Source organism: Pelobates fuscus, chromosome 1 (assembly GCF_036172605.1).
Source record: "Pelobates fuscus isolate aPelFus1 chromosome 1, aPelFus1.pri, whole genome shotgun sequence".
In the NCBI taxonomy this organism is placed as follows: domain Eukaryota; kingdom Metazoa; phylum Chordata; class Amphibia; order Anura; family Pelobatidae; genus Pelobates; species Pelobates fuscus.
Genome location: NC_086317.1, coordinates 27,775,391 through 27,897,286, shown reverse-complemented (window position 1 = coordinate 27,897,286; position 121,896 = coordinate 27,775,391). Strand labels below are relative to the sequence as shown.

The 121,896-nt window shown below is 39.4% G+C and overlaps 1 protein-coding gene across 1 annotated transcript; it reads right to left on the bottom strand.

Annotated features, from left to right (window-relative positions):
* Positions 1-3,415: 3,415 nt before the first annotated feature.
* LOC134602285 (transmembrane protease serine 2-like) lies at positions 3,416-77,823 on the bottom strand. The gene is made up of 14 exons (XM_063447025.1): positions 77,749-77,823; positions 43,228-43,311; positions 38,278-38,491; positions 36,399-36,485; positions 34,376-34,486; positions 32,057-32,186; positions 29,005-29,115; positions 27,446-27,489; positions 25,928-26,096; positions 24,086-24,252; positions 12,315-12,410; positions 8,285-8,427; positions 6,248-6,400; positions 3,416-4,643 (listed from the first exon to the last, which is right to left on the bottom strand). The coding sequence occupies exons 2-14, from the start codon at positions 43,237-43,239 to the stop codon at positions 4,632-4,634; spliced, it is 1,449 nt and encodes a 482-aa protein (XP_063303095.1). The 5' UTR covers positions 43,240-43,311; positions 77,749-77,823; the 3' UTR covers positions 3,416-4,631.
* Positions 77,824-121,896: the final 44,073 nt, after the last annotated feature.

The window sequence follows — 121,896 nt, the reverse complement described above, 5'->3', positions numbered from 1 at the left end:
GTTTCGGGGGGAGGGAAGGTGGGGCAAAGAGACACACTGAGGGGCTGTGGGTCAAAGATCTATTCTAGATATCAGGCAGGGATGTCCAGATGTTAAATATTTTATCTCTCACTATTGTATGGTAAGCAAGTTTTCTGGGTATAAATACATGTGTCTGTTTCTCAGTAAAGTCAGCTGTGTTTCACCCTGTTGAAAATGGTGATATTGAGCTATAATCACTGAATGTGTACTGCTGGAAAAGGAGAGACATTGACTGACATACTCAAGCTGAGTACCGAGCTCAGTCACAATCCGTTACATTGCTTCAGTGCTTTCCTATGAGGAAGCTCTATTGCGTGCATGCATATTAGATTCCCCTATTGCGCAGACTTATAGTAATAGGGAAAGGGACACTATAGCCTTAACAATACAGTTTTGTATTCCTAACGCTGTAGGTTAATTTGAGCATATTTTTTTTTACCTTTTCTGTCATTTTCCTTTCTATGTAAGCTGAACACTAACACACCTCGTCTAATGATGTATATAAATATATGCAACTAGTTTAGTGAATACAAGGTCGTTCATCCCCAATCATTGTCTTGTAGAAGCAAAAATAATTTCTCACCTTACGGAGTATGTTTTTTTATAAGTTTAGGATTTTGAAAATAAACTTTCATAAGAAGGTTAACTTTAAATGTCACTTTAGTACAAAGCTAGCTCATTATGTGATCAAACAGAAATTTCACTTTTGATTGACCATTAGGTACCTAGCAAAATGTATAAGCATTTATTAATTCCAAGTCTATAAAAGGGCTTATTATTATTATTATCATGTATTAAGCGTCAATATATTCTGTAGCACTTTACAGTTATAGAATGAATAAGGTCCTTTTAAACTGATCTTCCAATCTAGAGATTTCATTTATATAAAAAAAAATCTATTCTTAAGGTGAGGGGGGCAGGGGGGGGGGGGGTAGGTAGGGACTTGGATGTTTTATGGGGTTGGCTAGGGGATTGGTAATCCATATCCACCTTGCCCATGGGTGGAGGTCAGAAGGGACGTTGTGTCTTCCCTTTGATATTATTAATAGGACTCCCACCGACCACCAATAAGTATATATATAAAACCACTTCAGTAAGATTCTGTTATTAAGGTATTAAATCTTGGTACTGAGGATAACTGATGAACACAAAGTTTGATCATAGATGTTTTTGGCTGCAAATATATAAATAAGTAATGATAAGAAAATGGTTTTGAAATACTGCTTTATGCAATACTAAAACCAAATTAAAGGGATGCACCAGATTCCTAAAGCATATCAGCTTGCTGAAGTGTTTAATGTGTGAAAAGTGTATCTTCTTTTTTCATTATAAAAAAAAACAGCATTGGTTGTTTTTGTAAAATGACATTATTAAAAAATTAACATTGTTACACCCCTTGACTGTCAATAAGACAATCTGTCATATTACTTCCTGGTAGTTTAGGTTAGACAATTGCCCAGAGCACCTGCCTTGCAAAGATTTCTCATTGAGTTGCATTGGGAAGTCTGTGATTGGACAGCGACAGAAAGTCTGGGCAGATATGCAGCTGTTGCAAATACATCAGTGATTGCATGCATGTTTACATTGGAGGTATATCTACTAAATTATTTTTTTATTATTATATTATTCATTGAGTGAGTGTCCTTTTAAATCAAAAACAGGAACAAGAAATGTCTGTAAATCTGAAAATGCATTTATTACAAATTATATACAATATACAATTTAGTAAAGCGTGTTATATACAATAATTACAAAAATTACAAATCTATACAGCATTGACGTGAATGAAACTATCAAATTGATTTTGGCACCACCGAAAGCAGCGTGCTTGAAGGTTTTATGATACATTTAAAAGTGGTCAAATCAGTCTTACTGCGCACGAGAGGTTATAGCATCCTAGAAATAATCATCTTGGTTAATCATTACATTTTATAAGTGTTCATTCTGGATAAACTTTTGAACTCAGTGGGTCCCATTAATACTTGCAAAACAGCAAAAGATCTTTATTAGATGCAATTAAAGCTGTCCTCATCTTGATTTCTCTGTTTCTCTCGATCAGCTCACTGGCGGATCTGGGGGGGGGGATCAGAGGGGACCGGAGGGGAGATCAGAGATCAAACTCCCCCAGTCCGCAGGCACCGTGCGGGCAGCTGACAGGGAGGGAGGACTGGGAGCTCAGCCTGCTGCTCCTCCGGGTCCTTCTCTCACAAGCACGGATCGTTGCCGCGGTTACCACGGCAATACTCCGGATCTCGCGAGAGTGAACTCTAGCCCTGGAGCCATGGGCTACAGAGCTGTAGTGGTTATTGTGCATGGATTATTTATTTAAATAATCTACAAGTGCCCCTCCCAAGATCAGGCTCTGGATCCGCCACTGGATCAGCTCGAGGTAGTTCTAATTATTTTATGCTTGTACAAGTCATTGTGCCATACAGCATATCCACTTCTTGTATGTAAACAAAGCGATGAGAAGCACATTAATCCTAACAAGTTATATTTACATAACATTTTCTCTTAGCCCTCATAGCCTATAATAAAACTCATCATTTGGCACATAATTTCCTAATATTGCAGATCCCAGCATACTGAAACATAACTCACTAATTCTGTGCAAATTGTAAACCCAGCAGGTCATTAATGTGCAAATTTACTATTTCAACAAATACACTCTCTGACAAGACATTTTGTATTTTTGTAACATCTTGTGTACTAACAGGTGGTCTACATATATATTTATTTGAGGGTAAAAGTATATTTAACCCCTTAAGGACACATGCCGTGTTTGACATGTCTTGATTCCCTTTTATTCCAGAAGTTTGGTCCTTAAGGGGTTAAAAAAACAAAAAACCTAAGAACTCTTTTGAATTATATTTTTTATAAAATGACTATATATTATGCATACCTATTATATCTAGAATATAGCACTGTATCACAAATATAAAAATAATATATACATTTCAGACAAAAGGTCTTTTACGTGACTATAGAAAGTATAAAATAGAAAGATTAATTATAATTTTGTTGGTTTACTATTAATGGTACATGTGTTTTTATTTATGCATTCAGCACAGCTATAGTTCTATGGGGAAAAAAATCTTTAAGGTGACACTCTCTCTTGAGTAGTTAATGTTACAGAGCATCATAAAAAAAATACTCAGGATTCATTTTTAAGATTAATATTCTTCCCACAAATATCTTCAATTGTGGGAAGAGTCCATTGGGATTCTGATACAGAGGCAGTTCAATGTATGTAAAATGATCTCTTCTTTAAAGAGATAAGGATACCAGATGTTCGTGAATTATTCATCCATGATGCTCAGTGAACCATGATGCTCACGTGAACCTGTGGGCTAGCTGACCATCATAGGAATAGTAAATACAAATGGAAGTGTGGTGTCAACCTTCTATTTTTATTCAACCGCATAATGTTTTCAGATCACTTATATATTGGCTCCGATGCCATATGATTTTATGAGTGTGCTATCGTTTTCACATTATTGCAATAATTTAATTTTCAACTACATCAATCTTGAGATAAAATATGAACACAGTGTACTCTCTTCCTAAAAGTAGTCAAAAGACAATAAAATAGTGTACTTCTTTAAAAGAAGTAATTAATGCCATAACCAATCCATAGAGTGTATCAAGTAAAATGACTAATCTACACATTTTCGACAAGTTCTGCATCCATAGAAATAGGACAAAGTGCATTCACACATTAACACAGGATAAGACAAGAATCAGAACTGGCGTCTTTAGTTAAAACTACATAACAAATAAACATTATAACATTATAAACATGTATTTACAAATTATGATGTTAGATATAAATAGGAATGAGTTTGATTCTCCATTTAAGGGATTTACCAGTGTAACAAGTGCATGTTTAGAACTGAATGGCTCTCCTTACGCACAGATACATTTGGGCTCTGTAGAATAAGAAATACTGGAGAACAGCTCTAAAAGTAGAGCAGTTGCCATGGAAACCAATGGATTGTTCCCGCAAATTTCTCTACTTTTAGAACTCTTCCTCTGAAATGTTCCTTTTTTTTTTCTTTTTTTTATAACAACCAACTGTAGCTATGAAATATTATCAATTTGCTGATTTGTTTATGTCACATTAACGGTTACCCAAAGAGTATCTAGAGTCTAGGGATCTTCAAAGTATGGCTGTTCTATCCTCTTAAAGCAGCATTAGAAAATGAAATCACATTCACCCATTAAAATCCAATAGGGGTCATTGATGGGCAGTTGGTTGGTTGACGCTGACCATCTTACAATCTCATGATCATAACATGTAGTCCATACAGCTGTGACACAGCAAGCCTCTTTCTTGATCTTTCTTGAGCTGGTCCTGTTGAAACCATAAGTAATTTGCCATCCTGGACACTCTTAACCATTTCAGAGTAAATTCCCAGGGATGTGCACTAAAAGTCGTTATGCAGTTCTTCTTGGCTTTTTTTTTGTTTTTTTTCAAATATTTTCTCCGTAATCATCAGTGCATGTTGTGTTTGATTTGTAATAAAATCAGTTGTTCCATCTCATTGGAACTCTTCTTCATTCATAATAGCAGTTATAAGGTAAAAAAAACATGAAATATTTGTGTGACATCATCTATATGTCTGTAATAAACAAAAAAATAATTAGGTAAAGGCTAAAGTTTAATAAAAATGTGCACACGCAAACTTTTCCATGCATAGTAATTTGCAAACATGTCCCAGGAACCCATTAAGGCCCTGATTTAATGTTTTTCAAATGATTTAACATTTGTGGATAAGCTTTGAAAATAATTCAATATTTTTAAAAATATTTTAGTTTTATATTTTTATTTATATTAATTGTATTTTTTTTTACATTTTAATATTTGAAAAATAGTTTCAAACGTTGATCCAAAACTATTACATTTGGAAAGCTTTAGCTAACAATTTTAAATTGGAGCCTTAATGTGTTTCAATCAAAAATGATTCCATTGTGTTAAAAAAAAAACTTTCAAATGATTGAACTACAGATGTCATCATTCAAGTCTACAGGATTTTTTGTAGATAAATCATTTGAAAAATTTTCTCTAACAGAATGGAATCATTTCTGATTCTAATTCAAACAAATTAAGTCCAATATCCTATATAAAACATATCAATATATAATATATAATCTAACTGTATAAAACAATATATAATCTAACAGTATTGACTCAATTGGAAAGCTTCTTGGATCAAATTGTATGGCCGTGATTTATTAATTTTGGATAGGCCTTTCAAATGATTTCATTTTTTGGGACAAACTTTTAAAATTATCAAATATTTTAATATTTTTATATTTTTTAATATATTTATATATTTTTTTATATATTGTTAGATTTTTATATATATTATTGATTTTTTTGATATTATAATATTTGCAAAAAAAAATATTTTAAAAGTTTACTCAACAATATTAAATCATTTCAAAAGCTCATCCAAAATATTAAATCAGCACCAGAGGTCATTTTAAATTTGTAAGAAAAAATAATTTAAAATAATTTATCTAAAAAATAAATTCCCATAGACCTTATGGTGACATTTGCAGATAATTCATTTGAAAAGTGTTCTCAGAATAATTTCTAATGCTGATACAAATGAATTAGATCAAGGTCATAATTATGTCTCCACTCCATCACTCACCAAAGAACTACATTATTTACTTTTGCAATCATATTTCTCAATGTTTTAGTACATTACCTCGCGCCTCGCCATTTCACAAATTACATTATAGTGACTATGACATGTTACTGCATTCATAATAATGCAGTGACCTTACAATACCATTTTTAGCTACATCATGTACAATTATGCTGGTAGGGAAAACTTGGTTGTAAGTTGTGGTAAGGTCAGGTTTCAGTAAAAAGGTTAGGGGGTGTTAGGGGAGGGCTAGGTTAAGGAGGAGGTTAAAGGGTGTAGAATTAGAATATGTATACGGTTAGGGCATTAGGGTATTAGGGATATGAACAGATGTTTTGACTTGGAAGTGACTTAGAGTTAAGGGGTGTCTGTCTGACAAATGCTATAGATATTAACTCTCGCAAGTAGATAAAGCTGACCTAACCTTAAGGTTAAACCTACTGCATGGGGTATACTTCTGTACCTCACATTATTACACCACCAATTATATTTTATTAAAGCTCGTCTAAATGGAGCTCTAATGATAGTGCAGTCGTTTTAGTGCAGTGATATTGTACCATATGTGTTACCTGCATCTGTAGGTATATCCATTCCAGAAAGACTGTAACATTGCCATATACTCCAGGTTTATTGACATTGGCACAGCCATTTCCCCAGCTGGTGTCACCCACAAGCCACCACAAGTTATTTGTTTGAGTGACCAAAGGACCGCCACTGTCTCCCTGTGCATACAAAATTTTAAAAAAGTATGTCAAATAAATGTCGGCATTTTTGCTGAGAACAGAGATCATGTCATCTATATGGACTTCTGGAATCATATAGGGCTTGTATCACTTTAAGACTGTGAAAGCAATCACTGTGTATTATTTTTGCAGAAATAACGTTAGCAAGATTCAGTTTAACTCAAGGGATTAAACTTTACTGATATAAGAAACAAAGTATTAGATCAGAGATATAGAAAAGTAACAGAAAACTGTAGCATACTGTCAGATGCAGAAAACTGGGAGACACTGCCCTTCATTCTAACTATATACATGCACTACAGCTCCCCCTAATGTTGAAATATGAAAAGCGTATTTATAATAGGAGGACTGCTGCTACAGCAGTAAAACAATTTTAGGCTTGCAGTTTGGAATATGAAGCAGCACATTTTCTTCCTGTATTTATAGGATCTAATCATTTGATGAAGTCTAATGCGAGAGACAGGAGAGATCATGGTGAATTTAAATATTAATTGACACTAGCATAGTACATGCACATGTTTGACTGTTTAACTGCCACATTGAAAATGTTAAGCAAACCACTTGTATTTTTAACAGTTCTGACATGGATTCAACCGCATAGTACTGGTCAGTTATTATATTGCTTCTTGGAGTTTTATAGATTTTATAGGCAACATTAAACAACTATAAATTGGGAAACAGACAAACAGACAAACCTATAGATTCCTATTATTATGTTATTAATTATATCTGCCATACAGAGAGCACTATACTTTTTTTTCTTTTATTATCGGCCGAGCCAGATCATCGCTGGACTTTTCACCTGCACTACTTGCTGACCAGCGTCACCCTATATATCCTTGAGTGGGGATCATTCCACTTCACGCATTTAATATCAGAGCTGGATTGTAGCTCTGAAAATTTTGAGTAATTTTCATTATCACTATTTTATCCCCTTTTACCTTGCTGACATACTGTACCATTGGGATTTTGTTTTCCTGCTTTTATCTTCACATATCATCACCGAACTACAAGTGCATAGGTGTAAAGACTGACATCATCCTCAAGCATCCTCCATACTTTGTGGAACTTACCACTTCGGACTCACTGTAGGACTTTGGACTATTATTTTATTATTATTATTTTATTTCTGCTTATTATTATTTTTATGTAAGTTAGGCGCACCCTTTTCATTTCTGTTCTCGTGTTTTATATTAATTATATCACTATCTATCTAATTATATTATGTTATATTATATTATATTATATTATATTACATTGTAAACTGCAGGGTGGACATAACGCATCTCCCAGTCATTGTAGACCCTTGAACCTTAAGGCTGGCAAAGTATCATGGGTGCAATAGTTCTGGGAGCTAATTAACTATTATCATTTATACACAGGTTGAAAATGTAAAATATTTTGTATTATCTCCCTGCATTGGCATAAGCCATTTTATAATTAATTAAATATCATAAAAACTGCATAGTAAACATAAACAAAATGGAAAGTTGGTCAGTAAGGAAAGGTACACTGAAGTAGAGGAACATCTCCCCATGATCACAGATACCTACAAGAAGAAATATGAGAACTTGAAATTAAGGAGAAAAGTGGGTAAGTCAGTGTGGAGAAAAAGAGGAAAAAAGAAGACGTGAAAGGTGGTTGCATCCTACTCAAACAGGGTTGGAGTGGCCCCAATAAAAAGGCAATAACAGATCATAGGAAGGAAAATGTCAAAGAGGCACTCTTAAAATAATAACTATGAGAAATCATGGGTATCGGCATTGGGAATGCCATGAAAATGGAAAGACAAATTATAAATGATTGGATGTATGTATACTTCTAGACAAAATCACTGATATGCCTTGATATTCAATGGCTGACCTGGCAAGTATCAATTCCTCCAGAAAGATAACCAGCGCAAATCATTGTGGAAGTAATAGCATCATTGTAAACAGAGGGTTTATTGCATGTTGTGGAGTCAATGAGTTTCACAGATGCGTCCCTTAAATAACTGGTAGATGACCCTGCAGATGGGAAGGGAAATCGATATTCAACATGGTTAGAAAAACAAAACAAAACAAAAAAATAATATTAATTTAATTGGGTAAACAAAGGGCCCAAGTAAATTTCTAAAAATATTTATCTAGAACTCTTTTAACAGATGGGTGACTGGTGGAGTGTTGATGAAATACCAATCACATCAGTCAAAATTGGACTTGGTAAAGGCAGGATATAATTTAAACAGTGACAGCTTTACATCACAAGCCGCTTTAGGTACAGCATTCTCAAGCAACCCCCAATTCTCCCCTTAAAACTAGTTTAAGGGGGGGCGTGGCTAGCCGAGCTGCATGGCAGACGTGTTTTCAGGGAGCTCCTGCCTCATCGCCTGGAAAAAGTTTGCATCTGCCGCAAAAAGAAGAGCAATCACCTGTAAATCAAGCCACATCAAGCGGGGAACCCCTCAACAGTAGAATGGGTAGAAAGAATAAAAAAATCGCCCGCCTGGAGAGCCCCTATCAGCCTGATATCAGGCGATCGTTCGAAAGGCCGCAACCGCATCCACAGCCTAAAATGGCGCCGGACAGGCCTCGAAGTTCCAGCGACTCAGACTCATCCGCAGAAGGGGAGAACCCTCAGGTCGCAAACCCGTCTGAATCGGAAACATCCGACCCTGACGACTCGCCTTCTACAAAGGGAGACATTAAAAAACTTCTCCTGGACCTAAGGGCGCTGTGGAAGGCGGATCTGACGGGGGTCCAAACTGAGGTAATGGGCGTCAAAGAGCGGTTGGACAAAGTTGAAACACAAGGGGGTGAAAGGGACACCCTGCTGGCTGAAGCCAAAACACAAATTGATACGTTAACACTTCAAGTCCACAGACTTACCCACTCCGTAACAGCTCTGGAAACACGCCACCACAAGCGGAATGTCCGCATCCGCGGAGCCCCAGAAGACGTGGGCATGGAGGCCCTGCTGACTTACGTCAATAATTTGGCCGAGCTAATGGGGGCGAGAAAGGAAGATGACGCCTGGCCGATAAAGGCAGCGTTCAGGATTCGCAAAGCCCCGACCGCTCCAGCAGACGCATCACGGGACATAATAGCGGTTACCCGGGATACTGCGGTAAAGGCCGCCTTAATGGCCTATTCCAGGAAGACTCCCTCCATCAAAGTGGACAATCATCAGGTGCAGGTCTATGCTGACCTCCCGTTCCTCACCCTAGTGGAAAGAAGGAAGTTCTTGCCGATTACAAGACAACTGAGAGATAGGGGCATCAGGTACCGATGGGGAGTGGCGGGTACCTTGGTAGTCCCACTAAAAGACTCAATCTTGACATTGTCTGCAGACGAAGACCCAGCGGAATTCCTTCGGGCCCTACAGCTGCAACGACAGAAACCCGTGGAAGACATACCAGACACCATGGACAGTGACAATGGAACAGGGACAGTGCGTGCCCGTGAACACAACACCCACAGAACCCCTCACGGCTTGAAAGGGGCAAAGATAACAGCCTGCACACCCACCGTCGCACGGGGAACACAGCTCCGCGTATTACAAGCACATCAAGCGCTTCAGGCCCTGCAGGGACCTGAGACAGAAGCGGCACCGAAACATGCGTGATTTGGACCTTACTCCACTGAGTCAGGTCATGTTCGCAGTATTTGACCACTCCCGTTTTTTTGTTTTGTTTTGTTTTTTTTTTAGTTTCCAGTTTTCTCAGCATCCAGTGTCCCCTTGACAACTTGCAAGTATTACAGGGCATGATAAGAAGTAAACGTATGCAGACAGTTTCCCCTCGCCTACATGTGTATCTAGGCAACTAATGAACGATCTAACCCTAAAGTTTGAGTGTTTATGTCCTGCCAATAGCTATGGAATGTATAGAATATATTTACTTATCCTGTTTACACTAAGCGTCTAGGCTATATGACAAAATGCGTGGCGTATAACTGCAGCCAAGGTTTTAATTATTATATAATGTCTTAGATAGCATACACTTTAAACACCACTAAACATATAGACCCAGGTTTTGTTTTACTTCCTAATAGTTTTGATATGAAGCAGGATTTGCTCAGATACTTTCTTACGCAGAATGTAAATTAGTAATGTCTGTTGCTCCATTTTCAGGCCCAGAGCAGCCCATACCTGATATATGTCGGCAGCATTTAGGGTTGTACCCCGTATAGAAGAATTGAAAAAAAAATGATCACCCAAGCTGCAGCAGAGACAAGTTCCACCTTAAGTGCCTCCCCCCAGAAAGGCACTACCAGATAATATAGAACAAATCCCATAGGTACAGACACACATCAGCATAATCGCCAGTTTCCCCCCAAAAGACTGCATATACTACAGGGCATGATGCGATGCACACTAGCGTAGATCATATCCCCTCACTTACCTGGGAATCTAGGTAGTACGTGAAACATCAAACTCATAGAATGGGTCTCCCTAACCCTCCTGCACTAAGCGCCCATAATACGTGACCAAATACGTTCCACATAACTGCAGAAGGGGCTTTAATAATGATTATCTACCATTAATATACTTAGGACGGCATATATTTTAGAAGTCACTATGCCTGTGGAACCAGGCTCTGCTGAGCCTCCTGGCAGTCGTAGAACGTTATAGGGTCCACTTAGTGGCTTTCTTATGCAGATTGCAAATTAGCACTATCTGTTACTTCGTCCTCATATATTATAAATAACCACTGATTTGTCTACTATGTTTAAACTGTTTAACTATGTTTTATAACTAATCACTGACTAGTTTCAAATGTTTAACACCAACGAAAACTGTGCAGCTATTAATGTTATTTTAATTGGTGTGCCACGACATTGTTTTATATGTACACTTGCTAGAGGTCTGCATCGGCAATCGTGGCCACCTCTATGTACCTGTTTATTTTCTGCACATCACAAATAAAGAATTTAAAAATAATAATAAAAAAAAAAAAACTAGTTTAAGAAATTGCCCATTTGAATATGATAAAAACCTGTTCTATATACATACATTATAGAGTGAGTGTGTGCATGCGTTTATGTATATGTGTGTATAGTGAGTGTGCATGTGTTGCAATGAGTGCATGTCTATGTGTGTTGGAATGTCTGTGTATATGTGTGTGCTAGTGTGTGTTTGTGTAGAGTTTGTGTAGCAGTGTGTGTTTGTAACAGTGTGGGTTGCAGCATGTGTAGTTGAGGGTGTAGCATTGTGTGTGTATATTGTGGGTAGATGTTTGTGTGTTTAACAGTGTGTGTAGCAGTGTATGTTCGTGTAACAGTGTGAACAGTAGAAGTATGTGCATAAGTGTGTGTAGTAGTGTTTCTGTGGACAGTGTGTTCAGTAATATGAGTAGTAATGTGTGTGTACAGTCTGGGGAACAGTGTGTGTGTGCGTGTGTGTGTACAGTCTGGGAAACAGTGTGTAAATATGTGTGTGTATCTGTACCCTGTCCTCTCCCTTTTCCTGGCCAGTCCTGCTGTCTCTCCCTCCAGGACATCACTATGTTCCGTCTAAGGGGACAGGGACATGCACAGATCAGGCTCCTCAGATTGAATATAGGGGTCCAGAGTCATGGAGCATATGTTCTAATACGCAAGCAACAAACACTAGGCAGGAGGTAGGGATGGGGCTTTTAACAAGTGTGTTGTAAGTGGTCTGTCAAAACCAATCACCCTGCAGAAATTACGCTGTCAGAGTTGGTGAGGCAGAAATGCTGTTTAGCTGGGGTTCTGGGGACCCAACTCTAGATACTAAATGGTCACACCATAACAGATGGATTTTAAAAGGTGGCAGGCAAGGAGCACTATTTAACAGCCAATCAACATTTAGAGAGGTATATTAGTCAGTTCATGAGGTTAGTTATATACTTTTGCAATTTGTATTAATGAATTGAATTGTATGGAATAATTACCTCCTTCATATGTAGCACCCCATCCGGAAATCCAGCATTGTTTATCCGCCACCCAATTCATTCCATGGTTTGGTAAACAGACTGGTCTTGCAGCGGCTGTAAACAGGTCGGCATTTATTAGATAAAGCATGAAGCAAAATAAATGATCTTGAAGACAGCATTGAAAGTCATGTTTCAGTGTTTGCAGATGGCACAAAACTTTGTAAAATAATACAATGTGAACAAGATATTACTTTGCTGCAGAGGGATTTAGATAGACTGGAGGACTGGGCACTCAAATGGCAGATGAAATTTAATGATGAAAAATGCAAAGTTATGCACTTCGGCGTAAAGAATACACAAGCAACTTATACCCTTAATGGAAGCGAATTAGGGATAACAACACATGAAAAGGACTTGGGAATTGTTATAGACAACAAACTATGCAACAATGTGCAATGTCAATCAGCAGTGGCCAAGGCCAGTAAGGTATTGTCATGCATGAAAAAGGGCATTCATTCTCGGGACGAGAGTATCATTTTGCCTCTTTATAAATCACTGGTAAGACCACATATTGAATATGCTGTGCAATTTTGGGCACCTGTTCTAAAGAAGGATATTATGGCACTAGAAAAAGTGCAGAGGCGGGCTACAAAATTAATAAAAGGAATGGAACATATCAGCTATGAAGAAAGGTTAACACATTTAAACCTATTTAGTTTAGAAAAACGTCACCTGAGAGGGGATATGATAACATTATACAAATATATTCGGGGCCAATACAAACCATTGTGTGGAAATCTATTCACAAACCAGACTTTACATAAGACACGAGGCCATGCGTTTAGACTGGAAGAAAGAAGATTTCGTCTAAGGCAAAGGAAAGGATTTTTTACTGTAAGAACAATCAGGATGTGGAATTCTCTGCCTGAAGAGGTGGTTTTATCAGAGTCCATACAGATGTTCAAACAGCTACTGGATGCATACTTGCAAAAACAGAATATTCAAGGATATAATCTTTCAATGTAGGGTAATAACTGCTTGATCCAAGGATAAATCTGACTGCCATTCTGGGGTCAAGAAGGATTTTTTTTCCTAGCTTGTTGCAAAATTGTGCTTCAAACTGTTTTTTTTTTGCCTTCTTTTCGATCAACAGCAAAAAACAAATGTGAGGAAGGCTGAACTTGATGGACGCAAGTCTCTTTTCAGCTATGTAACTATGTAACTATGATAGATGAACTTCTTCTACACAATCATTAGTCCATTTCTAGGTATCACCAAGGATTGGTCGCTGCCTTAATACAAGTCGCATTGCCAACCACAGAATATTTAATTTACTATGTTTAGACAAAAAATAACTCAGCTCTTTTTCCAGCTAGAGCAGGGCTATACAACCTTGGGAACCCCATATGTTTGGACTACATATCTGTTAATGGTTTGATAGGATTATGGCTGTACGAGCATGAGAGATGTAGACCAAAACATCTGAAGTGACAATGGTTGCCAGCCCGTTCTCTAGATGCATTGAGTGGGTAATTACATCATGTAATGGATCTCCACACCTGACTATACCAACTACCATGTGATGCTCATCTTTTTGTCTTGGGACACTTTAGTTATATTTACTCTATTGTTTATGTGTTTATTAATGTAGTAGGAATTCTGGAGCAATTAAATGTCACATGGGTGCCTCTTGATTTCTCCCATTTATCGTGGATTATAAATGTTTTACTGTCTGTCAAATTGTTGTGCATTGGTCGTGAAGAAAGCAACGAATAAGAGCAAGCTTAAAAATACTTGTTAACCTAGTTAACTAAACTACTTAGCAAACTCGGGAAAAACCACCACTTTTCTCAAACCTTACTAAAATGAGAGATAATAGAGCTTGGTTGCTTCATCTAAGTGTTGCTTCTAAGTGTGTGTGTGGTTGGAGATATTCTGGAGAGTTTTACAGAAGCTTCAACTGTCTAAGAGTTGTGCTAAGAGTTCTTTTTTTACTGTTACAGGTAAGATTCATCTGTAGGAAAAGGTTACTGACTGCACAAGGTTTGATTTCCTGTTGGTAATTATAAGGCATTTGATTGGATTAGGTAGCTACTTGCTATTGATTGCTATTTAAATTAGCTATTGTTTGCTAATAAGCAGAGGCCTACCCAGGTGTTAAACATTCCTAGTGGGAGGTGATTTGAGGAGTATATAAGGGCTGTTGTCATTAGCTTGGCTAATAGAGCTTGGTTGCTTCATCTAAGTGTTGCTTCTAAGTGTGTGTGTGGTTGGAGATATTCTGGAGAGTTTTACAGAAGCTTCAACTGTCTAAGAGTTGTGCTAAGAGTTCTTTTTTTACTGTTACAGGTAAGATTCATCTGTAGGAAAAGGTTACTGACTGCACAAGGTTTGATTTCCTGTTGGTAATTATAAGGCATTTGATTGGATTAGGTAGCTACTTGCTATTGATTGCTATTTAAATTAGCTATTGTTTGCTAATAAGCAGAGGCCTACCCAGGTGTTAAACATTCCTAGTGGGAGGTGATTTGAGGAGTATATAAGGGCTGTTGTCATTAGCTTGGCTAATAGAGCTTGGTTGCTTCATCTAAGTGTTGCTTCTAAGTGTGTGTGTGGTTGGAGATATTCTGGAGAGTTTTACAGAAGCTTCAACTGTCTAAGAGTTGTGCTAAGAGTTCTTTTTTTACTGTTACAGGTAAGATTCATCTGTAGGAAAAGGTTACTGACTGCACAAGGTTTGATTTCCTGTTGGTAATTATAAGGCATTTGATTGGATTAGGTAGCTACTTGCTATTGATTGCTATTTAAATTAGCTATTGTTTGCTAATAAGCAGAGGCCTACCCAGGTGTTAAACATTCCTAGTGGGAGGTGATTTGAGGAGTATATAAGGGCTGTTGTCATTAGCTTGGCTAATAGAGCTTGGTTGCTTCATCTAAGTGTTGCTTCTAAGTGTGTGTGTGGTTGGAGATATTCTGGAGAGTTTTACAGAAGCTTCAACTGTCTAAGAGTTGTGCTAAGAGTTCTTTTTTTACTGTTACAGGTAAGATTCATCTGTAGGAAAAGGTTACTGACTGCACAAGGTTTGATTTCCTGTTAGTAATTATAAGGCATTTGATTGGATTAGGTAGCTACTTGCTATTGATTGCTATTTAAATTAGCTATTGTTTGCTAATAAGCAGAGGCCTACCCAGGTGTTAAACATTCCTAGTGGGAGGTGATTTGAGGAGTATATAAGGGCTGTTGTCATTAGCTTGGCTAATAGAGCTTGGTTGCTTCATCTAAGTGTTGCTTCTAAGTGTGTGTGTGGTTGGAGATATTCTGGAGAGTTTTACAGAAGCTTCAACTGTCTAAGAGTTGTGCTAAGAGTTCTTTTTTTACTGTTACAGGTAAGATTCATCTGTAGGAAAAGGTTACTGACTGCACAAGGTTTGATTTCCTGTTGGTAATTATAAGGCATTTGATTGGATTAGGTAGCTACTTGCTATTGATTGCTATTTAAATTAGCTATTGTTTGCTAATAAGCAGAGGCCTACCCAGGTGTTAAACATTCCTAGTGGGAGGTGATTTGAGGAGTATATAAGGGCTGTTGTCATTAGCTTGGCTAATAGAGCTTGGTTGCTTCATCTAAGTGTTGCTTCTAAGTGTGTGTGTGGTTGGAGATATTCTGGAGAGTTTTACAGAAGCTTCAACTGTCTAAGAGTTGTGCTAAGAGTTCTTTTTTTACTGTTACAGGTAAGATTCATCTGTAGGAAAAGGTTACTGACTGCACAAGGTTTGATTTCCTGTTGGTAATTATAAGGCATTTGATTGGATTAGGTAGCTACTTGCTATTGATTGCTATTTAAATTAGCTATTGTTTGCTAATAAGCAGAGGCCTACCCAGGTGTTAAACATTCCTAGTGGGAGGTGATTTGAGGAGTATATAAGGGCTGTTGTCATTAGCTTGGCTAATAGAGCTTGGTTGCTTCATCTAAGTGTTGCTTCTAAGTGTGTGTGTGGTTGGAGATATTCTGGAGAGTTTTACAGAAGCTTCAACTGTCTAAGAGTTGTGCTAAGAGTTCTTTTTTTACTGTTACAGGTAAGATTCATCTGTAGGAAAAGGTTACTGACTGCACAAGGTTTGATTTCCTGTTAGTAATTATAAGGCATTTGATTGGATTAGGTAGCTACTTGCTATTGATTGCTATTTAAATTAGCTATTGTTTGCTAATAAGCAGAGGCCTACCCAGGTGTTAAACATTCCTAGTGGGAGGTGATTTGAGGAGTATATAAGGGCTGTTGTCATTAGCTTGGCTAATAGAGCTTGGTTGCTTCATCTAAGTGTTGCTTCTAAGTGTGTGTGTGGTTGGAGATATTCTGGAGAGTTTTACAGAAGCTTCAACTGTCTAAGAGTTGTGCTAAGAGTTCTTTTTTTACTGTTACAGGTAAGATTCATCTGTAGGAAAAGGTTACTGACTGCACAAGGTTTGATTTCCTGTTAGTAATTATAAGGCATTTGATTGGATTAGGTAGCTACTTGCTATTGATTGCTATTTAAATTAGCTATTGTTTGCTAATAAGCAGAGGCCTACCCAGGTGTTAAACATTCCTAGTGGGAGGTGATTTGAGGAGTATATAAGGGCTGTTGTCATTAGCTTGGCTAATAGAGCTTGGTTGCTTCATCTAAGTGTTGCTTCTAAGTGTGTGTGTGGTTGGAGATATTCTGGAGAGTTTTACAGAAGCTTCAACTGTCTAAGAGTTGTGCTAAGAGTTCTTTTTTTACTGTTACAGGTAAGATTCATCTGTAGGAAAAGGTTACTGACTGCACAAGGTTTGATTTCCTGTTGGTAATTATAAGGCATTTGATTGGATTAGGTAGCTACTTGCTATTGATTGCTATTTAAATTAGCTATTGTTTGCTAATAAGCAGAGGCCTACCCAGGTGTTAAACATTCCTAGTGGGAGGTGATTTGAGGAGTATATAAGGGCTGTTGTCATTAGCTTGGCTAATAGAGCTTGGTTGCTTCATCTAAGTGTTGCTTCTAAGTGTGTGTGTGGTTGGAGATATTCTGGAGAGTTTTACAGAAGCTTCAACTGTCTAAGAGTTGTGCTAAGAGTTCTTTTTTTACTGTTACAGGTAAGATTCATCTGTAGGAAAAGGTTACTGACTGCACAAGGTTTGATTTCCTGTTAGTAATTATAAGGCATTTGATTGGATTAGGTAGCTACTTGCTATTGATTGCTATTTAAATTAGCTATTGTTTGCTAATAAGCAGAGGCCTACCCAGGTGTTAAACATTCCTAGTGGGAGGTGATTTGAGGAGTATATAAGGGCTGTTGTCATTAGCTTGGCTAATAGAGCTTGGTTGCTTCATCTAAGTGTTGCTTCTAAGTGTGTGTGTGGTTGGAGATATTCTGGAGAGTTTTACAGAAGCTTCAACTGTCTAAGAGTTGTGCTAAGAGTTCTTTTTTTACTGTTACAGGTAAGATTCATCTGTAGGAAAAGGTTACTGACTGCACAAGGTTTGATTTCCTGTTGGTAATTATAAGGCATTTGATTGGATTAGGTAGCTACTTGCTATTGATTGCTATTTAAATTAGCTATTGTTTGCTAATAAGCAGAGGCCTACCCAGGTGTTAAACATTCCTAGTGGGAGGTGATTTGAGGAGTATATAAGGGCTGTTGTCATTAGCTTGGCTAATAGAGCTTGGTTGCTTCATCTAAGTGTTGCTTCTAAGTGTGTGTGTGGTTAGAGATATTCTGGAGATAAACTGGAGGTAATCTGAGGTATCCAGGAGGATAAATAAAAAAAAAAAAGGTAAAATTTGTTTGATTTAAATTATTCGCCTCATTGGAATGGCAGACTTAGTTCAGTGTAATAGTTGCTTTGCATTTGTTTCACGTTCCACTTTTTGGAGGTTTGGTTGTTGTCTAATCTGTAGACAGTTCTCTATCTTGCGGCAGGAGATTGTATTTTTGAAGTCTGAGATTTGTAAATTATCTGGTAAACAAATTCAGGCTGGAATTGCTGCAAAGCCATTGCCGCAGAGACATACTAGGAATGGCAGATGGATTACTGTAGGATCTGGTAGACTTGGAGTTGTGGATAAAAGGCATATTGCACAGTCTGTTGTTCTACATAATTCATTTTCTGCACTTTCAGAGTGTAGTGGTGTCCTGGAGATAGGCACTGAGGCTAGTGGTGTTGTGCAGAGAGGCACTGAGGCTAGTGGTGTTGTGCAGAGAGGCACTGAGGCTAGTGGTGTTGTGCAGAGAGGCACTGAGGCTAGTGGTGTTGTGCAGAGAGGCACTGAGGCTAGTGGTGTTGTGCAGAGAGGCACTGAGGCTAGTGGTGTTGTGCAGAGAGGCACTGAGGCTAGTGGTGTTGTGCAGAGAGGCACTGAGGCTAGTGGTGTTGTGCAGAGAGGCACTGAGGCTAGTGGTGTTGTGCAGAGAGGCACTGAGGCTAGTGGTGTTGTGCAGAGAGGCACTGAGGCTAGTGGTGTTGTGCAGAGAGGCTTGAAGACTATGGTGAGGCCTAATAGAAAGCAGTTGTTGTTGGGGGATTCCATCATAAGAGGTGTGGAGATGGACAATGGTGGTCTTGTGAGGTGTCTTCCCGGAGCTACTGCTCACAGAGACAGGAGACGTATCTGTAATATTGTTAAGCAAGCAAAGCAGGAAGGGGAATTGGATGTACTTGTCCATTTAGGGACAAATGACTTGGCTTGCAATGAGGTTTCAGAGGTTAAGGAAGTTTTTAGTGTTTTTGCCAATGATATACGGCAGGTTGCTTCCACACTGTCATTCTCTGAAGTTCTGCCTGTGCATAACACTCAGAACGACAGGCAGATGCGTATTAGGGACTTTAACTTGTGGCTTGGTGAATGGTGTCGGGAGCAAGGATTTGGCTTTATTGCTCATGGTAGCTCTGTTTGGAATGGAAATAAACTGTACAAAAAAGATGGTTTGCATCTTTCTCAAAAGGGAACAAATGTTCTCAGTGAGCAGTTCAGAGGTTTTGCTAGGATGTTTTTAAACTAGGAGGGGGGGGCAAAAGGGTGATAAAACATCAATCCAATTGTCCCCCAAAACAAGGACAGAAGGTGCCTGTAGCAAGTGTGTTAAAAAATGATAAGCTTAGAGTCATGTCTACAAATGCTCGCAGTTTAGGGAATAAGATCCATGAACTTGTGGCAATAATGGCAACTGATAGTGTAGATTTAGTCGCTGTTACTGAGACATGGTATAATGAGAAAAATGACTGGGACATAGCAATACCAGGGTACTCTTTATATAGAAAAGACAGGGAAGGCAAGAAAGGGGGAGGGGTGGCCCTGTATGTAAAGGATAGCATAAAATCTAGCCTAATAAAGGTTAGTGAGGCGAACATAGAGTCCGTTTGGGTTACGTTAGAATTTGGTAATCACACAGTAACTCGTGTAGGTGTGATTTATAGGCCCCCAGGACAAATTGAAGAGTTAGATAATCTACTAGTTGAAGAAATAGCTAAAATGACAATGAAGGGGGAAGTTATCATCATGGGTGACTTTAATCTTCCTGATGTGAATTGGAAAACAAAAATAGCTACTTGTGCCAGGAGCACACATATTCTAAACTCCCTACTGGGATTGTCTCTAAAACAAGTCGTTGAGGAGCCAACTCGTAAAGAGGCCATACTAGATTTAGTGTTAACAAATGGAGATTTGGTATCAGATATTACTGTAGGTGAAAGTTTAGGATCCAGTGATCATCAGTCAGTGTGGTTTAATATAAGAACAGTGACTGAGTCACACCACACAAAAACAAAAGTTTTAGACTTTAGAAAAACAGACTTTTCTAAAATTAGAATATGTGTAAAGGAGTCATTATCAGACTGGAGCAACTTATATGGAGTCCAAAAGAAATTGGATTATTTAAAAATTGCACTACTGAAGGCAACAGAAAATTGCATTAGGCTTGTCAGTAAAAGCAAAAAATTCAAGAAACCACTGTGGTACTCCGCAGATGTGGCCAAAATAGTAAGAAACAAAAAGTTAGCATTTAGTAATTATAAAAAAACCCAGAGTGAGGAAGACAGAATGACCTATAAGATTAGGCAGAAAGAGGCTAAGCAAGTTATAAGAGCTTCCAAATCCCACACAGAAGAGAAAATAGCACAGTCAGTAAAAAAGGGGGACAAAACTTTTTTTAGATACATAAATGAGAAAAGAAAAGTAAAACAAGGATTAGTTAGATTAAAAACAAAAGAAGGAAGGTATGTAGATGAGGATAAAGGTCTAGCTGACTGCCTCAATGAATATTTTTGTTCGGTATTTACAGATGAAAATGAAGGAAAGGGACCTCAGTTAAGAAAAAGGATAAATGAGTCATTTATTACACGTGAGTTTACAGAGGAAGAGGTTCTATTTCAACTGTCAAAAGTAAAGACAAATAAGTCAATGGGACCTGATGGAATACACCCAAAGCTATTAAAAGAGCTTAGTGGTGTACTAGCAAAACCATTAACAGATTTATTTAACCAATCATTGATAACAGGAGTAGTCCCAGAAGATTGGAAGTTAGCAAATGTTGTGCCCATTCACAAGAAAGGTAATAGGGAGGAGTCGGGCAACTATAGGCCAGTAAGCCTTACTTCAGTAGTGGGGAAAGTGATGGAAACCATGTTAAAGGATAGGATTGTTGAACATCTAAAAACACATGGATTTCAAGACCAGAGACAACATGGGTTTACTTCAGGGAGATCATGCCAAACTAATCTTATTGATTTTTTTGATTGGGTAACTAAAATTATAGATCAGGGTGGTGCAGTAGACATTGCTTACCTAGATTTCAGTAAGGCTTTTGACACTGTTGCACATAGAAGGCTTATCAATAAACTACAATCTTTGAGTTTGGATTCCAATATTGTTGAATGGGTAAGGCAGTGGCTGAGTGACAGGCAACAGAGGGTTGTAGTCAATGGAGTATATTCGAAGCTTGGGCTTGTCACCAGTGGGGTACCTCAGGGATCTGTACTTGGACCCATTCTCTTTAATATTTTTATTAGTGATATTGCAGAAGGTCTTGATGGTAAGGTGTGTCTTTTTGCGGATGATACTAAGATATGTAACAGGGTTGATGTTCCAGGAGGGATAAGCCAAATGGAAAATGATTTAGGTAAACTAGAAAAATGGTCAGAGTTGTGGCAACTGACATTTAATGTGGATAAGTGCAAGATAATGCATCTTGGACGTAAAAACCCAAGTGTAGAGTACAAAATATTTGATAGAGTCCTAACCTCAACATCTGAGGAAAGGGATTTAGGGGTGATTATTTCTGATGACTTAAAGGTAGGCAGACAATGTAATAGAGCAGCAGGAAATGCTAGCAGAATGCTTGGTTGTATAGGGAGAGGTATTAGCAGTAGAAAGAGGGAAGTGCTCATGCCATTGTACAGAACACTGGTGAGACCTCACTTGGAGTACTGTACACAGTACTGGAGACCCTATCTTCAGAAGGATATTGATACCTTAGAGAGAGTTCAAAGAAGGGCTACTAAACTGGTTCATGGATTGCAGGATAAAACTTACCAGGAAAGGTTAAAGGATCTTAACATGTATAGCTTGGAGGAAAGACGAGACAGGGGGGATATGATAGAAACATTTAAATACATAAAGGGAATCAACACAGTAAAGGAGGAGACTATATTTAAAAGAAGAAAAACTACCACAACAAGAGGACATAGTCTTAAATTAGAGGGACAAAGGTTTAAAAATAATATCAGGAAGTATTACTTTACTGAGAGGGTAGTGGATGCATGGAATAGCCTTCCAGCTGAAGTGGTAGAGGTTAACACAGTAAAGGAGTTTAAGCATGCGTGGGATAGGCATAAGGCTATCCTAACTATAAGATAAGGCCAGGGACTAATGAAAGTATTTAGAAAACTGGGCAGACTAGATGGGCCGAATGGTTCTTATCTGCCGTCACATTCTATGTTTCTATAATAAGGGAGATAATATTCACGTAGATTTTGATTTTTTTTCTTAAACAATTTAACACAGCCCAAAGTAATAATAAAAAGGACTAGAAAATATGACTGTCTTATAATATCCTAGAACCTTCAAAGCAAAAAAACAAAACAAAACATTTCAATAAGCCTTGATAGCACATTTTTTAAGGGAACAAAAATAAACATTTTGGCTAGACAGAAAAACGTTTAAAAAATAATTTGCCATTTAACCACTTTGAGACAGAGGCAATTGTATACGTTCTAAACAAAATGAAATCAAAACAAAACCTGGAATATGACGATATGTCTGTTCAACCATAATTTCCCTCTTTCATATGAAGTGCACCTACACTAATAATATATAATTTTGTTCAGGAGAAACAGGGCTTTCATTTAACATCAAATACGTAGCTATGAAACCTAATTTTATATGAATAAAATATAAAAAAAAGTGTGAGAAATTAAGATTAAAATAAAATTAGTTCTGCATGGCATTTTAACTGTGAATGTCATAATTTGTATTCAGCGATGCCTCACAATAGTATCCCGCATGTACATGTTTTATGGGGTTTTGGAAAGTTACAGGGTCAAATATAACACATAACATTTTTCAGTTATTAAACTCTGAAATTTGCTAGACTGGTTATGTTGCCTTTGAGACTGTATGGTAGCCCAGGAAAGATACATAATAACAACAACTACACTTTATACATATATAAGGTTTGATTTACACTTGCAATTTTCTATTATGGATGCAGTACAATAGTAATTATTTATTGTTGTGTGCCAGGGAATCATTTAGTACTGACTGAAACCGGAAGTGGTGTTGTCACTTCCGGGATCGGGTCATATTGATTTCTGATGTCCATCAGCTGTGTGGGGGATATTTAAATGGATACTGGTAAGCCATGATACAAACACCCTTAAGAAAGGCAGCCAGGAGGTGCCAAAACGTTGAGGGTATTAGGGGCTTGTGTTTCTGCCAGAATGGGCTTGTGTAAGTTGTGGTTATTGCCATTGTTTAGTTTATTTGCCTTTTTGTTGTCACTTTAGTGGGTTTTTTTTTTTGCTCCATTTCATTTTTGTTTGCTGTTTGTTTGTTATACCTTATGTGGTTTAATAAAACATTTATCTGTATCTCTTAGGAGCAATCTAGTGTTCAATCTCTTTTTTATTATAATAGCCCAGGAAAGAAAATCACCCCCATGATGACATACCATTGGCAAAAGTAGACAACCCAAGGTATCGCAAATGGGGTATGCTGCAGCTGGCCCTGATGCACACAGACACACACACACATTGACAGTTGCAGTCATACGATTGCGGGGTATGGATGCAGCGTGAAGGGGTTAACAGGTAAACTGCAGATCAATCAATCTAAATGCTCCTTAAAAGGACACTGTAGTCCATACAATAATTGTATCACATTCAGTTGGTTATAGTGCCTGTGTCTCTAGCACTGTTTGTCTATTCAGTGTCAAACCATTTTATTGCAGTGTAACATTTAGTGAGGATCCCTGGTCACCCATAGCCTTGCTATGGCTAAGGTAGACAAAACTTTCTGACATACTCAGCCAATCACAGTTACCCAGACTAACAGTTCCTCTCAAAGGGATTAGCGGCTAGGGACTCTCGTTTAGCATTAAACAATTAATAACAGTTTAACACTGAATGGAAGAATGACACCAGAACACTCAGACACTATAACCACTTCAATGAGATGAAGCAGTTACAGTGCCCGCAGTGTTCCCTTTAAAAGAAGATTAACTTGCATATGTTATTCATATAAAATATGTAAAGAAAAACATCCAACTCACAGCTAAATGTTATTGTTGATTTCAATTTCATCAGGGCGATATCATTGTTTTTAGTTTTTGTGTCATAGTTTTGGTGAGCGATAACTTTCTCCACAAATGAGGAGAATCCACCTCCTTTTTGTAATGATCCATAATAAACCTGCCATACCGATGCATATGCGTTAGTTCTGAAAAGAAAAGGAGGGGACGGTCAATTAAAAAAAGATAATTGCTGTTATTTTTGTTACATTCATATGGCAAGTCTCTTGCATGCATTCGACGCAGACACAAATGTATTCAGAGACAATTAAATATAACAACTCTCCAATGCTGAAATCAATCTAGTGAAGACTGCTTTCCACAAGCCCCAAGAATACATATTCACATAATCTAAACAATGATCAGGTCACGCAGCATGCAGAAATTATTAGATTAATAAAAAAAACAACATTTATAAACCACTTGTGACATCTAATTAAAGGAAACAACAATTGAATTTGGTCATCACAAACATCACAGAGAAATGCATGGGATGACTTAAACATGTCATACCCTCCCTAAATGAGAATGTGAGACCATTGTACTGTATAAAGGAGTTATACCCCTTAAATGTTTTATGTTGTTGATCCATCCCCCTCATTTCTGATTCTCTACACTCATCAGTTCAAGTGATACAGTGGCATAAGTTGCTATAATTCACTGGACCCCTGATGAGCCACTTTATGGTAGAACCCTCATAGAATTGGTGACATGCAGAAACTGATTTCTTAAGATAAGTAGATTGATAGATGACAGAAGAATAGATAGACAGACAGACAATTTATTTATTCCTATTTTATTTCTAATTCAAATAGCTTTAGAGGAAAATACAAATGATGTTAATATTTTTCAGGCACAAGTCCAGGACAGGACAGCAGAAACATGTTTTTCCATGTGATCGTTTTGAACCAAAATGGCAAGAAAATGTGCCTATTAGTGAACTGCAAAATATATACATAACTTAAATATTATGTTTATATTTTGGAAACTGGACAAAAAGCTGATTGCCCAAAATTAGAATAAGTCTACTAGTCACCACTTAAAAGAGTCTTTGATATACATCCTTAAAGAACCCTAAAGCACTCCAGCTTGCTTAAGTGCTTTATGTGCAAAATGTGTCCTCTATTATTCATTTTTAGAAATAGGAACTTTTGTAAATTAACATTATTAACTAGGGCCAAAACCGAAACCGAAAATTCAGGATGCCCTTGGCCGAAAACCGAAACGGAAAATTACTTTTTTCCTCAAATGATTTTAAAAAAGTTTTTTTTCCTAAAATTTTATTAATATTAGACTTTTCAATGAATTTAATTAATCAAATATGAAAAACTTCCCTTCTCTTTTAGTGGTCCCCCCCGATTAATGTTTAATGATAAATTTGACCCTTTTTCATCCGAAACAGGATAGGCCCATTTTCGACCGAAAATTTTGGCAGCCGCAATTTCGGTGCATCCCTATTATTAACCCCCACATTCCCTTGATGAGACAACTGCTACTGTTACTCCCTGGTTTGGTTAGCTCAGCGGAGTTAAATTCAAGAGGCAGCAATTGCTCTGAGCACTTGCCTTGCAAAGACTTCTCATTGAGCTGCACTGGTAAGTCTATGATTGGACAGCCACAGAAAGTTTGGGCGGGGTTAGAAGGGGAAGACTTGCAAAGGCTAAACACAAGAGATCTGTAACTTTTCAAGCTGTTTTTATATATACCCGTACTGAAAAAATGCATGTTTACATTGATGGTATATCTATTAAACAGAGATTTTTTTTTTTTATCTAGACAATGGAGTGTCCCTTTAATGTGAAGTCAGATGTCACATAAACTTACCCTTCTACACAGTGCGCAGCAGTGACGATCCAGTTTGGAGTGATAATGGAACCACCGCAGGTGAATCTTAGATTGCTATACAGACCCACTTGCCATGGCCATTTACTGGTTGAGGCTATATTACCACCAACTATACGGCTTGAGGTACTGCTTCCATTTAAACCACAGTCTGCAGTAAAACAATTTCATACGTCAGAAAATAATTTACGAAATAGAAAATTTTGCTACGAAAGCCAAGTCAATGATAGGGTTTAACATCCAATGACATAACATTCAGCAAATACTTGGACATACTTGAATATGAGAGAATTCTCAATGTTTCCTTTCTGGTAAATTATTTTATAAGTAAATAAGTACATGTAGGTTGATATAAATTCATATAAAATATCTGAATTCAAAATGAATATTTTGGACAGTGAATAACTGACAATAAACAAAAACAATTTACAAGAATTATCTTGTAATTGTTGAGTGGAGCTCTAAAAAAAATAATATTTTACATGCAATAATTGTTCACCCCTAATACACCAATATACCGATCTTGATGCAATTTAACATGAAAGAGATCAAAATAAAACAACACTAGTGCAGATGGTATTTAACAAAGTGAAAAATGTGCAGACAAATATCAGAGGTTTTCTACGAAAGGAAGTCCTTCCAAGTTGGACATCAAGAGAGCTCACTTCTTTTGAGCTATTTTGTTCTTCTAATTTGCAAAGAACCCATTCGCTGTCTAAGATATATGCTACGAGGCACCTTCTCATTTTCAGAGTAAATGGCCAACTGCTATAATTTTCACTAATTTATTTTGAAGCTCTTGATCACATAGGCTCCTTGAGAGTAAATCATTTAAAAAATGTTTCTAACAGATCAATTCTGATCCAAACTAATTAATTTGAAAACTCTGCTAGTAAATTCTTAAAGGGACACTATAGTAACCATAGTACCCTGAGGGTGCCCCCACCCTCAGGGTCCCCCTCCCATGGCGCTGAAGGGGTTAAAACCCCTTCAGATACTCACCCTTTTCCCCCGCCAGGCTCAATGCTTTCCTATGGACGCTGTGCGTGATTGAGGCAAAATATTAAATTATATTTCTACCATATAATTATCAAATTCTTCCTGTCCTTGTGGGTGTCATTGTAAGAATGCAGTATAACCCTGTTAGGTTTTCAGATTTTCTTTGTTCCCAATTTAGTGGATATTCGATTACAAATGTATTTTTTTTTTTTTATGTTTGTCCCTTACCTAAATTTTGAGTATATTTTGACTTAATGGTGATATTTGTAATAATCCTTTCAGACGTTTGATTGCAGCTTATGCAATATTGTAAATTTAATAAAAAAATGAAATAAGAAATATTTATCACAAAAATTTTGAATTGAGAAAAAAATTGTGTATAGGACACATTCACAAGGTATTAATGAAACCAATTATGGATAAGTTTGCCCAATTAATCCCACACCTTCCTGCACAAAAATAGAATAAAAAATGTGCAGCTAAATCAATGAGAACACTTACTTATACATCGTAAGGAGACTCCAGTAAAAGTGGAACAAGAATCACTGAAAAGAAAAAAAAAAAAACTTGGTAAATATCCAAAATTCCATTTAATTTATATTGTGAGATAAAATCGAACTGCAGAGATTCATTTACTAGACATCAAACTGAACTGGAAACTGAATTGAAACATTTAGAGAAACGTGGTCAAACTGTGATTGCAGCTACGTTGAACATTTTCTTTTAAAATCATCATTTTTCGCTTAAATTGTGTCTTGCAGTTTTCAGGTTACTACAATTTGGTGTTTAGTGAATAAACCCCTTATTGTAAGTTGAGAAAAAAAAAAGTATTGTATTTTTTTTTCCCGTTAACTGTCAATACTGGTAGGTTATTCACAAACCAGAGCACTTTTGGATTTTTGAGGAATAAAAATAAAAAGTGTGTAATCAGATGACTCCAAGTAAAAAAAAAACATGTAGCTGTTGCTGCCTTCCAGTTCATGCACTTTTACATTTAATAGCATTTTAATTTAATGTACATTTTTTTAATTGGAGTCATGTGATGGCATTACTTTTTTTTTTGTTCCTATTTTGGCTGTGGATTAGATCACTGAATGAGTCACATAGACACCGAAATATTAAGTGAAAATAAGAAAAAGGAAATTGGACACAGAGGACAGAGAGAACATCAGGCAGGCAGTTAGACTCAATCTTGAAAAGTCCGTCCTGCAGATGAAACGCGTAGGTTTGTCGTGACTTGCTCTTCAGTCTGCTTTAATATCCTTTATTGCTCTATACTTATGGTATCCAGAAAGTTATAGTGCCCTGCTAATGGACCGTTATACATTTATTTGCCGCTGGGGATCTCCAGTAGTGTTCCTTCTGATCTCCTGGGGGATCTGCTGCTTATCAGAGCAGCAATGTATTACCTCCTCTCGGAAGAATTAAAGGTAAGCTATAGTGCCCGTAAAACAAACTCGTATTCCTGGCACTACAGCTATCCCCTCACCCACCTGGGTCCAGCGCTGATGTCCTTCCACCCACGCTCCTCCCCTGCAGACTTCAGAAGCTACTTCTCTGATGTTAGTGTTGATCCCTATCCCCGGGGGGCCATCGTTAAATACAGGGCGGCATGATGCTGTTTTTTAATGCCCCTTTGAAATACTAGCACAGACATTATATTTCATGTATTTCATCTAGGATTCAATACTCCATTCTGATATATACTGTGCAGACTCGACTTTATGTGAAACCTTCCTCTAGTTGTTAGATTGGTTTAACAGATCTAATAAATGTATCCATTTTTGTCGACTGTGAATCTGTATTCGTATATTAGCTACTCTTTTATGCTTTTGTTTTTGTTTCTTTCAATATCAGAGAGATAGTTGGACGCTGAGAGACAGGAGAAAGAGATAGATGGCAGACAGGATGGATATATAGACAGACACGACAGAGAGACAGACAGACTAGCAGAATGATTAAAACATTTAAGAATACATTACGTTTGATTTTCATAAGCTGAACAAATATAACAGGACCCGGAAAATTAAAAAAATAAATAAATAAAAATGAATTTATACCTGACTGAAAGGGTGGTCTGCAACTTGCCGTTTGGCCTACTGTAATTCAGCACTGCATAGAAGTCTAGAGTATATCCAAGCCAGGTCGTGCCACTAGTATAATAGGTGCTCCTAAAATAATCAAGGAAAAGAGGAATTACTTTTAAAATTAATTTAATGAAACATCCCCCATCTCCTGTGTTTCCCACGCATCATGTAAAGATTAATTATGTGAAATGTGATGACCAATCACACACTCGGAAGACATCCTTGCAGGGGAAATGGGATAAGTGGAACACCAAGGCCCCAATTCACTAACTACTTACTGTTTACTAATTGTTTACAGGTCAACGAGCTGGAGGTTTGGCCAATATATTGGTCTTATCAGTTTGGTTACACTGGCTGGCATTTTAGATTAAACTCTTACTTATAGAAAATATCCCAATTCATAGATCATGTATGAATCGAATCACATACCTGAAGCACAGAAGGCTAGGCAAGGACAACATGTACTAAACCAAGTGTTTAACTACGATTCCCATTATCATCTACCAAGGTTGCCATTGGAGATGTGAAGTTTAAAAAAAACTCTAAGGGGAATCCATCTGACCTAGTATAAGAAACAATCCCATTTAATTAGTCCCATGGCATTACAAGCTATTTCCCTTGAGATGTACAAGCAGAGAAAGGCAGAGACGGAGAAGATGATGTAAATTTAAAAGGCCACTCAAGCCCTTTTCTTACTATTCTTGTGCCTGCTGATGTAAATCACGATGACATTCACTTTCTAGGTTTTACTGACTTGTTAAAAAATGGAAATTGTGCTAGAACACTTTTTGCATCTCTTAATGTCTTAGCAAACTTTGCGACAGCTGAAAAAATGAAGTTAATGCCTGACTATGTGTTGACTTGTGTACACATGTAACAGAACCATGCATGAACTCACTCCCATGCACTTTCTGGGTTCATCCTTAAAACCATGTGAGTCATTATCCAATAGAATTCCATGTAGAAAAAAAGTGGATTGCACTCCTCGTTCCCACACTGCACTCGTGCCAGAAAACTGCTTCAGATAGTTGCTCCAGAGTAAGGACCGGCTTGCCCCTAACCACCCTTGCAAAATAAAAAGATCAAATATCTCCCACACCGGGCCACTGTCAATTTACTGCAGAGAGTGAAGAGGGAGGAAAGACGTACGAGGCTAAATATTTATCCCGTGAGCTGGGCAGTTCGGAGAGTTGCTACGGGTTACCATACCCACGCCACAATCAGTTCACTCTACACATGCAATCCACCAAGCAGCCTTCAAACACATGCATAGCACCCTTTCCCGGCCCTTTTGTTCTCTGGTATCCCACTTATGGAGACTCCAGAGACAAGTCACAAGCAAACGCAGTGCAAGCATGTCATTAAATTTGCTTGTGCTGTGCAGAACTAATACAGGGACTTTTTCTCATGCGAGCAGGACTCTGTGTATGGTTTGCCCTAAAGGGCATTGACCCAACATGTTTACTTTGAGAGGCACCCCCCTTCCCACTGGGCCAATGTAATAAAAAAATGCCTGTGCCAATTCTTGTTCACAGTCCATTCTTGGCAGAGCCACCTGTAAAAGTGGGCAGGGACTTTGAAAATGTGGCAGGACCACCATAAATTGGCCAGTGACTGACAGCCCCCCTCAAAACTGGCCATGCATACAGTGCAGCTGAAACTCTTTAGGCATGGTCCTAGTGCCCTGTCACTTGAACTGATGGTCTGAATTGGGAACCCCAAAATCTTGAATTGTCTCAGCAAACACCATTGGCACCTATGTAATAATCATGCCAGGTGATTAAAAGGACCCTACAGGTGCCATAAGAAAGTGTTTGCTTTCATAGTACAACCTCTATCCTGGGTTCTCTGCACAAGTCTCTCTACAGAAATTTACTGAGCCTACTCAGCTATAAACCTCTCCCAGATGTTAGAAGAGGAAGAAACTATTGTAAAGATCACTTATAGCAGGGAGTGCCTCTTTAAAATATATATGTATATATAGTTAAAGAGGCTTTCTATGTCACTATCAGGTTGGAACGCTCTCGATTCCCAGCATGATCGGGTTAATAGGGAGAAATCATCCCTTTCAGGTGAATTTAATTTTCCTAAAAGGGCTGACTTCCACCTATTAACCCTATCATGCTCGGAATAGAGAGCGTTCCAACCTGGCATTGACACAGAAAGCCTCTCTGCCACAATATATAGGTAAAACAAAGGTATTTTTTCCTCTATAATTGCTCCCAAGCAATATAAACAGCAATGCAATCTCACTCATATAAACTATTTTCTTGTTTGCTCCGCTCTCTCGGGAAACAAAGTTTCCACGCCATTTGTAACCATAACAAGTGTAGCAAGTGCATATTTATTTATGGAGTGTTTATGAATACACATCAGTTTAAGATGTTTATTTTTATTAACAGGCCAAATGCAAGGCAGCCTATGTTGTATAACTGGATAGATCCATCATTGAAAATATTAAGAAAACAATATCACTTTGTCCCGCTAATTCAAATAAAATAGCAATGCTTGTATTTCCACGTTTTGTAAGTGATGCATTGTGTTCTGGCTGTGTTTTTAGTTAAATTATTTATTTATAAAATATTTTACCAGGAAGGATACATTGAGGTTTCTCTCGTTTACAAGTATGTCCTTTATAGCTTCTTAAAATATAGAATAACCATCAGTTCTTACAGTTCTACAGACCTACATCTCCTTGACAACAGACGTTGGAACAAATGAGGATCATTCCATATTGGTTCCATAAGGGAACATCTTGGATGTTGGAAAAGGAAAAATGTCTGATTCAAACAAGTGAAACCAAGGCCTGAATTGCATGTTATTTAGTTAAAAAATGCAATAGACCTGATCAAAGGATTATCTCCCCGAAGCTTATTGTCCCATAATATTGCCGTACTCCAGTACATGGTTTTCTTTTAATGGATCCATGCGAATAAGCAAGGCTTGTTCTGTTTACGTGCTATAAGAAAAGAAAACGCACAGAACTCCATATATACTGTTTAAATTAATGATTACGATTGCTTACGCGCTGTATCCTAGCTCCTGGCAAGCAGCCTTCCCAAAATTGTCATTCCATTTGTCACTGCACACATTGAGCCATCTGCCCTTGACTGAGGAATAGGCCTGCAGTAGGAACTCCGGTCCGTATAGTCGAACTGTAAACGTTAATTAAAATGTATCAATTCTGGCAATAGACGTTAGATGCAGTTGTGTGCACTGATGTAAAGCTAAGAACCTTTTTTTTTGCATATGGCAAGTACAGTCTACTGATACAAGAGAGTTTACACCTAAAGAAGGATTATACGGCAGGGGTGGTCAACCTTTGGCACTCCAGATATTGTGGACTTCATCTTGCATGATGCTTTGCCAGATGTAAGAACATTATGGTAGATATATTTCACAGCCTCTGGAGTGCCAAAGGTTGCCTAACCCTGCTCTAGGGTACATAAACAACCTATGTTAAGGTATGATATATAATAATCTTAAACAAAAATGTTTATTGACTCATACCAACCAATCCCTGACCTCACAGCATATACAGGTGGATCGCATCACACGTGCACATGATCATTAACTAGGAGTGATACTTCTTGTATACAAGCAATGCACCCACTGGGGGTATGCCATCCATTAAAAATGAATGAGAAGTGCTGCTTTGCATTATCATTTCAGTTTTTCTAGAGACTGACAACGAATCAAGCTGCCTTCTATGGCTATGGAAAGGTTTCTAGGATAGGGGCAGCTGGTCATAATAAAAATAATGTTCAATTATTCGCTAAACTTGTTCAAAGGGGAAATTATAAATCTAAAATTTTAAGTATTAATTTATCCAGCCTAGGAAAACAATGACAGACTGAGAGCCTGATGCACCTTTAGACTTATATCATCATAACAGCTATAAAGAGCTGTAATGGTGGTGTGAGTTTAAAGTGGATGTTTAATAAATCTAAGCTATATAAACATATTAACAACTGAAATAAACCCATTAAAGAGTAACATGTGGATCACATTAGCACTATGAAGTATCTACACAATTTCTAGTTTAAATTTATTAATGTAACACAGTCAGTAAAGAACTCTGTGGAGATTGGTGATGTTTTATTGATCTGATAGATCAGCCTGTTTATTAAAATGTATTAGGCTAGTGCATTTGTTTTTGGCCACGAATACGAATTGTACGAATTTTGGGTGATCGGCAGGTCGTCCAAATTTCATAACTCCGAATAGCCAAGTGACCGAATCTCAAAGCAACTGAAACGAGCAATGGATAAGCCAGTTCGGTTGTGTGAGGTTTGGTGTTCTGCCCAAAGGGCCCTTCAAAAAACTTGTGATTGATGGTTATCAAATAAATACATAAAATAAATACATAAATAAACCAGGAATCAGTCAGACACTTAACCGACTAATAAAAAAAAAAAAAAAAAATGCTAAAAAGCTTCAAATGTTGACTGAATGTAACCAAATTTGAATGATACAATACTATTCTATTGAAGTAAAATCAGTCGGAATTCAGTCAACAATATTTCAACCCCAATTAGCTTCAGCAACTATAGCATTGTCATTATACACCCATATTAATGTCCATATTATGTATGTTATGTATATATTTGGCAGTACACTAATAGTTTGCATGGATGATATTTGGTCCAGGCCTAACCACCGCATCAACAAAATTTGGTCAGACTGAGGCATATTGTACTCGGATAATATGATTTGGCCAAACCAAATTTTTCTTTATGCTCTAGAACATATTTCTGTAAAGATATATATATTCATTTTATCTTGGAATAGTACACAAATGTTCTAGAAAATAGTACAAATATGTTCTTGGGAAATTATTTTATTCAGTGGAAAAATTGATCCACTGAACAGTTAACTGTGGCGAACTGGAATGGGACTTTTCAACATTTAGGTCAAAATTATTTTATTTTTCCCCAACTACTTTTTTTTGTGCTCTCTAAGCAATATAGCTATACTGGGGTTTTGATGAATGGTGTTCCATTATGGTATGTCCTGGGCCATGTATTCCACATGATAAATGCCAGTTTCATTCAACCAGGACAGCGAGCTATAGGGATTATGTAGCTTTACACTTCAAGTTATTTTGTTAAAGCTCTCCTATAAGACAGAACAGTTCATCACAAATCCCTTTTCAGTGAATGATTCCATTTATTTTCTTTGTATATCAGTTTTATATAGAGGTTAACTCCATTCTTTGTTTGGAACATAGAAAATGGTTTTAAATGTTGACTTACTGAGTCTGTTCAACAAAATTCATTACAATTTGCAATCTATAAACTATCAGTGTAGATAAAACAAGTGAAGAAGATAATTTGACACATACCACAATAAGCTTCATCTTCTCCATTGGGACATTGTACTGTGCCATCACACCATTGGGAAGCAGAGACACATTGTGACGATGACCAACATTTCATTTCACACTTTGAAGTCACTTAAAAAGATGATGGTGAATTGTGTTATTGACTGTACCATTCTGAAGGATGTTGCCCAAATGAGCAAAATTAAAAGGGTCATTTGAGATGGAGCTAAGTCTGCTTCTGAGTTATATTAGGAAAGGGAGCAAAGTTCACAGTGACCCCTTCTTTAGGACTGGCTTAAGGACAAGAGTTTCTTCATTGCTACCTCCAGCCAGTCTTTGATACCAAATCCTGTAACCTGTGAATGTAACACAGTTCAAAGGAACAAAAGTGTGCTAGTTAATGGAACATATGATGTTTTCTGAGGCCCTGGTTGATTGCAATAAATTCCACTTCCATACTACTATATTCAGTTCCATGTCTGGCCACAGAGGATATTGCCATAAAATACACTAATCTCAATTAATAGATCATCTCTGCAGTTCTGTTGTGTGATCACATTCCTCCCTATTTTTAAGTAAGTTGTTAAGATTTATACTTTGAGTATTATTCATTATACTTTGAATTATACCAAATCATAAACCAAACAGCAACATTCGGGATAAAATGTCCAAGCTGTGATTATATTTTGGCTTCAGACATTTTCCATATCAGCTACTTTAGCCCAAAGCCTGCCATTATGATTTTAAATCACTAAAATGCAGACCTCAGCAAATAATCATGATGGTCTGCCTATGTCAGCAGTATTTTATCAGTTACTAGCTGAAAACTTGATTGCTTGTTACTGATTATAATGTATGTTATGGTGCATAATTCATTTCTAAAGGGTTCCGTACCTATTTCTATAATTCACTATAAATCTCCAAATGCCACATATTGACACTGATCAGTTATTTATTAGGTTACAAAGTGCATAATCTTGGATGTGGGCAGAAAAATAATGATTGTACAGAACTTTAAATATTCAGAATTTTAAAAAGATTTAGTTATACCATGTTGATGTCCATTTAATCATATACTTATATCAGACTTAGACTCAAAAGAGAGGAGAGCTCAGGAAAGAGATAATTAGTTATACAATTGGGACTTATATGAACCTTTAATAAATACATTCATTGATAAGCAAAGGTGACTTAAGCTACAGATGAGGAATAGCTGTACAATAACAATAATAGTACCAGCAATTTAAAAAATGGAGCTAAAATAAGTGTTTTGCCTAATGTTCATGACTTAGAACTATTCTACATAGTTTTTGGGGGTTTTGTGAAGAAACCATGAACATTACCCATAGTTGCCCTCCTTACACTTGGCAGGCATCCTCCTGGATTCTCCAGGATTGGGCGCTCAAAGACCAGCTTTCCAGGGATACCATATGTGTGGGGGTTCTTAATGTTTTTACACTGTATTTTGGGGTTACTTGTGTCAACCTCCTCTGTTTTGGGAGATAATTAAGTTAAGCAAACTGGGTCAAAATTCTCTCCAAGACACAGAGGCCCCTGGGCGAGATTACTGTACTTTGAATGGAGACCCCATGCTGGAGGCCTGTGTATAAAATCCTGTACTTTTCTCAATAAAGACAAACTACATTTCAACCTTCATCAAGTCTAGGCTGATGTTTGGATGAGAGCTATAATCACGTTCTCCTTGCGGGAAATAGGAAAAAAATGCTTAATGGAGATACTCGAGTATAGGAGATCCGCTACAGGTTTTGTTTTTTAGAGCTATTTTTCCTAAAAAAATAATTTCATTCAAGCCTTTGAATAGGAGAAAAAGTAAAGGAAAATGCAATAGAAAAAAAGAAATGTTGTATTGCTAACCAGTGCTGCAATTATGCCATACTATATAAAGTTTTTTCTTTTTTCTTAAAAAAGGTGTCAACTCCAACTGTGGGGAAACAATATTGTGTTATGTGTCCATTCTTTAGGGCACCCCTTTTTCTCAAACCTACACATTGAATATATATATTAAAAAGATTGTAATTCTTACCAAAATACCAGGCAAGCACTGCAGCAATTATTGCAGCCACAATGAGAACACAGATGGCAAATGCAATTAAAACATTATTTTTACGTCCTGAAAGAAAACAGAAATGAAACAGTTGACTTATTTTTCAAAATACCTTCTCCTCAACCTTTTTACCTTTAACAGATCCAAAACATAAAAATAAAACATACTGTACAGCTTCAGAATAATGCAAACAAGATGTACTGAACATTATACAATATAGGCTTCATAGAGATAAATGGTATGATGGGACATGGACCACTTGACTCATCCTGTTGGACATTTTCATACCTTTATCGTGGGTGCTTTAAAGCTATTATTTTTTTCCCATTTTATTTACTAATAAGGAAGGATGTGTCACACTGACCCACTTTTATATTTTTGGATAAGCTTTTACAATATTTTTTCAAACTATATAAACATCAAAATATATTTTAAGTATAAAAATATATCAATATATTTCAAAATAGTGATATATTTAAAAAAACACATTAAATCATTAATTACATTTTTTAAAAAGCTTACCCAGAGCTCTTAAACCACAACCACTTTTTGTGAATCAGCAGGATAGGGCCTTGATTTAATAATTTTGGATAAGCTTTCAAATAAGCAGAATCTATAAGAAAAACTTTTCATATGATTTATCTACAAAAATGACCATAGACGATTGAAAAACGTGTTCAAAAATATTATAATGTGGCCATCATCATTGCAAATTATTTTAATATTGTTAAACTTTAAAAAGTAATATTAAAATATTTTTAAAAATCATATGTAAAAATATATTAATGTATCTAAAAATATAAAAATAATAAAATATTTTTTTAAATACTAAATAATCTTAAAATGTATTCAATGATATTAAATAATTTAAAAAGCTTTTCCAAAAATATTAAATTGAGCTTTTTTTACATCAAATTCTTTTCTCACAGACCTTTTTATCTGAATATCTTACAATCAGAGTAGGACTTCCCCCCAAAATGAGAGAGACAGTCTATTAATATGAAAATATTATACCCGCTTTATTATATTAACTCTACCTGTATAAAACCCACATGGTTTTATATAAGTAGAATAATATAATAAATATGAAAAAAATAATAAAAACAATTAAAAAAAAACATGTTTTCATATATTTTTTAAGTATTTACACAATGTATTTGGGGACTTCAATTTTTCTTTTTTTTTAAGACAAGACAACATGGGCCATACATGTCTCTGTACATTGTACTTCAGCCCCCTATTGAGTTACAGACAGGGTAATTTTCGACTATAAAAATTCTATGTGAATTTCCAGTTGAAGGACAATGCAGTTTAATAGAAAGCATAGCTGACTTACAATTTTTTTTCCTGTTTCATTGTTTAGGCCTTAAATTTGAAATTCACTTGAATTCTCACCTTGATGAATAACCCTGTAAGTGTGGGCGTACTGTGTAAGCTGGCTGTCCCTAAAAAGCTAAACATTCTTGCCTTGACTTCCAAATAAATCACTACAGGAACAGTTGATTCATCCAAAAATGGTACAGAAATTATTTATATATCAGTTATTCCATGAAATATGTCCTTGCTGCAGTGTCAGTTTAAAAAAAAAAAAGTTATATGAAGAAGATAAAAAAATGCATATTTTAAAAGTTTTTAATCTTTTAATAACTAATCTATCAAGATTGGGGTTTGATCTGTCTCCACTTTTTGCCTCCCCAAAAATTTCATTTGGGAGAACGGTGTCCCAAGCGTCCTGTATCCTTGACGATCGTTGCAGATGAGATGTCCAGGGCATTGACCAGGCAAATGTTTTTGTATCTATTACAAATATTGTCTCTTTACAAAATTGCCTTAAGACATCACATAAAGGGTCACTTACGTGGAGAACATAAGGAAGCCTTTGTTCCTTGAACGACTGGCGCAGGGTGATGTACAGGCGGTTGAGAATTAGCGTATGGATGATATGGAGGAGGAGGAGGTAACTGTGTAGATCTATATGGTGGTGGAAGATGCCCATGAATGTTTGAACTGGGGAAATCTCTTTGGAATCCCAAATTATCATAGACTGGAACACTATACACATTCTGTGGATTCTGTATTGAAAATGAGAATGCAAAAATTAGTAAGCATTTTAAACAAAGTCAATAGATAATTATAGGAAATATATATACTCAATCCTTTGCTGGATGCATCACACTGCATTTAGACATGGACTATGACTGACCATCAATCCAACATAGAGACCATAGGATATATGCTGGTAACCATGGATTGAGAGTGAATTTAGCTAATGGACTATCACTGACCATCAATCCAACATAGAGACCATAGGATATCTGCTGGAAAGTAAGGGCCTTACTTACTTACTTACTTGCCAGGACTAAAGAATTTTTTGTAATTTTTTTTTTTAAGTGAAGCATTTTCCCTTCATTCTAATTGCAATGTCAGCTTGCTTAACCCTTCCTTTTATTAATTATGAAAAATATATGAAATGTTTAGAGGCGCTTGGAAGGTGTGTAAACAAATGTATAATGTACAGTTCTAGTAGCAGCAGTAGTAGTGTAGCTACAGTGGAATTGCTATGGGTGCAGGGATTTGCCTTAATTTTTGTCAGTAATGATTTAGGAAACTAATGGATGATGCTAATTGAGTGATAGCACCATAACCACTGCAATGAGGTTCACTAGGTATGATGCTGCTGCTGCACCTGCGTGTTTAGCTATTACTTATCAGCTGACCTGTAGGCGTGCATCAGAAAGTGTAATTAAACCATAAATGATATTTAAATGTTACTTTCTTGTGAGAATGTATCTTCAATGCTGAATTCATATCTTAAGAAATAATTGCACATCTGACACAGCACTCGAATGTAATGATCAGTGAGCCAGTCAAGGTTTATGCAACATAATTATATGTATCACGGCTTTAATATCAGAATTAGGAATGATTCCAATCTGTTGCAAAAAAAACCTTGAAAATTATATATGTACAGAAGTCACCATCAAAGTCTACGGGATTTTTTGTAGATATATAATAGTTTATTTTTATTTTTCCAACAGGTTGGAATCATTTCTGATTCTGATTTAAACATACATCTAAGCCCTTTTGTAAAAATATACCGGTATATTGTGTTATGGAAAATTATGTGTACATTTTTTTTTTCAGTATGTCAGTATGGAAAATTATATTATTTAAAGGATCACTATAGGATCAGGAACACAAACATGTATTCCTGACCCTATAGTGCTAAACCCACCATTTAGGTGGATTGCCCCCCCTTAGCTCCCTTATAAAAGTTTAAAACTCACCTTATATCCAGCGCAGGTCCGCCGGCACTGGCTCCACCCCCTGTGTGACATCATCAAAATGGCCGATATTTTTTCCATAGGGAAAGCATTGGGTTGGCTAAAATCATCACGGGGCGGGGCCCAATGCTGTTTAGGACCTTCAGGACCTTCTTATAGAGATGCATTGAATCAATGCATCTCTATGAGGAAAATTCAGCGTCTCCATGCAGAGCGCAGGGACGCTGAACGGCAGGGCTGCCTACTGTGCAGCATTGAGCCAGGAAGTCTCTCCAGTGGCCATCTTAGGACTGGCCACTTGGAGGTGTCCCTAGGGGCAATGTATACTCACCAGAACAACTACATTAAGCTGTAGTTGTTCTGATGACTATAGTGTCCCTTTAATAAAATTACAGCATTCTCTTGTCAATTTTTTAATGGACAGCGAAAAAAAAACAACTGGATTAGAGAATAATGGAATCTAATGACAAGAATACATGTGCATGTATCATTTGAAATTTCTGGAAATGGTGCAAAGCCTACATATAATGGGCTGGCATTTGGATGCATACCTCCCCCAGCCCTGTATATATGTTTTTGGGAGGGAAAAGATTAAACACTTTACAGCTATATAAATCAACTAATCATTTATTTGATTCAGGATGTCTGCTATGTATGTACAGGTGGAATATAAAAAAAAAAAAGAAAAAACTAACTCACATGTACAATATTTTCCCCCACAAATATTTCAAATTGTATATATAGGTTGAATGGCTCTGTGAACTTTACATTGAATTGTTTCAGTCATTAATCTTTATGTTAGGTACACAAGTCCCTAGGACAGGCCCAGGTCTATTTTAGTCTATTTTAATCTTCACAGTTCCACGTGCGCACTCAAAGCAATGAGTTGGGAACGACTGAAATTCATTGAGTTAAAAGCCATTCTGTGACTCATGCCACACAGAATCTGTCTTTTGAATAAAATAACATTCTACGGCACCTACAGATGTTTTAACTATGTGTCATAGATCTTAAAACAAGAACGAGGTTTGCAAATTCAGCAGGTAGTACAGTCACAGGAATTGCAGTGAGAAACTTATCATTTTCTAATCTCTGCACCAGGCTGGTATCGGTATCAGATTTGTGTTTTCTGACTAACGTAATTGTCACAATCTGGATCCTTGCCTCTGGATTATTCATTAATCTCAGGATAAACAAAAAAATGAAAAATCAGTTCTGTGAGCTGCTTTTTATTATTTGAAAACACATTAAGAGCTAACAGAGTGTCGTTTGCGCAATCCTTAAAGGGACACACCAGGTTGTGGTTGATTCATTCTTTTTCAAGCATTGTAGAGATACTGTACTAAAAATGATATGCCAAAACAATAAAGTAAAACAAATAAAGTAACTTTTTAAAGTTCCTGCTTTTGCTGCAAGCCTCCATTGCACTCGGCCAATTATAATGCTCACTTAATTTCTATAAGCAGTGCTGTATGGCATAGCGAGGGATTCTTAAAGTTACATTTCAATTATCAGCTGACTGCTATAAAAAAGATAACTGCTCATTCACATCTTCCAGAAATCTGATTCATAACACAACCGCAGCTGTATTTTTGGATTAAAAAGGTAACCGTGCAGTTTGCTAGAGGGCGGGTAGACAGTCAGTGTGAGTTAATGGAGCAAAGTTAATTATTAAAAAAATTAAAAAATACGAAATAAATTAAAAATTCACCTCTCACGTTAACTAACTTGCACCTATCATAAATACACGCCTAAAATGCAGCTTGAAGTTTGGGTAGCAAGAGCTCTGTTAATAAGTATTAGTATTAGTATGTTTAAAGATACTCGTTTTATTAATCTCGGACAGGTGGAAGATTAAAAAGATCATGCACAGAGAATGGGACCTGCAACCCTGAGGACTAAACAAGATCTACAGCTGGTCAATTTGTATCCTTCAGTGAACTGGATAAGCAATTAGATGGCATTCTATATTATATTGATAATAACACATTGCGTGGATTCATTCAAGGATGAAAAGGTCTCGGATTCTCTATGGTATTACTCATACCATGCTAGGTCACTAATGACAAGAGCTGGACAAAGGGCAGATCTCATGCACCCTCACACAAAATTATTATTATTATTTCTTTAATTAAAATCTGTAAATGGCAGGGCAAAAATAAACTAATGAGCGTCAGCCGCTTTCTAATCTCATGGGTTATGGATTTGCAGCCAACACAGGAACTTTTACTTTGAGAATTTTTTCAATTTCATTGTTTACATCTTCATGCTTTATATAAAATATTCTGAAACCCTAACTGTGTCCCCACTCACTGTGAGACTGAGAATCTGTACATTCACTGTTAATAATCACCTGTAAACACTGAGATACAGATAATCCAAACCTTCACCCTGAGAACCTGCCCATTTATGCTGCAAATCTACCTATTTATCTACAGATTCTATCCAGTCACCCTTAGAAACTGCCCTTTCAGGCAGAGAGTCTCCCAATCTAATTAATTAATCACCATTCATAATTCATGAGAATATGTCAATTTAGGCCTCAATTTAATGAATCTACATCAGAATCAGCTTTTTAAATAATTTATCTACAAAACGTCCCATAGAGATTGATGGTAACTTCTGTAGATAAATCATTTGAGGTATTTATTCCTAATAGACTGAAATAATTTTTGATTTAAAATAATGAAATTGAGGTCTTAAACTGAGACCCAAAGAATGAGTCAACTCACTTTTAACTTCTAACTAGTCATTCTCACTACGATTATCTATCCATTCCTCTAGTCATTCTCATTACGAGTATCTACCCATTCCTCTAGTCATTCTCACTACGAGTATCTACACATTCAACTAGTCATTCTCACTACAAGTATCTGCCCATTCCTCTAGTCATTCTCACTACGGGTATCTACCCATTCCTCTAATCATTCTCACTATGGGTACCTACCCATTCCTCTAGTCATTCTCACTACGACTATCTACCCATTCCTCTAGTCATTCTCACTACGGGTATCTACCCATTCCTCTAGTCATTCTCACTACGACTATCTACCCATTCCTCTAGTCATTCTCACTACGAGTATCTACCCATTCCTCTAGTCATTCTCACTACGAGTATCTACCCATTCCTCTAGTCATTCTCACTACCGGTATCTACCCATTCCTCTAGTCATTCTGCCTAAGAGAATCTACCCATTCCTCTAGTCATTCTTACTACGAGTATCTACACATTCCTCTAGTCATTCTCACTATGAATATCTACCTATTCCTCTAGTCATTCTCTCTACGAGTATCTGCCCATTCCTCTTGTCATTATCACTATGAGTATCTATCCATTCCTCACTGGTCTTTGTGAAATTGCTCATTGCTTCATCTTATTTACTAGGGGCAATACAATTTATGTAATAAAACCTATCCGTGTAATATAAACCTGGCATTGTGCCCCTTTGAGGGTCGAACACAAGAAATACCAATAAACTCTCTCATGCAATCAGAAAATCCAACAAAAAAATCCTTAAACCTACCGGATTATACATCTTGGTTATGGCTGATAACTCCTTAGGGAAATGTAAAGGCTTCAAATGTCCAGTAGCTTTTTTTCATTAAATCTGAAAAGACAAAAGCAAATCAGCAACTATTAAAGCGCTTCCTTGATGGCTGAAATGAAATGTTTACATCAAACAAACCTCTCTTTACTGTTAACTGAATGAACAAATCCAAGACACGGGGTTTGTTTTCAAAAACAATGACATGTTTATTAAATAAATCTGGATAGAAGGATTTCTTTTATGAAATGAGTATTTCATTTATTCGATCATTCAAAGTACTCAACCTCTTTTAGTAAATAATTCCATTGACAGACTGTTCTGTGATCACCATGCCACTATTCCTGTTACTATAAAACCATCATTTTAAGTTAACACTACAAAGCTCTAGAGCTGTTGGGCAGATATTTTTTTTAAATAATTCACACAATTTAATAAAGTAAGGGAACGATTTTTTGAATTGTTCCCACGATTTAGTATTTTTTTTTTATATATAGATATATTTAATAGAACAAGTGCAAGATATAATATAATAGGAATGATTTACTAAATCATGTTCAAGATATATGAAATTGTGCATGAAATCTATTAAATCATACACATGATTTAAATTCAATGATTGCATCTCTGGGGCTCCGTAGAAAACCACATATGGAATGAGATAAAAATAGGCTTACCTAATGTTGTTTATAAGTAATTTTTTATAGTTATGCCGAGACACACCTAAACTAAAGGTCCTTGTCCCTCCCTTATTAACATTCAGGTCCCTACCAGCAGATCCGATCTGGGTTAGTACATAGTCAAGTTTCAGAGATAGATATTTAGGTAAACTGACAGATAGGTAGACGAAAATTTTATTAGTTGCCATTAGTGCAAATAAATAAAGTAATATACCAAAATTTAAAATTTTGACTTCATAAATTCTAAAAAAAAATAAGTTTGTTCTCGGAGGCAAATAAACTTCTTTTGAAATTCAGAGAAAATCACTTTGGTAAATTGAGCCATAACATTTCTTTTTTTCAATTTGACAATTTTTATTGTTTTGTCGGATAATAAAACTAGGGTACAGAAGGAAAAAAGGGGACGGGGGGTAGACATTTGTATTACATCAATAGCATTCCAGTGAGACATTTTCAGCATTCACATTTGGGTTTAACAGGCGCATGTATCCAGTGAGTCACTTCATGCTTTTATGTGGGGCTTATCTTGGTTGTTGTTGCACCCTATTGTTGATGCTTTGTCCTGGGGGGGGAGTAAAGGGGGGAGGCATGGGAGCGGGGTACCTTACTTCTCTAAAATTATGTACATAGTGGGTTCGTTTTCCACCTTTCCCTGGGGCCCACTGAATGGTTGGTTTGATCTCGTTAATCTCATCTCTGTCACCGAGTTATAAACTCCTGCCCCTGCGTCTCCGGTCCTTCTATTGATCATTTCGTAAAGCTCACTTTTTCCTCCCCTCCACACTTTTTTTTTTTTTGCATGGAAATCTCTCTTTCCTCTCTTTCTTCAGGAGTTCGACCCTTCCTCCCCCTCTATGTATGTTTCCCATTCTTTCCTGGCCCGTATCATGTGTTTCAGTGGGTGGAACCACGGGCAGGTTCCTATCTCATAAGTCAGGTTTAGTGATGTCTGTTGTATGATGTTGGGTCTGGTAGGTGCCTGCGTCTGTTTCCAGCTTCTGTCTATCAGGAGGTTTGCTGCTATTAATATATGGAATATAAGGCTAGCCTGTGATTTTGTGTAGGAGTCCAGCAATATGAATAGTAAGGCTTTCTCCGGACTGAGCTTAGTATCTAAGAGCAGCGCCCCCTTAATCATCTCCTCTACTCCCTTCCAATATTCTTTAGAGGCTGTACACGTCCACCAAATGTGGAGCATTGTGCCCTCTTCTTTTAGGCATCTCCAGCAGAGTCTGGAAGTGCCTGGGTAGATGCTAGCTAATCTGGTTGGCACCAGGTACCATCGATATTGCAGCTTGCGCATAAGCTCTAGGTGGGAGGCACATCTGGATCTGCCCTTATGCGCTATGAATGCCTTGTCCATTGCTCTTCTGAGAATATCGTACCTAACTCCTTATGCCAAGCCTCTTTGAAGTTGTCCGTCTGCGATTGGTGTCTGGAGTCGTTGAGTATTGCATATATGAGTGAGAGTGGTTTCTTGGGCATGGTCATGGTCGTGCATGCTCTTTCTACGCTTTTTGTATGTGTCAGGGTATCTAGGGTGGTATTGTGTGCCAGTATGCCTTTTAGCTGTTGGTAGGAGAATATCAACCTCTGTGGCAGGTCATACTCTGTTTACAGGTCAGGGAATTGTTTCAGTAGCCCTTGGTTATACAGGTGTGTAACTAGTGTGCACCCTTTTTCGGTCAAGATGCGGTGGTCAAAATTGGGGTATGCTATATGTATGCTGTATAAAGGAGTGGCCATCGCCCAGTCAGTGGTATACCCTAGCTGTGGTTTGGCCTTGTCCCAGGCCTTTAGCAGGGTGTCAGTTGTAGTGGGCATCCCCGGGAGCGACGGGCGTCTCCCATGCGGTACCCAGAAGAGGTATCTGAGACCCTTGGGGCATGCCCAGGTCGATTCCATCTCCACTCATTGTGGTGGGCTGTGTGTTGTGTGTGCCTGTAATGCTGTGGCCAGCAGTGCTGCCCTATAGTATGTTTGCACCTCTGGCAAACCCAATCCCCCCTGCGACACCTGTTTAGTGAGAACCCTTGTGGCTACTCAAACTTTTTTGTGTGCCCAGATGAAGCTGATGATGGTTTTTTGTAGCCGTCGGAGGTATGTGTTTGGTATTGGGATCTGCAGTGTTCTGAGTAGATACTGGTATTTAGGCAATAACACCATCTTCACCGCCGCCAGTCTCCCCACCCAAGACAGGTATTTATTTTCCCATTGTTTTAATGTGTCGCTGATTTCTCCCTGTAGTCTCCCATAGTTGAGCTCCAAGAGACCCTGTGGCTCTTTTGGAATTCTCAATCCCAGGAATGTGAGGTAATCGTCTCTCCAGTCTAAGGGGAATGAGAGTTTTAATTGATCTATGTCACTGCGCAGTATCCCTATTCCCATAGCTTGGGTTTTCGTGACGTTGAGCTTGTAATATGATTGCTCGCCGTATGTTTCTATTTCATGTAAGAGGTTTGGCAGTGATATGTGTGGTTGTGTGAGTGTTAGCAGTATGTCGTCGGCGAATAAGTTCGCCTTGTATATATTTTTCCCTATCTCCATGCCGTGTATCGCAGGGTTATCCCGTATCCGAATCGCCAGTGGTTCTAACGCCAGGACGTAAAGCAGGGGGGACAGGGGGCACCCTTGTCTCGTGCCGTTTGTGAGCTGGAATGGCTTGGATAGAAATCCAGCATTGAGTACTCTCGCTGAGGGGTCGCTGTAGAGGGCTTTCACCACCGACACAAACCCGTCGGGGATGTCAAACTTGCCTAATACTTCTTGTAGGAACCCCCAGTGTAGGCGGTCAAATGCTTTTTCGGCATCAAGGGAGACCAGTAGTCCCCCCCTTCGCCGGATTTTCAGATGGTAGAGGATGTTGATAACCTTCCTCGTGTTATCCGTACCCTGTCTCCCTTTGATGAAGCCCACCTGGTCATTATGGATGATATGCGGTAGCATGTTTCCCAGGCGGTTAGCATATAATTTGGCGAAAAGTTTTGCATCTGTGTTTAGGAGGGAGATGGGTATAAAGTTATGCGGCACCGTTGGGGGTTTATTCGGTTTAGGGAGTGTGACAATGTGCGCTGCCAATGTTTCCCTGGGGAGTTCTACTTTGAGAGCTGCCTCTGTGAACAGTCTAACCAGGTAAGGCACCAGTATGTCGCCAAACCTTTTGTAATATTGGTTGTCAAACCCGTCAGGTCCCGGGGATTTTCCCGACGGAAGGTCTTTAATCAGGTCCCTGATCTCCTGTTGCTCTATCGGTTTAGGAAGAGCTTCCTTATGTTGTGCTGTGATCTTAGGTAGTGTAACCTCGTCTAGGTATTTCCTAATATTTCGGTTTGTCGGGTGTGTAGTTTGCGCGTTGTCTCGTATGTTATACAGGGAGGAGTAGTATGTGGCGAACACATCACTGATTCCCTTAGGGGTGGAGATTTTGGACCCTTTCTGGTCTGTGAGGTAGGATATTTTCTGATTCACCTGTCTGGTTTTTAGTCGTTTTGCTAGTAGCTTGCTCGCCCTGTTGCCCTGCACATAATGTGTCAGTCTGAGCCGTTGCATGTTTGAGTTAAGTGCGTCCAGTGCTTGTTGGAGTATAAGCTTAGTGAGCTGGGCTATTCTGTTTTTTTGTTTCTATAGTTGGTGTGGTTTGGTTTAGTCTATTCATCTCGTATAGTTCTGTTTGCCATGCTCTAAGCTGTGTTTGACGCTGCTTTTTCACGTATGTTGCTCTGCGTATTAGTAGGCCTCTCGCTACTGATTTGTGTGCAAGCCACAGAGTAGCATCTGTGGTATCTTTGGTGTTGTTTTGTTGGAAGTATGTGCGGAGGTCTCCTGCCAGTGTTTCTGCAAACCTCTCATCCCTCAGCAGGGAGTTATTGATTTTCCAGGGGCAACAGTGTTTAAAGTCTTAGTTGTTTTTTAATTCTATGGTTACTGGTGCGTGGTCAGACCATGTAATTTGCTGTATTTCGCTAGTCATGATTTGGTCTAGTACCGAACCTGATACTAGGAAACCGTCAATTTTCGAGTAGGAGTTATGCACAGCTGAGTAATGTGTATACACTCTCTCTGTCGGGTGTGTAACCCTCCAAGCATCATACAAGTGATAGGTGTGTAAGAGTTTCGCTATGGCTCTGCATCGCCTATTTAGAGGGCCATGGTTTTTCCTATGTGTTGTAGTGTCGTGTCAAGCACCGGGTCTATTATGTGATTAAAGTCACCCCCGATCACTGTGATGCCTGTTTGGACAGTGCTCGTTTTGTTTAGGATTTTTTGTAGGAAGTTCCTCTGATTGGTATTTGGGGAGTATATGTTTACGATGGTGTATAGCATGTCGTTAAACTTCCCTATGAGAATGATGTACCTACCATTTGGATCTATGTCCGTGGAGTGGAGCGTAAATGAGACCGCCTTACTAATCAGGATGGACACCCCTCTATCTTTCGCTGGAGATGTGGAGTGGAATTGGTGTGGGTAGTCATTGGTCAATATTTCGGGGTGGTCATTGTGTCTAAATTGTGTATCTTGGAGGCATAGGATATCAGCTCCCAGGGTTCTAACCTCTTTGGCAAGTAGTTGTCTTTTCACTGGGGCGTTTAGTCCCCTTAGATTAAAAGAGCACACTATCACGGTGGTTCATGGGGTTGGTACTCTTTACCTTGTGTATGGTATTCTACGTATTGAGGGGTCACTGCTCTTCCCAGCTTGTTCGTGCCGAGCAGTTTTACCCCCCTGTGTGTTGGTTAGATCCCTTGATGGGTCTGCGGAGTTGTCAGTAGGCTCGACCTTGTGGTTTCCGGGGTCCGTCAGTTTTTGTGTGGTGTTTGTCGTTGGGTTACCCACTAACCCTGTCACACGTTCGTTGGTAAGGTATAAAACATGTATAGCATAAACATAACTTAAAACATTATACAATAATACAGTAACATAAACCAAAGTATTTACATAAACATTCTTGAGTACTAGTGATGCCGTATGTTCGGCTTGGCACGGCATTGTCGTGCCTTGGGGGAAGAGGCTTATGGCCTCTTGTCCTATGGGAGTTTTGTTTCCCTGTGCGGCTATATCTTGTGTTTACGTTGGGTAGGCCCAACTAAGTGCTAAAGCCTCGTGACTATGCTGGCTTTATGCACATATGTAGATGCGTTTCATCACTTTTTTTTTTTAAATTATATATATATATATATATATATATTTTTATTATTTTTTGTTGTTGTTGATTTAGTCTCGCATTTTTGCGCTATCTCCATCGTGGGTCGGAGTGTGCTAAGGTTGTGTGGGTGGCTCTTTTTTTTTTTTTGTGTTTGGGCGGGTGCGTTAGGCTGGTTTGGCTCTCCTCAGTGAGCTGGGAGGTGAGTAAAGGAGCCGGTTCCTGCGCTACTCTCATGTCTCTTATGCTCCCAGTGTACTCCCTCTCTCATCCCCGTACTCTATCTGGAGCACATATGTTATATCGTGAGTGCGGTGCAGTTTCGTACTTTACCCAGCCCTGCAGCTGATATGTCCAAGAGTTATGTTGTACAGTCTAAGAAGCAAAGCTATATCAGCTCAACAAAGCAAATATCCAATCCCTGCAGTATCACTGTTTAAAGCAGTGCCACATCTAAGATACAGCAGTATTTGCATTGGGCTGTAATCACTCCTTGAGGGCTGGTCAAGTAGAACGTGGGTTTAGGACACGTTACGCAGCTTTGTGTGAACATGTCTGCATGTCCTGCAGTAACTCCCTGTTTTCTGTAGACTGGTTGTAGCACCGGCGGTGTAGCCAGTGGGGGACAGTTCCATGTCTCAAAGATGGGCAGGCATGACCTAAGAGCCAAGTTGTCACTTAGCTTGCTGCTCATGAATACATGCATGTGGCACATTGATTGGACAATGCCCAGCACAAACAAGGAAGTTTCTGTTGGCCAACAAGTAGGCGGAGCAGCAAAGCGGCAGAAGTCAATTCTGCAGCTAAAAACAGGTAGATATTTAATTAAATGAACTTTCTTGAAATTAAGGCATAAACTGCATTAACATATTTGTGCATGTTACAATCTCAGACTTTCTCTTTAACTCCAGATTGGTGATCCTTTGAACACATTTGAAAGGCTTTAAAAATAGCATTAGGTAACTCAGGAATAATTACTTACTTAACCATTTCCTGAAAATCCGTTGAGCAAATGTCGTCCTTGTGGGGCGGAGAGCAGTGCTGAGCCCTTACTTAAACACATCACGATTGACAGGGCTGATGAAAAACCCATAGAGAATGGCTGAGATAATTTTATTAACCTTTGCATTGCTGTCCATAGTGTGAAGTTATAAAGGAAGGACTGAAGACCATTTCTCAGTTTTATTTTATTTGTTTTTAACTCCTAATCCACTGGCTATGTTTGCATTCCTCAAATTAATTTAGATTTTCCTGTTATCGCATTTGCAAAAACCGAGTAGAATGAAGCAGTAATCTCTAAATTCCGATATTGAGGGTAAATTACTGTAATTCATTGTCTGGTAAATGTCAGATTTTTCTTTACTACGTAGGGCTATTTTTTACTGAATCACATTACTTAAATGCTCAAAGACGTGTTTTTATAAAGTAAAACCATTTGACTTTTTACTTTAAAAGAAAATCCTGGCTGACACCCACACAGGATACACTGCACACACCTGGTTTTTATTTTGTTTGTTTTTTTGTCTCCAAAACAAAATATTTGGCCTGTCCTTAAAGGGCTGATTATGTTTTGGCCTGCCAATGTTTACCCTTAAGTCTCTTTCAATGTAGATAAAAAAAATATACAACCAAGGAAAGCAAATATTTGTCCAACGGATTAAAACAACAGGAAGTGGCACTCCTCAGAGGTTAAGTCAAATCTGTTTCATTCGGTCCCCTACATTGTGTAGATCTATGGTAACTTCACCCATATTATTATAATTATTTATTGATTTTAAGAAAGACATACTCCTGTAGTTGTGACAAGTCACACATTTTTCTTCCTGATCCCAACCACCAGACAGATCAGCTTTGTCACACAGTGTCAGATGAACTGGGGCAAATATATTCAGGAACATAGAAACATAGAATGTGATGTCAGATAAGAGCCATTCGGCCCATCTAGTCTGCCCAATTTTCCTAATGCTTGCATTAGTCTCTAATATCTAGTATAGCCTTATGCCTATCCCAAACATGCTTAAAACTCTGTCACTGTGTTAACCTCTACCACTTCACCTGGAAGGCTAAATGTATTGACACTGCACTTGGGATGAATTACAGGGCGTTTCAGCCCATACACAAGTGTTGAAGCAGTGCTCAACATTTGAGCAGCCTGACGCCCTGGCAAGCCGATGCTAAGCCCAGTCACCAGCGACGCTGTGTTAAGGGCACAACCAGTCATCGGCCCTGTCGCCCACCCTTCTCCCTCCCCTCAAATTTATAGAGCTGCTAAAGCTGGTAGGCCTGCACAGGTTTAGTGCAAGGCGTAGGTTAAGTTATACTAGATGTTTTTTAAACTTCGTAAGTTCAAAAAACTTTTTTTAGAATGTGTCTGGTCGATATGCCCCACTCTCTCATCCAGCAGTCATTATTATTCTACCGAGCTTGTAAACCAGGTTCCGTATAGTAAGGTGAGAGTGTTTCACTGTGTAATGGTTTGCTTTTATCATTCTAAATTTCAGATAGCTCGTTATTCCATTCTAGAGCTAGAACTTCAGGATTGTGTGTTCTTTGCAAAGCAACCCTGAGTAGATCTTTTTTATAGATGTCCCTTATTCTTCTATTGCTATGGCAAGTCTACCAGTGGCAGATACATTCTTTCTGTACTACCCAACAGCACAACATGATATGTATCCAGATAAACATGGTGGATCTGGCAATTACCCACACAGCTTACTGCATTGGTATATTTTATTAGAAATATATTATTTGTATACATATAGTATATCAATAGATATATAGTTTGTTTTGCAATCAGTGAACCTGTTTCAGGGTAATTGTCCCCAGATTTTCTTTTTTCATATTAATTCAGTGATTTATTGTGTTAATTTAATTTTACACATTATGTGGAATGATTTCTTGTTTTCTGCTCATCTACTGTCACTCAAATTTCTATTGCCAACTAGAACCAATGAGCTTCCACCAAAGGGGAGAAATACCATAATGGGAGGGAAAATGCAGCAAATTCTGTGATGTATAGTTACAATGGCAGAACCCATTGGTATACAGATATATTGATTTTCTGCAGCCAATACTAGTTACTTTGTTCTGTAAACACTGCTACGGGTGTTTATTGAGAATGTTGAGCAACACATTTAGGTTTGAAAAAGTAACAGGTACCAAAAATAAATGAAAGAATCATAAAGTTCTTTAAGTTACAATCATTTGTTAAAATGTTTGTATATATTGTGTATTAATATTGTTTTTGTATTTTATTGTACCCTAATGTAACAATGCAATGTTTTGTGGACCCGGGACATACATGAAAACGAGAGAAATCTCAATGTATCCATCCTGGTAAAATATTTGATAAATAAATCAGAATAAATAAAGTCACAATCATAAAAATTGAATAATGAGCATGCAATCAAGCAATTAGCCTCACGTATTGCTGGATGCATTCAGCCTTTGAGGGCTGGATCATATTATTTTACATAATCTACAGCAATTGGTGAACTACAAATCCCATGATCCTCTGGTAACCATAAAGTTGAGTAGGTCATACCGAAAGATGGAAGATTGTTCTTATCATTAGATAAATGGATGCCAATGGCACAACCAAGAGTTCAATATAAATATAAATTAAAAAAAATGAAAAAAAAAAAATAACTTTTTAATTTTATTATTATAACGAGGTCATTGTGTGTGCTTTGCCCAGCCGCAGGGCACCCATGCATGTTTTCCATTCACTCAGTAGCAGAACTAGAAGCTTGTAATAATGTTGTGATAAAGTTCAAGTTCCTAGCCTAGAGTCAATATGAAATCAGCTTTACTAGCAGTGCAAAGCCTGCAATTAAACTGTAATTATCTAACGTACACTGGAGAATCAGTGGAAACAGACGTAGAGTTGGAATCGCTACTGTTTGTCACAGCTGAGATTTTAGAACAGGTTTAAAGCACCTGAGTTCTCACGGCATAACTCAGTTAAATAAAAAATCACAAGTACTTGTGTTCCTTCTGAGTTGAGATCCCTTGGTTGCCAATAGCTAAACTCACATCACATCATACGTCCAGGGCTCCAATCTATTTCTTATAGCTGTAGGTCACAAATTACAAGGAGAGTTCAAAATTTTGTTTTGTTTTTTGGTATGGTTAATAGTTGTCACAGAAACCAAAATGAACACACAAAAATATTGTTAGGAGTACTTTGACACTACATTTGACTAATTTATCATCAATCTCTGCTAAATGTTATATACAGTGTTTTGTGTTTTTTTTTTGCACAAACACAGAATATTAGAAATCACTGCTGTCAGGTTTTTGAAATGTTATAGGGCCAATTTAGATTTCTGCACCTTTTCAGTTTTTCAACTTCAACAGACTGATAGGGTGCACTTTTGCCCTTTTTTTGCATTTGTGCAAAAGTATACTTGGGTATCTCAAATAGGCCTGTCTTTAAAGGGACACTATAGTCACCAGAGCCAATACTGCTTAATTTAAGGATATTGGTGTCTATAACCTGTACCTGCAGGCTCAGAGAAAAGGCTGTGTTTACATTGCTACCTAGTAACACCTCTAGTGGAATGCACTTCAACGGCCACTAGAGGTACTTCCTATGTCAGTGTCGCACAGTGATTCAATGTATCTCTACGAGGAGAGGCTGTATGGCACAGAGAGGCGTTTTGCCGTGACTGCACAATCCCTATGGGAAAGCATTGGATTGGCTGAGTTCATCAAGACTGATGATCTCAGTCACGGAGGTGAGACCAGTTTTGGTGCAGCGTGGAAGAAAAGGTGAGAAAAGGTGAGTAAAATCACCTTTTCAATGCAATCTGGAGGGGTCTGGTCACCTAAACAGTTAGTTTGACACTAAAGTGTTTGGAACACATGTTTGTTCCTTTACATCATTTGCATCAGAATCAGAAATGATTCCATTCTGTTAGAAAAACCATCTCAAATGATTTATCTACAAAAGTCACCATTAAGGTCTATGGGAATTTTTGTAGATAAATCATATGAAACGTTTTTTTTCTAACAGAATGGAATCATTTCTAATTCTTACGGATTAACTCGAGGCCATAGTGTACTATGAGCCTTATTATAGATCATTTTTCACATTTTCATAAAAAACTATTTTCTGAACATTGCCAATTTGCTGAATATTTCATAAAACTGATGTGTGTTATTACACTACGCCCCAAATTGAATCTCCAGAGAACAAAAATATCCCCTTATCCCCTATGATGTTACATACCTTCCTTTAACAATTTTAAAACTATGAATTGTAACTCTAATTGTCTGCTGCTAGAAGGAGGCCACTTTTTGTCAGTGACATTGTCTATGCAACTAGTGATGCCCATAATGTGCCCACCCACTGGCAGCCTGAAAAAAAAAGAGCCAGAAATTGGGACTGTCCCTTCGAAAGTAGGACTGTTGGGAAGCCTGCTGGTTCATGGCTGAACAATCACATCTTGTGGCACCAACAAGTATCTGATATTAAAAGACATGTCGTTCCATGTGGCCCTCATGTTAAAGTCTTGAAATACATTAGAGCATGGAACCTCATGCTGCCTTTAATTAATTAATTAATTACACAAAAGATATTTTAAAGTTACAAGTTTTGATAAGATATTAATTTCCACTGATAACTGTAGTAATTAAGAACTGGGTGAAGGTTCAGCAATCTTTATAGTTTAGTATTCTCATTAGAATATCAATCATGTACCATTGTTTTCAGTGTACTTGTCCAAGGAGTCATAACTTGATGCGTCAGTCCCTCCATTAAACCAGTAAATATCTACTGATTGTTTTGCTAGATTGTAGACACAATGTTACTCATAAAGTCGTATCACTGGGAGCATGTTGAGAAATCATGTCAGATTTTACTTCCTTAATAATATCAAATCAGATAAAATGTTGCTGGGCAGTGGTAACTAAAGGTTATTAGTTCTAAAGTTAACATTTGTCCAGGGGCACTAATGGCTTTAAAAAAATGTCTCTCTTCAATTTAAACCTTTGAATGAAATATCAAAAATCAACAATACCTGATGCTTTTTCATCACTGCGCTATTTCACAAGATGCTGTGCCCCAGCCCTTCCCAACATGCAATGTTTCTCCAATTTGTTAATGTCTGCACTGCTGAGGTTTCTGGGAGTTATAGTTTGGGTAACAAGTGTCATAGGTCATATAGCTCATAACTAAACTACAACTTCCAGAAACCCCTGTTCTCTTTCAAATTAGCAGTTGTATCGGATATGTTAATACAAGCGTATTACAATATTCTGATTGCCTGGTCACTTTCTTATCTGAGCAATTCTTACTTTACCATTTTATTCATTTGAATTTGATATTTTGTATAAACTTCGTAAATAAATGTTACAACATGTTAAAAATTTGTCAGGTTCAGCCTGGAGCCCTTTAAGAAAGCTCGCATTCAACATCTCCTCCAGGCTGTTTCAAAAAGTCTCTTTGGTTTAAGTATTCTAAAAATTTTGTCTTAAAGGTCATCATTGAGAGAATACGTAAGACATTTGTTCATCATGAGTGTGAATTTTTGACCATATTTTTCTGATCACAACCCCGCAATTTGTCTCAACAGTTTAACTTGGACGTACAGTGCGCATAGGCTTTTAAGCAATAGTAGAAAGAAAACACAAATGGAAATCCAAGCATTTTAATCAGTACATTAATTGATATGTTGCTCACATATGTGAGTTTTAGAGGCTCTCATGAATATTCATGAATTGTTGAGAATTCAAAGTGAATTTAAAATTTGAAACTCAAAGCTGAACTGAAATGATAAATGAATTGCATCATTTTTCCAAATCAGCAATTTTGCCCTTAAATTTGGAATTCATAACAATTCTCACATAAGTAAATAACTCTGTCTGTGCTCGAACGTCAACTACCAACATCCCAAGAGACCCTTTTTGTCAACTGCCTATCTTGATAGGAAGAGAAAGGGTGATCGATATCCCCAGGTACATTCTGCTTTTCTAAAAACCTGTTCCTCCTTTTCATGTGAGTTCTGGAGATGTAAAGCTACCATGTTGGTAACTGCCTAAAGGTAAACTAATTTATGGTAACCAACGAAAGCAAGTTTGGCACTGATGGGTGTTTGTAACCTATGCAACCTTTCAGAATGTTTCTGTACAGCATTATATTTGAGACATGACATTAACATTCCACTAACACACTTCATAAACGATATTGAAGTTAGCTCAAGTTTTCTGATGTTAGTCAAATATCTCCATCACAACTGTGTCCAGGTGAAACTTAATTGAAGTAAATATTTACAAAGTATTTGTGTATTGCTAGTCCGAGACTGACCATAGTTTCTTGTGGTATCATCACCTTGACACTGTGTAAACTACACATATAAAAAGTATACCAGTCAGTCAGAACAGTACTTGAGCAAATAGCAAACCTGAAGAGACAGGTTTGTGTTTATGTATTAGTTGAGGAAGGTACATTACTATATTACTCAGAATTTAAATTGCCACAACAGACACCATAACCACTTTATTGAAGTGATCGCAGTGCCCTTCAGTATTTCTTTTCAATAATTGGTCAAAATGACAAAAGTAAAGCTCATAGACCCAGTCAGTAGCCCTATCAATCAGAAGGACACCTCACAACCTTCAGCATGCATGGCTTGAATGCTCTGTTCCTCAAGAGAGAGCTCTGGAAAGTCTACAGAATGACCAGTCTCTAAGTGATTGGTGTGGACATGTAGCAATAGTCATCACAGAAACAAGGTCTATGAACTTGCAAGCACTCAATCCGGGCAGCAATGCCTGCATGTCCCTGCCATATCAGCATTAACGTACTAGCTTGAGTTCTTATAAAAGGCAGGAAGTGTAACTGCCAGGATTCTGACTGACAGGGCTTGTAGGCGGAGCAACATGCTGCACTTTAAAGTCAGGTTTTGTCAATATGCTAAATGATTGTAGGGAAAGGCTGTAGGTATAATGTCATGGCTTTATAACAACTCCAAAATGCTGCATTGGTTATGGTGCCTAGAGTTGCCATATTAGGCTAGCGTGTTTACATATTTATATGCACACATATGTATAAATAATTTAAAAAAATGTCCTCACCACTTCCCACCCACTTATACACACAACACATTATGGTTTTATTGCTGTGGAGCTCTGTGATACATATATACAGAACATGATACACAGAGTTCTATTTCCCATCAATCATCCATTTTTATTTTTTTTGCCACAGTCACAACTTGCTGCCCATACAATTGTATGGCTTTTCAGAGATATGAACTTTTTGCCGAATCACTAATCAAAAAGTGTTTAAAAGGGCTACATGTAAAAAAAAAAAAAAAAATATTAAAAAAGGAAATGTAAAAGTTTAAAAAAAGAATCTTAACTTTGAATTCTCAATATAAGTAAATAACCCTGTTAGTGTTACTTTAAATAGCATGATAATTGCACTTATTATATGAACAAGCACCTTATAATAAGTATTTTCATCTATTCTGTTGCTAGTGTTTTAAAACTTTATATATAAGCATTCACATTTCAAGCACGCCTATCCACTGTTTGGCCTAAATTAAGACGACCTGCAACTTGGTTGAAACCAAATGCACAAGCCTAATACATACAGCATATTCCTGTGATTTTATTTTATGATGCACTCACACACCACACATTCTGAGCTGCTAGTAAGAGGAATGTCAGTGGAGGGTAGCTAATTACAATTGGAGATGTTTATCTCACAGGTTAATGACATCATGTTCCCAGTGAATCGCTCATTAGAAATGGCATATAAACATTGTAGTGGCAATAAAAATACTAGTATAAAAACATGAATACTTTCTCAACTGATAATAAAAAATGAGAACATACTGTATTTTACATGGAACATATTCGTAAACTAAAAATAAAGTGATTTAATCTTTTTTCTTCTTGCACCATAGAGAACTTTGCAATATTTGCTAGTATATCTATAGAGAGAGGTTTCAGATCACTAAAAGAGTTCTGAATTTACAATTCAGCATTTTTGAATATGATTGAGGAACAGACCTTTATTGGATGTATTAAAAGATTATTGCAAATATCTGTAAGGAGAACTGCCAATGAACATTTACTGTCACCTTATCAAGGCTAGGGTGCTTTATTACATGACAAATATTGTCTGATCTGCCGAAGGATAATATTGGTTTATTAAGCTATACTTAGACGTACTACAATTCTACAAATCTTTAACGATAACTGGAGACAGTAAGGGTGCGGCATGACTGAAGCAAGAAGCTGAGCTCACGCACAGATTGCCAATCAGAATTCAATGGAAATGCAAAATGTAGGCAGTTCGCCAAAAAATTGCCACGTTGTAATTACAGTTAAACTAAAAAAAAAAAAAGGAAAATCAACACATTTTGGCTACATGTTGCAGTTTTAAATTCACTGCCATTTAGTGTTTATTGAACAAACCCACACTTATATAATCACATTGTTTGTTAAAGGGAAACTATAGTGCCTGGAAAACTAACACGTTTTCCTGGCACTATAGCTTCCCTCTTTGTCAAGGCCCACTCCTTAAAAGCCCCTTTAGTCACTTAGCTGGGTCCAGCGCCGATGTCCCTCGCTCAGCATCCTCCTACTCTCCTCCCCCGCTGGAGAACTGATGCACATGTGCGGTAATGGTCGCACTCGTATTAGGATGTACCCATGGGAAAGCATTATTCAATGCTTTCATAAAGGAATTCCGGCAACGCTCGAAGTCCTCATGCATAGCGTGAGGACGTCCAGCGTCGTTTAGACAACCAAAAGACATCTAAGAACCTGGTAGTCCCTCTAGTGGCTGTCTGGTAGAGGAGGACTTAACCCTGCAAGGTCATTTTTGCAGTTTATAAAAACTGCAATAATTACCACTGCAGGGTTAAGGGTGATGGGAGTTGGCACCCAGACCACTCCAATGGGCTGAAGTGGTCTTGTTGCCTACAGCGTCACTTTAAAGGAACAATGTAGGCACCCAGACCACTTTATCTCATTGAAGTGGTTTGGGTGCAGTGTCCCTGTCCCCTTAACCCTACCATGTAAAACATTAGATTCCCCTATATGCTGATGTTGGAGGGGGAAGAGACAGAGCCAGCACAGAGGGACCTTTTGCGCCGGAAAGAGGTAAATTAATTAATAGGGTTTTAACCCTGTGATTGCTGCCAGGGGGAGCCTTAGCTGACTGTGAGATTTTTTTTAAAGTTGTCTCTTTTGGCCTTCCATTTGAAATTCACTCTGACCCTGACAATTCTCACTTTAGTAAATAAACCGGTGGATATTGCAGCATGTTAGAGTAAAGCACACAGGACTGCTAGGGCATGACTGTGAGCTTGCATATTTACGGCTCATTGAGCATGGAGAATGATTGGCATAATGTATGTAGCATTCGCTAAAATTCTTGGCTGCTGGTTGTGCATTGGATCATGGGACCAAGACTTAATTTTCAGCACAGGCCTATTTGTGTCTTTGCAAAAAAGCTAAAAACTATATAGTAAAAAATACAGTGCAAATAATAACTAACCCTTATTATTATTTCATTTCCTCCTAATGTCACAGGCAATATGTTTCGGTAAGATTCCAAACACTGTGGTGTTTCTTTAACCATTTAAGGGCATCTGATATTTAATGCCATCTTTATCTCTTGGCAAAGTCAGATATCATATTATTCAGAACTCTGCAGATTTATTTAAAGGAATACTAAAGATATTCACTGAATATTGTGATACTTTAAATTCTATACCATATACCCATAAAATGTGATTATGAACATATTTTCTATGACACATTTCACAATGAATTAAAATAGACTACATGCTCAACATTTTGGTATGTAGGACTAAATATGCACACTATCCTAAATATCTATGCACATTTATAGGTCCACTCCAGAACCCTATAGCACTTACGCTTGTTCAAATGCTTAATGTTTAAAGAGTAAGTACTCTTTTTTTCATTTTATAAAATTGACACTATAGGCACATTTCAATAGAAATTGACACTTTTGCAAATTAACCTGTAAATTGCATACCCTGACTGTTAAACAAAAAATGGTTCCTGTTACTTGGTTTGATTAGCTCATTGGAGCTTGACTCAAGAGGCAACAATTGCTCAGAGCACCTGCCTGGCAAAGACATCTCATTGAAATGCATTTGGAAGTCTGTGATTGGACAGCCACAGAAAGTCTGGGCGGGGTTAGAAGGGGAGGGATCTGCAACTTTTGCAAGCTATTTTTAAATATACCCCCATTGAATATATGCATAAGTAAATGCATGCATGGCTGTTGGGCTACATCTCCTAAACAGTGATTTTTTTTTGTGTGGGGTCAGTGGAGTGTCCCTTTAAATAACAGGCAGTTTTTAATATCACTTTAGTATCAATTTAAGTGTAAGCTTACCTGCTCTGTTGAGGCAAACCCCTTAAGTGAGTCCTACACTAACAATTCACCTTGCTGATTTCAGATAAAAGGCTGAATCTTTAATGAGACAGAGAAGGGTATTTTTATGAACCCATGCACACTTATTAACCCTTAATACAGCACACCTGGGACAGCACTGTAATATGGCTGTTAATACAAAAGCAAATACAAAAACACAATATTAAGTCTTGTGTTCAAACTCCCACTAAAAAGTCATCATATTAGTTCCAGATAATGACTAAGTTAAAATGTGTTTACATGATTACATACAGCGTGTTACTGGTGATCATGACATCCGCTCATCCTTGATCGCAGTTACTGTATGTACACACATGACTGGATAAAAGTCTTAAGTGGCTCTAGACTTTAAACAACTTAAACATGACCATCCAAAATATGACTATCCAAAAAATGACTATCCAAAACATGACCATCCAAAACATGCCCATCCAAAACAAGACTATCCAAAACAAGACTATCCAAAACATGACCATCCAAAACATGATCATCCAAAACATGACTATCGAAAACACCTGTAATGCAAACTAAATGATAATGGAAGTTATGGGTGAAGTGAAGTAAAACTGTTAGGGATGTGGGCAGCACTGGGTGGGATAATTGTTTTTTACACAATATAATCCGAAGCAGCTGCCTATTTTTCTTCATACAATGTGTCCCCACAATCTGGCCAAGCCTGTTCTACTTCTTTCTAATTTAAAGTTTTGAGAAACAGTTCCTGTCTCTTAAAAGTTTTTATTTTTTTCCCTTGACCATTAATGGGCTATGTTGTTTATTATGTGTAGCCCATGTTCCCTGTCAGATAGCATCAATGGAAAGGGTAACTGATAATTGTTCTCGAGAAATAGAATAGAGAAGGAAGGGAGGATTATAAACTCAGCAATGTGAAGATCAAAGAGCATCATTACTAGCTGTGTGAAACCCATTTGAAGTGCTCAGTTATAACAGATCTTAAAGGAACACTATAATGTTAGAACCACAAACATGCATTCCTAACGCTCTGGTGTCTCCTCACTGTTTAGATTCAGGCATGCCCCACCACAGTGAAACCATAGCTCAAAACCCTAAAAGTGAACTGTTGGCCTTTGGAGATTTTAATATTGATTGGCTGAATCCTAAAAATTATAGTTCTTGCACGCTGTTTAAGACTTTGCAGCTAACGCAATTAATCTCCTCCCCAACTCGCATAAACATTAAAAGCCATAACCATACCCTGCTAGATTGGATTCTCTCATAGAATTCAGGAGGCCGGTGTTCTCCCAAACACTTTCAGTGATCAGTGTTTAGTGTACTGTGTGCTCAAAATAAAGGCTATTAAATCCTCTCCCAAGGTTAAAATAACTAGGTCCTTCGAAAAATTTAATCTTGAATCCTTTCTAAAGGACATCAAGAACCTCCCATGGCACAGATTAAACATTATCCCAGATCTAGACTGTGATGTTGAATTCTTTCAGTCTGAACTCCTACAAATTTGGAATTTGCATGCCCCGCTGCGTAAGGTGAGGGTAAAAGGAGCACATATGAACTGGATCACAGCTGACCTCATCCAAATGTACCAGTTTCGGGATTCTTTGTGGTCAAAGTTTAAGCGTACTGGCTCTATGAATGATCACTGTGCGTATAGACAATGGCGAAATATATGCACAAAACAAACAAAATTGGCCAAGGCCCAAGATTTCTATGACAATCTGAACAATAACATCTCAAACCCCAGAAACTTTTGGAAAGTCATAAATAAACTACAAACTCCCCCAATCCACTCCCAACCCTCCACTGTCAAAGTGGATAACCAAACCCTGCAACTTCCCTTAGATGTAGCAAATGCCTTTAACAATTATTTTGTCGGATGCTCTACTGCCCTGATTGCCAAGCTAATAAATGACACGCATCCTGAAACTTCAAATGTGGATCAGGTCCCACTAAATTTGCAAGGACCCAATATAGACAAGTTCATTTTTAGACCTGTACCTGTTAGTGTCATTGAAAAAAATCTTAATAATCTAAAAATGAAAAACCAGTCCGGACCTAATCAAATCCCAGCAATGCTGTTGAAGCTCAGTGCGCTGGCAATTGCTAAACCTGTCGCAACTCTAATTAACAAATCCTTGGTGTCTGGATACATACCCAAACTTTGGAAGACTGCGAGAATAGTGCCAATCCATAAAAGTGGTGACACTACTTTGGTTTCTAACTATCGCCCTATATCATTGCTCCCGGTATTCTTAGAAAAATGTGTCCATATGCAACTATGTGATTACTACCAACAATCAAACTATCTGACCGCTGATCAATCGGGCTTTTGCCAGAATCACTCCACTACAACTGCACTCTTAAAAGTTTTCAATGACATCCAAACTGGCATGGAACAAGGAGACCAAACTGGAGCTATTTTCCTTGATTTTGCAAAGGCCTTTGACACAGTAGACCACGACATTCTACTGCACAAACTCAAAAGCTCAGGTATTGGTGATCATTCGCTAAGCTGGTTTCGATCGTATGTATCGGATCGCTCGCAATATGTGTCCATTTCTGACAGCGACTCCCTCCTCTCCCAGTCACGTGTGGTGTTCCCCAAGGTTCCATTCTCGGCCCCCTACTATTTACATTATTTGTAAATGATCTGCCTAATGTCTGCAAATCCTCAAATGTACACATGTACGCAGATGACACGGTAATCTATGCGAGCAATTCCAATCTACCGCAGCTTGAGACTGTGCTCCAAGACCAGTTTACAGAGGTAGAAAAGTGGATCGCAAAAAACAAACTCTTCCTGAACACTGACAAAACTGTCACAATGATCTTTGGAACAGTACCTAAATTACACAAGTTACACAATTCCCACCTATCCATCAAAACAAATTCAAATGGCACACTGACCGCAGTCCACTCTTTCAAATACTTGGGTATGATGTTAGACCCCAATCTATCTTTTGGCCTGCACATAGAAAAGCTTGCATCTAAACTTTATCCAAAACTAGGTGCCCTGTACAGAAACAAATCATGCCTAAGCCCTACAGTAAAGGAAAAGATTGTACAGCAAATGCTGATGCCAATCATTGATTATGGGGATGTAGTATATGCATCTGCATCGCAATCCCACATTAATAAACTCAACACATTCTATAACTCGTTCTGCCGATTTGTGCTACAATGTAATTACAGTACCCACTATTGTGACATGCTAAAATAACTAAACTGGCTGTCGCTGGAATCCAGACGCACCCTTCATCTTTCCAGCCTTGTGTTTAAGAGCTTTTCTGGGAAGCTCCCACCCTATCTGAGCAGAATGCTTTCCCCGGCTGTTCCCACCTCCTATAACCTCCGATCCAGTACCAACACTTTACTTAGTCTACCTCCATACAAAAAGAAAGCAGCCCGATCCTCCTTCTCCTACAGAGCACCGCAATTGTGGAACGACCTCCCGCACAATTTAAAATCTTCCCTAAGCCTAAAGTCCTTTAAGAGATCCCTCTCTACATACCTCAAAACAGAATGCACCTGTCATGGTTGATTATATATGTCCTACCTGTTCTATGTTAAATGTTGTATTTATTGTGTATTAATATTGTTTTTGTATTTTATTGTACCCTAATTGTAACAATGCAATGTTTTGTGGACCCAGGACATACTTGAAAACGATGTATCTTTCCTGGTAAAATATTTTATAAATAAATAAATTAAGTTTAAAAAACTTACAGTAGTAATACTGTACTGTGTCCAGTCCACCCCTGTGTTGTAATAACACTGCACTGAGCCCACTCCTGTTTTGTAATAAACCTGCACTGTATTCACTCCTGTGTTGTAATACTGATGTAGAATTATTAAAAATCTTTATTGAACTTGTACTGAATTATTGTACTAACTCCATTTTAACCTCACACTGTGACAAACCCTCCATTTTGTCCTCATTACCTGACAGATTCTCCATCTTAAACTACATTACATGACAGAATTTCCCAGTACATTTAATACAATGAACAGAGACTGTATTTTCTATAAAGACATAGCTGACTCCGGAATTATTGAATCTCCTGTAACATGCAACAAAGTATAACCAAGGCCAGAGCCAAGGCCATGAGAACACTGTACTAATGAAATGTTCTATTCATAAAAGAACCTTGCACCTGACCACAAGACCTGACATCACTGACTGTGTAAAATGACGCTCAAGCCCCCCTTTCCACCGAGTAAAACTCATGCTGGGAAAAAATGGCGCCTGAGCCTTCTGTCCACACCCTTGTCCAGAACAATACCACCTCCCGGTGGGAGGACACCTAGCTAGTCACTCAAACCCCTGAGCCAATTAATAAAATTGATGGGTGGACACTGATATAGTCACATAACATTTAATCCAATTAATGATGTTTATTTGTTATTATCTGATATTCAATGATGATGTCATTTTGCCTTTAAAAAGGTCTGCATAACTGTTTTCCAACTAGATGTCATTACATTTTCTGAAGTGCTTTTAACCTGAACTCCATGTGTCAGTGTGAGCTTACTTCTGCGTATACGCAATTTAATCATCTCAGATTTGGACAGGAACAGATAGACATTTAAACATATTTGTTTATTTCTAAATTAATCTACATCAATAACACTACACTGTATCCACCCCGTGTTGTAATAACACTGCACTGAATCCACCCTTGTGTTGTAATAACACTGCACTGTATCCACTCATGTGTTGCAATAACACTGCACTGAATCCACCCCTGTGTTGTAATAACACTGCACTGTACTCACCCCTGTGTTGTAATAACACTACACTGTATTCACCCTGTGTTGTAATAACACTGCACTGTATCCACCCCTGTGTTGTAATATCACTTAACTGAATCCACCCCTGTGCTGTAATAACACTATGCTGGTGTACTCTGCCCACCATGTGCTGTAATAACACTACACTGTATCCACCACTGTGCTGTAATCACACTGAACAAGTGTACTCTGCCAATCTCTGTGCTGTTATAGCACTGTCACTGTGTCTAGTCCTGCGCTGTATAACACTGCACTGTATCCACCTCTGTGCTGTATAACACTGCATTGTATCCACCTCTGTGACGTATGACAATATGCTGGTGTACTCTGCCAATCTATGTGCTGTAATAGCAGTCAATGTGTCTAGTCCTGTGCTGTAATAACACTGCACTTTATCCACCCATGTGCTGTAATCACACTGTACTAGTAGTGTACTCTGCCCATCCCTGTGCTGTAATAGCACTGCATTACATATACCCTATTGCTATATTAACACATCACTTCACAAACCTCATAAAGGTTCATTAATATCGAACATTACCGATGCACACCAATCATGTGCTGCGTGTGAAGTGGGTAATATCAGAGAGTTAGTTTGACTGCTAAGGATGGAGAGGATACAAACATTTGCCTATCAATAGGTAAACAGGCTCACTGAGAGCCAAACACACATTGAATGCAAATCCCTGTAATGGGAGAAGATGGATCACACGAGACAAGACACATTGAAAGATAATAGCAAAGTCTTACCAAAAATAATAATATCTGTGATATTAGGGGACATTTAAATAAAAATGAAAGGTTAGCGATTATATGTGCTGTGTTTTTTTTTATTAATATTAATAGTTTTTAGATTTTTTTCCTAGTCCTGTGATCCATTGCACAACCAACAGCCAAGAATTTTAGCAAATGCTACATACATTATGCCAATCATTCTCCGTGTCCAATGAGCCGTAAATATGCAAGCTCATTGGATGTAATCTGAATGTGCCTTTCCTTACATACTTTGTTATTAAATACGAACAGTCAAATCTACTTCTGTGAGTGCAATTATTTAGAAGGGTCACAAAGGTGTTTATGCAATACTACCCTATGTGTGTTTTTATATTGTGATTACAGTGCATAGTGTGAAATAGTAGTTTTTTTGGACTCCATTCTTGAAAAACCCTGACTCCCTTCTTGCAAAGGCCACCATTTTATAATATGATTTGCTCATATTCTTGTCATGAAGAAGTTAAAAGGCAAGTCCTATCCTCCCTGTTTTTAAATTGATCAGCAATGTTGCCTGTCAACCTTTAACCTTGTTTTCTAAAACACTGTGGAACTCTTTTTTCTTTGAGACTCTCTCTCTCTCTCTCTCTCTCTCTCTCTCCCCCTCCCTCTTTCTAACACAGACATTTATACTGGTGTTTCACAGCAAGAAACTCACATTTATGTACAGTGTGTATGATTGTATCACTGAACTCCACAGCAATACAATTCAAAGTAACGCTTACTTAAACTCTGATAAACATGCATAGATTATTTTGTCTGATTAACATATTTTGATCTTGTTCTAAAATGTTTTTTAATTGATAGAAATGTCCCTAAATTGATCATGAAACAAACTAAAATGTTCGAGAATAATCCCAACATTCCCCAAAACTAAACAGAAATTTTGGGAGGAATGAAAGACAACCCTCTCACTAAATTTGGCAAAGTCATTGTCTGCCCTAATCAACAAAATGAAGAAAAATCTCTAAAAATCTTTCACTTTTAAAAGTGTCTTTAAAAAGCCCACACCTATATGGTAAGGAAGAGATTTAAGAGCAATAGTTAATTGGATTTTATTTAAGGGTGCAGTACAGTTTTAGCTCTTGCCAGATTTGATTTAGAGTTAGTTCATGGTACTTGATTATTGCCTTTATGTGCCGTCACTCGTGTAGTGTCCAATATGTTAATGCAGGAGGTAAGAAGGATTTATTCTGATACTAACACACCTTTAGTTCAAGACTTGCATGCACTGTAGTAAGGAGGATTAGCATTGTCCACCAAGAGGGTATCAAACTTGAGTCATCCAACTGAAGTTGACCTAAAATTTTATTCCAGTATAGGATCTGCATCATACTGGTAAAACACCTCAAAGTCTAATGCTTTTAAATGAACGTAATTAGTTCATTTGAGAGTGATGAACTAAAATTTAGATAACGTCTAAAACATTTAATCAGATAATAATCTAAAGTTGAAGGATCTGTAGGCAGTGGTGGGCCCCGAGCTGAGTTCTTGAAAGTAGGTCCTCTCTCCACTTGTCATTGGCATTACCACCAATGAAATGGTGGGGAACATGTTGAGGAATATTTGTTTCCTGCCCTTGAAACCTGATATTATCCTCCTCTCTAGCCTTTTCTTTTCATACTTTATCCAATAACCTTCAATTTATTTTGTTCTCAGTCTAATGACCCCAATTATGGTGGCACTTGGGCGGATACCCAAAACGTTAATTAGAGTTAATATTAAATACATCTGTTGGAATCATGGAAGGGCCTCCAGCAAAGGGCTGGTGGGAGAGATAATGACTCTATGTTGAATAATTAACTGGCCAGGGTTCACATTTAATAAATCATAACCAATTTTTCTTAAAGACTGTGTTTTAATGCACCTCAGGCATTCTCTATAGTGATATACAATATATTGGTGGACAAGTTAACAAAAGCTGCTATTTCTAGATTTGTCTTACTCTTGTATTAAAGGATTTGCACAGTCATCATTCAGATTATTCATAAGCATGTGAGATTATCTCACTGCCTTAAAATGTATTCACCCAAATTAGTCATAATATGAGATATCATGGGCATGACATGACATGGAAAAAAAACCTTAGAATTAAAATATATGTTGTCTTTCGTTTTAAACGTTAAAGTCTCCTAACAAATAAACTTTACAATAAAGGTAGCATATATATACATGCAATAACGCTAATTAAAAAACACACACACACACACATGAAAGGAAAGCAAAACATACTCCTGACAAGCAGGGCCGGATTAAGAGCACACTGGACCTGGTGCTGACAATTATGATGGGCCTAATTACGGAATCTTATCGACCAAAAACACTAAAACAGTCATACCTCTCAAGCGTCATGTATCTGATGGAGATGGTGCTGGAGGATGAATATAGGATGAGGATATAAGAAAATCCATACTCTATGCTAATCTCTCTCTAATTTATGCTTTCATCTTTCAAGTAAATCCATAACCCCTAACAGCAGTGTCCAGTGAAGCAGGAAGTCAATGGGCGGGGTAAAAGGGTGGGCCACTGGTGCAAATCACGTAACCAGACCTGCCAAAAGGGGAGAACATGCCCAAAAAGGGGGCATGTCTGTCCAAAGAATTTGAAGGACAGCCTGGCATGAATGCATGTCAGGCTGCCCGCCAATCCTGCAGGCTGTCCAACTAAGGGCATACTATGCAGGCAGCACCCTGAGCTTGACATAAATGCGTCTAATGATGCACTCACTCCATGCTTTCTAAAGACTGTCCCCTAGCACTCGCTGGTCCACTTGTCTCCTTAATTTCTTACTAGCAGGCAGAAGTTCTTGGTAAATAGTCTGAGACAGAGAAAAGGTGTATGTAGTGAGTGTAGAAGAAAGGGGACATGCCACAATGTTAGAGAGACCAACGTCTGCATTACCTAAACTAATTTCATTGTCAGCCAGTCCACACAAGTTTTGTTTCCATACATCTCTCTTAAGCTTCCAAACTTAAAGGGACACTATAGTCACCATAACAACTACAGCTTATTGTATTTGTTCTGGTAAGTAGAATCATTCCATTCAGGCCTTTTGCAGTAAACACTGTATTTTCAGAGAAAAATAACTCCACTGGCCACTCCTTAGTGTGCAGCACTGCCATTCAGTGTCTCCACCCTCTGCATACAGACACTGAACTTTCCTCATACAGATGCATTGATTCAATTTATCTTTATGAGGAGATGCTGATTGGCCAGGGCTATGACTTGTGCTGGCTCTGCCCCTGATCTGCCTAGTTGACAGTCTCAGCCAATCCAATGGGTAAGTATTGTAATTTGCTCAGACCACCACTTCTGATGATGTCAGCAGACAGTCAGTTCAGAGGCAGAGCCAGCAGCTGCAGACTTGAATACAAGTTATATTTTACTATACTTAGAGGGCCAGGAAGGGGCCAGAGTGGTGGTTTTAACATAATAGGGTCAGAAATACATGATTGTGTTCCTGACCCTATGTGAAGAGTAGTTAGGGTTGCCACTTTTCTTTGAAAAAATACCAGCCTTAATCATTTGCATAATCACAAGGAGTGACATCAGAGAAAATTCTGTAAAATCACCAACAAACTACTCACAGTTTGATTCTGCTGTATAGATGGATTGCTCCTAGTGTCTCAGTCTTGCAAGCCACCCAGTGTCTCAGTGTCCCTATGTATCACAGTGTCAGTATCCCCATGTCACCCAGTCCCCTAGTCTCCCAGTGTCTCAGTGTCCCCATTTCTCCCAGTGTCCCAATGTCTCAGTGTGTCCCCATGTCACTAGGATACTGGGGACACTGAGAGACATGGGGACACTGAGAGACATGGGGACACTGAAACATTTAGGGAAACTGGGAGAAATGGGGACACTGAGACACTAGGGACACAGACACTGGGAGACATGGGGACACTGAAACATTTGGGGACACTAAGACACTAGGGACACAGAGACATGGGAACACAGACACTGGGAGACTAGGGACACTGGCTGGGAGACGGACACTTGGGGACACTGGGAGACATGGGGACAGTTGTGGACATAGACATGGGGACACTGGGACATATAAGGACACTGGGACACATGGGGACACTAGGCACACTGAGAGACATGGGACACAGACACTGGGAGACTTGGGGACACTGAGACACTAGCGACACTGGATGGGGGACATGGGGACACTGGGAGAAATGGGGACATAGTGTCTCCGTGTCCCAATGTCTCAGTGTCTCCCAATGTCCCTATGTCTCACAGCATCCCCATGTGTCTCAGCATCCCCATGTGTCTCAGCATCCCCATGTGTCCTAGTGTCCCCTATTGTCTGTGTCCCCATGTTTTCCAGTGTCCCCAAGTGTCTCAGTGTTTCCAGGTCTCCCAGTGTCTGTGTCCCCATGTGTCCTAGTGTCTCAGTGTCCCCTAGTGTCTGTGTCCCCATTTGTCCCCTAGTGTCTGTGTCCCCTAGTGTCTCAGTGTCCCATATGTCCCCTAGTGTCTCAGTGTCTCAGTGTCCCCGTGTGTCCCCTAGTGTTTCAGTGTCCCCATGTGTCCCTGCTGCCTTTCCCCCGCATCCCTCTCTTACCTGAGTTGTAGAGCTGCTGTCTGGACTCTGTGCTGTGTTGCTGCTCCCCCATGGATCAGCAAGTAGTAGAGAGAGGCAGGGATATGCTGTAACTTCCTATCCCTGCCTCTCTCCACACACAGTGACCCCTACTGGCCGGTGCTGGTATTGCAGAGTAATCTCCATTTAATTGAGAAAAATACCTGCATTTGTATTGCCGGTATTACTGCAATACTGGCACGGCCAGGCAGCCTCAAATACTAGTCAGGGGGCAAACCAGTAAAATACCAGTCAGGTGACAAACCTAATAGTAGTGTGTAAAAAAAGAAAATTTTTTTTTTTTTTTTTTTTTTTTTTAAATGGGCCTATTCCATGGGCCTGGGCCTGGAGCTGCAGCTCCATCAGCCCCTATGTTAATCCGGCCCTGCTGACAAGTGTATTCAGTAAACTCTACATTTCAGTAAATTAAATCCGAATTTTAAAACCAATGCTAAAATAGCAAAGCCGAGTATTTTTGGATAAAATTTTAAAAAACGTTCAATATATACAAATATATCAATATATCATAGGTAAAGTTGATCGAAATTTTTAAGTATTTGGGGCCTGACTGCCGAGAGGAACTTTAGCTCTGAAAGGGAAGAGGGTAGCATGGGGCCTGCAGCCTGCGCAGCATCACCGACATTTTAACATGCCACTTCATGGCTGCTCTCCAGCACGACACTCTGGATGGGGCCAAATCTATGCGCGAAAATTGCGCCGTCAGTGGGTTCCCTCTCAGCAAGGCTGGCCGTGTGCACTTAAAAGACCCAGAGGCCCTCATCTGGGTGATGGTCACTACCAGAGTCCTGGCAGGAAACCACAGGAGCGCATCGGCGCCTGAGACTGGAGGGGCCACCACACAAGACTAGATGGACTCTTGCTATTATGTGCCTGCAGTCTCCCATCTCTCAGCATAGGCTAAGCAGTCCTCACAAAAGCTCACAGTAAGCTTGCAATATCTGCTGTTACTACTCTATATTCTGGCATTTATGTATTAACAGGCAATCCAGTGGTTATTATCTATTGTCATTTATGTAGACCATTTTTTCTTTCATGTTTTATTGCTATGTGTTTAGATTAATAGTGACGGGTTGCAAACCAGCTTCTACTAAAGGGAAAAAAGAAATGCAGTGATCTCAACATGTCATGCTATATTTCCCTTATACTATGTCGTATTTCTTCTTACTGACATGTCCTTTTGTGCCAGTATGCTTAACCCTGCATGCTATAAATAAAGAAGTCAAACATTTTTTTAAAAAAAGAATAAAGTATTTTTTCAAAAATTTTAATAATTTAGAAAGTTTATAAAAAAAAACTATTAAATCATTTGAAAAGCGTATTCACAAATTATAATCAATGCCTTAATTTGGCAAAGATTCCAGTTTAATGAACAACCATGTGAAAACATATGATATAATTCACTTACCCCTGAACTAGTGAATAAAGTCCCAAATAACAGAGCGAAAAATATCAACTTGGGGTCTTTCCTCTAAACTTTTTTACCGGACAATTCAGGGTAAGTGTGTAGTTTCATGTGTGTATCAGCTCAACCTCATATTATTCACAGGTAGCCAAATGAACAAAGAAGAAAGTGGGGTAAATAAAAGTCCACAGGTTTATTAACCATGTTTAAAATCATATGCAAACACTGGGCCAAAATGCTCAAATTCCAAAACGATCTACAGGTCAACTATGTCAATCAAACAGGGTTATTCACTAAACTTTGAATTTTGATGGAATAAATCTAAATGATAAAATTGAGGTAATAATAGCTGAAAAAATTACTAAGTCAGCCATAGGCACAACTTGCCTATTTTTGTCTCAGACAATTTTAGTTTACTAAATAAGCCTGAAATAAGACAGCGTTTCCCAAACCAGTCCTCAAGACCCACCAACAGTCCAGGTTTTGTCAGTATCTCCATTGTAATAAAACAGGGAAATACATAAATCCTGGATGGTTGGTGGTCCATGAGGACTGGTTTGGAAACAACTGTAATAGAACATTTTCCAGATCTGCCATATTTTCTTGCACATATATCACTTACACAGACAAACCGATGGCCAGCAAATTCCGAGTTCTTCACTAAACTCGAGATGCTCCCCAGGGAATTCTAAATTTAGGATCAAAATGTAAGAACGACGAAAATTCTCAAACTCAACTAAATTTCTGGTGAAGCTATTTTGGACTGATATGCAAAGTTCCCTGATAAATTCCAGACAATCACAAGTTTAAGGAATAAGACCCTATTTCGGAAGAAAAATGGCAACAACAAATAATTCATGTTATTCCTTCTTCATCAGTATTTTGTTTTCTTTTTTTGAATACTTTGCCCCCCTTTTTTAAATTAACTTTTTCAGGATTATCAGGAATAAGACACCTTCTGCAATACATATACAGGGTGGCCTGTAATTCTCTACCCATCAATGTATCTAATGTATTCAGTGTATCTTTGTGCTGGATGGGTAAGGACTTACGGGCCACCCTGTATATAGCAACGGATATTAACTACAATAAAGTGAATAAATCCCAAAGGCTGTGATAGATACGTAATGCACAAAATTCTAAAATACCTTTCTTACGTCAAACCCCCAATAACCATTCTAGTGTTGATTGGAAACATATTTAAACTATTTATACTTTACATCAATAATGACAAACTGTGCTACTAAACATATTTTTGGTACACCTCCCATAATTTTCCTAAACCGTAGTGTTTACAGCACAGGGCAAGAATGGGACAAGTTCTTCCTCTCCCCCATGTAATTCCTCTTCCCTTAATTTAAATTGTCTTTAGTGACAATGCCACTGCAGATTATGGAAAATGTTCTTACGGAACCATTGCCTGTGGCTACAGTAATACCTGGGGAGCTGGGGGCTACACATTGACAGCCTTGGTTCCGGTCAATGAGAAAGCAATAATACAATAACAATAATTTTATCGGAACATTTTAACTTTCACATGATGTACCTTTAGAATGCACAAGGGATCGGTAAAATAAAGGTGTGTACTAATTAATGGGTTCCATGCGATGTCAACAGTAATTTGAAATCTGACACGGATATATTAGCCTTAAGCAACATATCTGCTTTAGAGTCTGAAATCTATTACACATGTTTAATTTGGGCATAATATTTCCTTATAAACAAAATGTCTTTGATACCTTTTGTATCCTATTCAATGATTAGCTAACAATTCAAATAAATATACCACTTTTAGTGGCTTCTATTATGTATATTATAATATTTTGCATGCAGCTTGAAATATCTAGAACAATCACTCTTTATCAGTGAACCAGAGGAACATCTCATGTGATGACGATGTAATTGAAGGACTTCTTAAAGGCACAGAGACCACTTTTGCTCAATTAGGAGGTCTGAGTGTGGTGGTCCTGTCATTTTAATTCAGCAATCTAAAACATTGCAGGGTTGTTGTTTTATTTTTTTTATAAAATGCCTTAGTTTCCCATGTAGATTAAAATAATTATCTTATAAAACTGTAACGGACTATTCCAAAATTGTCCATTGTAATAAAATTTCCTTAATTGTGATATAGATAGAGCGGTAGAGATTAACAAACTGACAATTCTGGAATTTGTCGAGGGGAAAACAAATCTTAAGCCAATATAGACTAACAGAAAACTATCCAAGTTCTGAAATGTTTCCAATTATTCCATTTTGGCCTACAGTGTGCAATTTTTTTCTAAATTATTGAAATATTTCAAGAAAATAATTATCTGCTCATATGCATACAGATAAAATGTCTAGAGCAGTGGTTCCCAAACGAGTCCTCAAGGCACTCCTACAGTCCAGGATTTAGCGATTACCCAGTTGTGTCTATGGTGGTTTTTTTCATTTTTTCTAAAGGTTTGGGAACCACTGGTCTAGAGGAATTGGAAGATCGCAGCCTCAATAAAAAATTGAGCAACTTATTGAAGAATGTGTTTGGCTGATGACATTAACAAATGTTTTCAAAAATGTGAAATTTTCTGATCATGTTTTTGTCCTAGAATTCTGCTTCTGTTCAAACTTACAGTAACCTCATAGTAACTAGCTGGTTCATATTTTGACTTTGTTGACAGCTAAGCTCTCCAATAGTAAATTGTAAGCAAATTACATTAAAGGGATCCTATAGTCACCAGAACTCCTAAAGCTTATTGAATTTGTTCTGGTGAGTAGAATCATTACCTTTAGGCGTTTTGCTGTAAACACTGTCTTTTCAGAGAAAATACAGTGTTTACATTACAGGTAAGTGATAACTTCACTGGCCACTCTTCAGATAGCTGTTAGAAATCCTTCCTGGGTCATGGCTGCCTAAAATGCATCCAAACATTCAGTGTCTCCACCCTCTGCATGCAGACACTGAACTTTCCTCACAGAGATTAATTGATTAAATTCATCTCTATGAGGAGATACTGATTGACCAGGGCTGTGTTTGAATCATGCTGGCTCTGCCCCTGATCTGCCTCTTTGTCAGTCTCAGCCAATCCTATGGGGAAGCACTGTGATTGGATCAGGGTACCACTTATGATGATGTCAGCAGACTGCTTGTTTTTCTGAGTCAAACAGCATGCAGAGTTACAGCTTCAGGCTTGAATACAGTAAGATTTTGCTATATTTATGGAGGCATGAGGGGTCCAGGGGGGGCTAGAAGGTGGTTTTAACACTATAGGGTCAGGAATACATGTTTGTGTTCCTGACCCTATAGTGATCCATTAAGATATTGATGTGAAAAGATCACATTAAGCCCTTAAGGGATAATGTTCAGACAAATCCATTTATATCATGACATTTTGCCATGTCATTGGTCTTTACCCCCGATCAAAGCAAAATTGTGTATACATGATTTAAAAGGTATGCTTCTGTATTCCAGAATTATGTATACACCATCAGCAAATATCCAAATTAAATTAGTTTACTGCAAATTACTTATTTCATTTTTATTTTGCAAAATAAGCATTTGCTATTTGGCTTGTGCATGCCGAAAAAATATGAGTTTCACTGAATCGATTCGCCTAGAAAAAAATGTTGTTTTTGGCCAATTTGGGTTTTTACCATGCAGCATTTCGGGTTCGAACGAACGTGGTCTACGAACGAACAAATCGTTTTGGGAAAAACAATTACAAGGCTGTTGATGGGCACATTTTGGTTAGTCCATTAATAGGCACAGATCAAGTAAAAAGAAGTAAATTATAGAGGGAAAAATAGGAGGAGCAGTGAAACAAAATCTATATTTATGTTATAAATTTATTAAATATGTAATATATAAATATAGATTTTTTTTTACTGCTTCTCCTTTTTCCTTCTATTGATCACTTCTCAATTGATCTGTGAATAAAATCTGATGGGTTATTTACTAAACTGAGAATTCAAATTGAATTTCAAAATTAAGGTCACAATAATCAAATTGGAAAAATTCTCTAATTCAGCTCTGCTTCCATCCAGACTTAAATTTGAAATTAACTTTGTATTCACTTTGAATTCACTTTGAATTCTCACTTTAGAGAATAACATTGTTATTTGCTCTCCCCTAAGTATCAATCATTTTTTTCCTATCAATCATTCAATCATTTTTTATTTATTTTCTGGTCTGTCTGTTGCCTGTCTTGCTTGTTCCATTATATGTCCATATAGCGATTCAGAGTTTAGGATTCCAGACAAATTTCTGATGAGGCAGCATTCGCATAAATTGCAATTTATTTGAAAACAGATGCAAAAGTCTATCTAGTAACTAATGCTAGGTGTCCTTCAATGCTGCGGCACCAGGCGTTGTGGTAGTCTGATCATCTCCCCAAAGCTAGCTCTCTGGGTCCCTTGCTGTGCTGGAGATATTTCACACACAAACAGCACTGTGAGTAAAATTATCAGCCCATGTACAGGTGATGGACCCAGACGAATGTCTACATGTATATAGCTAGATCAGGGGTGGAAAGGTTCTAGGGGTGATGATGACAGAAAGTGATTGATGAGGGGCAAGGAAAGAGAGGGTGTGTGTGTGCACTTGCGTTTGTGTGTATGTGTGTGTGTGTGTGTGTGTGTTTGTGTGTGTGTGTGTGTGTGTAAGGGACAACCTGAGTTAAATTGATGCCATGACAAATTATATGGGGCAACACGTGAAAGGAAATTTTGAGTACATATTGGACCCGTTATACATGGACCAGCGAAGTAAGGAGCATAGGCAGGTTACCATTTTGGGACCCATTCAGTCTTTAAATAGAGACGGATAATAGGGCCAAGCAAATGTATGGTTCCAGGACCCCTGTCTAACCCCTGGGCTTTAGTGTCCATTTCTGTTAAACCTGCTCTGTGTGGAGCAATACATGTGGGCAATATTATTATAAATGTGATACTATTATGAGATATATGGCAATTTGGGGCTTATACGGTATGGGTAATAGCTACCATTATATTATAAATGAGTGAATTATAAGATTTGTGAGAAAAAGCAGCTCACGGAACAGTATTTATTCTAGATTAGAAACACAGAAAATGTCAAAATGGTACATGTTCAGAAAGTTTGCTTATTTAAAGTACTGTTTTTCTATCTGTAACTTTATTATTTGGTAAAATAATTTTATAATTTTCCGGCCTATAACCGAGAATCCATTATAGGTTCAAGCTGGAGATTCGAGGCTCAAAATCTCAAATATGGCCCAGATTTTAAATTTTTGCCTTGTTGGCAGTTTTGACTTAAATTTTGCAAATCTATATAATTGTATATATTCAATTTAATATGATTTTTAACACTTTGTAAAAACAGACATATATATATATTAAAATATAAATATCTATAAAAAAAACCCCAATAGAAAAATCGAACAAAAAACCACCGCATAATATGCAACATTTGGATAAAACGGAAATATTCTGTTAAATTCCCAAGACGTAATAATAGATTATGTAATCGGTTAACAGAGAAAGCTGAGTGTAATAGGGGTTGGCATATAAAATGCCAGTATGCTGCTTTCTACTCACTTTCTGCATATTTTACGAGAACTAACATGAAAATCTCAGCTTAACACAGTCCTACCAGCACAAACAAAACAATTATTTAACACCTGATTTAATACACATCTTAGATATGTTTTAGCCTTTTTGTTGCTGTAATATTTTTTTAAACAGTTTTGTATTTTTTACCTGCATGTCAGTTTTCACGTCACCACCTGTGTTCCCAGCTAGGATCACCCAAGTGTTCTGTCTCTGTGTGTTTTGTTGAAATGACATTCATGGCACTCTGTTACATATTGACACAGGTATAGAGTTTCTCTCCTCCCCCAGCTCTTAGCTCACACCTCTTGATTCATTAACCATGTCCTAGCTGGTTGCTCTTAGAGTGAACTGAAGCAGTATGTCTCACCTATTTACTGAAGTATTACTAAATATGTTACATGAAAAAAACAATAGAGAGTACAAAATCTTGGGATTGACAATAATCATATTATTGAATGTCTTTATTAACAATGAGTTAAGTAATAGCCCGCACGTGTAAACTTCTTGTATTTTACATTCGTCATACAATGCAAACCTGATTAACCTGACGTCAATAATATTCGAATTTCTGTGAAACAGTATTGTACAATGGCTACGTAGAGATAGGGGATTCTAACTGTTTGTTTTATTTATTTTATTTAATTATTTTGTGTATGTTCATGTTTATTTTTATTTACTTTTTAATAGATGTTAGCTCACAGAGTGTAATACAAAATTTAAGCAATACAACCACCACAGCTCCGTGTTGTCAATATAAACTTCAGATGTCTGCTCCCTCAATGTGCGCTGTCCCCCAATTTTTTACACTGCTATGTTATCAATATCAACTCCAAATTGGACAAAGGTGGTTGGCTGAGAGTACTTGGGTTGACTAGACCAGTACTATCACTGTGTTCATGTTAGAATTGATATTGATTATGGGGAAGTGTCAATTTTGAATCATCAAGGTGTCTGGAGATGTTTGTGAGCAATCTGAATCCGATTCATATGAAATCCGTGAAAAGTGTGAAAAAGAAATGGCGCTAACTCTAAGTATTCCAGCAGAAAATTACATTTTGCAATAAACTCCAATGTTTCCAATGGTGTGAGTAAATATCAGGCATAAGCTGTTGTTATTAGTAACAGTTAGAAGATGTTTCTGGCCACAAAAGCCTTTAATGTCTCCACGATACTAATGTCTGTTGCAAATTGTACCGACCACCAAATGTTGGTTATCATTTTCCAAATTGTAAAAGATGGTGTTCACACCAGGCATAATATTATTACTCTAATAAACTTAACAAGCTTAGATATATTCTGATTAACCCTTTCCTTCAAAAGGTGTATTTTTTTATATTAAAAAAAAATCAATAATTAAAAAAATGTGATGTAACCGAGGACCCCAATAACACCTGGTGATGGCCTGATGGGTAACCCTCACACCTTCATTCTTCTCTTGGTCATGGGGTAATGGGTGAAATATTGGGGCTGGACATGATCCATTTACAAACCTTACCGATGCAGAATTTCAACTGATACAGAGTGACTGACTAACCACTGCAAGAAACAGACCTTTACCTCCCTGCGTATTTAGTATCCAATCCCACCACAAGATAGAATTACTAAAATAGCACATAATTATGGGGATGTTGAACTGCCATGCTACTGCCGAGGCATTGTGGGAGATAATGTGGTAAAATATTCCACAGAGTTTTACAGATTCTACATTTCCTGATTTGCCTATAAGAAGGTGCTGAATACACTGTATCACTTGTAGGATTAGGACTAGTGACACGGGTGGTATTCTCATACAATAAATGTGTAACTATAGCACCTGGTCACCTAATATTCTTTTGTTTCTATCCAGGAAAACTATTCAAACACAATTTAAAGGGAAAGAGGAAGCTTTTGCAATTGTAGCTATGACTCTCGCTTACCATCTACAAAAAGCAAACTAAAGGAAGTGAATATTTTACAACTGACTCATCGATACGTCTCATAACTCAGCTATTCTCAATGGGAAAAACAATCTCTTACAAGGAAAAAGCCCTCTCAGCTCTACGTCCTTAAAGTACTGGGAAAACTGACGCGTTTGTTGTGATAGTTTTTTTTTTTAAGTTAAGGCCCTCAGTATCCACTGTACTGATTTGTGAGCAATTTATTATCTCAAAAACATCCCTAAAAATTTCACTTTTAATTTGTTGTAAAATGTCACATTAATCTGGTGTCAGATTCAGAGATTTCAGTTTACTTGATTTTTACAAGTGAAATGGAACAGAGAATTTGTAAAAAAAAATTTGCATGATGGGAGCCTGGACTCAATGGTTTGACGTCTTAACTGAGGTCTGTCAAGTATAGCTACAGGAGAGCTAGAAACTCCTGCTTCGGAACTTGCGTTAGCTCTTTAGAGCTAAGCACTCTTGTGCAGGGCCAACCCATTATTATTATTATTATTATTGCCATTTATATAGCACCAACAGATTCCGTAGCACTTTACAGTATTATGAGAGGGGAGATTTAGAACAATGACAAGAAAACTTACAGGAACGATAGGTTGAAGAGGACCCTGCTCAAACGAACTTACAGTCTGTAGGAGGTGGGGTATAAAACATATTAGGACAGGAAATAGCAATCAAATAGGGTGGGAGTGAGGCAGAGCTGGAGGAGAGAGTAAAGTACTGCCCTTTAGGAGAGCGCAAGAGACAGGTATGTGAGGTAGAGGTTAGTCTGGGAGACCATTAACCATTTTTATGAGAAATATCTCAATTATTTATAAAAAAATATATATTCGTAATAAAAAAAACAAAAATGTGCATGATAACGTATATCTGTCCAAGTACAGATGAATTTCTTGGTCGAAAAATATGTGGCACCAAACATTTTGCTACAAAGTGTGAAATTAATCTGGGAGACTTTATAGAATCCAAATGGCTGTTCTTAAATATACATTGAGATTTATCTTGCTTTCAAGTATGTCGTGGGTCCACAAAAACATTGAATCATTACAATAGGGTATAGTATTTAAAATAAAAAAATACAATATACAAACAATACACACATATATAAATGTAACACATAATAGGTAATAAATATAGTCATCCATGAGAGGTGCATTCTGTATTGAGATATAGACTGTGTCCCTTTCACAAAATGTATAAATCTTTGCCCGATATTTTGGACAGTGTGTACTTTTTGAACAAAAAGGCTCCCTAACCCCTAACCCTAACCCTAATCCCTAACCCTAACCTTAACCACCACAACCACTTACACATCTAAAGGGCTCCCAGTGCCTGGACTGCCACGACAACCACTTACACATCTTAATCCTTAATCCCTAACCCTAACCTCTAATCCTAACCCTTGTCCTAACCACCACAACCACTTACAAATCTATAGGGCTCGAGTGCCTGGACTACCACCACAATCACTTACACATCTATAGGACTCCCAGTGCCAGGAATTTAGTTTATTGGTCAAGATTCCTGTCATCATTCACGTCATTTTCCCTCCCTCTCTTGTTTTGCCACTTTTTAGAAATCCGAAGCACTTCGGCAATTCAGTTCCGTTTGGGTTCGGCACTATGGAAATTCGGAAGCACGGCATTTCGTCAATTCAAACTTTGGACATTCGTAAGCATCCGAATTTCCGAATTATACGAAATTCGGCCGAATGTACATTCGGAACTAAACAAATTGCACATGTCTATACAATACCTGCAACAGTTATCATCATAACTACCAGTGATAATCCGACACAGTTTCTCTATCAGTTTGATGAAAAAGTGTGTATTTTACCATTGGTGATTTTGGTCCCTAGAAAACTAGGGACAAACCATATTTTCCACATCTTAATTTACATAACTTACATGAACATTGTGAAGTTGGTAGAACAGATGGTATTTTTTACTCCTTATTTTTTAATTTCATAAACACAGCCCATTAATGATAAATCAGAATATGATCAACTTTTTTGCATTCCCGTGAATCTAGCATACATTGGAGCATACTGCTTAGAATACAGATTGTCTCTATTTAAAGTGAGTTTGATCCCCATGAAATCCATAGCTTGGGGACAGATCTGGAATCTAAATGATTCTGCTAGTAATACAAGCAAACTCCTACATTCAGACCAGACCAATTAGATTTCATTTATAGCCAAAGAAACATGTAAAGTGTCTTATTATCGCATATAAGTTAACTAGTGATACATGAAAGTTGGTCAGAGATAGAACATCACCAGCGTAGAGGCTGATCTTAATCTAGATAAGTTTGTGTCACTGTGTTTAAATTGGTTGACACTTAGTTCTCGTCACTTTTTTTGGTGGATTCTGGCTCTCAGTACATAGAGCGATCGGAGCAGCATATCACACCTTGTCCTTGCAGCCAGGAGTAAAACCGTACTTTAAATAGGAGCTTGTTCTTCCACGTAGAAGATTTTAAGGTTTTCAGTTTTGCCATAGCAAGTATTTACATCTATATAATGTTCAACTCATGCCAGCACTGTGAGAAATCTGACATTTGGCAGCGAAAGGCTCCTGATTTGCTTCCATACATATCTTGGCATTTATATATTGCAACTCGATATTAAACAAGTGCTACAAATGAATTAATGTATATATTGCCAACAAATAAACAAATGTACATGGTAATCTGTGTGATAAAGCCTGGAGAAACAAGTCATGGACACCTTTATCTAGTATTTATTAGGCATGTGCATGGGGAAAGTTTCGGTTCGGTTCGGCATTCCAAAATTCGTGATTTTCGCAATTCGGGACTTCGGCACTTCGGAAATTCAGAACTTCGGCATTTCGGAATTTCGGGACTTCGGCACTTCGGGACATCTATTGCAGCCGCTTAGTAGATACCTCCCTAATTCCCACGGTATTAGGTAGTTATCTACCAAAAGGCTGAAAGACCTACATTGGTCTTTCAGCCAAATTTACTAATACTAAGTAAAGATTACTTAGTATTAGTAAATTTTGCCCCTACTCGCTATACCGTGAGTAGGGGCATGTCTAGTAAACAGTGAGCAGCCTATGGCTGCTCACTGTAAAAAAAAAAAAAGTCCCCCTATTGCCCCCCACCCCTGAGTGGCGGGTGGGGGCACTAAAGTAAAATGATGGGGGGGACCTATTGTACTCCCCCCGGCCCCCACCCCTGAGCAGTGGGTGGGGGCCCTAAATTCTGATAAAGGGGGGACCTAATGCCCTCCCCCTGGCCCCCACCCCTGAGCGGCGGGTGGGGGCCCTAAATACTAATAAGGGGGACCTATTGTCCTCCCCCCTGGCCTCCACCGCTGAGCGGCGGGTGGGGGCCCTAAAAAGAAATGCCCCCCAGGTGACTAGGGGTCCCCAAACCCCTAGTCATCTCCTCCCCCCCAAAAAAAAATTATTCCCCTACCTACCCCCCTCACCCTAAAAATAATGAGGGGGGACCTTTAACTAAGTATCTGTAAAAATTAAATAAAACTTACCATTCAATGTATTCTTTCTTCTAAAATCTTCTTTTTTCAGCCCCCAAAAAGGCCAAATAAAAAAACATAATAACCGGCGCAATTAAAAAAAAAAAAAAAAAACGAGCGCAAAAAAAAAAATCCATCATCACCCGGCGAGGGCTCCACGCAGACTGAGCTGTGCAGGGCAGGGGAAGGCTTATAAAGCCTTGCCCCGCCCTGCAATTAGGCTCAGAGCACTCTGATTGGTGGGTTTAAGCGTTCCAATCAGAGTGCTCTGACAGGTAAATGAAGAGACTGACAGGTACGTCTCTACATTTAGTCTCTACATCAAGTCTCCACTCTGATTGGTGGATTTCAAGCTAACCAATCAGAGTGCTCTGTGTCATTTTACACAGCGTGGGAAAATTCCAAAGAACTTTGACTCATAACTCTCTGATTGGTGGATTTCAAACCAACCAGAGTGCTGTGACAGGTAAATGTAGAGACTTACCTGTCAGTCTCTTCATTTACCTGTCAGAGCACTCTGATTGGATGGCTTAAACCCACCCAGTGCTCTGAGCCTAATTGTAGCACGGTGCAAGGCTTTATAAGCCTTCCCCCCCCTGCAGAGCTCAGTCTGCGCGGAGCCCTCGCCGGGTGAAGATGGATTATTGTTTTTTGCGCTCATTTATTTAATTTTTTTTTAATTGCATCGGTTATTATGCTTTTTTATTTGCCCTTTTGGGGGGCTGAAAAAAGAAGATTTTAGAAGAAAGAAAACATTGAATGGTAAGTTTTATTTTATTTTTACAGGTACTTAGTTAAAGGTCCCCCCCTCATTATTTTCAGGGTGAGGGGGGTAGGTAGGGGGTTATTTTTTTTTGGCGGGGCTGGAGGGAGTGACTAAGGGTTTGGGACACACACACACCTTTTTTTTAGGGCTCCCACCCGCCGCTCAGGGGTGGGGGCTGGGAGGGAGGACAATAGGTCCCCCCTTATTAGTATTTAGGGCCCCCACCCACCGCTCAGGGGTGGGGGCCAGGGGGGAGGACATTAGGTCCCCCCTCCTTCTTAGTATTTAGGGCCCCCACTCACCGCTCAGGGGTGGGGACCGGTGGGGGAGGACAATAGGTCCCCCACCTTATTAGTATTTAGGGCCCCCACTCACCACTCAGGGGTGGGGGCCAGGGGGGAGGACATTAGGCCCCACCTTATTAGTATTTAGGGCCCCCACCCACCGCTCAGGGGTGGGGGCCAGGGGGGAGGACATTAGGTCCCCCCCTTATTATAATTTAGGGCCCCCACCCGCCACTCAGGGATGGGGGCCGGGGGGGCAATAGGTCCCCCCTTTAGTTTAAAAGCCCCCACTCGCGCATCGCGGGTGGGGGCTCGGGAGGGGGGACCTTTTCTTTTTTTTAACAGCCACAGGCTGCTCACTGTTTAGTAGACATGCCCCTACTCGCGGTATAGCGAGTAGGGTCATAATTTACTAATACTAAGTAATCTTTACTTAGTATTAGTAAATTTGGCTGAGAGACCAATTTAGGTCTTTCAGCCTTTTAGTAGATAGCTCCCTAATACCGTGGGAATTAGGGAGTTATCTACTTATCCATTCCTGTCATTACATTGACTGGCCAAGTAACTTACATTTTATATGTAATCCTGGCTATGTTTGTATACTTTTTATTTACAATTGTATACAATGTAACATTCTTCTTCTTGCACTGGGTAAGTAGATTAGTATTTAAGCAATACTGTGCTTCGGAGCATCGGCATTTCGGCACTTTGACACTTCGGAAATTCTGTAATTTCGGGACCTCGGCAATTCGGACATTTGGAAGTACCCGAATGTCCGAATTGCCCGAAATTCGTCCGAATTCATATTCGGACCGAAACGAATTGCACATGTCTAGTATTTATTGGCTGAGAGCACTTGGGTTGACTAGACCAGTACTAACACTGTGTTCATGTTAGAATTTATATTGATTATGGGGAAGTGTCAATTCTGAATCATCAAGGTGTCTGGAGATGTTTGTGAGCAATCTGAATCCGATTCATAAGAAATCCGTGAAAAGTGTGAAAAAGAAATGGTGCTAACTCTAAGTATTCCAGCAGAAAATGAAATCTTGCTATAAACTCTAATGTTTCCAATGGTGTGAGTAAATATCAGTCATAAGCTGTTGTTATTAGTAACAGTTAGAAGATGTTTCTGGCCACAAAAGCCTTTAATGTCTCCACGATACTAATGTCTGTCACAAATGGTATCGACCACCAAATGTTGGTTATCATTTTCCAAATTGTAAAAGAAGGTGTATGTAACAAAACTTTTTCACACCAGGTATAATATAATTACTCTAATAAACCTAACGAGCATAGATATATTCTAATTAACCCTTTTCTTTGAGATGCCTATTTATATACATTTTAAAAAAAAAAGTCAATAATGAAAAAATGTGGTGTAACCGAGGACCCCAATAACACCTGGTGATGGCCTGATGAGTAACCCTTACACCTTCATTCTTCTCTTGGTTGCGGGGTAAAGGGTGAAATATTGGGGCCAGGACATGATCCATTTACAAATCTTTCAGATGCAGAATTTCAACTGATCCTATTGCAAGGGCATTGGGGGAGATAATGTGGTAAAATATTACACAGAGTTTTACAGATTCTAAATTTCCTGATTTGCCTATAAGAAGGTGCTGAATACACTGTATCACTTGTAGGATTGGGACTAGCGACACGGGTGGTATTCTCATACAATATTTGTATAAATATAGCACCTAGTCACCTAATATTCACCTAATAGTACTACTTAACACACCTTATAATAACGCAGAGAGAGGCAACGCAGAGAGAGGAGTCTGAAGAAGAGGAGTCAGAGGTGGAAGGTGGCTTTGAGGAGGTGGAAGACCAAACACAGCAGGCTTCCCAGGGGGCTTGTTGTCACCTTTCGGGGACCCTTGGTGTTGTATGTGGCTGGGTGGAGGAAGAGACCTTCAATGACATCAGAGAGGACAAGGAACGGGACATGGCTAGCTTGGTATCCAACCTTGCGCAAATGGGGAGTTTGCGGTTGTGCAAATGGACTGTTTGCGGTTGTTTGCGGTGCGTTAAACAGGGAGTTTGGTCTGTCACTGTGAAGCGGGCATAACCCTTACACTACCTGATCGATACAACATCATACCTAATGTTTTAAAGCACGTTATTCCAAACAATTTAGGAATGTTAGGTGATTTATGCCCTTTATGGATTAAAACCAGACTCTGCATCAACTATGTAATTTTCCATGGGAGTTTTGCCATGGATCCCCCTCCGGCATGCCACAGCCCAGGTGTTAGTCCCCTTGAAACAACTTTTCCATCACTATTGTGGCCAGAAAGAGTCCCTGTGGGTTTTAAAATTTGCCTGCCTATTGAAGTCTATGGCGGTTCGCCCGGTTCACACGTTCGCGAACATTTGCAGGCATTCGCGTTCGCTGTTTGCAAACTGAAAATGTTATGTTCGCGACATCTCTATTTAACAGTTTTTAGAATTGTTTGACTTCTTAACTGAGGTCTGTCGAGTACAGCTACAGGAGAGCTGGAAACTCCTGCTTAGGAGCTTCCGTTAGCTCTCTCGAGCTAAGTACTGTTGTGCTGAGTCAACCCATTGGCTTAGATTGTCAGCTGATCATTCTCAGCCAATGAGCTAAGCCCTGCACTGCGGGGCTTAGATCAGGCAGAGAACTTCTGGCTCTCCCATAACATGAGTGGAGACGGGGAGCCATTCTAAAATGGCCTGATTAAGTACAATGGTGGGATGCCAGGGCACTCATGATCTTCATAATCTTGCTCATTACAGCATGCCGTAGTGGCTATGATGCTCGATGTGTTCCTTTAATTAACAACTAAAGACTATCCTAAAGCAAAGATAAATTAACTAGAGGGAACCAGCTATGGGGGCAACGCCTCTAATGAGAAATTGCTCTTGTTCCCCTCAGGTACATATCGCAAAAAATATATTCTTATTAAAAAAATAAATTTAAAAAAATTATAAAAACATGCATAATAACTAATAACTGTCTGAGTACAGATGAATCCATTGGTTGAGAATTTCTGGCACCATACAATGTACTACAATTGTGAAATGAGTCAGGGAGACTTTGTAGAATTCAAATGGCTCTTCTGTCTCTGTAACATTCTACAGACTCATGTATAGACTGTCCCCCCCATATTTTGGACAGTGTGTGCTTTTTGAACAACATTTGCTGACAAGAATCACAGAGGGTTGGATTATCGTATAAAAGCCAAATAAAACAATTATAAAAAAAAATCATGAAATAGCTTTCAAACAATGATCCCACATATTTTCCAGTACAGTGAGAGGAGGATAGCGACTAAAAAATATGACTAAATGAAGAAAAGTTTTATTGTTTAAAGAAGAAACTAAAAATAAAATACAACTAGAAATTATTGCAGAGAAAAGGAACAGATTGAATCTCGTTACAGATATAAGTTAAGGCACAAGTAAAGGAACTTGGAATGGAATTAAGATGAGGATAATAAAAGAAAAGTGGGGTGAGAGTCAGGGAAGGTGTTTTGAACCTTTGTTCTCATGCGGTGCATGCCAGGGCAGCCATATTTTATTATATCAAGGAATTGCAGTTAGCTCTCCCAGTTGCGTCACTATTCTGCACAAGTGATACAGTAAAGGAGCTCTGGAGTTCCAATGTTTCACAATACTAATGAGGGCTGCTGTACAAATCCTGTGTGTTAGTTTTGTCACGTTGGAAGAGAGTTTTAGGTTTACAGGATTGCCATTAACAGTGCAGCTCTAGGTGCCAGATCCAATACAATATTGCAGAGTAGTTAGAAAACAGAGGTCTAAAATGGAGTGTGGTAATACGTTCCGACATTGTCACACCTTCTAAAGCAAGCATGTCAAACTTGCAGCCCATGGGCCACATTCGACACTCTAGTCCTGGGGCCACTTTGTGGCTGTAACTGATTCTTGTCTTCCCACAATCGATCGCATGTTTTCGCGGTGCTACAGTGCAGAGCAGGACAGCCACTCCCCCTTCCCTCCTGCTCACAGTGCCAGAGGAGTGTCTGGCCTGCTTGAGCAGAGAAGAGCTGGAACTGGAGTACGGGCGGCTAACCTTAAGGTAGGGGAAGAGGTGCTTGGGAGACCTTCCTGTGTAGTGTAATTTGAGGGAGGGAGGAGGCCAGTGTATTCATTTGAGGGAGGGAGGGAGGGGGCCAGTGTATTCATTTGAGGGAGGGAGGGAGGGGGCCAGTGTATTCATTTGGGGGAGGGAAGAGGGCAGTGTATTAATTTTGGGAGGGAGGGAGTCAGTGTATTAATTTGGGTGGAAGGAGGTGGCCACTGTTTTAATTTGGGGGAGGGAGAGGGCCACTGTATTAATTTGAGGGTTGGGTGCAGTGTATTAATTTGACGGAGGGAGTGGGCCAGTGTATTCATTTAAAAGAGGAATGGGGCTAGTGTAATAATTTGGAGGAGAGTACCAGTGTATTAATTTGAGGGAGGAAGGGGGTCAGTGTATTAATTTGATGTATTAATTTTATGAGGGGGCAGTGTATTAATTTGATGATGGAAGTGGCAGTGTATAAAATTGGGGAAGGGATGAGGGGCAGTGTATTGGATTTGGGAGCAATGTATTAGAATGGGGGAAGGAGGCTGTGTATTAGATTGGGTCTCCATGAAGGTACTGAACCCTCCCCATGGAGATGCTGATAACCACGCAGCTTTTTACCAAACATGCACAATAGTCTTCCAATGCTTTCCCATCAGAAAGCATTGGATTGGCTAAGATCATCAAGTTTGATAATCTCAGCCAAAGTGAAGAACACACTCATAGGACTTCAATATCAACAAGATAATGTAATTTGTTTTTTTACAACAGTGCAACAGAATACATTCACAATTTCATTCCCATTACCGAACTTTTCTTAATTAGTCAAGGTAGTTGGATTGAAACATTGGATATATGCATATGCACGTCTTCTTAAAATAAATGAGCTTTTTTGGTTACTTTGAAGCCCTACGAATGTGACGATGTCCAGTGTCAGTTAGGCAACTTTTTTATACTGTACTTTTCTAAATAAGCCTATGTTTCTGTGACAAAACCCCTGTTCTGTGTATACCAGGACCAGGGCCGGACTGGGAAAAAAATTCGGCCCGGGCATTTTTTTATCACAGCAGCCCACTAAGAAGGGGGCGGGGCAGATAGAGTGTGTTTTGTCATCATTAATGACAAACACGCCCCCTCTCAAAGTGCAGGCCAGGGCAGACCATGCGCAGAGCTCTGCTGAAGAGCTCTAGCATGAGAAAAAAAAACCTGTATTTGTTCTGCACAGTGCAAGCAAATTTAATAACATGCTTGCACTGTGTTTATTTGCAACTTGTCTCTGGTGTCTCTATAAATTGATACCAGGAGACAAAAATGCCAGGAAAGAGTATTGTGCATGTGTTTGGAGCCTGCCATTGTGTGTGTGCAGAGTGAGCTGATTGTGGTGTGGTATTGTGTTATAAGGTCGGTTTTAGTCGTGTTGTGTTTGTGGTGTAATGTAATGCATATGTGGCTAGGGGCTGTAGAGAATGTGTGTATAGGGGATGTAGCAAAAGTGTGCATACAGGCTATAGTGTGTGTGTGTGTGTGTGTGAATATTATATATATATATATATATATATATATATATAAATATGTTTGGAAGTATTGTGTATGTGTCTGGTGCAGTGTGTCGTGGGGGGTGCTGTGTGTGATTGATTTGTGTGAGGGTGCTGTGTGATGTGTGTGAGGGTGCTGTGGGTGATTTGTGTGTGTGCTGTGTATGATGTGTGTGAGAGTGCTGTGAGTGATGTGTGTGTGTGAGAGTGCTGTGTGAGAGTGCTGTGTGTGAGTGCTGAGTGTGATGTGTGTGAGAGTGCCCTGTGTGAGAGTGCCCTGTGTGAGAGTGCTGAGTGTGATGTGTATGTGTATGAGAGTGCTGAGTGTGAGAGTGCTGAGTGTGATGTGTATGTGTATGAGAGTGCTGTGTGTGAGGGTGCTGAGTGTGAGAGTGCTGAGTGTGATGTGTATGTGTATGAGAGTGCTGTGTGTGATGGTGCTGAGTGTGAGAGTGCTGAGTGTGAGAGTGCTGAGTGTGATGTGTATGTGTATGAGAGTGCTGTGTGTGAGAGTGCTGAGCAGGGCTGCCATCAGAAATGTTGGGGCCCCTGACACAGCTCAAGGTCTGGGCCCCCTGGCGCCTGCACCCGAGTCTCCCCCCCCGAGTCCGCCCACAGGGATGCAGTGTCTGCAGGGCCGGTGCAAGGCTTTTTGCCGCCCTAGGCAAAAGTAAAGTTTGCCGCCCCCCATGTGACATCACAGTGCCCCACCCATATGATCTGCCATGTTAACTAACACAGTGCTGCAGTGCCGCCGTGTTTACAATAAAAGGCCTGCAGGGACAGGCTATAGACACCAGAACCACTACATTAAGCTGCAGTGGTTCTGGGGACTATAGTGTCCCTTTAATGTGAGGTAAATTAAAGATTAGTGCCACGAATAATATACTAGATTGCCTACTTACAACCAGATGAGGATGATGATGGGCTTCAGCTGCTGTCTGGCTCCACTGGTCTGGTGTAGAACAGGCTCTCTGGAGGCGGTTTGTAACTGTGGTCACAAAATTCAATGTTCTGGGAGAACGGGAAGCAGCTCCATTTTTTGAGGGCCCTTTACACAGCTCAAGGTCTGGGTCCCAGGGTCCACCTTCATGTTCCACGAATGAGTTTGTTCACAGGGGTGTGTGGGGGGGGGGGGGGGGGGATGTCCTGATGTGTGTAAGGAATGCATTGTGTGAATCTGTGTTTGTATGTGTAAAGGCTGCAAGGTGAGTTTGTGTATGTATGGGATGCAGTGTGTGTGTCTGTAAGGGATGCACTGAGTGTGTGTAAGGGGTGCATTGTGTGTTGCTGTGTGTAAGGGATGCATTGCTTGTGTATGTGTGTCTGTGTGTAATGCATTGTGTGTTTTTCTGTGTGCAAGGGGTGCATTGTGTGTGTGTGATGGATGTCAATCTCTCCCCCTACCCCCGTCAATTTCCTTCTTCCCCCCCTCCAATTTCCTTCTTCCAATTTCCTTCCTTCTCCCCCCTCCAATTTCCTTCCTCTCCCCCATCCAATTTCCTTCCTCTCCCCCCTCCAATTTCCTTCCTCCCTCCCCCCTCAAATTTCCTTCCTCCCTCCCCCCTCAAATTTCCTTCCTCTCCCCCTCCCTCAAATTTCCTTCCTCTCCCCCTCCCTCAAATTTCCTTCCTCTCCTCCCTCCCTTAAATTTCCTTCCTCTCCCCCTCCCTCAAATTTCCTTCCTCCCCCCCTCAAATTTCCTCCCTTCCTCTCCCCCCTCAAATGTCCTCCCTTCCTCTCCCCCCCTCAAATGTCCTCCCTTCCTCTCCCCCTCCCTCAAATTTCCTCCCTTCCTCTCCCCCTCCCTCAAATTTCCTCCCTTCCTCTCCCTCCCCCTCAAATTTCCTCCCTTCCTCTCCCCCCTCAAATTCCTACCTCTCCCTCCCCTCCCTCAAATTTCTTTCCTCTCCCCCCCCAAATTTCCTCCCTTCCTCTCCCCCCCCCAATTTCCTTCCTCTCCCCCCCTCAAATGTCCTCCCTTCCTCCCCCCCCTCAAATGTCCTCCCTTCCTCTCCCCCTCCCTCAAATGTCCCCCCTTCCTCAAATTTCCTCCCTTCCTCTCCCCCTCCCTCAAATTTCCTCCCTTCCTCTCCCCCCTCAAATTCCTACCTCTCCCTCCCCTCCCTCAAATTTCCTTCCTCTCCCCCCCCAAATTTCCTTCCTCTCCCCCCATCAAATTTCCTCCCTTTCTCTCCCCCCCACTCCCTCAAATTTCCTCCCTTCCCTCCCTCTCCCCCCCACTCATTCATATTTCCTCCCTCCCCCCTCCCTCAAATTTCCTCCCTTCCCTCTCCCCCCACTCATTCAAATTCCCCCCCCCACCCCCACTCCCTCAAATTTCCTCCCTTCCCTCCCTCACCCCCCCACTCATTAAAATTCCCCCCCACCCCCACTCCCTCAAATTTCCTCCCTTCCCTCCCTCTCCCCCCCACTCATTCATAGTTCCTCCCTCCCCCCTCCCTCAAATTTCCTCCCTTCCCTCTCCCCCCCACCCCCACTCACTCAAATTTCCTGACACCCGGCGGGCGCGCGAGGGAGCACTCTCCTCTGAGTGCTTCCTCTTCAGCTCCCTCGCGCGCCGCGTACTGATGCCGGAGCCGGAAGATGACGTCATCTTCCGGCGCCGGCATCCCTACGCGGTGCGCGAGGGAGCTGAAGAGGAAGCACTCAGGGGAGAGTGCTCCCTCGCGCGCCCGCCTGAACTCTAGCCTGCCTGCGGGCTAGAGTTCACTCTCGTTCACTCTCGCGAGATCCGGTCGTTGCCATGCTATTTTCGGCACCGCTGGGACTGCCAAACTTCCATCCCTTCATCTCCGTTTACACGAACGCCGCGTAGTTCGGTACATTCATAATCCACGAACTGGACCGACCCAGATGGCTAAATCCATGGAGCTACTTCTGGACAGATTTCTGACGAACATTCGGTGAAAAACTCTTTGGCTCCATGGTGATTTTATTGTGTTCGCGAGATCTGATATGAGATATTGAGCGCTCATATCCAAGCTATCTGGGGATATGTTGAATGTGGGGGTTCTGTTCGGTGAAATATAAGTCATCTATTTTAATGTATTTTGTTACATTTGTAAAACTGGAAATATTTTCTCTACCTGGTGATAATTAAGTTTACTGCGGCCACTTAACCCAATTATCTCAAGGATAGCGAGGAAGGATTTCACTGTTTATGTGGGAGTGTTTTATATTGTAATGTATGATGATTGGTTACTGTAACTTGTGTTTCAGTCCTAAACAAGGTCCCTGTGGGAGAATCCCTTGCTGGAGGACCTGCATAAAAGGCCAAACTGTGGCCACCATTAAACAGATCTTTTTAGCCCTTTATGAGGTCTTGTCTCATGTTTGGGGGATTGGGCGCTATAATTCACTAAACCTTCTGCTACACTTGGATTTCAGGAGATTCTGCTCGGATATATATAGCTGGAGTATATGGGATCCGTTACAGTTTCTATGAAAACTGAAGGGATTTTTTTGCGGCCCACATAAACTTAAACCTTGTTTATTTGGCTCGTGTTAGCCTTTGAGTTTGACATGCTTGCTCTAAAGGAAAGTACGTTTTTGTGGGTCAAGATACCAGTGCGACAGGAACTTAAATGCATTATTTTTGGTAGTGATACAGAGGGTGATGTGTGAAGCAGCAGTCAAAATACCTTATCGTTCTTCCTTAGAAAAAGTCTCTCCTAGGTCCCTTTCCCATTGAATCTGGTAAGCTATTTTCCTATCACCAAATCTCTCTAGTATTAAGGCTCATATAGTAGATATTGCCTACATCATATCAGAATCAATAAAGTTGTTCACAGGGATTCAGTTCTATATGTATCTGATTGGCTAAGCAGTTTATTACATAAGTAAATACCCTCTCACAATATTAAGTCTCTACAGGAGGCATCTGGTGTCTGTCAGCGAAAGTTCTCACATCGGGGCAACTTTCCCATGTACAATACCTGCAACAGTTATCATAACTACCAGTGATAATCCGACACAGTTTCTCCATCAGTTTGATGAAAACGTGTGTGAATTTTTTTTAGCAAACTAAGGATAAACCATATTTTCCACATCTTGATTTACATAACTTACATGAACATTGTGAAGTTGGTAGAACAGGTGATATTTTTCATCCTGGGACACAAGACCAAGGAACATCATAAAAATTAATGTTGAGCATTCATTGCTCTTTATATCTACCCATCAAGCTTTCCCCTTGGGGGGATTGCGGCTCAGAAATTGTGAAAATTGGGCAGCTATTTAGTATAATCCTAGCAATTGAACAGCAAGTCAATCCCTTGATCTGAATCTAGTTATTACGTTTAGTGACAGAAGGGGCTGCCTATAACCCTAGATAAACTGCTGCAGATCAACGAAATAACCCGTCAATAAAAGTATCGGGAGACACTGGTTTAGGTGCTAGTACCATCTTTATTGCATTAAACACAGACCATGAATGATAAATCAGAGTATAACCAACTTTCTAGCATTCCCTTGAATGTAGCATACATTGGAGCATATTGTTTAGAATGTAAATTGTTTCTATTTGACGTCAACTTGATCCCCAGGTAAACCATAGCTTAATGACAGATCTGGAATCTAAATGATTCTGCTAGTGATACAAGCATATCATGTCAAACCTCATGATCCTAATTCATATATGTTTGTGTCACTGTGTTTAAATTGGTTGACCCTTATTTCTGGCCACTTTTTTGTGGATTCTGTCTCTCAGTACATGGAGTGATTGGAGCAGCATCCCGTACCTTGGCCTTGCAATGAGGAGTAAAACCATAGCTTAAATGGGAGCTTGTTCATCTACATAGAGGATGTTAGGGTTTTCAGTTTTGCAATAGTAGGTATTTACGCCCATATAATGTTCAACTCATGCCAGCACTCTGAGACATCTGATATTTGGCAGCAAAAGGCTACTGATTTGCTTTCATGCATTTCTTGGCAAACATTACCACTACACCTGGTACAAGCTAGCGGAAAAATGATCCCACGCTAAGGTTCAAAATATGCCTTTTGAAATACCCTGGGATGTCTTCTTTAAGAAATGGTATGGCTTTATGGGGTATTTGGATTATATAGCCTGGTAAAATACTTTAAAATGGGACATGGGCACAGCGTAAAAATGTAAAGTTTGAAAAAAAATGGAATGGCTGTGTCCCAAATGTGCCCCTCCGATGTCCACATATACCTGGCAAAGGTACATTCAGGGTATTTTTGTACTCAGCAGACATATCTGAGCAACATATGAAGTATTATACAGTGGTAGTACACATAAGGTTTGCAAAATATACTGTGCAAACTCACTTTGTGTGTCAAAAAGGCAGAAAAAAAACGCTTATTACCACTACACTTGGTACACGCTAGCGGAAAAATGATCCCACGCTAAGGTTCAAAATATGCCTTTTGAAATACCCTGGGGTGTCTACTTTAAGAAATGGTAGGCCTTTGTGGGGTAGTTTGAATTTAAAACCTGCGAAGATGCTTGGAAATTGCACATAGGCCCAGCGTCAAAATTCAAAGTTCGGTAAAAACTGATATGGCTTGGTCTCCTATATGGCACTGTAGCTTCACGAAATAGTGCCAAAGACATTCATTGGGGGTGTCTTTTTACTCAGAAGACTTAGCTGAGCATAATTTGGGGTTTTTTGGCACATATGAAATATACAAAATGCCCAGCAAAAATGCAATCCGTATGTAAAAAAATGCCCAAAATATTTTTTTACCACATACTTTGGCATATATTGGTGGAAACATGGGGGCATGCTAAGGCACAATATGCACCTTATGAGATACCCTGGAGTGTCTACTTTTACAAATGGTAGGCCTTTATGGGGTTTTTATGAACAGTCAAACTGTTATAATACCCCAAATGGAAGCATAGGCTCATCAAATCCGTCTCTCAAAACTCCACTGTGAATACTGAAAAGGGCAGGTCTCCTGTATGGCACTGTAGCTTCACAAAATAGTGCCAAAGACATACAATGGGGGTGTCCTTTTACTCAGAAGACTTAGCTGAGTATAATAAGGGGGGTTTGAACTTAGTGGCACATATGAAATATACAAAATGCCCCGCAAAAATGCAATCCATATGTAAAAAATGCACAAAATTATTTTTTACCACATACTTTGTCATATATTGGTGAAATATTGGGGGCATGTTAAGGCACAATATGCACCTTATGAGATACCCTGGAGTGTCTACTTTTAGAAATGGTAGGCCTTTGTGGGGTTTTTTTGAACAGTCAAACTACTATAATACCCCAAATGGAAGCATAGGCTCATTAAATCCGTCTCTCAAAATTCGACTGTGAATACTGAAAAGGACAGGTCTCCTATATGGCACTGTAGCTTCACAAAATAGTGCCAAAGACATACAATGGGGGTGTCATTTTATTCAGCAGATGTAACTGAATACAAAATAAAACTTTGTACAGGAATAGCACACACAAACTTTACAAAATACACATGAGAAGTTCTTTGTTATAAGTTTGTGTGCCAAAACTCCCCAAAAATACAATTTTACTCCAATATTTAGCAGAGGTTGGCGGTGAAATGGCTACATAGAAAGTGTCAAAACAACCTTAGGTAAATAGCCTGTGGTGTCTACTTTATATAAATATATACTTTTGTGTGGCAATTTTGTTTTCGTTTATGGCTATTAAGCTTACAAGACAAACATACCAAATTCTAAAATCGCTCCACATTAAAAGTTTATTATTCTCCTTGTGCTTGGTGACCTGTAACTACCAAAAAAACCTTAAAATCCCAGACACATTATATATTCTGTAAATCAGAACAACTAAATGAATTTATTTTTAATTACTTTCCTTAACCTGCACTAATTGTGCACACATTATTATTGCAAAAACTGTAAAAAAAAAATCAAACTTTTTCATTTTCTTTGCATTTTTCTGTATTTTTTTATAATAAATAAGCATTTATGTATATATATGTTACATCAAATTAAATCCCTTTCTGTCCTTTAAAAACTGGTATATAATATGCGTCGGTGCAATAAATTAGTAAAATGCAAATTGCAGTTGAACGCAAACAGCAAAAAATGCCGTTGTCCTTAAGGGGTTAAACAAGTGATACCAAAGAATGAATGTATATACTGCCAACAAATAAACAAATGTACATATTAACCCGTTAACGCCGTTACGGCGTTCCATGCCGTCCCCATTATAATGGGCTTTAAAGCCGTTGCGGCGGCATGGAACGCCGTAACGGCTTTGAGCACCAGGAGCGTTCAATGCTTTCCTATGGGGTGCGCTAATGTGCATGCGCGTCATTGCCGCGCATGCGCATTAGGTCTCCTCGGCTGGGGGGGCGGGATCAGTCTCGCCCACCGGCCGATGGAAGCAGAAGGAGGAGCGGCGGGGAGGAGCAGGCAGTGACGTGGGACATGTCGCTGCATCAGGTAAGTGACTGAAGGGGTTTTCACCCCTTCAGCAACTGGGGATTGGGGGGTGGGAGAGAGAGGAATCCTGCAGTGCCAGGAAAACGGATTGTTTTCCTGGCACTGGAGATTCCCTTTAATGATGAAGTCAGGGAAATAGGAGTGGTGACATCACAATTTCCGAGATATTGTGTGTACCCTGCTTAAGAACACTTTGTGGAATTTTACCTCCATTTGTCCCCACTCCCCTATGAGTTTATATCTGTTTGTTTTTTCAGATATTTTACAATCTGCAGATAGATGCTATGAGCAATATCTACCAAACACAACTGTACTGAATGTGCCTTACTGAGCCTGGATAAAGGTATTTTAAGAAGCTACCAAAGACGTCACGAATGAACCTATTGTATGGTTCACTGGACTGCTGTGCAGAAGACAATTGAATGAACTAGTTATATTTATGTGGAACATTGGGAAAATTTATGGTGAAACAGATTGGGAAAATTGGTTGCCAATCCTAATAGATACTTATAGAGTTAACCACTCAAGGGAGAATTCAAAGTGAATTCAAGGTGGATTTCAAATTTAAGATAAAGGAAAAAAACAGCTATGTTTTCAGTTCAGCTACTGTGGCCTTAAACTTGAAATTGACTTTGAATTCTCACTTTATTGAATAGCCTTGTTAGTCTATACTGAGCAAAAATGGTTACAGCTGCTCCATTAGAGATTACATTAACTATTTCTTACATGAGCTTTGATTTAATATTTTTGGACAAACTTTTCAAATGCTTTAATATTTCGGGTGGAAAATATTTGAATATTTAAAAAAAAAATAACATTGATATATTATTTCCTTTTTGTCAATCTTTCTTTATTCAAAAGTCAAAGAATGAATACAGTACAGATATATGAAAAGACATGTCCGAAGGACCTAACATAGCTTAACAAGAGGACATATCATCTGGATCACCCCACCCCTCCATAGACCTTAGTGTTGTATTCTAACGCATACACTGACGGGGCTCCTGGCAGCTAAAGCACTTAAAATGAAAAGCAATCATGAATTCAAAAAAGTGTGCTCTTTTGGATGACTTTTTTTGAAATCTGCCCACACCCTTCAGGAATGTCCAAACAAGAAAAACCTCTGTAAAAAGAATATCACATTCTCTACTATAAAACAATCACAAATGTATTAAGAAACTGGATGACAACAATCCCCATTGACATTGAAACAGTACTTACAAATAAACAAAATTGACTGGCGTCAACCTTAAGTTCTACTCCAATTTACTTTCCTCCAATGCTCTTAATTGCTCTAGGCAGTGATGAGATCTTATACCCAAAAAAACGCTTATATGTATGAAACTATACTTGGCTCAACCAAGTACGTTAATGAACAGGGCCGGAATCCTCGTAAGGCCACTGAGGCTGTGGCCTTGGGGTGGTAAGCATGAGAGGGATGGCATGGTTGGTTTGTAGCAGCCAGCCCACATGAGAAGGGTCACTCGGTCATTATGTGTCTGCATGCATTAGTTAGTGTGTCTGCATGAGTCAGTGTGAGTGTGTCTGCATGGTTCAGTGTGACTGTGTCTGCATTTGTCACTGTCAGTGTGCCTGCACAGGCATGTGTGTTCATTGCAGGGTCAGACTGAGAAAAAAAATTAAGCGTGGCATTTAAATGCATTTGCTAGTGACCTGTCTCTATAAGAGGGATACCGGATGACAAAAGTGGGTCGTGGCCAGTAAAGGGTGTTGAGGCTGTGTGGGGAGGCCCTCTGTGGTGCTGTATGTGATTGAAGGCTGATTGTGGGATTGAGTGTGTGTAGAGGCGACTGTTTGAGGTGTGTGTGTGTGTGTGTGTAAAGGAGTCTGAGGTGCACTATATGTTGTTAAGGACTGTAGTGTGTTAGTGTTTCACTGGATGTAAAGTGTATGTGTCTAGGGCAGTGATGGCGAACCTATGGCACGCATGCCACAGGTGGCACGCCGGGACCTCTCTATCTGGGGAGGGGGCCGCTGTCTGTCTGCATCATTGCAGAGTAGGCACCTGCCTGGCCAAAATGGCAGGCACCTACTCTGCTTTCATGTTGGGAGGACACGGAAGCAGGGGGAGGGACCTCAGAAGCAGCTTTCCTGTCCTCCCGCGAGCAATCTGTGTGGAGTGTTGACGCACGTTACCATGGCAACGCTCCACACAGCATTGCGCGGGAGGACAGGAGAGCTGCTTCCCTGTCACATACTTACCAACACCAGGTATGGCTGTGTGCACCCCTCCTTCTCCAAAGGTAAGAAGAAGGGGTAGGGGGGATACCGATTAAATATACTTACATTTTTTATTTTATTGTATCTCTCCCACACACACAGCATCCCTACCCCCACACACCCCCACAGCACCCCTACCCCCCACACACAGCACCCCTACCTCCAACACACAGCACCCACATCCCCACACACACCCACACACAGCAACCCTCCCCCCACACACAGCACCACTTTCCCCCCCACAAAAAACCCTACCCCCCACACACAGCACCCTACCCCCACACATAGCACCTCTACCCCCCAAACACACACAGCACCCTACCCCCACACACAGCACCCCTACCCCCCACACACAGCACCCACATTCCCACACACAGCACCCCTAACCCCTACACACACAGCACCCTACCCCCACACACAGCACCCCCTACACCCCACACACAGCACCGCTACACAGCACCCCTACCCCCCACACACAGCACCCCTACCTCCCACACACAGCACCCCTACCCCCACACACACAGCACCCCTCACACACACACACACACACACACACAGCACGCACCTCACACACACACACACACACAGCACACCTCACACACACAGCACCTCAAACACACACAACACCTCATACACACACAGCACCTCACACACAAACACACACAGCACTCCTCACACACAAACACACAGCACTCCTCACACACACAGCACCCATCACACACATCACTCCACACACACTCCACACCCTTACACACAAACACATACCCCTCAATGCAGTATGTGTGTGTGTATTCAGCAGTCTTTATGTATTCAGCAGTGTGTGCGTGTGTGTATTCAGCAGACTGTGTGTGTATTCAGCAGACTGTGTGTGTGTGTGTACTCAGCAGTCTGTGTATGTATTCAGCAGTGTATGTATTCAGCAATGTGTGTGTGTATTCAGCAGTGTGTGTGTGTGTGTGTATTCAGCGAACTGTGTGTGTTTGTATATTTAGCAGACTGTGTGTATGTATTTAGCAGTCTGTCTGTGTGTGTGTATTTAGCAACCTGTCTCTATGCAGGGCCAGTGCAAGGATTTTTGCCGCCCTAGGCAAAAGTAAAGTTTGCCCCCACTCCCATGTGACATCACAATGCCCCACCCATATGATCTGCCATGTTAAATAACGCCAGTGCTGCAGTGCTGCCGTGTTTTACGCCGTGTGTACATTAAAAGGCCTGCAGGGACAGGCTATAGACACCAGAACCACTACATTAAGCTGCAGTGGTTCTGGGGACTATAGTGTTTCTTTAATGTAAGGTAAATTAGAGATTAGTGCCACGAATAATATACTAGATTGCCTACTTACAACCAGATGAGGATGATGATGGGCTCTAGCTGCAGTCTGGCTCCACTGGTCTGGTGTAGAACAGGCTCTCTGGAGGCTGTTTGTAACTATGGTCACAAAAATCAATGTTCTGGGAGAACGGGAAGCAGCTCCATTTTTGGGGGGCCCTTTACACAGCTCAAGGTCTGGGTCCCAGGGTCCACCTTCATGTTCCACCAATGAGTTTGTTCACAGGGGGTGGAGTGTGTAGGGGATGTCCTGATATGTGTGTAAGGAATGCATTATGTGAATCTGTGTTTGTATGTGTAAGGGCTGCAAGGTGTGTTTCTGTGTATGTACGGGATGCAGTGTGTGCGTCTGTAAGGGGTGCATTGAGTGTGTGTAAGGAATGCATTGTGTGTTTCTGTGCATTGTGTGTGATTGTGTGTGTGTGTGTATGTGTGTGGTGGATGTCAATATCTCCCCCCTCCCTTGTCACTCTCTTCTCCCCCCCCTTGTCACTCTCTTCTCCCCCCTTGTCCCTCTCTTCTCCCCCCTCCCATGTCACTTTCTTCTCCCCCCTCCCTTGTCCCTCTCTTCTCCCCCCTCCCATGTCACTTTCTTCTCCCCCCCTCCCTTGTCACTCTCTTCTCCCCCTTGTCACTCTCTTCTCCCCCTTGTCACTCTCTTCTCCCCTGTTGTCACTCTCTTCTCCCCTCCCCTCCCCCTCCCCACTCTCATTCCCCCTCCCTTCCCTTTCACTCTCACCCCCCCTGTCAATTTCTTTCTCTCCCCGTCAATTCCCCTCCCTGTCAATTTCTTCCCCCCCCTGTAAATTTATTTCTCCCCCCTCCCTGTCAATTTCTTTCTTCCCTCCCTGTCAATTTCTTTCTCTCCCTCCCTGCCAATGTCTTTCTCTCCCTCCCTGTCAATGTCTTTCTCCCCCATGTCAATTTATTTCTCCCCCCAGTCAATTTATTTCTCCCCCCCTCTGTCAATTTATTTCTCTCCCAGTCAATTTCCTTCCCTGTCAATTTCTCCCCCCCCTGTCAATTTATTTCTCCCCCCCCTGTCAATTTCTTTCTCCCCCTCCCTGTCAATTTCTTTCTCTCCCTCCCTGTCAATGTATTTCTCCCCCATGTAAATTTCTCCCCCCCCGTCAATTTATCCCCCCCCGTCAATTTCTTTCTCCCCCCTCCCCTACCTCTGTTGTAGCGTGTCTGAGCTCTGTATGGTGTGCGGGTACAGGGAGCTTTTGTTTCCTGTACCCGGCCGGACTAAAAGGAAGAGGACACTCAGTGTTAGTCCGGCCGGGTACAGGAGACATATGCTCTCTGTACCCGCGGACCATACAGAGCTCGGCCACGCTACAGTGAGGGAGTGACAGGAGGGAGCGCTGAGCGCTTCCCTCCTGTCAGCCCATCTCCTCATGCTGCACCCTCATGGATGCACCAGCCCGGGCAAAGCTGCAGCCGCCTGAGGCTCTCTACAGAGCGCTCGGGCAGCTGCAGCATGAGGGGGCCAGCGCTCCTGGCGGTGCCCCTTCCCAAGGGGCACCCTAGGCGGCTGCCTAGTCCAACTAACAGGTAGCGCCGGCCCTGTCTGTATGTCGGTGTGTGTGTATGTATTAAGCAGTCGGTGTGTGAATGTGTTCAGCAGTCTGTGTGTATGTATTGCATTTGTTGGAGATACTGATAAATATAAGCTTAATTTGCATCATTGAAATCTCTGTTGTGTTCTTCTTTTAAAACAAAAGTTGTTAATTAGTTCGGACAACTGAGTTGTTTTTTTCTAAACTTAAACCTCAGCACTTTGAGGAAAAGAAAGTTGGCATGTATTGTGGTTTGGACTCATAAAGGTTCGCCATCACTGGTCTAGGGGCTGTAGAGATTATGCATGTCAGTTTGCCTGTCTGTCTAGCGGTTGCAGAGAGCGCTTGAGAAAACATGGTTGTGTATTTGTCTATGAGTTTAGTGTTTCTAGAGGGTGTAGTCTGCATGTATAGGGGCTGTTGTGTATCTAGGGGCTGTAATTTGCATGTTTACATAGAGGGGCAGTAGTTTGTATGTGCAGTGTGGTTTGTGCTTGTATAGGAACTGTAGTGTGTGTCTAGGTCTACAGAGTGTTTATGCCTACATTGTGTAGTGTATGCATTGGCGGATCCAGGGGGGGGGCAACGGGGCAATTGCCCCCCCCGAGATTCTCCCCTGCCGGCTAGTGCAGGGCTGGCATTGCCCAAGCGCCAGCCCTGCAATGTGCCTGCGGACCGGGAGGGAGATCAGTGATCTCCCTCCCCGGTCCGCAGGCACATTACTGACAGCCGACCGGAAGGGGAGGGAGAGAGGACCCGAGAGCTGTTACCAGCAGCTCCTCCGGGTCCTCCTCTCGCGAGATTTGGAGCGTTGCCGCGGTTACCACGGCAACGCTCCAAATCTCGCGAGAGTGAACTCTAGCCCTGGAGCGCGGGCTAGAGTTCACTGGAACCACTGGACCACCAGGGATTCCCCACTGGGACCACCAGGGATCCAGAAATGTCCCCCCTCCTCCTCAATAAAGGTAAGAAGGGAGGGGGGACATAAATATATTTTATTAAATACATTTTTTTTATTTTATTTTATTTTTTTAATTAAAAAGCCTCCCTTCCCTCCTCCCCTCCCCCCATACACACTGACCCCATACACACACTGACCCCATGCACACACTGACCCCATGCACACACTGACCCCATACACACACTGACCCCATACACACACTACACACACTGACCCCATGCACACACTGACCCCATACACACACTACACACACTGACCCCATGCACACACTGACCCCATACACACACTACACACACTGACCCCATACACACACTGACCCCATACACACACTACACACACTGACCCCATACACACACTACACACACTGACCCCATACACACACTACACACACTGACCCCATACACACACTGACCCCATACACACACTACACACACTGACCCCACACACACACACACTGCCCCCATACACACAAACACTGCCCCCATACACACAAACACTGCCCCCATACACACAAACACTGCCCCCATATACACACTGCCCCCATATACACACTGTCCCCATATACACACTGTCCCCATATACACACTGTCCCCATATACACACTGTCCCCATATACACACTGTCCCCATATACACACCGTCCCCATATACACACTGTCCCCATTCACACACTGTCCCCATACACACACTGCCCCACACACACTGCCCCACAAACACTGCCTCCATACACACACTGCCCCACAAACACTGTCCCCATACAACACTGTCCCACAAACACTGTCCCCATACAACACTGTCCCACAAACACTGTCCCCATACACACTGCCCCACACACATACTGCCCCGCACACACTGCACACCTATACACACACAGTGCCCTACACACCCTGCTGCCCCCCCATACACACATTGCCCCAAACACACACACACGACCCCCCCATACACACAGTGCCCCCCATACACACACTGCCCCACACATACATACAGTGCCCCCCATACACACACTGCCCCACACAGACATACAGTGCCCCCATACACACACTGCCCCCTAACACACACACTGCCACCCTTACGCACTCACACTCACTTCACCGCTCACACACACACTGCACCTTTCACACACACTTCACCCCTAACACACACCACTTCTCCTATGCCCTATATCCCAGCAGACCCCAGGTAAGTTGTCAAACTGTTCTTAAACGGTATGACTACTTACTCCGGGGTGGGATCCTGGCACTACTGGCACCATAACTACTACACTGAGCTGTAGTGGTTATTGTGCTAGGATTATTTTTTTTAAATAATCTACAAGTGCCCCTCCCGAGATCAGGCTCTGGATCCGCCACTGAGTGTATGTGTGTCTAGAGGACGTGTGTGCATCTAGAGGCTGTAGTGTTTCATAGCACTTCAAACAAATCTCTTTATATAACTTTGCTCATTCACGCAATTTTACAACACAGACCACTAACACAAATTCTGCATATTTATGTGTCAATGATTTAGCCAATCTACTGGCATAAAAGAGGCTACTTAGAAAAATGTAATTTTAAATCCCGTCATAGAGCTGGCAATTGTAAAAGGGTTGGCTACGACGGCAACTTGTATAAGTTGTACTCAAGGGCGCGAGAAGAATGCATATATTTTTAAAGAATTAATAAAACAACAATATGCCTAGAAACCACATAAGACGGAGTTTTCAAAGTCAGCAGAGTTCTAAGTTCATTTTGGACACGGAAAAAATGTGTAGAGGTTTAGTTCTCGAACTTGTTTCAGATGTTAATAAACTGGTTGTATGAGAAATGGATGTCACTAGAAAACATCGAACAAGAAAAAAGAAACAAACATTCACAAGATATAAAAAGAAAACATGACATAATTCGAATATTAATGACTCCTTTAGTTCACATTCAAAACTACAAACCAAAGACAGACTTTATGAACATTATTCAGAAAAAAAATATTAAAAACGAGATGGACTTTTTACAAATTTAGAAACGGTTAGGTCTCACCCGAGCAACATGTGTTACTAATGTGACCACACAGACATTCCTGACTGTACTAATCAAACCCATTGGCTGTGTGCCATTATTAATTACCATGAGTGGGTCAAATAATCGTAATATTTAAATATTTTACCCACAGAGGTCATTCATCTCATTTGTTTGGAAGGCGTTTGTAAAAGGCATAAGCCTAGTTACATGGTTTCTATAGCAAGTACTGTGGGATCTAAAAACACAACACAATGTTGTTTTTGACGACAGGTTCCATACAGACAAAGACAGATAGCGGCGGATGCAAAACTTCATTCCACGACGGGGTATGGTGGCAGGTTATTTTATCTGAGAAAAAAAAAAATGTCCATCGAGCTGACAGCTTTTTATAGCATTCAATAGATTGTTAATAAAAGTGATTGTGTCACTTTTGTGACAGGTTCTCTCATTACAGATAGGAATGACACTGCTAACCAGTAAACACACCCCTGCATTTCACTAGTGACGTTCCAAGACAAGTACTAGGATAGGGCTGTTTAAGCAAGTGTATACAATGATGTTAACATTGAATGTCAGAAGCAAACATACAATTCTTTTACAATGCCATTTTATACATGTATGTCACGTTACGCACAACAGCAGAACTGTGGTTTGGGGAGTTGGCTCCTTTTAAAAAGCCTTAACTTCATTGCAGCACCTGCTCGAGTAGCAAAGTCTGTGTACCTGTTCCCTGAGATAAATTCGTATTGATTGTTTTAGATCTAAGATATAACATGTCCCCTGGTCATGCTTTAGGTCATTACTGAAAGGCAGGCTCTCATTAACCATCTGTTTAGTGTCTGCTACAGTACTTGACAACAGACATAGCTTATGGTTGTATCCATCCATGTTGCCCTGGTGCCCTTCCAAGGATCCACCACTGAAAGAGACCTATTCATGGGTGTCGGAAAAAATGAGACCTTACAGAAAATCTATAGGAAAGGAAGGAGATGGGTAGGATCCCCTCCCCTCTAGTCATGATGGCACCACTTTTAAAATCCTGAGTTTTATGGTTTTGTTTTTAAAACATTCTGTTTAAAATAATTATGATACATAAAGAGAGCATATTTATTATGAGACGCTTCCGATGTTCCTACACTAATAGACATAACTGTTCATACTAAACTAAAACCAATTGGCCACTCATAGTTCTCCGGACCTAACTTCTGTTCCCTTTGCACTTAAAACAAACATATTTAGATAGGGTTGCTGGGATTGTGATATCAAGTAGGTACGATTCTTGTCCACAAAGAGACATTTATATCAGTATTGATCCAGCAAGTTTTATACTTAATGCTTCTGGTAAGTCAATCATTCGGTGCCAAATCAGAGTCAATCAGGGTAGAAATCTAGTAAAACAGATTTCCATCGAGCCCATTTAACAGAACAGGCAAAGTCTACAAACATAAGATGATAGGAAAAAGAGAGAAAATCAAATGAGAGTGTTTGGGACTACACAACAATCGTTACATGCTGGTATTGATGCGGTAATGACCTCAGTTTAAACAAAATACAAAAAGATTCAATACAAATAGTGCGTCAGAGCCTGCTTTAGTTGTTCAGAACGAGTTTGGTATTTTTTGCTTTGTGTTTGTTCAGCCGATTTTCCACGTCGTCATTTAGTGCACCTACACATACTGTACATTGTTACATTGATGTATTACGTGATCTGCATTCTATTTCAACGTCAAATCCCACCGTATCCTGATGGTGATGTCATCTGTAATATACAGATGGCAATGCACAGACCACTTCAGTGCAGTTTGATGGACCTTACCTTGGCCACATCTGGCAAAAATATGGCTACCCAAGATAAATACATCTGCTTGAGACAAATATGTCTGCCATCTCTGAGGCATTTGCCGCTATTTTAATTCAGCATTTTACTGAGCAAAATTCTTGGACTGTTACTCGCACTAATCTCAGGCAGCAGTTGGACATGTATGTCATACTGCAGTTTTAACAGTAAACACCACCAATTAACCTCTATGCTACATCTAATGTATGAGCCCTAGCCCTAACACTAACCCTAATAATGACCATAACACCAATCCTAACTTAAAAATCTATTTGAAATAGGGGCGTGTCCGAGCAGCGCATGTGAGCGGACATGCGGGACGAGAGCTCTCCCGGACAGCGGCTTTCACAGCCTGATATAGCCGACTATTAAATCCCTAAAAGAGCTGAGAAGCGGGGGAAATAACACTCACCAACATGGCATCGAAGTCGGCGAAAAAATTTAAACAAAAGACGCTGAATTCGCACTTTGAAGTGCATCAAGCGCTGGAACATGGAGACCAAGATGGCGCCAATAGGCCTCACTCTCCAGCACAAAACTCTGACGCCGGAGAACACAACACAGATCACTCTGAACACTCCAACCTGGCAACAGACCATAATGCAGGAGTTGAAAACATCTCTTAAGGCAGACATCCAACAAATGACTGCAGAAATAAAAGCTGACATCCACAATATCGGCGAAAGGACCGCCAAGCTTGAAGAACGCACGGACGAACTCATTGACGCTCACAACTCTGTGGCTGAGGCCTACTCCTCGCTCAAACTAAAACTACAAGCCCTTGAGGAGAGAGTAGCAGACCATGAGGATAGGAGCAGGAGGAATAATGTTCGCATTAGGGGAATCCCTGAAACTATACAGAACTCTGATCTGCCTAGGTATGTGCAAGACCTCTTCAAATCATTAATACCCTCCTTGAACAACCTGGACCTAATGCTAGACAGAACACACAGACTCCCTAAACCTAAACACGTACCTCCAGACACAACGAGAGATGTAATCACCAGAATACCTTTTTATACAGTAAAGGATCGAATTATGCAAGCCTCCAGAAACCTGACAAACTGGCCAGACTCCTATCAGAACATCAAAATCTTCACGGATCTATCCTCCGCCACTATGCTTAAAAGGCGCACCTTAGCACCCATAACCGCGGCACTGAGGAACGCTAACATCCCATATAAATGGGGATTTCCAACCAAATTACTAGTGAAAAGGAATGGAGTGGACAGAGCTATCAACGACATAATGGAAGGTAAACGCCTACTGCAAGAATGGCAAGTACCGCTTCCCTCTACCGGCATGGACCAACCGACAACCACCGCCAACCCAACGTTGAAAGCCCTAGCCAAGGACTGGTCTCTGGCCCATAAGAACCGCAGGTCCCCAGCGAACTCTGGTGCCTCAATTACTTGAACTTACCGCACGATCATGCCGTCGAATGTTCCTGGAGATGGTCGTAACATCCAGACCTATATAATGTAATGTATTGGGCTTATAATGTGCCAGATGCATGTTACTGAGATATCATAGTGACTGTTTTATGTTGATACCCCTTGTAGTCCCCCCCCTCTACCGGCTAATTCAATATCATATTACTTGCTGATCCGGGCGAGATACAGCCCGTTCCTTACTAATTTTACCGTTTAAAACACTTAGTTAGACTGTATTACTTTGCTACAAATGTCTCAAGTATATCACCCCCAAGGCCTACTACTGGCCGTGTTTATCCGTTGCTATAGGCAATTGATTGTCACCTTTTGTGACGTACGGAATGTTGTAAATAGTTCTTTTCTAGTTTTCCCTCTCCCCAACGATACGGGCATATCATATATGGATTACGGGTTGGTCGCAAGAGGTACGATGTCACCAATGGGTGTACGTGGGTCCGGTAAGCTCCCTTTTTGGCTGGAACTGGGGGGGGGGGTCCGGAAGAGCAGAGGGCCCATACCCACACAGTAGCACACTCTCTGCCCGTCCTAATGTCGATTAAAATATTATCTCTAAATGCCAAAGGGCTTAATTCTCCGAATAAAAGGAGACTAGCCTTAAATGAAGCCAAAAAGAGCCGAGCCCTAATAGCATATTTCCAAGAAACACATTTCACCTGGAGGGGCAGGCCAAGGTTTAACTCTAAGGACTACCCTCATGACTTCCATACTTGTTTTACAACTAAGAAACGGGGTGTTTCAATACTCATTAGTAAAGACGCCGCATTTTCATTAGTACGCAAGATTAGTGACAAAAAGGGGAGATTCTTACTTTTACAATGCCTTATTAATAACAATCCTTACACTTTAATTAATGTGTATGGTCCTAATGATAACCAAAATGATTTTCTACTCAGGATTTTAGCACTTGCAGAATTGTATAAATATGGAGAGGTCATCCTGGGCGGTGACACCAACTTTCTGATAGACAGTAACATAGACTCCTCGTCCACAGCTCACATCTCAACGACCTCTCTCACACAAAGAACGACACTAACGTCCAAAATATGCGATACCCTATCCTCCCACCAACTGGTAGACCCCTGGCGCATCCAGCATCCCACAGAGGTCGATTTTACATGTCATACAGCTGCGCACAACAGCTATTCCCGCATAGATAGATTTCTAGTCCCCGCCACCTATTTACCTAATATAGAAGATACTGCCATTGGGGTAAAGACAGATTACGGCATTAACGTTTATGGCGGCAAGAAGCCTCCTAGCACAGAGTTGGAAATCCCAACACTGCCCATCCATGGCACAACTACGAGACAAATTAGATCAATTTCGTACCTAAATTAATAGTTCCAAGTATTGCCTTTGGGTGGGGGCTGGGGGACACTAGGTTCTCCCCATTTATTTTAATTAGTAACTTCCACCTGCTGACCATGAGTAGGGGCACAGGGAGGACAAATGGGATGGAGCCATTGAAGAGAATGAGCAGTAATGTGTGTCCATTTGTTAGTTTCTCGTTACAGTGAGCAGCCACTTGCTACACACTGTTTAAGTCTATATGCCTCAGTCCGCAACATGACAAGTGGGGGCATAATGTAGTTATAAAGCCTCCCTTATACTAATATGGAGATCATATTGACCCCTTATAGGCTTATTCTAAAAATCTTTACTTTTGTAATGTGGAGGCTGGCCAGCGATCTCATGGTTAACTCTCACACTGATAAGGGTATTAGCTAGATCTCTGTTGGCTGCTAGCACTGACAGCAGTTAATAGAACTTCAAATTATCATTTGGTTGCAAAAAACGAATGAATGATAATTTGCAAACACGTATCCTGCTGATCTGTATCCACTTGACCTGTGAATTCAATCAACATTCAATGGCTGTCCCCTAATCATCACTCATCTTTTCTTCGATCAATTATCTCTTTTTTTTTTTATGGTGTCACGGATGTAACTGCGAATCATGAATCAAGCGAACATGCCCATCTATTGGGCAAATTGTTTGTTCAGTTACACATCCATATGGCGCTAAGCAGTTACTGAATTCAGACCACCTGCCAACCAACCTAAATGTAAATGAAGATGGCTAAAGATAAATGCAAAACTCTGCTAAGCACCATCACAACTTTGCATGATTACCAAGGTGACTATGCATTGAGCTCCCTTAGCCTGCTTTCAGCTCTGACAGTGATTTATAAGTGTTTTGTAAAGTCAATAGAACTGTAAGCCAGCTGTCAATTAGTCAGCCAGTGTAGAATATTGCATATTCTATGTTTCTATTGATTATATATGGATGTGTGGATTGACATAAGTAACAGATGGTATAGGTCACAAGGCTTTCTTTGTCTGAGAGCTCTGGAATGTGGATTTGGGGGTTTTGTCCTTATATGGCTAGAGTTATGCTCTGACGTCAGTATGGGCACTTCTATATAGTAACTGAACAAAGAGACACGAGATCTCTTGGCTCTTGTCTCTTTCTTGGCTCTTGGCTCTCTCTCTTGATGTAAAGATGTAAGGATGTAACTCTCCCGTCAGGAGTCCAGCAATTACCATCTGCTGTTGAACATTCATTATCCTGTAACATCCTTTGTTGTTTTATTATGTATCAGTAACTAAGAATAAACCTGAAGAAAACGTAAGTCAGATTGCGTATTGGTACTTTTCATTAATATAGACATTTGCTATCAGTTTCCAGAGCAATTTCACTAATCTATGTGATGGGTGAAACTGTGAGTATGGGACGATTATATATCCCATAAAATCTGGCTGGACAAGAGTTTATGGACTAAGATCAGACACCATGAAAGATAATTAGAAACTTATGGATTTTTCTGGGAATTTTCAAGGTGAATGTTTTTTGTTTGCTTGTTGTTGTTTTTTTTCATTATTCCATTGAATTATTTTTTTATGGACAATTGTTATTGCTTTATGTAGATAATGGATTAAAATAGAGAGTGAATTTTATCTCACAAGTTCCATTAATTCTGTTTAAATAGGGCCATAATTACCTATTTTATTTTTTATAACTTGTATTTTACCACTTGTGCAATACTATGGGATACATGTTGGTTATTTCCAAATAATATAAGAATAAGATTTTATTAAAACAGGATGATTGCGTTATTTAAGTTTGAAAATATATGTTAATAAAGTGCACAGTTTGATATGGGTCTCTGGTCTTCCAGAACCGAGCCAGACCCACTCTTTGTTTGTCAGTATGTGTCTATTGACTGCCGCGGCTCTCGCGAGACTTACAGTGTGAGCTGACAGAAGAGCTGACCGGACGGCGCGGAGGAGGAGAGAGCTGACAGGAGCTGCAGGAGAGGTAAGTTAGGCTCTCTCACAGCCCCCACAGCCCCCACTGAACTGCCAATGCTGGACCACCAGGGAAGGAGAGCCCCCCTCCCTGCCATAAATCAAGCAGGGAGGGGGGACGAAAAAAATATATATTAATAATAATAATAATTACATTAAATAATAATAAAAAAATAATAATAATGAAATTAAATAAAAATAATAAATAATAATTAAAAAAATTTAAATAATAAAAAATACAAAAAAATTGCCCACCCCCCACCAAGGCTCTGCACACACACACACACACACACACACACTGCACACACACACACACACACACACCGCACTCATACACACACACACTGCACTCATACACACACACTGCATTCATACGCACACTGCATTCATACACACACACTGCACTCATACACACACACACACTGCACTCATACACACACACTGCACTCATATACACACACACTGCACTCATATACACACACACTGCATTCATACACACACACTGCATTCATACACACACACTGCATTCATACACTCACACTGCATTCATTCACACACACTGCATTCATTATACACACACTGTAAATAAATATTCAATTAATATATTTTTTTTAGGATCTAATTTTATTTAGAAATTTACCAGTAGCTGCTGCATTTCCCACCCTAGTCTTATACTCGAGTCAATAAGTTTTCCCAGTTTTTGGGGGTAAAATTAGGGGCCTCGGCTTATATTCGGGTCGGCTTATACTCGAGTATATACGGTAATTTGATGAGTTATCGCAATATGTTTACGCTTAGAGAATTATATTTCTAATCAGAGCTGTTATCTATCCAGTTGCAGAGCAGAATTAACTATAAAACTACTTTAGAGGAACAGTACAATGTCAGGAACACAAACATGTATTTCTCACACTATAGTAACTGTTTAGGTCCCCAGCTCCCAATCTCTACACTTTAAAGATATGAGTTTACTTACTTTTTCTCCTGCCCCACAAAGGCCTCACTGTGGCTGGCCCCTCCTGGCTGAGATCACTAAATTTGTCGATCTCTGCCAATCTAATGTTTTCCCATAAGAAAGCATTGCAAGGCTTTTGTGCCTGCATTGCAAAACACAGCTCTTCATCATTCAGAATCGTCTCATAGAGAAGCATTGAATCAATGCATTTCTGTGGGAAATGTTCAGTGAATCCATGCTGTGCAGCACTGACCCATGAAGCACCTCTAGCAATAGTCTGAGGGACAACCACTAGAGGTGTTACTAGGCAGTAATGTAAACATTGCCTTTTCTCTGAAAAGGTAGTGTTTACATTAAAAAGCCTGCAGGGACAGGCTATGGACACTATAACAACTACATTAAGCTCTTAGTTGTTCTGGTGACTATAGTGTCCCTTTAACCCCTTAATGACCAAACTTCTGAAATAAAAGGGGATCATGACGTGTCACACACGTCATGTGTCCTTAAGGGGTTAAGTAACTGCCCGAGGTTTAGACAGTGGCCCCCAGAATCATTACATTGCTTGGCCCCATTCGCCATCCCTATGTGCAGAATAAATAGTGGCTTTACACCAATAACATTAAATGCTCCCTTGGCTAAATACCAGTGTAATTGGTCTTCAAGTTACTCTGTGTTCTCTCCAAATTAATCCACATTGAACATGGCTCAACTCTACAGATTAACTAACGGTGAAGGTGATTTTATGATGTTTAGACCAACTGGTTTTGTCTTAGTCTAATCCAGAAATAATAACTGACATACTAACAGAGCATTAATCTTTAATACCCATCACAGATTAACTATGTCCCTTAATGGCATTTGGAGCTTAAAACACACAGAAGCATAATTAGCAAGGCTATTTACTAAAGTGAGAATGGTCTGAAAGTAAAATGAATTTCAAATTCAAAATACACAAACTAGAAAAATTGGTCCTCAATTTGAAATTCACTTTGAGTTCCTGACAATTCTCACTCAGTGAATAACAGTCCAAGTCATTATGCACTGCATCTAATTTCAGAAGATTGTTAAAGGGACACTTCATTGCCCAAATCCAAAAAATAAAAATAAACAAACACCACTGTCTACTAGATTTGTCCCAAATGACAGCATACATGCATTTTATTCATTGGGGCATATTGAAAACCAGCTTGCAAATGCTCCAGCTCTCTTGTCTGAAGCCTCTGGAAGCCCTCCCCATCTAACCCCACCCAGAAGTTCTATGGCTGTCCAATCACAGACTTCCCAATGCAGCTCAATGAGAAGTCTTCATCTACATTAGTCCCAATGTTAATCCAGCCCTGCGACCTCCCCCCAGAACCCTACCCATGGGCATCAGGTAGTGAACTTTAAAATAAGTGATGGGTGGTGGACAGGTCACTGTCCAACCCACTGCACCCACCAATGGCCAGCAGGGTTTAAAGCATTTGGTTTGCATTTCAGCCACCTATATACTTCAATCATCTCTTTATTTGGTATCACACCTCACAAATTAAAAATTAAAATGTTTGTCCATTGTATGAGTCATGTGCTTCTTGATTAGTCTATACGGTGGTTCTAAAAACGATAATTCAGACGATTACCCGATCAGCCCAAATTTACATTTCTAACAAAATGAATCTCCAAGTGTAATGCCAATTGCCAAACAAAGAATTTAAAAGTATGTATAACAAATAGTACATGAAAATTGCCCACACACCTAAATGGGGCTTAAACGGAGACTGTCGTTGTCAACTGTCACAATCATTTTAATATTATGCTATAATATATAATATCCTTGACCTTTTCTGGGTCTAGAAAAAACAAGATTTTAGAAGAAAGAATAACTCTGAGGGTAATGAATTTTTATTTTACATGCATTAGAAAAAATATATTCGGCTAAGGGGTGCTGGTATAGTTTATATAATTGGGTTGAGAGGGGCTTTGGGATTGACCTTCAATTGCGCTGCCAGCATCCGGGCTCCTCAGTGCTTGGTCTGACTGAAATGTAAACACGATCCAAGCTTATTTGGAGCCAACAAAACGCAGACATTGTTAAATTGTGTGCTCAAAGTCTGGATTTTGGTGTCTAAATGGCTCCGTATGGAACCAGATAGTTTTGTCCCATTTAGTACAGACCACTTGGACATTAGTAAATACACCTGTGTTTCTATTTGTACCTATCATTTGCAATGTTTACCCTGGATTTACTTCTGTAAACTGGATTATGATATGATTTGCTAAATCATTAATATAAAGTTGACATAAAACAGAGCACCGCATGAAGAAGGAAATGTGTACTGTTTCTTTGTTTTGGAATGTTAGTGAGATATCTTCAGCTATAAGGAAATTAGCTTGAAAATTACTTCACTGGGTTTTACCCACATACAAACAATCAAACAAATTCCATAACTATTCTGGTATTTAGATTAGATATAGAGGGCGATGGGGAAGGGCTATGATGAAGTGTTTTCTGGAGAACCTGTCTAACCCTTTCTCTAGATTTCATAGACAGTAAGGTTATCTAGGGGAAAAGGGAAAGACTATGTTAGAAAAGTGTGATAAAACTCGTCTCCTGATTACCAATGAGGTATTTACTGTGTTTGTATTCACAACTGTAGCAAGAGTATTTACACATAAAGCACATCGAATGTAGGCAGAAGTGACGTATCTTCTCCGCTGCGTCACACCACTTCCGGTCTTCGGTTACGGCTTCATAGTAATATCAACATTCTCATTGTCATGACAACACTCAGGCAATATAGATAAATGCAAATAAAATGAGATAACTGTACACTTTATCAGCATAATTATTGACTGGAGTCTGCAAATATCTTAAAGCTTTGTATAATAGTATGTATAATAGTATTTAAAGACTGAAAACTCAATGAATATTAAATTGATGTACTTTTGTTATGATATTGACTTAAAAAGTCTCTTATATTTGCAGCTTTTAAAAAAAATCGAAGTACATGAATTATAAAAAAAATACACATGCATTTCAAACATAAAATGTAAAGAATCTTATAAAATATAATTATAATACATTTTTTTTGAAAATAAAGCATTTCTTAATAAATGAATTAAAAAAATTTACTATGATCAAAATTGAAATCAACATTCAAACCAAAAGGAGATAGGGTATTAGGGTTACAAATCCATCTCATCTCAGCCTGACCTCAACTTTCTTGTTATTGTATTAACTCTTCAATTGGAACTTATTTTCTGAATACCTATACATTGAAGCCCATTGGGCTGTTGTGTGCTGTAATAAAATGGACTGACACACTGTGTTTGTCAAATTTATTTTAATTGTTTTCTTAAATGCTTGGTTTCCCCACATAATGTAATTGACACTGGCATTCTAATAAATACATGTTTTTGGAGTGGCAAGTAATTCATTGTTTGATCTCATAGTTCTTATTTTATCTGTGCTTAAAATTAATAATCCTTATTTCTTATAACCTGTACTAGTGCTTGTGTGGCATGTATCACAGCAAAGAAAAAGCCTATTTGATCTTCTAAAAACATTCTTTTTGGGTTTTTCTTTATTTGTTTTTTATACTATTTTTTTGTGGTTCAAATTTTTTCCACCTCTAAAGTTTATCATTGTTTTTTTTTAGGCAGCATATTGCCAGAACTTTTATCAACATTGGTCAATAATTCCCCTCTACTTATAGATTTGACCTTATATCTTAGTTGTGTTATCTTTAAATTCTTGCTTCACCAACTCTACCTGGACCTCAAAGTCATCCACATTTGTACAATTTCTCTCGATACAGAAAAGTTGGAACCTAGGGATACCTCTAAGGCAAGGGGAGACATGGCAACTGTTCTTCTGAATGTAGCTGTTGAAATCTAACACTTTAAAATGGGTATGGGTTTTGAGTATGGAATGTATGACAAAAATATTTAAATCCAGGAAATTTACCATCTCTTTACGATAATTCACTGTTAAAACAACACTCCGATTATTGTAGTTAAGATGATCAATGAACTGTGTTAGATGCTCTTCTCTTCCCTTCCAAATAAAAAACAAATTATTTATTTACAAGTGATAGGTGACCAGTCATGTCCATAGGTGTGCCAGTCATGGCCATGTATACAAATGATTGTTCCCAATAGTCCATGAACAAATTAGAGTAACTGGGTGCGAACCTAGTCCCCATCATTGTTCCACAGGTTGTGAGATACAAATCGCCATTAAATCAAAAGTAATTGTTATTTAAAACCAATTTGATACTTTTCATTATAAAATACATTTGTGTATCTTTCAAACTTTGTGATTGCTTAAAAAAATATTTTGTGGCCTCACATCCTCGTTGATGGGACATAATAGTATACAGAGAACTTCCATAGAACCAGAAAAATATCTTCTTCACATATTATGTCCTTGAGTACTTGAAATGTGTGGACAATGTCTTTTAGATGACTAGGGCATTTTTGTACTCATTGTTGTATACATTTATCCACATATTGTAATAATCTACTGTATATTGAACCTATTTCTAATTCTATCAGCCTACTGGGTGTTTTGATGGGATTTTTATGCAATTTAGGGAGGTAATAAAAGACTGGAATTTTGTTGTTGTTTTATACTGAAGAAATTATATTCTCCTTTAATAAATATTTATCATAATCTACCCTTATCTATGAAATTTGTAAATTGATTTTTTTTTAATTTATTTTGATCTGTATTCATCTTTTGATAGTTGATGTTATCATTCAATCATCTTAATGCTTCATGAATATTATCTTCTGTTTTTAGAATGACCAGTCCCCACCTCATTTTATCTGCTGGTTTAATGTCTTACAGTAGTTCCCTCAATGCTTTTTGCTCAACCTTCGTTAAATTAATTTTATATATATTTTTTAACCTTTTTGAATTCCTCCATGACTACACCTACACCTTTGAAATAAAACTCTTAGAGAAGTGGAATGTGGATCTTTATTTCAGACATTCATGGACATATTTAGTCTGGGAGCAGGCCTCATTTCTTTATTGTTCATTATTTTTCTATTTTCTTAAGATGATATTTCTTCAAACATATATTTTTTAACTCATTGAAGTCTACAATCATAGTGAACCTGTCCACATATATAGTAGTGGCAAGTTTCAGGCCTATCTTTGGGCATTTATAAATATCTTTTCTGTCAGATTAAACATTTTAAAACTGTTGCCTGTCCCTCTTTTCTATTCTGTACAGAGAGCCCTCCTCTAACTCTCCTTCTTCCAAACTCATGTGCCTTTTCCTGGGGATTTTTTGTATGATAATATCTGTCTGTGTTTATCTTTTGTTTGCAAAAAAAAAATGAAAAAAAAAAATGCACACACTAATAAAGGGGGAATACTTCCTGCAGGGTGCTCCAGAATGGGAGGGACAATCCCTGAAGACATCAAATGGGAAAAAAAATGTATCCAGGCACACCCAAGGTTTCTTCTAAAAGGTAGTCTTTTTTATTTAAAACAAGGAAATGGAGACAACGTTTTGGCTCCTCTCTGGGCTCAGAGAGGAGCCGAAACGTTGTCTCCACTTCCTTGTTTCAGATAAAAAAAGACTGTCTTTTAGAAGAAATCTCAGGTGTGTCAGGATACCTCAAAGCTCTCTAAATATTTTTTTGATTTTTAGATTTCTCCAACGTAGCTAATGTTTTTCTTAATCTTTTTTTACATGTTATAATATTTAGACCCTCATTTAGAATTTTGATTTGATTGAATTTCATGTATAAAAATGTATCAATAATAGTCCCATAATTCTTTCTGTTTTCAAATTTTTGAGATAAAGCAATTCACCCAATTTAGGAGATGATGAAAAGTAGGAAAAAATGCGTACAATACAAGATTCGTGTGGATTTCACCTTATATACCACACTCAATATTGGCATGCTAAAATATGTATGTTATGGAGTGCGGTCATTTACTTACCCTAACTGTGTAGGGTTTTAATAGGCTTGTGCCAGACTGCGCCTAAATAAAACTAAATAAAGCAATATTGTGTAATACATTACAACACCCTTAATAAATACAAGACCTGACCTAACACACTCAGATGGTTCAGATTTTTAGTGTATTTGTGCCTTTAAGGTGGTATATCACCTAAACAGCTACTCTGGGACTTGATGTTCCAAAAAGAAAAAAGATACAGAACAGGATATACTGTGTTATCCCAAGTAGATAAATATTTTTGAATACTATATTTTGTGCTCACTTGGTAACATTTTTTTAGCTTACCACTATTGGGTTTGGTATATAGAAGGAAAGCTGCCGGTTTACAATAGAATTTATAAACATATACATAACTATTGTACACTTTTCTTTTCCTACAGTGCTTGTTTAATCTATACCTTTTAAAATGATTTACTATACAATGAATTATGTATTGTTCACATTACTGCCCAGTGACACAGTTTATGTTGTGTAGATGTAGATTTATGACTTTATATGCGCTTGAGCTGTTAGTGCAAACACAGGCGTGGGCTTTATCTCTCCGTACTGATCTTGGTCTGTGTGTTTTACGATGTTATCTTTTCATTTATTTATTTATTTTTGTGTTTTACATACATACATACATACAATCACTCCCAATTAGAGCAATACGCCCACTCTTTTTCCGATGGCTCTTCATGCACTTTGGGAATGTCTGCTTTTAGTGTTTACAGATTTAAATACTTCACATTAATATTAAAGAAGTTCACAGAATGTCCCCTTCTTGTCACTCTACCAACGTTCCAATTTCAAGATAAATCCTCATTTTCACAAACCACACGTAAGATAAGAACTGATGCCGGGTTACCTGATGTAGGTAAATGTATTGAAACTCCTTCTCTGTCAGGTACACTCATTTTTTTATTTATTACATGTGTGCGCCCCATGCTGAGCGGCATGGGCTACGTCAAGACTCTTCAATTTGGTGTCAAGGACAAGGATATCACTCCATGTTTCCCCAGGCCCTCCTCACAACAGCCATCGCCAAAATTAATCATGCACTCTTCTAGGGCTGTAAGTCTCGTATTGCTCAGCCACACTAGCAAATAGCTGAAATAGGGCGAATAAAGGTATGATTTGGGAAAGATACAGATGGGAAAGAGTATCGATAGAGGCACAGAGGACAGAATATTGAAAAAATTAAGGTGTGGGGGGAATATGAAGAAATTTGAAGGTATGGAAGAGATACCATGAAAAGAGACACAGAAGGTCGGGGCAAATATAGAAATTTGAAAGGGTGGGGGGATATGAAGAAAGTTGACGTGCGGGTGACAACACAGAGTGGAGAAAATATTGTCAGTATGTCAGAAAGTGGGAGAGATAATCTGGAGACTAGGACACTGGGTGGAATATGAAAATGTTGTCACCACTGGGGTAAAGGAGGCATATGGGAAGAAGTTCCCTAGTAGGGAGTGAGGCGGGATCGGTCAATGAGAATGTAAAATGTTTTATTGTATGGAACTCTGTTATGCATCGATATACATTGACTATTGACTATAGCCATGAAAATGCACTCACGGCAGGGCCGGACTGGGATAAAAATTCGGCCCGGGCATTTTTTTATCAGAGCGGCCCACTAAGAAGGGGCGGGGCAGAGAGGGTGCGTTTTGTCATCACTAACGACAAACACGCCCCCTTCTCAAAGTGCAGGCCAGGGCAGACCATGCGCAGAGCTCTGCTAAAGATCTCTAGCATGAGAAAAAAGCCCTGTATTTGTTCTGCACAGTGCAAGCAAATTTAATAACATGCTTGCACTGTGTTTCCTTGCAACTTGTCTCTGGTGTCTCTATAAATGGATACCAGGAGACAAAAATGCCAGGAAAGAGTATTGTGCATGTGTTTGGAGCTTGCTTGTGGGATTGTGTGTGTGTATAGTGTGAGCTGATTGTGGTGTGGTATTGTGTAATAAGGTCGGTTTTAGTCGTGTTGTGTTTGTGGTGTAATGTAATGCATATGTGGCTAGGGGCTGTAGAGAATGTGTGTATAGGGGATGTAGCAAGTGTGTGCATACAGGCTATAGTGTGTGTGTGTGGGTGTGTGTATATATGTGATGTAGTGTTTGTAGAGAGTGTGTGTTTAGGGGTGTAGTATGCGTTTGCTTACAAGGAATCTAGTGTGTGTATAGGGGATCCAGAGTGTGTGTGTGTGTGTGTGTATATATATATATATATATATATATATATATATATATATATATATGTGTGTGTGTGTGTGTATGTTTGGAAGTATTGTGTATGTGTGTTGGGGAGGTTCTGTGTGTATGTGAGGGGTGCAGTATGTGTGTATGATGGATGCTGTGTATGATGTGTGTGAGGGTGCTGAGTGTGATGTGTGTGAGTCCTGAGCGTGATAGTGCTGTGGATGATGTGTGTGAGTGCTGAGGGTAATGCGTGTGAGAGTGCCGAGTGTGATAGTGCTGTGGATGATGTGTGTGAGTGCTGAGGGTAATGCGTGTGAGAGTGCCGAGTGTGAGAGTGCTGTGGATGATGTGCGTGAGTGCTGTGTATGATGTGTTTTGTGATAGTGCTGAGTGTGATGTGTGTGTGAGTCCTGAGTGTGATGTGTGTGAGAGTGCTGAGTGTGATGTGTGTGTGAGTCCTGAGTGTGATGTGTGTGTGAGTCCTGAGTGTGATGTGTGTGTGAGTCCTGAGTGTGATGTGTGTGAGAGTGCTGAGTGTGATAGTGCTGTGTATGATGTGCGTGAGTGCTGAGTGTGATGTGTGTGATAGTGCTGTGTATGATGTGTTTTGTGATAGTGCTGAGTGTGATGTGTTTTGTGATAGTGCTGAGTGTGATGTGTGTGTGAGTCCTGAGAGTGATGTGTGTGAGAGTGCTGTGTGTGAGAGTGCTGTGTGTGAGTGCTGAGTGTGATGTGTGTGAGAGTGCTGTGTGTGAAAGTGCTGTGATGGGTTTGAGAGTGCTGTGTGTGATAGTAGTGAGAATGATGGGAGTGAGAGTGATGTGTGTGATGGGAGTGAGAGTGCTGTGTGTGATGGGAGTGAGAGTGATGGGAGTGAGAGTGCTGTGTGTGATGGGAGTGAGAGTGCTGGGAGTGAGAGTGATGGGAGTGAGAGTGCTGTGTGTGATGGGAGTGAGAGTGATGGGAGTGAGAGTGCTGTGTGTGATGGGAGTGAGAGTGATGG

Excerpts from the sequence above, each read along its gene's own strand:
- LOC134602285 (XM_063447025.1), bottom strand. Across the intron at positions 32,187-34,375 it reads AGAAGATGAAGCTTATTGTG|TTCGACTATACGGACCGGAG; the intron begins GTATGTGTCAAA and ends TAACGTTTACAG. Across the intron at positions 12,411-24,085 it reads ATCAACAATAACATTTAGCT|CCGCTGCAAGACCAGTCTGT; the intron begins GTGAGTTGGATG and ends ACCTGTTTACAG.